At 52.0% G+C, this 121,896-nt stretch overlaps 1 protein-coding gene across 2 annotated transcripts; it reads left to right on the top strand.

The window, feature by feature from the left end:
• The first annotated feature begins 9,151 nt into the window (after positions 1–9,151).
• On the top strand, positions 9,152–75,856 carry Smad6 (SMAD family member 6). 2 transcript variants are annotated; one of them, XM_048332107.1, is made up of 5 exons: positions 9,152–10,780; positions 11,376–11,444; positions 19,049–19,105; positions 24,369–24,446; positions 75,029–75,856. In XM_048332107.1, the coding sequence occupies exons 1-5, from the start codon at positions 9,940–9,942 to the stop codon at positions 75,562–75,564; spliced, it is 1,581 nt and encodes a 526-aa protein (XP_048188064.1). In that variant the 5' UTR covers positions 9,152–9,939; the 3' UTR covers positions 75,565–75,856. The 2 variants fall into 2 exon arrangements, with proteins under 2 accessions (XP_048188064.1, XP_048188065.1); XM_048332108.1 differs by lacking the exon at positions 11,376–11,444.
• The last annotated feature ends 46,040 nt before the right edge of the window (positions 75,857–121,896 follow it).

Below are 121,896 nucleotides of genomic sequence, written 5' to 3'. Positions count from 1 at the left end.
GCTAAGGCTTTTTTCACTCAAGGCTAGCACTCTACCACTAGAGCCACAGCCCCACCTCTGGCTTCTCTCTAGTTAACTGGAGATAAGGATTTCAACCTGGATCCTCCGGTCTCAGCCTCCTGCATGTTGCTGGTTAGTTAGAGGCGAGTCTCACGGACTGTCTTGCGTGGGCTGGTTTCAAGCTGTCATCCTCAGATCTCGGCCTTTTGAGTAGCTGAGCTCAGAGGTGTGAGCCACCGGCAGCCAGCTTGCAGGGAGCTTTATTTCATGATGGATGGACTGGAAAGCCTGGAGGAAAAAACAAAAAAATACCTCATCCATACACAAGGATAATTCTGTGATGAAGCCTGTTAACAGACTAACAATCTCTGGGAGCAGTTGGGCCTTTGCACACTGTGACACCGCTCCCCCCACCCCCGTCCCCTTTGGCACAACTCTGGTCTTTGCTTCTTTTGTCTATGTAGGGCACCAGGTCAGAGCACAGGCAGCCAGTTCCCCATACACCCCAACCCCTGCGTGAGCTATACCGGCTCCCTGCCAGGGCAGCCCCAATTCCTATGGTCTGGGAGCTGGGCTATGGTCCCAGGAGGGAGGCCCACCAGGGGCCCCCAGGTCTTATCACACCAGCAACTCCCCGACTCCTCTTGCAGGGCAGGCAGACTGTCTCCACTGCTATGAGAAACGCTGATAAAGAAGACAGCCCCTGTGTTTACTGTGGCTGTGTCTCAGGAGAGCTGGCCTCCCAGAGACGGCCCTGGCTCCTCTAGGAACAGACTGTTTGTGGAGATATCGGTGCATTCCTGTAGCCACCACCACCCTGGGATGGATGGGAGGGTGAGGAAGGGGAGGAGGAGGGGGAGGAGGAGGAGGAGGAGGAGGAGGAGGAGGAGGAGGAGGAGGAGGAGGAGGAGGAGGAGACAGGATAGCAGGGCTTTCTGCTCCTTTGGGGTCTGCAGTGGGTTTCTGATGTTCCAGCCTGTCAGATCATCACACATGTTATAAAGGGCATTCACAGTCAGTATGGGCCAGCAGTGCTGGTCCTGGGGCTTGAACTCAGCGCCTGAGTCCTCTCCCTTAGCTTTTTGCTCAAGGTTAGCGCTCTACTAGTTGAGGCACAACTCTGCTTCTGGCTTCTTTTGATGGTTAACTGGACATAAAGACGTTCATAAGCCAGGCACTGGTGGCTCATGCCTATAATCCTACTCACTCCAGAGGCTGAGACCTGAGGATCGAGGTTCAAAGTCAGCCCGGGCAGGGAAGTCTATGAGACTCTTATCTCCAATTAACCACCAGAAAACTGGAAGTGGTGCTGTGGCTCAAAGTGGTAGAGTGCTAGCCTTGAGCAAAAGAGCTCAGGGACAGCACCCTGACGTCAAGCCCCACAACTGACAAAGAAAAAAGAAAAGGAAAACGTTTCAGACTTTCTCAACCTCCCAAGTAGCTAGGATTCCAGGAATGAGCCACCCATTGGCACCTGTAATGAAAGTGGCTCATGAGACACCTTCCATTGATTTCCAGTTACCTGCAGCCCAAAGCTTCCTAACGGCATAGCCGGGGACACTGCCCCAGGCCCGTGCGCATGTGCTGTCGTGAACTCCCAGGACGCAGGCCTTGTCTGTCCTGTTTCCTCTGCTAACCATGGTCTGTCCAGACTACACTGGATTCATGGCAGAGTGTCTACTTGTGTTTTGGATTGTGAGGATAGGAGACAGATGTGGGACATGGGGTGGCCTTCCCCTTGCTGGTGAGCAGCTGAGGAGATGCTCAGCCTCCGACAGGCAGGAATGAGTGGGGTCTTTTGCACCCCGGGCCCTGGGAAGTCAGGGGAGGGAAGGGGACACACAGGGCGCCAGAAGCAAAGTAAGGCACGTGCCCTTTCTGGCTGCCATCAGCGCCGACTTCTCATTTTGTCTTTTCACCTGTCACTGGTCATGTCCTGCTTTATAGGTTACTAAACTACTTCGTGTATTGAAATATCCAATCCACCATTCCGTTCTTGAACACAGGGCCTTGCCTGCTAGCTCAGCTTTTTCCATTCACAGGTGGCATGCTACCTTTTGAGCCACCTATGCCCCAGTTCTAGTGTGTGTGTGTGTGTGTGTGTGTGTGTGTGTGTGTGTGTGTGTGTGTGTATACTGGTCTTGAGGCTTGAACTCAAGGCCTGAGCTTTTTGTGCTCAAGACTAGTACTCTACCACTTTGAGCCACAGCACTATTTCTGGCTTTTTTGGTAGTTAATTGGAGATAAGAGTCTCACCAATGTTCCTGCCCCGGCTGGCTTTGAATTGTAATCCTCTGATCTCAGCCTCCTAAGTAGCTAGAATTCCAGGCCTGAGCTACTGGCCCTGTATTTGATTCCAGTGTCTTTGAGGGAGTTAGTCAGTGGTAGAAAGTTCAGCAGATATCCTAGACGATATGCACAGATGGCTGAGGCAGAAGCAATGAGAATTTGAAGCCAGTTTGGGGGTAGACCTCAAGACTCAGTCTTAAAAGTAAAACTAACCGGGGCTGGGAATATGGCCTAGTGGCAAAAGTACTTGCCTCCTATACATGAAGCCCTGGGTTCAATTCCCCAGCACCACATGTAAAGAAAATGGCCAGAAATGGCGCTGTGGCTCAAGTGCCAGAGCGGTAGCCTTGAGCAAAAAGACACCTAGGACAGTGCTCAGGCCCTGAGTTCAAACCCCAGGATTGGCAAAATTTAATAATAATAATAATATAACAAAAAACAAAAACTAACCAAAAAAGCCAAGCAAAGGAAAAATGAAAGGGCTTTGGGTTGAAACACTACTGTACCCATCTTCCACCCTCCCTGGGCCCTCATAGGCAGCTGTCTTTACCCGTTTACTGTGTCTAAGGGTACTGTGTATCTACCACTGTGGTTTTAAAAAAAAGTATGCAAATTGAGGCTGGGAATGTGGCTTAGCGGTAGAGCGCTTGCCTTGCATGCATGAAGCCCTGGGTTCAATTCCTCAGCACCACGTAAACAGAAAAGGCCAGAAGTAGCGCTGTGGCTCCAGTGGTAGAGTGCTAGCCTTGAACACAAGAAGCTCAGGGACAGTGGCCAGACCCCTGAGTTCAAGCCTCAGGACTGGCAAAACAAAACAAACAAACAAACAAAAAACCAAACCAAAACACAAAAACAACCCAAAAAACAAAACCCAAACCCTGCTTTTTCTGAAAAAGCACAGACTCCCTAGTGGGGCCTATGGAGTAACTAAAAGCAGGATAAAAGCTTGGCTTTGTCAGAGCCATTTTCTCTTGCAGTGGGTCATTTGGCAGACATTTGGAATCTAGGAAGCAAGGAGTGGATAGGAGAGCAGACCTCCTGCAAGGTGTCCATGACTTATTTAACCAAGACAGACGGCCTCTTGATCCTGCCTCGCTCCTCCCCTCCATCCAGAGGCCGCCTTCTCTGGTTAGGATTCTTACTGTTTCATCCCTCATATCTTCTCACATTGTGTGGAAACTTCCCAAAGGCCAAGGATGTGGTCTTTTCTAGAACCAGATGTTAAAATGTCAGGTGCCCTTAGGTCATGCCTGTAATCCTAGCTACTCAGAAGGCTAGGAGATCTGAGGATTGAGGTTTGGAGCCAGTCCTGGACGGAAGTCCATGAGACTCTGAGCTCCAAATAACCAGCGGGAATGGAGCTGTGGCACAAGTGGTAGAGCACCAGCCTGGAGTGAAAAAACTAAGGGAGAGCATTTAGGCCCTGAGTTCAAGCCCTGGCGCACGCACACACACACACACACACACACACACACACACACACACACACACACGCACACTTCAAACAGTTCTGGGGTCAAGCCTCAACTCTGCCACCTACTGGTTTTTATGGCCAGAAGCATTACTTAACCTACGTGTTTTTTCCTTTTAGCAGGGAGAATGAGACCTAGGCTGTGTGGTTGGGAGGATGGCACCAGACAGTACCTGTGAGCGCTTGGCACAGGGTTGACTGGGGAGCCCAGCTACCCCACAAGTACTCACTGACTGCCCTTTATAGGGCAGGCATTGTCTGGGGACTGGAAATGAGCTCTTCTGTGGTTTCATAGCACAGAGCAAGGGCAACAGATACCCTGTTTGTGACTCTGTGTGAGGCTGCTGGGGTGGCCTGGCCTGTCGGGGTCACCATCTCTACCTTTGTGGGGCTCTTATGTAGAGAAAGGAGGACAGATAAGAAATTGGGCTGAGCACCAGTGGCTCACGCCTGTAATCCTAGCTACTCAGGAGGCTGAGATCTGAGAAGGGACGTTTGAAGCCAGCCTGGGCAGACGAATCCGAGAGACTCTTACTTCCAAAGTAACAGCAAAAAGCTGGAAATAGAAGCGTGGCTCAGGTGGTAGAGCTTCAGCCTTGAGCCTAAAAGCTAGGCAAGTGCAGGAGCCACTGCATTCAAGTCCCAGTACTGGTATTCATGTATGCATGCGTGCGCGCGCACACACACACGCGCACGTACGTGCACAGACCAGAAGTTGTGAGTGATCACTGCCCTTTTTTTTTTTTTTTTTTTTTTTTTTTGATCACTGCCCTTTTGGGGTATACAGAAGGGATGGAAATGGGGCAGATATGAGTGGGAAGGGTCAGCCTTCTTTCTAAGGATGAACAGCTGAGATGTCCCCTTCCTCCTTTTTTTTCTTCTCCCTACACTTCAGAGAATAGGAGTTCCTTCTCTGGAATGTTCCTCTGGGGCGACTGTCATTGCCCTTCCTTTCCTGACACTGTGCTGGCTCTGAGGGCTCAGTGCTGAGAACTCAGGGCCTTGGTGCTCTGCCTTAGCTTTTTTTACTCGCTCATCACTTGAGCCATAGCTTCGCTTCTGGCTTTTTTTTTTTTTTTTTTTTTTTAAATGCTGGTCTCCCAAACTATCCTGCCCCAAACTGGCTTTGAACCACGATCTTCAGATCTCAGCTAACGGAATAGCTAGGATTACGAGCGTGAGCGATTGGTGCCTTAATTCAGGCAGCCTCCGGCCGTTGGCTCCCATGCCCCTTTCGCATGCTACAGTGTGAAGGAGGATAAGCAGGGTCATGTCTGAACTCAGGATTCAAGGCCTTCCAGGGGATTCCCTTTCTTAGCTTCCCACCCTATGCTTGGCCCAGGTTAGAGTAGGGAGAGGAGAAGAAAGGGAGCGTAGCACTCCCAGCAAGCACTGCTTCTGGGGAGTACAGGCCCACCACATCTCAGGGAATTCAACCCTGAAGAAAGGGGTGTCACTGTAACTGGAGGTGGATTGTGGGGTTTGCGGGTGAAAGTGGGGACTGAATAGCTACGGCCCATATATTTTTTTGATTGGGTTTAAGTTACTAGGTCTATTTCACAGTACACATTTTAACCTTCATAATGATGAAAAGTATCATCCTGCTCTATGTAGCTAATGAAGTCTATGGACTTTAACAATAAAATCATTTCCTCCATTTCCGGTGATATGTATACTACTTTCCTTTTGTTTAGTAACATCTGTTCCCTCTTTCTCTCTCATTCCCTCCTTCCATCCCCACCCATGAGGTGCTTAGTTCACTTTCATCAATGTCCAATGTAGCTGATGATGCCCTCTGCTATATTATTATCATTATTTTCACCCACTTTCTACTCATTCCCAGCTTCCCTCAAGTGTGCTTGTGAATAGAGTCATCTAAAAACAATATGACATTTTCAGGTGAGGACCTTTCTTTCCTTGTCTTTGGGGTTCTAAGAGGTGCTTGGGTCTTGCTATTTGGTGCTTTTCTTCCAAGGCTGTCCTCTTATTTCTACTGTATTCTGGTATCTTGAGTCCTGTTTATCTCATTGCATTTTAAATCTAACACCCGCATATCAGGGAGACCATACACCATTTGTCTCTCTGTTCGTGGCTTACCTCACTCAACATGATTTGTTCTAGTTCCATCCATTTCCCAGTGAATGCCATTATTTTACCATTTTTAATAGCTGTGTAGAATTCCATTGTATGCAAGTACCACTTTTTTGGATCCATTTATCTGTAGTGGGGCATCTGGGTTGTTTCCATATCTTGGCTATTGTGAATAGTGTAGCAATGAACAGGGAAGTACAGGTGTCATCATATCCTGGTTCCTGTTGCTCAGGGTATATGCGTAGGAGTGGTATGGTTGGATCATAGGGTATGTCTATGTTGAGTTTTTTGAGGAACCTCCAGACTTCATTACAGAGTGGTTGTACTAGTCTACATTCCCACCAGCAGTGCAGTAAGGATCCTCTTTCTCCACATCACTGCCAGCATTTGTTGTTGTCTGAATTCAGAATATAGGCCATTCTTCCTGGGGTAAGGTGGTATCTCGGGGTTGTTTTTATTTGCATTTCCTTTACCGCCAGAGATGGTGAGCATTTCCTCATGTGTTTCTTTGCCATTTTTATTTCTTCTTCTGTGAAGTCTCTCTTAAGCTCCTTTGCCCATTTAGTGATTGGTTTATTAGGTTTGGGAGGGGTAAGTTTTTTGAGCTCCCTGTATATGATGGATATTAGGCCATTGTCTGTTGCATTGCTGGTAAATATCTTTTCCCAGTTGGTTGGCTGTCTTTTTAGTTTAGTAGCAATGTCTTTAGCTGTGCAGAAACTTTTATTTTAATGTGGTCCCATTTGTCAAGTCTCTCTCCTATCTGTTGTGCCCCTGGAACTTTGTTCAGGAAGTTCCTGCCTGTGCCTATGAGTCCTAGTGTCTCTCCTACTGTGTCCTGCGGGAGATTCAGTTTCAGGTCTGACGTTGAGGTCTACAATCCATTTTGAGTTGATCCTAGTATTGGTGACAAGCTGGGATCCACTTTTAGTTTTCTGCATGTGGCTGCCCAGTTCTCCCAACACCAATAATTTGAAGAGGCTATGCTTTTTTCCACTGTATGTCTATGGCTCCTTTGTCAAAATCAGCTGACTGTATGTGGTTTTATTTCTGGGTTGTACAGGTCACATATGTGCCCCAGTGTATGAGCTGCAGATCTGTGGCAGCCATCCTTGCTTGTAGGGTGACAGCGCCTCTCTGCTTTTCTTTCCACAAGTGGCCTGCACAAGTTTGTGTAAGCAAAGCTTTTTGCCTCTGTGGCCCTCTCATCCCCAAGGTGTTGTCATGGCGAGTTAGGGCCTGTCTCACAGGTTTGTCTGCAAGGTCAATACAGGTCCCTTTGGTTACAATGTGTGTGTGCATGTTCACACACGTGTGTACCGGTAACTAGGACTAGTTGTCTACATCACCTGAGCCACAGATCCACTTCCCGCTTTATTGGTGGCTATTTAGGAATATGAATCTCATGGACTTTCATGTCTGGGCTGGCTTCAAACCTTGATGATCAGATCTCAGCCTCCTGAGTGGCCGGTTATGAGAGAGGCTTTTGGGGTGCTATCTATTCACTTGGGTTTGTGTAGGTCATAAAGCACGATTTCCTAGGAGCTTCGTGATTCTATGAAGTACATAGGACAGTCATCCATCATCCACACCTTAAAAGGAAAAAAAAAACAATAATCAGGTCAGGACATTGATTTCATTTTGGTCCTGGTAGCGGACGGGTGTGAGGATGTTTCTCAGTCCGGACTCTGAGAGGGGGGTGACAATCGCCCCTCCCAGAGGACGCAGCTCGTCCGGCCTTACCTGGCTTCAGGTAAGGGCAGGAGGTGCCCTTGCCCCACCCCCACTCCCCCACCCCCATTCCCCGCTCCCTCCAGCGCACACCCAGACCCGGCCTGGGTCGGGGTCTGCACAGTTTCCCCCCCAAACGTGAGCACCCGGAGGTGGCCGGCGCCCCGCCGCCCCGCCGCCCCGCCGCCTGCGGGGAAGGGCGCCCAGCCCCGGGGCCAATGAGAGTAGCGGAATTTCTTTCATTCAGCGCGGAGGGGCCCCCGCGGCCGTGGCGGCTGCGGCCCGGAAAGGGGCGTGGCTTCGCGCCGGGGGCGTGGCCGCCGCGCGCCCGGGGGAGGGCGGGGACGACCCCGCGGCCCGGCCAATCGGCGCCGCGCCCGGGAGGGGGAGGGCGAGCCCGGGCCCCCCCCTCCGCCCCCCTCCGCGCGGGACCAATCCGGACTTTACAAGCTTGAACTTTTGCCACCCTCGGACGAGCGAGCGCGCCCGCGGAGGTACCCCGCCGCGCCGGCTCCACGGCCCGGGCGGCCTTAACCCTTCCCCCGCCGGCGTCCCGGGCCTCGCCCTCTCCCCGCGCCCACACCCCTCTTGGTGGAGCGGAGAGTGAAGCGGAGAAGTGAGCACCCAGCGCGGGGTCTCCTCCCCCCCACACCCCCACATCGCGCCGGTCTTCCTTGGAGGGAGGGCCGTGGCGACCCCCGAGGACCCTGGGGGGAGACGCTCCACGCACCCACCCCACCCTCATCTCGGGCGAACCTGGAGCCCCCTTGCAGAAACACCCCAAGCCCCAAAGCTGGGCCCGTCAGGGCGGCTCAGGGTGAGGGGGCGGGGGGAGGCTGCAGAAGATCCCCCAACCCATCACACACACACACACCCCGTACCCTCCCTGCTCCCCGGAGACGCGGGGCCGGGAGGCGCTCGCACGTGCACACCCGCTTTTCACCAGCTTGTACCGGGATGGGGGTTTGGGGACTGGCTCTAAAGTGTCTGCAAGTTTGTGCTCGAGCCGGGGAGAGGCAGAAGCAGCCTCGAGTGTCGGTGGGCAGTCGTGTGTGTGTGTGTGCGCGCGTGTGCGCGCTCGCAGCCGTGCCCCGAGGCGCAACGTGAGCCCGAGTGTAGCTGCGGGCGCTGTCAGGCCGGGGGCGGGGGCGCTGGGGCGGGCGTGGGGCGTGGGTCCGGGCCTCGGCCCGCCCCCGGGAGCCGGCCCCCTCGGAGCCTCGGGCCCCGGCCAGGGGACGTGTTCTCCTTTAAGAGTTAAGAAACTTGAAACCTTGTTTGCGCAACAATCAGCGCCGCGGAGCCGCCAAAGTGTCTAGACTGGCATATGATGGGAGGCAGCCAATGACTCCGCGGCGCTCCTCCGGGGGCCCTCCGTGTGCGTTTGAGGAGAACAAAAAAGCGAGCGAGCGAGCCGAGCCGGGGAGCGAGCGAGAGAGGGAGCCCAGCCGAGAGAGAGAAAGAGCCGCCCGGGCGCTGCCGCCTCGCCGAAGCTCGCGGGGACCGCGGGGCCGCCGGCCGGCCGGCGCGTCGGTGGCCGGGGGGGAGGGGGCCGACCTCGGCAGCCGCGGCGCCCGCAGTTGCCCGCGCGCGGCGTGGGGGCGGGCGGCGACCTCTGCCTCGGTGGATTGCTTTTTTATTTTTTTTTTAAATCGAGGATTCCCAGCAGCTCTGCGGGATTTTTAAAAATTTTTCTCCAGCTTCGACTCCGCGGTGTGTTGACACCCCGGGAGAAACTCGACTCTCCAAAGTGTCTCTAGCGCCTGGGACCCGAGGCGGAGTTGGTCGAACTGCGTGCATGCAAACCCAAGGATTTGGGTTTGGTTTAGGAGCTCTCCCCCCCCCCTTTTTTTTTTCTTTTTTTTTTTGCAGGGACCCAGGGTTTTCCCACAAGCCTTGCTCTTCGGATCCTGCGGGGGGGAAGCCCGTGTAGCCGAGCGCCCGGGCTTTAAAGAGAGGTCCCGCCACAGCTTTGTGCTCATGGACCCGCCGCGCAACTTTTGAAGGCTCGCCGGCCCATGCGGGGTCTCTCCAGCCGCGCGCCGCCCGCAGCCCCCCTCAGGCGCCGGGGCTGGAGTTGAGCCACCGGGGCCGCCGCGGTCCATGTAGCCGCTGGCGCCCTCGCGGACGGCGGCTCGGCGCGCGCGCGCGTGCGTGTCCCGCCCCGGCGAGCCCACTCATGTGGCAGCCCCGCGGTGCCCCCTCGACGACAGGCTGCGCGCGCTCTGCACGGCGCCCCGCGGCGGAGCTTCATGTGGGGCTGCGGCCCGCGCAGCCGGCGCCTCGCTGAGGGAACGGACCCCCGGTAACCGGACCCTGCCTCCCCCACGCCCCCCATCCCCGGCGCCCAAGGATATCGTATGTTCAGGTCCAAACGCTCGGGGCTGGTGCGGCGACTTTGGCGGAGTCGTGTGGTCCCCGATCGGGAGGAGAGCGGCGGCGGCGGCAGCGGTGGCGGCGGCGGCGACGACGAGGATGGGAGCCTGGGCAGCAGCCGAGCTGAGCCGGCGCCGTGGGCACGAGAGGAAGGCGGGGGCAGCCGCCACCCCGAAGTCCGCTCGGTAACCCCACGCCGGCCCCGGGACGCGGCGGCACCGCCGCGGGGCGCCCCGATCGCGGGCCGGCGCCGTCGCGCGGGGGGCCCCCCGAGGTCCACGCCGGAGCCGGAGGAGGCCGGCGCCGAGGGCTCCCTCCTGGACGTGGCCGAGCCGGGAAGCCCGGGAAGCCGGCTGCCCGAGAGTGACTGCGAGACGGTGACCTGCTGCCTCTTCTCGGAGCGCGACGCCGCCGGTGCGCCCCGGGACGCCGGCGCCCCCCCGGCCGGGGCCGCCCCGGAGCCGGAGAGCAGCGGGCGGAGCCGCGAAGCCCGCTCGCGGCTGCTGCTGCTGGAGCAGGAGCTGAAGACGGTCACGTACTCGCTGCTGAAGCGGCTCAAGGAGCGCTCGCTGGACACGCTGCTGGAGGCGGTGGAGTCCCGCGGCGGCGTGCCGGGCGGCTGCGTGCTGGTGCCGCGCGCCGACCTCCGCCTGGGCGGCCAGCCCGCGCCGCCGCAGCTGCTGCTCGGCCGCCTCTTCCGCTGGCCCGACCTGCAGCACGCCGTGGAGCTGAAGCCCCTGTGCGGCTGCCACAGCTTCGCCGCCGCCGCCGACGGCCCCTTCGTGTGCTGCAACCCCTACCACTTCAGCCGGCTCTGCGGGCCAGGTGAGCGCCGCCGCCGCGTCTCCTCCCCGCGCCCCGCGGGAGAGGGAGGGAGGAGGGGGGTGCTCCTGAAAGGAGGGGATCCCCCCCCCACACACACCCTCGCCCGGAGAGGCGCCGCGATCCCGCGAGGGGCGCGGGAAACCGGGCACACGCTGCCAAAGGCAACCTCATCTTTAAGGCTCCAGCCTTAACCCTGAGAAGGGAGCACGTTGGGGTGGGCAGGCCAAGGGAAGGCCAGATGAGCGAGTGGCATCCCCTCCTTCTGTTTGGCAATTGACACCCCGCCCCCCCCCCCCCCCCCCAGTCTTCCTAGGTTTCCAGCCTTTTGTACGTGTGCACATGCTCGGTTCTTTTTCTGTGCCCAGGTAACCATGCTTCTCGTGAAATTGTGCTGCAGGGTTGGTAAAGTGTCCCGCTTTGCTCCTTTGTGTACTTTGGAGCGCAGTGTTTGCAGAACAATGCCTTTCTCGTTTCCAGTATCCCTCCACTCTCCACACTGCTGAGTTCCTCGGTTCAGCCAGACCTCTGAGCCCGGGAGAGGAAGCCAGCTAGTTTGTCACCTCTGAGAATCGGTCCCTCTTTGTTCTCCTCCCAGGGTCTCCTGCATCCACCCATCTGCCCCAGCCTGGCTTACCTGGGCATCTTGTGTGCTGTAGCAACCCAGGTAAGACAGGCTGAGGTGAGGACGGGCTGGGGGTGTTAGGGGAGCTCACAGATCCCTGCCCTACTACCCTCCTCAGTAGGGGTGCATGTGAATCCATTAGTGGCATGGGGACTTTGTAGGGACAGAACTGCAGTTACAGGCTGTTGGTCTGGGGGGGCATGTGTGGTTTCCCACATTCCTCCCGCCTGCCCTTCCTGGAGAGTCAGTGAGTACACAGAGGGGCAGATCATGGGTGAAAGGAGAAGGTGGTTCTAAAAGCCTGGAATTGTCTCCTGTGTCTTGTGAGGGCTTGTGTGAGTGGATGGAAGGGAAAAGAAGTTTCCCTGTAGTGGTAGTTTGGAAAGCTTCCCTTTGGTGGTGGTTCCTGAAGATGTGGCACTGATGGTAGGAGTCAGGCTCAGTTCAGGCTCCAGGCTCAGTTCAGGGGCTTGGGTCAGGCCCTGAGTTGCCACCCATAGTGGACTTTCTTTGCCTGGCAGCTTGTGCCTGGGCCTTCCCCAGAGGAGGCTTTCTTCCCTCTGCTTCCCCCCCTCCCCGCCCCCAACTCCTCCCTGTCTCTGGAGAAAGAGCTCCTATTTGTGGTTGTCTTCATAGTGGAAGACGGACACAGACATGGGCCACAGGCAGATATTTTCTTTCCTTGTGTCCATGTACCAGCAAATGTTTGTTGAGCACTTGCACTGTTCCAGGCACTGTGCCATCGTGTAGAGGGAAATGTGAGAGAATCTATGCCCTAGAGAAACAGAATCCTTAGGGGAGCCCTCCCTCCCCCCCCCCCCATGGGGAGAAGCAAAGGGGGCGGGGCAGGCAGTGCTTCCAGTTTGTATTTAACAGGATGGCGTCTCTGAGCACCACACCTCTGAACCTGGAGCTGCCTTGCCAGAGGGTGGATGAAGGTCTCCTGGTGAGCCTAGCGCCAAGGCTAGCTCAGGTGGATGGGCAGGAAAGGGAGGAATGTCTAGATTGGAGGCCACAGACAGGACCCCCTGGCCTTCTTACTCCTGCGTGACCTGGGAGTTGGCCTGACTGTTGGTTTGGGTTTGGTGAACTTGGGCAGGAACAGGTTGAAGGAGAACGGGCAAGTTGCAGTTACCATAGAACCAGGTCCTGATTGCCAGTAGCTTGACACTTGGATGAGTGACCCTCTCCTCTTCCTTTCTCCCTTGTTTTCAATGGGGATGGCTCTAGTCACATTCCCTCCGTCTGCTGTGGCCTGGTATTGGGACTGGACTTCTTCCCTCCCTCCAGAAGGAGGTGCTATTGTGTGTGTGGGCAGTTTGTGAAGAAGGGAGGGAGAACTTCCAGTAGGTCCAGCTTGACCATCTCTTGTCTTTGTTGGGACTGAGGACCTGGGAAAGCCCTCTGCTGCCTGCCCCTCCCCCAGAGCCTGGACGCCAGCCTGGCTCCCATCGGCTGGCGGGCGCATAACTGGGGCCCAGTCATGCACGTCCTGATAAGGACCCTGCTCCTTCCAGCCCTCCAAGGAGAGGGCTGGGACCTGGGACATGGAGACAGACAGACACACCAAGCAGACACACAGCTAGAGTAAAGTACACAGGAACACCCAGCACCAATCACCTATGCCCCACCCCCAGATCACAGGTAATCCCTGCGACCCAGTCACAGTCCTGGGTGGCAGTGTGTCACCTTGGTGACCATGCCAGATCTTCAACCACTAATTTGCTTTGCGACCTGGGTCTATCTAGGTGGGCTTTTTCCATCTTCAGAATTCTAGGGTTTAAGTGGAGTGCTGGTTGCTTAGGCCTTTCATCCTAGCTACTCACAGAGGGGAGATCTGAGGGTCTGGAGTTCGAAGCCAGCCCAGGCAGACAGATCTGTGAGACACTTATTTCCAATTAGCCAGCAAAAACAGCCAGAAGTAGAGGTGAGTCTCGACTGGGAGAGTACTAGCCTTGTTAGAGGAAACAGCTATAACAACAAAACCAAGAGAGAAGGACTGGCCCTGAGTTCAAGCCCTAGTTATTGCTACTTTCCCCCACCCCACCCCCCCAAAAAAAAGAAAAACAAAAATGCTGGTGTTGGATGGAAGGCAGAGTTCCAGTTTTCCTTGCCTTATTTTCCCTCTGTGGAGGCCTTCGCCTGGGCACCCTCTGGAGGCCTTTAGAGTTGCTCTGCATGTGACTTTTGTGCCTTTTCACTGAGCCGGTGGGTGCCTATGTGGACGGAAATGTGGAGAAATCCTTTAATCACAGTTCTGACCTGTGTTTATAGAGCTGCTTTCTCCAGAAAGTATCCATTAACTTTGGAAGAAACCTCCTGCTCTTTACTTCACCACTTGGTTGTTGTTGTTGTTGTGTTTTTTTTTTTCTGTAATTATATTCAGTAAATTACTATTATCCAAAGTGTGCCTGGGAAAGAGAGACAGAGAGAGAACTTCTAAACGACCGGGAGGAGGCCGCCTAAGAAAACACTGGGTTTCCCAAGCCAGGGGGAATTAGAATGGGCTAAAAAGTTGTGTGTGTGTGTGTGTGTGTGTGTGTGTGTGTGTGTGTGTGTGTGTGTCCCCGCCCCTTTTCCTGGGCCTGGCATTATCCTTTGAAATGAGATCGATTTCCAGTTGGGCCTATGAGCCCCCACCCCGCCCCACCGCGGGCCCCTGGGCCTGTCTGCCCGTCCTGGAGGTGAGGAAGGGGTGATAATGTGCAGGGTGTCTCTGGCTGGCGCCAGCCGGCCGCGCTGTTTATCTGGCTGCCGCGGGAATCTGGGCAATTAGGCTCTGCCGGCCTTAAAGTGCCAGGAGCTCCTTTTCTGCTCTCCCATCCTGGGGCTGACAGTTGAACCTTTAGTTTCTGGGTGGGGAGGGGAGGGGCGCCTGGGAGGCCCTGCCCCAGCCCTCAGCCCCCCACCCCCACCCCTTGGGAAGGGGAAGAGGCTGTCAAAGCTCTGGAGAGATGTGGATCCTCTCTTGAGCTAGATGTTAGGGTGCTAAAGGTCGAGGTGGAAGGTAGTGAGTGTCCCGCACTGAACGGGTGCCCAGAACTGGGAGAGGCTGTCAACTGTCTTCTGGCTTCAAATGTAGGTCCAGAAGGCCAAGTGCGCCTGGAGGGGCTGACCTGAGGGGCTGCTGGGCTGGGCTGGGGACCAGCCAGGCTGTGCAACCCGTTCCTGGCCCCAGGCTCTCCCGGCTGCTGCTCTCACTTCTGAAGGAAGTTGGGAGGGGAGTCCTGGAGTCCAGGGCTGGAGTTTCAGATCTCTCTCTCTCTCCTGTCTCTCTATCTCTGCCTCTTCCCTCCCCATCCCCCCCCCCCGCCCCCAGGCTTGAGGATCCACCTACAATTTAGAGCATGTAAATTCTTTTGAAAATCATCACAATTTTTTTTTTTTTACAAGTACTAGGATATCTTCTGAGAGGATAGTGGAGGCAAGCGCCCCAAGTTTATCTTTAGTGGAGGCGAGCGCCCCAAGTTTCTCTTCGGGCCCCTTTATCTCACCCCCCTCCCCCAGCTAAGCCTTACCTGAGTTCATGTATTGGGGACTCATCTCAAATCTAGAGAGGTTTGGTCTATGGGGGGCAGTTAAGAATTATCCACCCAGGTACCTGTGGCTCATGCCTATTATTCTAGCTACTCAAGAGGTTTGAGACCTGAGGATTCTCACTTAAAAGCCAGCTTGAGGCAGAAGGTATGAGACTCCTCAGTTAACCACCAAAAACACTGCAAGTAGAGGTGTGGCTCAAGTGATAGAGTGCTGGTATTGAGCAAAAAAAAAGTTCAGGAACAGCACCTAGGCACTGAGTTCAAGCCCCAGTATTGGCAAACAAAGTATCCAGGATTATTCAAAGCACAATCATTCCCTTGTACCCTATTGTAGTTGCCAATGTCCATTACCTGATGAATGGACAGACGGCATATGATATATCCATAGAATGGAATATTATTTAGGCATAAAGAAGAGTAAAGTAACCCGGCATTGGTGGCTCATGCCTGTAATCCTAGCTACTCAGGACACTGAGATCTGAGGATCACTATTCAAAGCATGCTGGGGCAGGAAATGCCTTGAGACTGTTATCTCCAATCAACTACAGCAAAGCTGGAAGTTGCGCTGTGGTTCAAAGTGGTAGAGCACTAACCTTCAGCACAAAGTTCAGGACCAGCACCCAAAAAAAAAAAAAAAAGTAAAATACCCATACATGGGACCATCTAGATGAATCTTGAGGGCATCCTGCCAAACCATGGCAGTTGATAGGAAAAGTGAGGGTGAATCTTGTCTATTGAATTATATCTCAGTATTTTACAAGAGGATGGTGGGGTGTTGGTTCTTCGTTTTGCTTTCTCCTTGGTTGAATCGAAGTAGACTATTACATCTGCGCCTGCTCTTTGTGTGGCCTTGGGTGTGTGTTTTACCTTGCTGGAATTTGATGAGCCCCATGATTCCTTTTATTTCTCACATTCTACATCCTGCGTAATGGGGTGAAAGCCTCTGTACCTTCCACTTGCCTGCAGTGGTTTTGTGATTAGGTAAAGCTTCCTCCCCAAACCTTGGGTGTCCTTGGCTAGCTGGTATGGCTACAATTCAGATTCATGGATTTTCTTTATGGCTCAGTGATGACGTTAGGAAATGCCAACTCCGGTGTGACTGGAGGCCTAGGTTAACTCCTTCTCACCCTCCAGCATTTTCTTTCTTTTTTTTTTTTTTTTTTTTTGAGCTGGTACTGGGGCTTGAACTTAGGACCTTATGTTCTTGTTTGGCTTTTTTTGCTCAAGGCTGGTGTTCTGCCACTTCAGTTCCATTTCTGGCTTTTTAATGGTTGATTGAAGATAAGAGTTGCAGACTTTTCTGTCCCAGCTGGCTTTGAACTGCTATCCTCAGATCTCAGCTTTCTGAGTAGCTGGGATTCTGGGCATGAGCCTGGTTAGCCTTTGGGTTGCCAGTAAAGTCCTGGTGAAGAGATGCCGGGACCTGGTGACAATGGCTTGACTTCCGTTCCCACCTTCATCGCAGCTGAGGTGTTTTTTTTTGGGCTTGGACTCAGGGCCTGAACACTGTCCCTGGCTTCTTTTTGCTCAAGGCTAGCACTCTGCCACTTGAGCCACAGCGCCACTTCTGGCCATTTTCTGTATATGTGGTGCTGGGGAATCAAACCCAGGGCCTCATGTATATGAGGCAGGCACTCTTGCCACTAGGCCACATCCCCAGCCCCATCGCAGCTGAGTTTTAACCTTTGGGCATAAATGTAGCTGTGCAGATGCCCCCAGCACCTTGCTGTGTGGCTGAGCCTCAAGCAATCATATAATTTTAATTTTTTTGCAAAAGTTACCCTGCTCTGAGGATTACTGGAAGCTTTTTTTGGTACATTTGTGGGGTGGTGACCATGGGGTGAGGTGGTTGGCGAGAGACTTGGTTCTGATTCAAGTTCCACCCGTGTCAGAAGTGATTTCCACAGAGTGCATATATTCATTCCCCTTCCTCCCTTGAATTTTTATTTTTCTTCATGCTGGTATTGGGGCTTGACTTCACAGTCTGGACGCTGTCCTTTAGCTTTTTTCTTGCTCAAGGCTGGTATCCTACCATTTGAGCCATAGCTCTGCTTCTGTGTTCTTTTTTCTGGTGGCTGTTTGGAAGATAGGATCTCATGTACTTTTCCTGCCTGGGCTGGCTTTGAACTGTGATCTCAGATCTCAGCCTCTTGTATCTAGGATGACTGTCCTTGAACTTTGTTTGAGGTCCCCTGTAGGTCTCCTTTGACCCTGAGGTCCTGCCTCTTACACTGTTCTACTCCCTCGCCATTGTCATTATCCAACAACAGGAAGGGAGACCTTGACATTAGGGTTCCCCGGTCTCATTAAGTGGTGGGGGTGGGGGTGGGGGGAATGCATCTCCTAGCTGTACCAGATTGATGGGGCAGAGCAAGTCAGTTTCCTCATCGGTAAAACGGGCACATAATGCCATCTTATTTTTATTTTTGAGAAAGTATTAAGTACAGAGAGGTGCCTGATGAACAGGGTTAACCACATAAAATTGGAAATGCCTGGCTTTTTTTGTTGTTGTTGTTGGTTAATTGAAATCTCATGGAATGTTTTGGGTTTATTTTTTGGCCTGGATTGGACTCGAACTACAATCCTCGGAATCTCAGCTTTCCAAGTAGCTAGGATTATAGGCGGGAGTCACAGGCGCCAGGCTTAGAAGTCACTTCTGATTGGAAAGGCCAGGCTGGGAGACCTCCTCTAGAGGACAACAAATGCTCTTACAACTAATTGTGCCTTATTATAATTGCAAAAATACTCATTACCCCTTGTGTCATTCCTGATACTCGCCTAATAATAGTTATTATCACTTTATTACCAGAGATGGAGTTTGCTTTAACTTGCAACTTGATGGTGTTTAGTTTCATTTATGGAAAATGAAGGGTCATTTCATTCATGCAAATTGTTACTTAGTTTAGCAAATTGTTGCTTCCCATAAAGCAAGAGCCTAAGAAATTCTTCTGAAGGCAAAGTATATGTTTTTAAGGAGGAGTATTTTAGGCAAATGAAAGAAACCCATAGGAAAAACACCATAGATAGACAATAAGGAATCTCAACTGCAGGGTGTGGGAGTGTCCCCACCCCTTCCTTTATTTCCGGTAGAAAAGTGGTTAATTTGGGGCCCCCTATCAAGATACCTGAACTGAGCCAGGTGCCAGTGGCTCATGCCTGTAATCCTAGCTACTAAGAAGGCTGAGATCTGAGGATCACGGTTCAAAGCCAGCCCAGGCAGGAAAGTTCATGGGGCTCTTATCTCCAACTTATGCCAAACCCAGAAGTGGAGGTGTGGTTCAAGTGGTAGAGTTTAAGAGACAGTAGTGCCCAGGCCCTGAGTTCAAGCCCCAGCATTATCACTACTACCAATCCTCCTTCCCCCCATCACCACCACCACCACCCCCCAAAAAAAGAAAGGAAAGGTTACCTGAGCTGGGTTTGAATTTCAAGGACTTATTCCCAGGAATGTTAGTTTGCTAAGAAAATTTTCCATGCTGGACCTCCGTGTTCACCCCCAGTTCTGAGGCAGACCCTCCAAATTTAGCAAGTAAAATGCAGAAAGGCCCATTTAAACTTCATTTCACTGGGGCAGCATAATGGAGTCTAAGCATTTCCCATCTACTCCGCTGGGCTATACTTACATTACAAAAGCATGTTTACCCCACATGGAAAGGGACAGGCTTGGGCTGTAGTGGGCAGGTCTGAGGCCGGGCCTCCCTGCACCTCAGGCTCTCTTTATGATAATAATAGGTTCTCTTTGTGAAGCTGTTTTTCCTCCGTGCCCGAGCTGTGCTAAGCATTTTTACATACATTATCTTCTTTTTCCTCTTGGTAGCCAGGGGGTCTGTAATGATCTTCACCTTCTGAGCTGAGGGACACTAGACTGGGGCTGTGGGGTGCCTGGCCTGAGCTCTCTCACACTGCTGGAGCTCACTGCAGTGTTGGGGTTGAGCCTGTGGACTGTTCCATTGCATTTGGGCAGTTGGGGTTGACAGGAAGAGGTTAGAGAACTTCCTGAGGCCTCAGATCATTATTTCAGGAAAGCAGTAATGAAAGCACACAGAACCCCCAAGTATGCAGCCGTCCACTCTGCCCAACTGTGACAGTGTCTCTTCTGTCTTCTAGAATCACCGCCACCCCCATATTCTCGGCTGTCTCCTCGGGACGAGTACAAGCCACTGGGTAAGTGCAATTCCCCCCCCCCCCCCCCCCCCGGCCCTTCTAGGCTTGAAAGCCCTGATGCTTTGACAAACATTCCCAAGATTGGGCTAAGGCAGAGCCCATATTTACATCTTGAATTTCCTGCCTCATCGTTAACCTCCGTGTGACCTTTCACCAAGGGCCTTTAAGAGTTGAGTGGCTTAGAGGTGGGCTGGAATTCTTGGGATTTCTTTGCCTCTTGCCATCCAGGCCTTAACACTCTCAAAGAGAGGAGGTGGAGAGGGAGAAGGGAGAGACTGTTGGTATTAGGGGCTGGTACGAAGGGTCTTTCACTATCCCTTGTCCTTTTCTGCGCCAGGCTGGCACTCTACCACTTGAGCCACACCTCTGCTTCTAAATTTCGCTGGTTAATTGGATTTTTAAAAATCTCAGATTTTTCTGCCTGGGCTGACTTGGAACTGGAATCCTTAGATCTCAGCCTCCTGAGGAGCTGGGATTTACAGGCATGAGCCCCTGGCACAAGGCTTAAGTGTGTTTTCATTGGGGGTAACACACCTACTGGGCACTGAGTGTTTGGCATATGTTGTGTCCCCGTCAATCTCTCCTTCCCCTTTCTTTAAGTCATGTTTACCTTGGGTAGAAGTGACGGTGGGGGCAGGTAGGGAGAATGTGTCTTGCTACATCAGGGCCCCGCTTGGGCCTGTCCTGTCCCCTGGGCAAGTTTAGTGATCTGGCAGTGTCTTTTCAAACAAGTTCTCAAACAAGTCCTATTTAGAGGCAGGCCTCGTGTCCTGTGGACGAAGCTTGGGGATTCCGAGGCTAGTGCATGAAGTTTGTAGGTTGGAGCTGCCGATCCCCTGTCTTTGGGACTGTGAGTCCAGTGTGAATCAGTGCCTGGGCAGTGATCGTAAGGTGGCCTTACCAGTCCCAGGAGAGCCGGACACAGTGGCTTACCCCTATAACCCTAGCTACTCAGGAGGCTGAGACCCATGGATCACAGTTCAAAGCCAGCTCAGGCAGGAAAGTCTGTGAAACACTTTTATCTCCAACTAACCACCAGAAAAACCGGAGGTTCGCTGTGGCTCAGAATGGTGGAGAGCGCTAGCCTTGAGCAAGAAAGCTCAGGGACAGCGCCCAGGCCTTGGATTCAAGCCTCAACTCCCACAACTGACAAAAACAACAACAACAAAAAGAAGGGGTGAAATTCTCCCAAGAAGGTACGCACCATCTCTAGGACTCACAGGGAACCCGGTCCCTCACTCCCAAGCTCCATGAGGTCAGAAGGACCCATCATGACCCCCACAGGGAGGGTTGGAGTCAGTGATGGTGACCAGTGTTGTCTTGGGAGTGGAGATATATTCAGTTCAGTGACGACCGGGAGCAGTCAGTCACCTGAGTGAGGGGATAGAAGCACTCAGGGAGCTGCAGGGCCCGGGCCCAAACCCTGGTGCTAGCACCCTACTTCCATTAGCTGGAAAATCCCAGCCCCACACTGCGTAGCCAGTTAGATCATTACCCTCAGAGACTCATTTGGCCCTGCCAAAGGACAATGTGGAAACGGACACCATGGTGTCGCGAGCATTATTCTACAGATGGGATAACAGGCCCAGAAGGAGGAAGTGACTTGCTGGTGGTCTAACTCAGCCACCTGTCTAAATATGGCTGAAGAGCTTCTGCTCCCCCCCCCCCCAAGCCTGTGCTGGGGCTTGAACTCAGGGCCTCAACCTCTTGCTTAGCTTCTTTTGCTTGGCTGGTGCTCTACCATTTGAGCCATAGTTCCACTTCTGGCTTTTTTTTGCTGGTTAATTTGGAAGTAAGATTCTCACAGACTTTCTAACCCAGGCTGGCTTTGAACCATGATCTTCAACTCTCATTCTCCTGAGTAGCTAATATCACAGGTGTGAGCCACTGGTGTCTAGCCTGGCTTATTTTATTTTATTTTGTACAGGTCCTGGGGCTTGAACTCAGGGTCTGGGCACTGTCCCTGAACTCTTTTGCTCATGGCTAGTGCGCTCTACCACTTGAACCACACCTGCACAGCTGGCCTTTTTAGTGATTAATTTGAGATAGTCTCATGGACTGTCATGCCTGGGCTGGCTTTGAACCATGATCCTCAGATCTCAGCCTCCTGTGTAGCTAGGATTACAGGTATGAGCCACTGGTGCCCAGTTGTTTATGCTTTTAAAATAGCTTGGAAAAATTACATGGAATTCCGGTTTCCACGTCAGAAGTCAAGTTCCAGCCACGGGTCTAACCACTTCCCCTGGCTCCCCCCATGAAGCAGCTCAAAGTTGAGTAGTTGTGACAGGCCGTAGGACTCACAAGGCTAAAGATATTTATTCTCTGGTCCTTGATAAGAAAAACGATGTATCTTTAACTTCCAAGAAACACTGGAGACTTGAAGGGAATAGAATTACGAACAACTTTTAAAACTTACTTGGGGTTGGAGGTATGGCTCAGTTGGAAGAGCAAAAGTGTCATGTTCCAGGTTTAAGTCCTGGAAGAAAAATGAGATGGGGGCTGGGAATATGGCCTAGTGGCAAGAGTGCTTGCCTCCTATACATGAAGCCCTAGGTTCAATTCCCCAGCACCACATATATGTGGCTCAAGTGGTAGAGTGCTAGCCTTGAGCAAAAAAGAAGCCAGGGACAGTGCTCAGGCCCTGAGTCCAAGCCCAGGATTGGCAAAAAAAAAAGAAAAGAAAAATGAGATGGGCTCGGATACGGCTGACTTCGTGGTGGTGAAACTCGAACCTGGGGCTCCACCTTATACCCAGAACCCTATTTGCATACACTTGGGCAGCCTGGTATGTTGGGAATGCCCCTAACTACCTTAGGTAAGGGCCTCTTTGGATTAGCCTAGAAGCCACAGTTTGGCAAGGGTGTACCAGGAGCAAGCAGCAGTGAAGGAGGGCAGGTGGGAGCCATTTAACCTGCTTCCCTCCAATGTGAGATGCTTCCTACCACTGTCTGTGGCCGTTCACTGAGAAACAGCACTCAGTGCTGACTGCCTTTCCACCTCAAGTGAGTGGCTGAAAAACCAGAAGCCCTGGGGCGGGGGAGGGGGACACACGACAACGTCAAATATGCAAAACCTGGTCTGGAGCTGGTCGCTCACACCTGCAATCCCAGCTACTCAGGAGGCTGAGATCTGAAGGCCTGGAGCCTTTGCCTGAGCAGCTAAGTCTGTGAGACTCCGATCAACCACCGGAAAGCCGTACGTGGCTCATGTGGTAGAGCACCACCAGCCTTGAGCAAAAAAAGCTAATGGAGAACATGAGGTCCTGAATTCAAATGACTCCTCTCCTCTACAGGGGGAAAACAAAAGGCACCAAGGGTCATTTTGCTTATTTTTCAAAAATTTTCCATGAGCTTCTATTTCTCCTTAATGTCTTCTCCTAGCAGTTCATTTTTTTGTGTGTGCCCTGATAAATAGTCCCAAGTTGTTTTCTTTTCTTTTTTTTTTGGTATTTTTCTTTTACTTGTATTGCTACTTTTTCATAAACAGAAAGTCAGCTCGCTTCTAAGCCTCTGTGATCACATGTGATCAGTAAAAAAAGAAAAACCAAAATAAAACCCAGAATATCCAGTCAGCTTCTGGCAAGTGGAAAATAGAGAGAGGGGGAGGAAAAAAAACATAAAAGCCCAGGCCAAATTGGTTACAATATCATCTTCCTGCTCCCCCAGTCATGTGGTAAAAGTAAATCCTGCAAGACGGAGTGGAATTCTCGCTCGCAGGTCGGCTAATACCACATGTGGGTGGTGCTGGCCCAGCAGGAAAAGCCCTGGGCCTCTGGGCACAAGTCTCCCACCTCCTGGACAGGCCTGTCCAACCCGGAGACAACACACTCCCCCTCTTCACAGAGGCACAGACCAAGAGAAAGTTCCAGAAGGCAGCAAGCAGGTTGTCAAGGTAGCGGCTCAGAGTCGAAGAGAAAAATATGATGAAGCACTTTGATTCCAATTGCAGCTACTCAGGAGGCTTGAGGTCTGAGTGAGGATCACAGTTCAAAGCCAGCCCAGGCAGGAAGTCCATTAGATTCTTCTCTCCAATTAATTACTCAAAAGCTGGAAGTGCAGCTGTGGCTCAAGTGATAAAGTACCAGCACTGGGAGAAAAAGCTAAGGGATAATGCCCAGGCCCTGAGTTCAAGCTTCATTACTGGCACCAAAAGAAAGAAGAAAGAATATCCCTTCTCACTTCCCTGTGTTGAACACCAGGCAAAACAAATCTACTCATCACATAAAATACTTCCACTCTGTCTGTGTATGTGTGTGCGCACGCGCGTGCGCACACCAGTACTAAGGCTTGAACTAAAGGCCTTGCACTCTGGACTTGACTTTTTCACTCAAGGCTAGTGCTTTATCACTTGTGCGACACCTTCACTTTCCTGATGAGACTGGCTTTGAATCTTGATCCCTGGTTCTCAGCCTCCTGAGTAGATAGGATTACAGGGTCTGGCTTGTTAGACCTAGTTTTAAAAACCAGACCAGGGCTAGGACTGTGGCTTAGTGGTAGAGGGCTTGCTGCCCAGCATGCATGAAGCCCTGGGTTCAATTCCTCAGTACCACATACACAGAAAAAGCTGGAAGTGGTGCTGTGGCTCAAGTGGCAGAGTGCTAGCCTTGAGCAAAAATAGAAGCCAGGGACAGTGCTCAGGCCCTGAGTTCAAGCTCCGGGACTGGCAAAACAAACAAAAATAATAAGACAGTCAGGAGATAGAAAGTACTCTCAGAATGGGTTGGGATGTTGGAGTCTGAGGGGAAGAGGAAGAGAGAGAGGGAAAAAAAGATCATCTGGGCAAATGCTTGTGCCCTTAATTAGAGGAGTGCAGAGTGGAAAGGGTGCACAGGAAAAGTCTCCCAGCTCCAGTGGGAGGAAGCAAGGAAGGAAGGAAGCAAGCAAGCAAGCAAGAAAGAACAACTTCAAGAATTTTAATGGTTGTAATTAAGTACAGCAACTATGAATTGTTGAGGAGCTTAGTTTAACCTTACCCGACAAGGCTCCAAGTTGCTACTTGCTCTGTCCCCCCGAGCTTAGGTTTTTTTTCTTTTGAGGTGAGCCATTGAAACGTTCCCAGGTGCCAGGATGGCCGCAGTCACTATCTTCCGGAAGAGTTTTGAGGGTGGCTCACGTAGTGTGGTTGTGGGGTGATCCCGGGTGGGATGACCAGGCTGCACGAGCCGGGGGTAAGGGCACGCAGCTCTTGGGTGTGTACTCACCTGTACAAGCCCCTAGATGCGCGCCACGCCCCCAACTGAGTTCTCTCTCTCCTCTTCCAACAGATCTGTCCGATTCCACATTGTCTTACACTGAAACGGAGGTCACCAACTCCCTCATCACTGCTCCGGGTGAATTCTCAGGTTGGCTTTTTTTTTTTTCCTTCCTTACATGTTGCTATTGGGTTGACTGTGTCACAGGGACTGGGGCACTTGATGGAGGTCTTTTGGATGGCTCTGCTATCCGCCCCTCGCCCCCATTTCTGGTTCTGGTTCTGGTTCTTCTCTCCCCACTGGCTGGGAAGGCTGCCAGCCTGTGGATGGGCACTGTCCCTGGGGGTGAAGAGCCCCCTGGGTAGCCAGCTGGGGTGACACATGTGTAATCCCAGCACTTGGGAGGCAGAGGCAGGAAGTTCCCGGAGCTCAAGGCCAGCCCGAGTTACGTCTTACTTTCCTGCCCTGGCTGACTTCGAACCACAATTCTCAGATCTCAGCCTCCTGATTAGCTTGGATTATAGATGTGAGCCACCAGCAGCCAGCAAGTGTGTGGTTGTTTCAGGATTTTGAAGCAAGGGGTTTATAGCCAGGTTCTAAAATGGATGATTCTGCTAACCTCATAGTAGGTTTAATTTAGATTTTTGGGGGGAGGGGGGTGGTCATGGGGCTTGAACTCTGGGCTTGGGTGTTGTCCCTGAGCTCTTCAGCTCAAGGCTAGCCACAGTGCCACTTCTGGTTTTCTGGTGTTCATAGGAGATAAGAGTCTTATAGACTTTCCTGCCTGGGTTGGCTTTGAATCGTGATCCTCAGGTCTTGGTCTCCTGAGTAGCTAGGATGACAGGTGTGAGCCACCGGCGCCCGGTTGGATGGGTTTTATTAGCAGTGGCTGTCTGGACAGAACAGGTGGCCATCCTCTGAAATTCTCTTCCTATCTGTTGTTATTGGTGGAAATGTGCATGAGTGTGAGTGTGTGTTCATGAGAGAGAGAGAGAGGATGAGAACTTGCAGGCCCAGTCTTACCTATTTCAATTCTCCTAGAGGTGCTCTGGTCTGGCTCCAGCTGGAAAGAGCAGGTGCCAGAGCACCTGCAGGAGGCTCCGCCCCAATCCTGCTGGTAGGAGAGAGCGCCCCCTGGATGTGGGGAGGCCTGTAGATTATCCTCTGGACTATTCTGTGTGTCTGTTTGCCTTGTGGGCCTGGGCGGTGGAGGTGGGGGAGGGAGAGGGGGCTGTCCTGGGATTTGGGTTCACATATCTCAGAAAAAGGGTTTTGGTGTGGGACAATAAAGAGAAAGTCATTGTTTTTGATTGTGTGGCTTTCATGCAAAAACAAAAAAAAAATGATTTCTGGTGTCTTGGAATGCTAAAAGATTTGGGGAGAAAATTTGGGATTTGTCATGGCCAGAGGATTAACTGAGAGTGTGTGTGTGTGTGTGTGTGTGTGTGTGTGTGTGTATATACTTGAATCACACCTCCATTTCCAGCACTTGGCTGGTTAATTGGAGATAAGAGTCTTGCGTTTGTCTATCTGGACTGGCTCTCAACCTCTGTTCTCAGGTCCCAGCTTCTTGAGTTTCTGGGGTTGCTAGGTTTGAGCCCCTGGCACCCTGCTTTTTGCCTGAGGTCTTGGTGGACAGTGGTCTGAGTTCCAGGGTAGTAGCGTGGTCCCTTCTGTAGGCATCCGATCTCTTCTAGGTAAGCCGTTTGTCCCGAACTTGGAGCCATGTGGCCGTCCCACTCGAAGGCAGAGAGTAGAAGACAGTCCCTGAGGGGTGACAGGTGTTGGTGGATGGCAAACACACCGTTCATCTTGCCAAGGGGGAATGAAGATTGACTAGAAAGGTGGTGAAGTCAGAAAAATGAGGGGCAGAGGTGGGCGCAGAGTTGGGTCTAGCCAGGGCATTTGATGTTCAGGGGCAAACAATACTGGTGATGGTGCTGATGGGTGACGTTGATAGAAACCCATATGTGTTTGGCATCTTTTCTTTTTGCCAGTCCTGGGGCTTGGACTCAGGGCCTGAGCACTGTCCCTGGCTTCTTTTTGCTCAAGGCTAGCACTCTGCCACTTGAGCCACAGCGCCACCTCTGGCCATTTTCTATATATGTGGAGCTGGGGAATCAAACCCAGGGCTTCATGTATACAAGGCAACCACTCTTGCCACTAGCCATATTCCCAGCAGCTGTCCTCCAGCTCACTGACTCGGTACTGTGATACTGAGACAGATATGATCCTTCTGATGAGGAAACTGAGGCTTATGATTGAATGCACTACTTTCATTCCCAGATTGTGAATGGAGGCTTGGGTTGTGAGCCTGTGTGGTCTGGCTGCCCAGCCTTCCTTAGCATGGGTTTCTATCTGCTCTCTTAAGCCAGTCCCTGGGGATGTCGAACTGTGGGCAAAGCAGAGTAGTCCAAAGGCACCAGGGGAGCCAGGTCCTGGTGGCTCACACCTGTCATCCTAGCTACTCAGAAGGCTGGGATCTAAGGATCGAAGTTCAAAGCCAGCCCAGGAAAGAAAAAAGTCCAGGAGCATCCTATATCCAGTCAACCACCAGAAGACCTGACGTGGAACTGTGGCTCAATGTGGTAGAGTATTAGCCATGAACACGACAGTTCAGGGACAGCGCCCAGTACCTGAGTTCAAGCCCTAAGACCAGCAACCCCCCCCCCCCCAAAAAAAAAGGCTTCATTGGGCCCAGCAGGCTTCTCTCATGTGTGCCCCGAGAACGCATGCTAAGCCCCCTGCTAGGGAGACAGTGCTGGCCCATCCTGTGGCCTCGGTTGTATGTGGGGATATCTCAGCGCTGCAGTATGCTGGCTTCCTTAAAGTGTCACCAGTGAGGCCATGCCTCTCTGTTTCCAGAGAGAAATCCAGCCATGGGACCACTGAGGTGGACCTGACACCCAGACATCTCCCCCTACCCCCCAGCCAGGCAGGACAAGGTACAGACACTCCTGTCCATGTTCATATTCCAAAAGGTGACCAGAGTTTGGGGACAGGGGCTCAGAGAACAAGGAGACCAGGCACACAGCAAGCACAAGTACCGGGAGTCAGGGTGGTTGGTCTGCCTGCTCTGCTACCTGGCAGGAACAGGTACTGTCTTCTGGCCTTTCCTCTGGGCAACCCTTCACGGGCAGGTATCGTTTACTTTTGTTTGTTTCGGTGTCAGTATAAGGGCTTGAACTCAAGGCCTCATGCCCTTGCATGGCTTTCTACCACTTGGGCCCCTTTCACTTCTGGCTTTCCGGTGGTTCACTGGAGATGAGAGTCTTATAGACTTTACTGCCCTGGTTGGTTTTCAACTGTGACCCTCGGATCTCAGCCTCCCGAGTCGCTTCTTAGGGTTAAGGAGGTGGCGTGTAGCGGTGGCCCACATGACTGCACCTCTGCCTGCTGGTGGTGCTTGGTGACCTACGCCAGGCTGGTGGGCCAGGCCTAGCCTCCTTGCTTCCTCTGAGTTCAGGGAACAGGGCGTTCAGCTTCCATCTTCAGATGCATTTGCTGCTCACATCAGCCTTTGATGAACCAAGGGGAGAACAAGTCCTTTTCCCTTCCCTAAGCCTGATCATTCTGGGCTGATGGGTTGAAGTGGCTGGGGTGAAGTACAGTGGTGACAGCACAGTCCTGGGAGGACCGGGTGGTCATGGAGAGGGTTCAGCCAGCCTGGATCTGCCCCGGGGGTCCAGGGCAATGCCTGGGGTGGCTCCCAAGCTTAGTTTTGCCCCCTCCTGTGTTGTGATCTCAGGTAGGATCTGTCTCTTGTCTGCCCTGACGCTCACTTGGGCTCCTAGATGCCCGTGTGTCCTCTGCTGTTTTGTTTTGTTGATTGGGGGCTTGAACTTGGGGCCTGGGGCGCTGTCCCTGGTGTTTTGTTTTTGTTAACTCAAGGCTAGTGCTCTACCACTTTGAGCCACAGCACCACTTCCGGTTTTCTGGTGGGTCATTGGAGATCAGAGTCTCATGGGCTTTTCTGCCCCGGCTGGCTTCACATTTCGATCCTCAGATCTCAGCCTGCTGAGTAGCTAGGATTTCAGGCAGCCCAGCTTTTTCCGTTGTTCTTGCCAGCACCTGAACCTCGGGAAGAAGATGAGAGAGCTGAGCTTTCCTGTAACATCTTGGCTTAAGCACACGGGGGACAAAGACTTGCCAGAAGGGACTGGTGACTGGTGTCCTATATTCCAAGATTTCCATAAAGATTCTCAAGGAAAGCTTTACAAGAAAAGGTGGATGCCCGTGGCTCGTGCCTGCAATCCTAACTACTCAGGAAGCTGTGATTTGAGGGTCCTAGTTTAAAAGTCCAGGTGATTCTTAGTTCTAATTAACCAGCAAAAAAGCCAGAAGTGGAGCTGTGGCTCCAGTGGTAGAGTGCTAGCCTTGAGTGAGAAAGCTAAGGGACAGTGCTCAGGCTCTGAGTTAAAGGCTCAGTCCCAGCATCAAAGGAAAGGTGATTTTGAGGGTTTTGGGGGGTCAGTCCTGAGGCTTGAACTCCGGGCTTGAGCACTGTCCCTGAGCTTCTTTTGCCTACCACTCCCAGCCTTTTCTGTGTATGTGGTACTGAGGAATTGAACCCAGGGCTGCATACATGCTAGGCGAGCACTCTACCACCAAGCCACATCCCCAGCCCATTGAGTTGGGTTTTGTAGGATGCTTTAGGAGTGCACTATAGACAGGTAGAAGAAGGAGGCTTGCATAGCGCCGCGTTGGAAAAGCTGTGACTGGAAAGCAAATAGGTGAGAGGTGGCAGGTCAGGGAGGGAATGGCTAGAACAGACCGGGGAATCCTGGGATGTAGTTGGTCCTGAAGGAGTTTGCCTGGCACTCAGCCATCCCTCTGCAGGAGGTCATTGTTGGAATAAATGAATGGATTTTTGTCTGGGACAGAGAGATCCAGAGAGAGTACATGTAGATAAAGACAGATCACACGTAATATTTGATCATCACAGCCAATGCACAGTTGTGTGCCAGGCACGTTCTTGGACAATAACACCTATTCATGGAATTGCAGGAACTTTCTTTTAGTGTGTATGTGTGTGTGTGTGCGCGCGCGCGTGCGTGCATGCCAGTTCTGAGGCTTGAACTCGAGCTCTAGGTGCCGTGTGCCGTCTCTTAGCTTGTTTTTCTCAAGGCTGTTGCTCTACCACTTGCGCTACAGCTCTATTTCTGGCCTTTTGCTGGTTCATTGGAGATAAGAGTTCTCATGGACTTTCCTGCCTGGGCTGGCTTTGAACCCCGGTCCTCAGATCTCAGCGTCCTGAGTAGCTAGGATGACAGGTGTGAGCCCCTGGTGTCCGGCCCGGCCATCGGATTCTGAGCTGGGTAGATGGCCGATCCTTAGGAGGACCGAGGACTCCTGGGAGGACCTGGAGCAGGCTGGCTACCCGTGGGTTTTCCAAGGACCTAAAGTTCCAGAAAATGTACTTAGTTCCTTCCAGCCTAATCACAACCATCTGTGCCTGTGGGCCGGCTCTCCTCTGTCCCCTGGCACTCTCTGCCCGGGTGTGGGTCACCATTGGCAGCTGCGCTTGATGCTCCTTTGTTGGGGCGCAGTGGCTATTGGCAAGAGGCACTTCTTTGATGCAGGAAATATATCCTGCAGGTACTTGGTCAGATGTTTTTATATTAAACATTTTCCCCTGTGGCCTTTGGCTGCCGAGAGAAGCTGAGAAGCGTGGCTTTTCCAGTCACCCTTTGTGGAAAGAATTCCTGATATTCGCGGGCTCTGCGTCCCCGAATGGGGCCTCTGCACCCCGCCGGTGAGGGCGAGGCCTGGCACTGGCCCCCTCTGCCAGGGGCCGCTCTCTCTCCCCTCCCCTCCCCGCACGCTAGAAGTTTCTAGTGTGGAAAAACAAGTCTCATGCTTGGAGCAGACATCAAAGCCGCCAGGTCCAGACGGCAAGGTGAATCATGGCGAGACTTTGGATGACCTTTCAAGTGGTGGGGGTGAGGGGGGGAAGGACTTGGGGGAAGGTTAGAGATAGGGCTGGGGGGATTTACTCCCAAGGGGACTGGGCCCATGCCAGCGTGGAGTGGAGAAGCCATTCCTGTCTGTGCCAGGCTGGGCAGTGGGCCCTGGTCACATTCTGAAGTGGGGAGGGGCTGGGGGCACCAGGGCCGTTGCTCAGCCCCAGTGTCCACCACTTCTGTGGGCCTGAGGGGAAACGCCCCCACCTCAAGGGTTGGGGCACAGCCCTGCCATGGTTGAACCACACACCCTCAGTCTGCCCTGGCTTGGAGCCTTTAGCTCCAGGATCCCCCTGGGTTGGTGGGAAAGAGAGGAGAGTATTTCCAGAATGAGGCAGGGAAGGGACAAGGCCTGGGGCTTCTCCGCCTAGCACCCACTCTGGGGCCCTGGGTGGGAGGGAGATGCGGGCCACGGTGGGTGTGATTTCCAGGAGCATTCTCCGTGTTTTGAAATGGGGTCTTTGCTCTGTAACCCAGGCTGGTTTGGAACTCAGGCTCCTCCTGCCTCAGCCTCGCCAGTGCTGAGATCCCTGGCAGGCAGCACCACAAAAGCAACGCGAAACGGTCTCTGTGTTCCCTTCCTGAAGTCTGTGTCGACTTCTGATGTCATTGGAAGGTGTACACCATAGGCTTTTTGAAAGCTAGCTTCTTCAACTCAGCAATTGTGTGCGTGTGTGCGCATGTGCGTGCGTGCGTGCTGGTCTCGTGGCCTGAACCCAGTGCCTAGGCGCTGTTTCATAGCTTTTTCACCCAAGTCTGGTGCTTTACCACTTGAACTACAGTTCCACCTCTGGCTCTTTTGGTGCTTAATTGGAGAGTCTCTTAGACTTCCATGCTCAGGCTGGCCTTGAATCATGATCCTCAGATCTCAGCCTCTTGTGTAGCTAGGATTATATGTAGCTATGGGCATCAGCATCTCATTCTCTTTCTCTCTCTCCCTTCCTTCCTTCCTTCCTTCCTTCCTTCCTTCCTTCCTAATGTGGTATTTGTTTTTATTGAATCTAGCTTATTTTACTTCATACAATTATTTCTGTTCCATTCAGTTTCCTGCAAATGACATTATTCTATTCTTCCTAATGGTTAAATAATACTTCATAGTGTGTTGCATATATATATATATATATGTGTATTATACATGTACATATAATTGTACATATAATACACATAAGTGTACACTATATTTTTTTTCCATTGCTGGATATCTCGGCTGATTTCATGGCTTTGTGGACAAAGCGCTTGTGGGCATGTGCTTGAGTAGAATTTCTGGCTCTGTTACAGGCATGGTCACCTTTATTAGATGTCTCCATAGATTTTTTCCTAGGCCACAGCATTTTAGTCAGAAGCAGCTCCAGGGGGCATTTTGGCCCATTGGTCCAGTACCTGTGCTGGACCTCAGCTCAGTGCAGAGCTGGGCCTGCACCCCTGTATCCCTGGGGTCTCTCCTCTTTGTCCAGGGTCGAAGACTACATGAAGTGGTACCCAGTCTGCCTCTCAAGACAAAAGTAGGTCTTCCCGCGTATCACTAGGAGGATTTTTTTTATTTTTTGGTGTGGGTCCTGGGGCTTGAACTTGGGGCCTAGGTCCTGTCTCTGGGCTATTTTGCTCAAGGCTTCTGTTCTAGCATTTGAGCCATAGCTCTACTTCCACTGTTTTTTGTGGGGTTTTTTTGGCATGGTGGTTAATTGGAGATATGAGTCGCATAGACTTTTCTGCCTGGGCTGGCTTTGAACCACGATCTTCAGATCTCAGCCTCCCAAAGTAGCTAGGATAACAAGCAGGATTTCCTCTTTCTTTTTTCTTTTAGCTAAAGTCCTGGACAGTCCACTCTGGGAAAAGAGAGAAGAGAGGGAGAGAGAGAGAGAGAGAGAGAGAGAGAGAGAGAGAGAGAGAGAGAGAGAGAGAGAGAGAGAGAGAGAGGAGTAAAGAGTGAAAGGAAGCTAAACACTGGGAAAGAAGTGTGTTTCCAATAAACTGGGCCTTTCACCAGTAGCCAAAACACTGCATTCCTGTACTTGGAGCAGTGGCCGCGTTTGCGTCTCTGGGCCATAAATCTTGCTGGGAGTTGGGACAGGATTGTCCCCAGGACACACAGACAGGCAGTGTCCTGCAACTATGGCTGGATCCTTGGGTGTGGGGGGGTGGGGAGGGGTGGGCTGGCTGGGGCTCAGGCCAAGGGGTTCTTTACAGGCTAGAGGGGTCCCAGGCCAGTGTGGAGCCATATGTGTGTCTCTGTAAGGGGTCCTGTGTCGGTTCGCCCTCCCTTTCTGGGGTGCTTTGATGGGTTTGAGGTGTTTATAGGCTTGATTCATGACTGAGTTACCAGGGTTTTCCACGGAAATAACTTATTAAAGGGGCCGTGCATACGGCGACACTCAGGTCTGCAGCGGGGTGTGTTTCAAAGGCGACACTTGGCAGTCCCTGCTTTACGGCCAGCTCCTGATGAGGACCAGGCCCCTCCGAGGTGGGCAGGGGACAGTGGCGATTTAGGGTGCCACGCCTCAGACAAACTAAAAAGCCAGGCTCATAGAAAACAGGGGGCTGAATTAAAACCCAAGATCTCAGACCAACCCTGTGTCCGCCCTGCCGCCAGCCCTGGGGTCGTGCGGGTGCCGGGGCTCGGCCGTCGCCCTGCATTGCTCCTTGGTGTGACACCCTTCCGTGGGAGGACTGTGCACAGCCTTGTGCCAGGGCTGACTGGGTGCAAGGATAGGTTGAGGGGAGGGGAGAGATCTTGGTTGAATGCCGTGTGGTCTGTGTGTGAGGTTCACTAGGAGTCTCCCTTTTCCAGGGAGCCCTCCGGCATCATGCAGCCCCTCTCTTGTGACTCTTTCGTGGCTTTGCACAGCTGGATTCGCTGCCAGGGCAGCCAGACTTGTGGGCAAGGCCCGGCTCTGCTTGTGTCCGTTGGGACTGTCACCAGGAGGTCAGTGGCCTGCCTTGTGCCAGGAGAGGTGGCCTAGGGTTATCCCTGATCGCGTGTGGTCAGAACGGCCACATAGTGGCCAACGTCATAAGATAAGGGCTGAAATTTGAACCCAACACATGTCAGCATTGTCCTGGGCTTCCCCACCCCTGTAGGTTTTTTTTGGCCAGTCCTGGGGCTTGAACTCAGGGCCTGGGCGCTGTTGTAAGATTCTTTTGCTCAAGGCTAGTGCTCTACCACCACTTCTAGCTTTTTCTGTTTATGTGGTACTGGGGAATCGACCCCAGGGCTTCTAGGCAAGCATTCTACCGGTAAACCACCTACCTTCCCAGCCCTGCTTTCTATTTTATTGCTATAAACATTTGCATTTAGGTTTTTATATCAACCTAGAGGTTTTTGTTTTGTTTTGTATGTCCTGGTCTTAGGGCTTGAACTCGGGGCCTGGGTGTTGTCCCTGAGCTGTTTTTTTGCCCAAGACTTGTCCTCTGCCATTTGAGCTACATTTCTACTTTCAGCTTCTTGGTGGCTAATTGGAGATCTCACAGACATTTCTGCTCAGGCTGACTTCAAACCATGACCCTTAGATCGCAGCCTGTCGAGTAGCTGAGTTGACAGTCGTAAGCCATTGGCTCCTAGCTATAAGTCTGACTTTTTAGTGGCTTGCATAAGTACCCAACAGGATTAAAGCTATGTGTAATTCAAGGTATTTATTTAGCTTTGTTCAAAACTGCCAGGCTGTTTTCCAGAGTGATTGTGCCATCCTGTGATCCTAGCAGTGCTAGGAAAGTTCTAGTTCCTCCATGTTTTCTCCAGCACTTGTTGTGGTCAGTTTTGGTTTTTTTGTTTTTTGTTTTCCTTTGAATTATCCCGTACATTGTGGCTTTAATTAAAATGTTTCCAGTGATGTGGAGCCTGCCCTTGTATAGTCCATTTGCCATCTGTGTATCTTTGGTGAACTGAGTTCCTCTCTTGGCATATTTTTTCATATCGGCTTGTTGGCTTTTTTGTTCTTGAATTTCATGAGTTCTTTATCTGTTCCAGTTATCAGACATGTGAAAGATCTGCGTTTTGCGAATATTTTCTCCTAGTGTGTGGCTTGTCTCTTCATTCTCTAAATGGGGAAAGGAGTCTTGAAGAACAGAAGGTTTTAATTTTGCTGGAGTTCAGGGTACCAGTTGTTTCTTTTCATGCTCTTCCTGACGTATGAAAGGGCACGGGCACTGCCAAAACCAAGGTCACAAAGATTTTGTTGTATGGCTTCTCTTAGAAAAATTTATACATTTAGGCTTCATATTTGGGTCTATAATCCATGCTGAATTAATTTAATGTAAGGTGTGAATATGTGTCTGAATTTTTTTTTTTTTTTTTTTTTTGGCCAGTCCTGGGCCGTGAACTCAGGGCCTGAGCACTGTCCCTGGCTTCTTTTTGCTCAAGGCTAGCACTCTGCACTTGAGCCACAGCGCCACTTCTGGCCATTTTCTGTATATGTGGTGCTGAGGAATCGAACCCAGGGCCTCATGTATACAAGGCAAGCACTCTTGCCACTAGGCCATATTCCCAGCCCCTGAATTTTTTTTTTTTAATAGGAAAATCTAGTTGTTCTGTGTTCTTGCTTTAAAAAGCTGCCCTATCTCTTTTGGATTGTATCAATCCCTTTGTCAAAAATCAGTTGATGAGGGGCTGGGGATATGGCCTAGTGGCAAGAGTGCTTGCCTCGTATACATGAGGCCCTAGGTTCGATTCCCCAGCACCACATATACAGAAAATGGCCAGAAGTGGTGCTGTGGCTCAAGTGGCAGAGTGCTAGCCTTGAGCAAGAAGTAGCCAGGGACAGTACTCAGACCCTGAGTTCAAGGCCCAGGACTGGCCAAAAAAAAAAATCAGTTGGTGAACAGGAAGCATTGCTCAAGCAGTGTAGCACCTGTAGCACGCATGAGGCCCTGAGTTCCATCCCCAGGGCTGCCAAAACATCAGCTGACAGTCTGTGTGTGATTGCGTGTGTGTGTGTGTGTGTGTGTGTGTGTGTGCGTGCGCGCGCATACATACTCTGTTCTGTTTCATTGTCGGTGTATCAGTCCTGATGGCAAAACTTCACAGTCTTAATTTCTCCAGTTTTTATGGCACGGGTTTGACTGCAATCACCTCTCTGCTTCCTGAGTAACTAGAATTACAACTGTGAGCCCCTGGTGCCTTGCTTTTTGCTGCATGTTTTTGCACCCAGCCAATCTTGTGCTTTCCCCACATTGTATTGGCCATTCTGGTTGCTTTCATTTCCATATCAGTTTTAGAATCAACCTGCTAACTTTTGTTGTTGTTTGGCTGGTCATGGGGCTTAAGCTCAGGGCCTGGCTGCTGTCCTGAGTGAGCTCTTTGCTCAAGGCTTTGAGCCACAGCTCCACTTGTGGTTTTCTGGTGGTTCATCGGAAATAAGAGTCTCACGGACTTTCCTGCCCTGGCTGGCTTTGAACCACGATCCTCAGATCTTAGCCTTCTGAGTAGCTAGGATTGCAAGTGTGAGCTACTGGTGCCTGGCAGGCCTGCTGATTTCTAAAGAAAGGCCTGGTAGGATTTTGTTTGACATCATCTGAGTGTATGTATAGATCAGTATGGACAGCATTGTCTTGCGACAGCATTGACTCTTGAAGCACTACGTTGTATGTTTCTACATATATTTAAATTTTTTTAATTCAGTAGTTTATAGTTTTCAACATGCAAGTTTGCACATTATTATGAAATGTATGTCTGTGTAGTTTGTAATTTTTGGTGCTGTTGTGTTGTGGTGTGTATGTGGCACTCCTTACGGCTTTGTCCTCCTGCTTAGTGTTTCCACGCAAGGCTGGTGCTCTACCACATGAGCCACAGCTCCACTTCTGCTGCTTAGTTGGAGATAGGGTCTCACGGATTTATTTTTGTTTTTTTTTGCCAGTCCTGGGGCTTGAACTCAGGGCCTGAGCACTGTCCTTGGCTTCTTTTTGCTCAAGTTTAACACTCCACCACTTGAGCCACAGTGCCACTTCTGGCTTTTTCTATCTATCTATCTATCTATCTATCTATCTATCTATCTATCTATCTATCTATCTATCTATGGTGCAGAGGAATCGAACCCAGGGTTTCATGTATGCGAGGCAAGCATTCTACCATTAGGCCATAGTCCCAGCCCAAACCTCGCGGATTTAAATGCCGGGGCTGACATCGAACTGTCTTGGGGCTATTGTAAATGGCAATTTGAAAACATTTTAAAAATTACTGCTGGGGTTTAGATGTACAATTGGCTTTAAAATATTGGTCTTATCTACATAGGATAATGATGACAATTATTTTTTCCAGTGCTGGGGATTGAACTCAGGTCCTTGTGTATGATAGGTAAATGCTATACCACTGGGCTACATTCCCAGCTCATGTTTTGGTTTGATTTGGTCTTTTTGGAGACAGTTTTGCTTGCCATCTAGCCTAAGCTGGGCTCGGACACATGATCCCCCTCCTGTCTTGGCCTCCTGTGTGCTGGGGTTTACAGGCATGTACAACTGTGCCCCTCTGCACAGTATTTAAATGGCTTGGATGTTTGGTGTTGGGCACCATGTTTCAGAAAAAGTTATGTGGTGGATAATTTACTTCTAGATTCCCAAGAACCTGACCTCTGCCTACATGATGTTCCCCAAGACAGTCAAAGGTGTTTTTTATCCTACAGAGATGGATGTGACCTTGGGGGGTCCCCCTCAGTTGCTGACTGTGTTTCCTGTCAATTATGTGTAGGGAAGTGGAGAGCAACATTTAATGACCTGGCGAGACCCTAACAACTGGGAGCTTGAAGTCGACATATTGTGCAGGATGGGGTGTTTGGAGGAGGGCTGAATGAAGCCTTGTCATGGAGTGGGGGGATCCTGTCTTCACAGAAAGGAGGGACAGGTCTGCTCTACCCTGTACCCCGATTTGGCCTGGGAAGGTCAGCCAGGGTAGCAATCGGGAGGTGACTCCCCACTCCCGAGGAGGGAGAGGCTGCAGGGGCTCCGGCCGTCAGTGCTGAGAGCCAGCAGCTCCTGGGCCCTTCCTGGAGTCCTGACCCTCAGAAGCGGGCCTGATTCCTGCGTGGCTCTTTTCCAAGCATGAAGGCACTGGGGCTTGGAAATACAGATGTTGGTTGACCTTACCCCGAGGTGCTGAGTGCAGCGTTTAAAGGCTTTTTGTAACGCTTCGGTTTGGATTGGGGTTCTGGGCACAGCCGGGGAAAACACTGGAACCCATTAGAGCTTGCTGTCGCCGGCCCCCTCCGGGCGAGGAATGTCTTCCTCTCGCCGCCCAAGGCCAGGGGCAGTTGGAAGCCTTGACCGCCCAGAAGCACTGACGTTCACGGCAGCGCCAAGCCTGTGATTCCATTTCACAGATGAACCAAACTGGTTCAGAGGTTCCCCCTCAGCTCCAGTGGTGACACCGGGCAGGTGGAGGGGATGCGACGGGGTGTGGCCCTGGGCTGGGACTTCCTTCAGGATGGGGAAAGATTCTGGAACTGGATCATGGTGATGAGTGTACAATGTGGTAAGCTCACTTAAGAACACGAAGCACAAAGCTTTACAGTGGTCAGGATGGTTTGGTGTTGGGGTGTTTCGCCGGGTGTCCGTGGCTCGTGCCTGTGATCTCAGCTCCTCGGGAGGCTGAGATGTGAAGATGGAGGGGTTGCTGGGTGCTGAGTTCAGCCCTGTGGCTCTCCTCACTGCCCCGACCCGGCAGCCTGTCCACTGCCAGGGAGGTCAGGGAAAGGCGGACTCGGAGAAAGAGAGTCAGGCATGTGAATGCCTGTGGTTTAGTGGGGTGCTCTTAGGAGAGGGGTGAGGGAAGCCTGAGGGCCAGGAAGGAGTAGACTCAGGGACAGTCCAGCTTTGGCCTGATATCTCCCTCCAGTACCTGGGGTGGGAACTGTCCCTCTTCCTCCCACGTCACACAGTGATTGGCTGTGGGCAGAAGCCCAGCCAGCCCTTGCTTTCACGTCACACAGTGATTGGCTGTGGGCGGAAGCCCATGCGTGTTCACGTGTATGTGCACACTGTGGTGGCATGTGGTCAGCTGATCCCAGACAGTTCTCCCGATTCAAATACATCTTGAACAAAACTAGTGGAGGGACAGATGCCTAGGTTCTGAGTTCAAGCCCTAGTACCAACACACACACACACACACACACACACACACGCACGCGTGTGTTGGGTTGGGGCGAGGACATTACAATTCCTGCTCAAATGGGTCACACTGAAGCTTATTTTCCTCCCGATGGTTCAGTACCAACAGAAGGTTTTGGTGCCGGGACTTCAGAAGGTCGCTCGCTGTCTAGCCACACAACCCCTTAGGCTCATCTGGTGGCTTTAAACACATCTGGATGTCCCGCCCCAGACAAGTAGGCCCTGGGCCTTTGCTGGACCCCATCCACCCCTCTGTCTATCCACGAGGAGCTCTACAGGTGGGAAGGAGGAAGCTAGAGATCAAGAGGCAACCTCTGTGCCTAGACAGTGCCAGGCCCCCCGCCCTGCCCGGGACCGTGCTTGGGGAGAGGGGAGAGGTCTCCCCAAGAACTTGTAACCACCCTCCCCACCCCCACCTCTGCTTAGCATCCTTCCATGTCCTCTGCCCCTGGCAGGCGGAAGGTCCCATACAGGCCCTGCCCCCAAGCTGCCAGCGTGCCAAGCTCTCCGTAGCCCAGCCTCTGTGGGTCCCTCTGCCTGCTGTGCCTGCTGGGTGTTCTGGGCCTCTTAGCCAGTCCCTCTTGTGACTTCTGCAGGCCCAGTTGAACATGCCACCTCCCTTCTGGGCCCTTGTATGGACCAGCGCGGTTCCTCTGTGTCGGACGCCCTGCCCAGCATGGCAGGGTTGCTTGGCAAATGGATGTTGAGTGGGAGGGAGGAAGGAAAGATTATGTTAGGGAGAAAGGGGGCCCTGTTTCTTCTTTACCCCTGCTGTCCCCCCAAGAGGGCTCCCCTTCCCTACCCCTTCTTTCCTTCCTGGCTGGCACTTAAGTTCTGTTTGCCCAGAACCTCAGCTTTTTTTTTTTTTTTGCCAGCCTAAAAGTAAACAGGTTTATAAAACCTTGTGAAAAAGGAAAAAAAGCATGCCAGCCAGGAAATCTCGTCGCGCCAACTCTGGGCCTGGGTAGATGGAAAGAGGCCCCAGGGGCAAAGCAGAGTGTTAGAGCCCATGTTCCTGCGGGGCCTCTGCTTCCCACACCCTCCGCTCTGGGTGCCCGTGCAAGCGTGAGCCCCTTTGCTCTGGGTGCGCGTGCAAGCGTGAGCCCCGAGAGAGGACCCTGTCAGGAGAGAGAGCCCTGTGGCTCTTGCCTCTTAGCAGATAGATTAGCCGGGCACTGGTGGCTCACGCCTGTAATCCTGGCTATGCTGGAGGCTGAGATCTGAGGGTTGTGGTTCAGAGCCAGCCTGGGCAGGAAAGTCTGTGAGATCCTTATTGCCCATTAGTCACCAAAATCAATCACCAAGAGTGGAGCCCGTGGCTCAAGTGGTAGAACACTGGCTCTGAGCAGGAAAACCTAAAGGACAGCATCTAGACCCTGAATTCAAGCCCCAGTATTCACCACACACAGTGATGAAAGGTATTATCTTGATTGTGTACTCGTGTGTGTGTGTGTGTGTGTGTGTGTGTGTGTGTGTGTGTGTGTGTAGGGAACCCATGGCCTGCAGAAACCAAACGATTTCTACCACTGAGCAATACCCCTGCCATTGATTTCCAACACAGGGTCAGCTGTGGTGTAGGCTGGCCTCAAACTTGTGATTGCCTCCCAAGTGCTAGGATTACAGATACACCTCACCATGACTAACTCGACAAGTCTTAGGTGTTTGGTTCAGAGGCATCAAATACAGGCCCTGTTGTACAGCCACTAGCAGCCATCAACAGAGCTCTAACTAAGGAGAATGGCTTAAAAACAAAAATTTGTTTGTTACTATAAAGGTGATGTACAGAGAGATTGTAGTTATATAGGTCAGGTAATGAGTATATTTCTTTTTTGGGCAATGTCACCCCTTTGTTTGCTGTTTTCCAGGAGAATAGCTTTTTTTTGTTTTTGTTTTTTTGGCCAGTCCTGGGGCTTGGACTCAGGGCCTGAGCACTGTCCCTGGCTTCTTTTTGCTCAAGGCTAGCACTCTGCCACTTGAGCCACAGTGCCACTTCTGGCCATTTTCTGTGTATGTGGTGCTGGGGAATTGAACCCAGGGCCTCATGTATATGTGGCAAGCCATGAGGCAAGCACTCTTGCCACTAGGCCATATCCCCAGCCCCAGGAGAATGGCTTTTGAAAGCCTGGTTTTATCCTGTTGAAATACCCTCTGGAAGGTTATTTTAATGTCACAAATGCTGCCCTTGGGGTGATTCTGTTCTTTGGGGCAGATAAGACGGAGTTGCCAGGGTGAGAAAATGCGGAAGGCACCAGTTGAGAGACAAGAATGAGTGAAGTTCTTTCTGGTTACAGGCTCTTGTTTTTTGTTTGTGTTGGTATAGTGGAGCTAGAACTCAGGGTTTCAGGCTCTTACTTGGCTTTTTCGCTCAAGGCTGGTATTCCGCCCCTTGAGCCACGCCTCCACTTCCTCAACCCAATGGGACACTCCTGTGAAGATCCTTTGGGAGTCATGGGAAGAGTACTAAGATAGCGCGGTAATGCCGGAAGTTTGGAAAAGAGGGAAATAAAATAAAATAAAAACTCACCTGTTCCACATCCTCCACTCCCAGTCTCCTCCTGTGTCTTTCAATCTGTTGGGGCCGCACTGCAGTGGTAGAGAGGGTGGCGTTTACCTTTCTGCCCCCCTCATCTTCCATCATAGTAACAGACACTTTCCAAGTTGAGCTTCAGGCTTCCCAGCACCTACATTTCATGCCATCTCTCGAGAGGGGCTGTCCTGGGGCTGACAGCAGGTGCCCGGGCCTGAAGCCAGGAGCACACTTTGGCAGTTAGTTCCCTTTTGGAGCTGGCTCATGAACCAGGAAAGCAAAGAATATGTGTGTGTTTGTTGATTGGTGCCCATCTCCGGGGCTTGAACTCAAGGCCTTGTCTCTAAGCTTTTGTGCTCAAGTCCTAGTACTCTACCACTTTGAGCCACAGCTCTATTTCCAGTTTTCAGGTGGTTCATTGGAGATAAAGGGTCTCATGGACTTCCCTGCTCAGGCTGGCTTTGAACCACGATCCTCAGATCCTGAGTGGCTGGGATTCCCGGTGTGAGCCTTCGGCGCCCAGCTCCAAGAATCTTTATGTAGCATCTTTGAATCAATCATGTCTTGGCATCCTTCTCTGTATCCTCACCGGGCTGCAAATGGAATCTAGGTGTGGCGCCCTCCTTCAAAAGCGCTCATCGCACTGAGGTGGCCGGGAGAAGTATAGGCTCGGCCATTCATCACAGGTGTGTGATGTTTAGGGCCTTGGAGGAGGCCGGCCAAGCAGAGGCATCATTCAGACACACTCACGTACTTTTGTTCTTCAAAGAAGCACGGGATCAGGCTGGGAGTTTGGCCTGGTGGTAGAGTAATCGCCTAGCATGCACGAAGCCCTGGGTTCGATTCCTCGATACCACATACACAGAAAAAGCCGGAAGTGGCGTTGTGGCTTAAGTGGCAGAGTGCTAGCCTTGAGCAAAAGAGAAGCGAGGGACAGTGCTCAGGCCCTGAGTTCAAGCCCCACAATCGACCAAAAATAAATAAGATTCTAAGGGTTTTGTTGTTGTTGTTGTTCTTGGTTTGTTTGTGTTTCTGTTAAGACCTACCATTTGAATTGGGCAGCAGTGGCTCTTTCCTGTAATCCTAGCTACTCAGGAGGCTGAAATCTGAGGACCGAAGTTCAAAGCCACCCCAGACAGACAAATCCTGTGAATTAACCAACAAAAAGCTGAAAATGGAGGTGGAAAAGCAAGCAAGAGTGTGAGGTCTGAAGCCCTAGTATCATCACAAACAAAACAAACAAAAGACCCCCAAGACACACAGTGTGAGGTCCGGGCTGTAGGTCGGGCAGAACATTTGCCTAGCATGCATAAGACCTGGGTTGAATTGCCAGCACGCAACACGGGCATGCACGTGAGTGCATGTGTGTATGTATGTGTGTATACATGTTACTGTGCAGGTGTACATGGGCGTGTGTGTTGTGTATGTGAGTGCGTGTGTGCACGCGCGTGTCCTGCGTCATTACATTCTTCTCTTTCGGGCCTTCCTTCTGCTCTGTCTAGCCCCGGCTAGAGGGACACCCAGCGGGCTGGACATTGGCCCTGCCAGGCTTAGCCTCCTTTTCTTTCACCTTCCCCCAACTTCTTTTTTTTTTTTTCCAGAGTGCTTGCTTTCCTATAAAGCCTTGTTTCTCATTAGCAGTGTGACTTTGGGGAAGTTTCTTAACCTCTTTGGGCCTTGATTTCTCACCTGTCCAACGAAGGGCAAGGATCACCTGGTGCTAAGTACTCCGTCCCAGGCCCTGGTGGGGGTGCCTGGTAAGCAGTAGAAGCTCTTCTGGGTATCATCCACCCAGTAAGCAGGCCCATGGGGAACGTGTGACCCGAGTTGGAGTTGCCTCTGTGCCCGTGAATGTTCTCTGATCCCTTTTCTTCTGCCCACACGTCAGTGGGTGGGAGGGAGAAACTGAGGCCACCCTGAAGTTCCGCCCACACCCGGGCTCTCCCAGATCCCCGAGGGTGGCTGAGGAAAAGCCTTTTGGAGAGCGGGGAACAGGCTGGATGCATCAGCCGGTGAGCCAGGGAAATGAGCGGTAACGAGCTCGTTGCGATGGCAGTGAGCTGCCTCTCCCCACAGCTGTCAGGCATTTACAAGGCTGAGCCTGGCCCCGTGCCGGCGGGCGGGAGGCCTCCAAGAGCTCTCTCACCCCTCTGCCTTCCGGCTGGAAATAATTCCGTATTTGAGAAATAACAACAATAATAATAAGTTCTCTGGTCTGTAGTACCCTGTGCATAGCTAGGGGAACAATCTCCAACATCTCCTCAGGAAGGGCTGGGAAGGTGGCCTAGTGGTAGAGAGCTTGCTTAGCATGCATGAAGCCCTGGGTTCGATTCCTCAGTGCCACATACACAGGAAAAGCTGGAAGCGGCGCTGTGGCTCAAGTGGTAGAGTGCTAGCCTTGAACAAAAAGAAGCCAGGGACAGTGCTTAGGCCCTGAGTTCAAGTCCCAAGAACAGCAAAAAAAAAAAAAAAAAAAAAAAACACCAAAAAACATAGGCACTTGGGGTCCTTCTCATGTTTGGTGCCTCAGTTTCCCCATCTGTAAAATGAAGGAGGCTGACTGGAAGGAGCTGTAAACCTTCTGACTCTGCTTCATAGAAAAGCCAAGTTCCCGGGCTTGGGTGTTTCCAAGGCTGGCCCCCCCAGCCGGCTTCCTTGGAAGCAGACCAGGACCTAACGAACCAGTCATTCTCCAAGGTACAGCCTAGGAATACGCAGCACTTGACCCTTGCTGGTGGCTCACACCTGTAATCCTGGCGACTTAGGAGGCTGAGTTCTGAGGATCAAGGTTTTGAGTTGTGTGTGTGTGTGCGCGCGCGCGCGCGCGCCGCATGCGTGTGTGTGTGTGTGTGTGTGTGTGTGCCTGCACTGGTCTTGGCACTTGAACTCAGGGCCTGGGCACTGTCCCTGAGCTTTTTTTGTTCAAGGTTGATGCTCTACCACTTGAGCCACAGCGCCACTTCTAGCTTTTTTGGTGGTTAATTGTGCATGAGTCTCAGGGACTTTCCTTCCCAGGCTGGCTTTGAACCTCGATCCTCAGATCTCAGCCTCCTGAGTAGCTAGGATGACAGGCCTGAGTCACCAGCTGAGGATCAAAGTTTAAAGCCCACTTGGGCAGGAAAGTTCATGAGACTCTTATCTCCCATTAACTTAAAAGCTGGCTCAAGTGGTAGAGTGAGCACCTTTAGCAAACAACAACAACAACAAAAAAAAAAAACAATACACAAGTAAGGAAGAGTACCTCGGCCCTGAGTTCAAATCCCAGTACTGCCTCCACCCCCAAAACAGTTCGTGGTATATTTACACTATTCATGATGTTGTACAACCATTGTATTTTCTAATTCCAGAAGAGTAATGCATTCTGAACATGAGTCCAAGAGATTCCTTTGCTGCCCGCCCCAGTGGGGACTCCTATGCTCCTCTGGGGCTCTCCATGAGAATAATGTGTACTTTGGGCACGCCGCCATGCTCTGGTTGAGCCTGGGCTGGGCAAAAGGAGGGTGGAGGCCCTGCACCCGGGCAGGGAAGGCTGAGGCCTTGTTCTTGTCACCCCACCTGAGATGCCCGAGGAGCCACGTGAAGTCTCTAGAAAGTCGTCATTTGAACCAACAGGGCTCTGTGGAGATCAGAGAGGCTTTTTTTCTTTGCCAGTCCTGGGGCTTGAACTCAGGGCCTGGGCACTGCTTCTGTTTTACTCAAGGTCAGCACTGTACCACTTGAGCCACAGCGCCACTTCCGGCCTTTTCTGTGTCTGTGGTGCTGAGGAGTCGAACCCGGGGCTTCATGCATGCAAGGCAAGCACTCTACCACTAAGCCACATTTCCAGCCCAAGAGCAGAGTCCTGGGGTACAGATAGTTACTCTGGTTCCCTCCATGTCAGTAGCATTCCCCAGGGGTCCCCAGCTCCCATGCCCCAGCCTGGCTGCCTTGCTCACCTTCTCTCTCCGCACTGATTGTGTTGGGGGGGGGGCAGGGCTTGAACTCTTGGCCTGGGTACTGTCCCTTAGCTTTCTCAGTCAAGTCCCATGCTCTACGAGCTGAGCCACAGCTCTCCTTCCAGGTTTTTGCTGGTTAATTGGAGGTAAGAGATTCACAGACTTTGTGACCCAGCCTGTCTTTGAATGGTGATCCTCAGGTCTCAGCCTCCCAGGTAGCTATGGTGACAGATGTGAGCCACTGGTGCTCACTCAGCTTAATGTGTGCTTTTCTGTGCTCGGCTGTTGTTCCGTCTCGTGGGTGTGGTAGATGGAACCCTCTGGTGCTAGACCTTCAGAGGGTTGCAGTGACATTCACTCAGTCGGCCATTTTTTTTTTCAGTGCTTGTGCATGCTCTACCCACCTTCAGTCCCTCCAGTGAGTGATTTTGCGGGCGGGGGAAGGGGATGGTGGTGGTGTTGGTCGTGGGTCTTGAACCCTGGGCCTGGGCGCTGTCTCTGAGCGCTTCAACTCAAGGCTAGCGCCTTACCACTTGAGCCACAGTGCCACTTCCGGTTTTCTGGTGGTTCATTGGAGATGAAATTCTCATTCATCGACTTTCCTGCCCCGGCTGGCTTTGAACTTCGATCCTCAGATCAGATCTCAGCCTCCTGAGTAGCTAGGATTATAGGCGTGAGCTAGGATTATAGGCGTGAGCTAGGATTATAGGCGTGAGCCACCGGCGCCTGGTGATTTTTTTGTTTGTTTGTTTGTTTACGGATTATAAACATTGCCTGCTGGAGCATGTGTCCGTGTGTTTCATTGACTATTTCCTTAGGATGAATTGCTAGAAGTGGGACTGCTAGGTCAAAGGCCATGCACATGTAAGGTCAAGGTGTTCTCCGGAAAGGCTATATCCGTTTTCCGTCCCCAGCGCAGTGAGAGAGAAGGCCTCCTGGATCCTGTAACTCGCAACCCTTTGCCATTTCCAAACCACAAGCCCAGAAAGAGTTGGAAAAAAAATAAATAAATAAAATAAAAAGCCACGGCTCTGGGAGCAACTTCCTGCCGGAGGAAGGGAAGCATTTGGGAAAGCGTCCACTCCCAGTGTTTGAGCGAATGCTTTGTAGTCCTTGGGGACCACACGGGCGCCTCTACCAGCCCCGTGTCCCCAGCTGGCACCCCCCTCCCCCTCCGGCTGCCTCTTGCTCCCAGCTTCATTCTTGCCCCGTGCCTCACCAAACCCGAGTTCATTTATGTATTTTTCCCTGTCCTGTCCTTATTTGCCAGTCCTGGGGCTTGAACTCAGGGCCTGGGCACACTATCCCTTAGCTTTTTCCACCCAAGACTGGCGCTTGAACCAGAACCGCTTGAGCCACAACTCTTAGGTCTGGTGTTTTGGTAGTTCATTGGAGATCAGAGTCTCACGGACTTTCCAGCTCAAGCTGGCCTTAAAGTGTGATCCTCAGATCTCAGCCTCCTGAATAGCTAGGATTAGAGATGTGATCCAGTGCCTGGCTACACACCCAAGTTCAGAATCCAGTACTGAAGAGTGATGGCCTCCTCCCAACCCTGGGGGCTGATTCTTGTCCTGTCTCTACCCCACCCTGCCCTCGGGGGCTTCTGTCTTACTCAACCTGTGTGGTATGCGTTTTGGGTTATTTTTCCCATCCTGGGGCTTGAACTCGGGGCGCTATCCCTGTGCCTCTTCTTGCTCAAGGCCAGGACTCTACCAGTTGAGCCACAGCCCCAATTCCAGCCTTTTCTGGGCAGTTTATTGGGTCATAGGCATGAGCCACTTGCTCCTGGCTAGTGATAGTTGCTTTTTAAGAGACTTTCTTTGGTTCTTGGGGGACAGAGGGGGTTGTCTCTTTTTTTGTTCCTTGGTCAGGATGAAGGTACTGGGGAGACTCCCCCCCCCACCCCGCCAACCAAGTAACAAGTAGGTAAAAAAATGCTGCCTTTCCCCCACTCCAAAGCGGACAGGTGACACTCTCCTGGGAGTAGAAGTCAGGTGGCCCAACTTCTCCAGTGCACCTTCTGTTTTGAAGCGCCAGGGTTGTTTGTTTGAGGTCCCAGTCATACCTTCTGCCCTCCAGGCCCTGTACCCCCCCCCCCCCGCCCCAGGCCCCTCTTTTGTAGCCTCTCAGCTCCAGGCAAACCCCATGTGAATGCCTTTCCCCTTTCCCACATTCAAACAGTTTTCAGGAGCTAGTTGTCTTCGCTCACGCCCGTAATTTATCCTAGCTACTCTGGAGACAGAGATCTGAGGATTGCAGTTCAAAGCCAGCCCTGGTAGGAAAGTCTGTGTGATTCTATTCTAAGCGTGTGTGTGTGTGTGTGTGTGTGTGTGTGTGTGTGTGTGTGTGAAAGTGAAGCTGGCTCAACTGGTAGAGCCCTAGCTCAGACCATGAAAGCTCTGGAACAGCACTCAGGCCCTGAATTGAAGCCCCAGGACCTGGAACAACAACAACAACAAAAAAAACCAAAACAGCTTTCAAAAAATCCTCCCTCCACTCCCCTCTCCTCCTTCCCTTAGGCTAAGGAAAGAAGTGTTTCCTATTCTTGGTGAACCCCTGCCCAGCTTGGCCTTTACATTTTGTTTTGCTTTGTTTGGGAGGAGGGGGGGGGGGGGGACTTGAACTCAGAGTCTCACACTCTTGCTTAGCTTTTTTCTGCTTGAGGCCAAACTCAATTACTTGAACCACAGCTCCACTTGTGGCTTTTTGTTGGTTAATTGGAGTCTCACAGACTTTCCTGCCCAGGCTGGCTTGGAACCCTGGTCCTCAGCTCTCTGCTTCCTGACAAACCAGATTGGATTACAGGCATGAGCCGCTGGCTGGGGTTGGCTTAATTCTGCAGGAGCTGAGCACGGGAATCGTTTTGTTGGGGGACTCTAAGCATGGGGGGGCTAAGGCTAGTTGCTCAGGTCCCTGGCCTAGCTACTATTGCTGTACAGTGATTCGGACCAAGAGAGTTTGCTCTCCCCTAAACCCCGACTCTGGCAGGGCCCAGATCCCGAGCTCTGAGATCTTCCCAGCCCCTACTCTTGCTTCTAAGTGAGGACCTTGTGAGATCCAGTATGGAGGTGGCACCCCATCCCTCCTTTGCACCCCGCTTCCTGCAGCCAGAGACAAAGGCCTATGGGATGCGTGCCTGCTGGGCTCTCGGATAGGAACCCTGGGCCCCCTCTGAATCAGCTGGGGGCAAGGGCCTCTGCCCTTTTCAGGATGACCTCCCCAGCCTCTCTTCTGCCAAGGCCGTCTGTACTAGGCTTGCCGGGAGAGAGGGACGGGGCCATCGTGCAAGTCTGGTGACTCCTGACCTTATTCTGCTGTTTGTTCATGCCGGAGTTTTGTTTTGTTTTGTTTTGTTTTCTGGCCTCAGCAAACCTGGCACCTCCCAAAGGCATGGAGGGGACTCCGTGTGAGACGGGCTGTGAGTAACTTCTGGAAGCTAAAGGTCTCTCTCGCGGGCTAGCCAGATCTTTGTTCTACATCCTTCAGGATTGGGGTGGGCCGCCCATTGTGTGTCCCCTTGCTGACATCCAGGCTTTGGTTCCTCTCTGGCTCTGCCTTGGGATCCTGGGGCTGGGGTTCAGGGAGGGGCAAGGCTGTGGGGACCCCTGCTGAGGAACATCCTGGCACTCTGGGAGTGTGATGCATGCTGGGACACTCGTTGGTTTGAGGGAAGTGGAGATGGTGACTGCCTAGGTTTTTCTGTCTTTCTTGGGTTTGGCACACTGAGGCTGGTCACTTCTGTCTAAGGGACAGGCTGGACTTGACTGTAGCTGACAGCAAGTTCCCCTAGATGGATTCCCGGAACTTTCAAATCCATGTAGGACCACTCCCCACCACCGTGTTAGGCTTGGTCCCCAATCTACAGACAAGCAGCTCCCAAAGGGTTAATGCTGTTTTGAACTCTTAAGTAAAGGCAGGGCACGCTCAAGCTCCTTTCCGGGGATATTGTACATTTACTATGTCAATTATTGGTATAACAGCACTCACATGCAAAATTCCTTCTGGCTCCATTTTCATCTTACGAAGAATAATCCAATTCATGTAATTGATCCAATTGGTCATTCCTGGGAGGATCCAGCCAGGACGTGAACCCTAATCTAGACTTGGCAAGTGGGGAGAAAGTGGCTGGGTCAAAGGAAAGGTCTGCGGGGTCACAGGGCAGGGCCGGTGGGACGTGGGTCACTGGGCCTCCGGTTGCCAAGGGCTGGTTTCTTCACTGCACCTGCCCTTGGTCACAGGGGAGCCTGACCTGGCTGGTCTCTACAGGGACTCCAGGCCCGATCCTAAGCAGCAATCTGTGTGTGTGTGTGTGTGTGTGTGTGTGTGTGTGTGTGTGTGTGTGTGCGCGCGCGCGCACGTGTACATGTATGCATCTGTGCCAATACAGCGGCTTGAACTCAGGGCCTGAGCATTGTCTCTATCTGAGCTATCTTCCTCAAGGTTAGTGCTCTACCATTTGAACCACAGCTCCACTTTGGGTTTTATTGGTGGTTAATTGGAGATAAATTTCACAGACTTCTCTGCCTGGGCTGGCTTTGAAATTCAATCCTCAGGTGTCTCTCTCTCTCTCCCTCCCTCCCTCCCTCCCTCCCTCCCTCCCTCTCTCTCTCTCTCTCTCTCTCTCTCTCTCTCTCTCTCTCTCTCTCTCTCTCTCTCTCTCTCTCTCTCGCTCTCGCTTTTTTTGCCAGTTCTGGGCCTTGGACTCAGGGCCTGAGCACTGTCCCTGGCTTCTTTTGCTCAAGGCTAGCACTCTACCTCTTGAGCCACAGCACCACTTCTGGCTTTTTCTGTGTAAGTGGTAAGAGTTATTAATCCAAGCAGCACTCTGCTCAGAATGTGCGCGTGTGAGGACATTGGGGTATCTGGGCTGGTCACTCTGCCCTGGCCACCATTCTCTCAAGAGACTGATTGGTGCCACGGACCCCTTCCCCTGCTGCAGACATGGCCTGCTCCCCCCCTTCCCCCCCCCCCCCCCGCAGACTTTTCCCTGAGAACTCTTGCCCCCCTTCCCAGTCATGTTTCTGGCTGAAGTTGGGGCACACACCACCTCCCCGAGCTCACCCCATTACAGCCACACCCCTCCCCCAAAGGCAGGGCTCTATAAATCACCCTGAGAGCACATTCCTTGGGGGATTTGTAAAATAATCAAAATATTTGGGGGAAAAGACCTTAAGATTACTTATGGCTATTAGTGGGATCCATATATTTTGGCACCAAGCATAGCTTAATTGAAAAAACATGTGTGCTTGGTGATTTCTTTCTCCCCCCCCCCCCCCGCCCCCCCTCCGCCTTTATAAGGAGTAGGCACTGAGAGAAGATTGGTTGGGGGGGGGGGGGAAACAAAACAAAACACAAACCAAGGAGGAGTTGGATATCAAAAGCGTTCGTATGGAGAAGCTGTTTGCAGAGTGGTGGAAAATATAATGTTCAATGGGAGGTAAACCCTGCTTGTATCACCCAGGATTATTCACCGGGCGGAGTTATCCACACATAATGAGCCTTTTTTTTAAGAGACCTGGGACAGTTTTTTTTTTTCTCCCCCTTTGCAAAAACAAGTTTCCTGCGAATAGCACCATTCACGCTGCTAAGGGCATTGGGTTACAACAATAAATAAAAATGAACAGTGCCCTAAGAAATTCAAGGAATGCACAAAACGTTGCAGTGATTTAGTACGAGAAAACACGATTTCAACATTTAATTGAATTGCATACTTGCATCTTTCCAAGGCCAGCATTTGAACTACCACCTGACTCTCTCCTTTATTAGGTTGCTGGGCTTGTTTGGGGAGGGGGAGGGGTGCGATTCTCTTCCCTCCCTGCCTCCCCCTCCCCCCAGCTCCTTCCCCCTTCCCCCTGCTGCTCTACTCCTTAACTTGCCTTTTCAGAGGGATTATCAGGAACAGGAGACTCCATGGGAGTTTCCTTGTAAAGCTGCAGGAAGAGGCTTGGCTGGGACGTACATGCTTTTCCAAGCGTTTTATTCTCTCTAGGACTTCATATAGGGCTGTGTGTGCGATCTTGGGTCAGTTGCCGCCTCTCTCTGCATTGGGGGGGGGGGGGGCTCTCCAACCACTTATGTTGTGCCCTCCTGGTTAAGAGAGAGAGAGACACTAGCCAGATACGTGTGGCTCAAGCCTGTCATCCTAACCACTCAGGAGGCTGAGATCTGAGGATCATGGTTGGAAGCCAGCCTGGTCAGTGAAATAAATAAAAGTCTGTGAGACTTTTATTTCCAACTAACCAGCAAAGAAAGCCAGAAGTAGGACTGTGGCTCAAGTGATAGAACCCCATCCTTGAGCAAAAATAAAATAGCTTAGGGACAGCTCCCAAGCCCTGAGTTCAAACCCTAGTATTTGTGAGCGCGCACGCACACAAAGACTCAGTTGACCCCAAGTTCCCCATGACCCTTGCAGGGCTAGGAAACCAAAAGCAGGGACACGGGGGTCCCTGGGCTTCTCCTGGTGCCCTAGTTGGGAGGGGCCAAATGGGTCCATTAGGGTCCCGGGGGGCCCCTCGGGAGATAGGGGAGGGGGCCACCCCCGTGGCCCCCTGCTGTGGGTTGGAGTGAAGTGTCTGCATGCGGACAGTGGCCCCACTGTTCCCAGGCCCGCCGAGCTGGTAAGGGCCGCTGACAGGTTGGTGCTTGGCTCTGAAGACAGAAAGGGGAGTGGGTGACAAGAGCACCGCGGCCAGCCCTGGCCGGCCTTTGTCGCTCCAGGTTAGTGCTTTACCCCTTGAGCCACAGCTCCACTTCTGGTCTCATGGACTTTCCTTCCTGTCCAGGCTGGCTTTGAACCACGATCCTCCTATCTCAGCCTCCTGGATAGCTAGGATTACAGGTATGAGCCACTGGTGCCTAGCCTTTTTATTTTTCCTTTTTTTGGTAACTTTTATGAACCGGGTCCCTGTGAGCCCCTTGAGGACGCTCCCTGCCCCTGGGATGACAGCAAAATGTGTGATCCTGGGTAAGATGAAAGCATCAGCTCTGGATTTAGGGAAAGTCCTGCGCCTCCGATGGCTCGTGCCTGTATTCCCAGCTACTCAGGAGGCTGAGATCTGAGGATGTCTGTTCAAAGGTCAGCTGGAGCAGAAAAGTCCATGAGATTCTCCCAAGTAACTGCAAAAAGCCGGAAGAGGGATTGAGGCTCAAGTGGTAGAAAGTGCCCTTGGGAGCAGTTATATCTTTCTCCATAGCTTTTAGGGTTCTTGGGGAGGGGGTGGAGGCCGCAAGTCCTGAGGCTTGAACACCAGGACTGTTCTGTCCCTGAGGTGTGTTTTTTTCCCCACTCCCGGCTCCATGCCCTGGGGACCGAGTGTCAGAAGACCGGTGAGTCTCCCCAGGGTGACCCATCCTGGGCACCTCCTAAACGCCTGGTCCCCGTGGCCTAGTGCATGCAGGGTGCAGAGCAGCTGAGACCAGGCCCTGGCCCTCGAGGAACTTGGACTTGGCTGTGAGCTCAGGTGTCTGGTGCCAGGGGAAGGTTTTCTTTAATTTGGGTGTTCCTCAGAGCAGATCCTGAGAGCGAGAGCTGGACTGGAGGGGAGGAAAGGACAAAGAAGGGAGGACTGGGGCGGGCCGGGCAGAGGGGCAGAGCGTCCCCCCTCCCTCAGCCGCTGGGAGCAGCACAGAGACACCCCCACACATACATACACCTGCTCCTAGAGCAGCGAGGAGCTGGCCCTGCCTGGGGAGACCGAGTGGGGAGACCGTCTTCCCACCGCTGGTGGGGACTTCATCCTCTCTGGACAGTGTGGGAACGGGGCGTGGCTTGGGCCAGGGGACCCTGGGGCTTTGCCTCCCTGCCCAGTCCCTGGCACTGCCCGCCTTGCCCACGGAGGTTCTGAAAGACTCGGGTTCTGGGTTCAGATGTCACTAGTGACCTGGGGGGGGGGGGGGCGCACAGCTCCATGTCCTCTTACATGGTAGGAAAGCCACCTTGGGAGGAGCTAATGACTCCTCCCTACCTAATGCCTTCCCCCCTCTTCCCCACAAAGGGCATGCCTCCTCTCCCGGGCTGTCCCCAGCCAGATGACCTCTGGATTCATCCTCTCCTTCAACCAGAGGCAAGGCCACACCAAAATCAGCTCTCCACTCCCGCTCAGCCGTTCCTGGCTCCAGTCACAACGCTGGGAGTGGCTGGCTCTTGTGAACTGGAGTAGTGATGGATTCGTATGCTGTGTGTGTGTCTAATGTGTGTGTATGTATGGGGGCACGCATGCGTACATGTGCATGTGCGCATGCCACCAAACTGGGGTTTGAACTCAGGGCCTGGGCGCCGTCCCTGAGAATTTTTTTGTTTAAGGCTAGCACTCTACAGCTTGAGTCGCAGCTCCGCTTCTGGTTTTTGAGTGGATAATTGGAGATAAAAGAGTGTCACAGATTTTCCTGCCCGGGCTGGCTTCGAACCACAAATCCTCAACCTCCTGAATAGCTAGCTAGGATGATGACAGGCAGTGTGCTACCAATGCCAGCTAGCTTCCACCCATTTTAGGGAAGAGCTACCAAGGGGGGAGGGGAGCCAGCTGGCAGGGTCATCCCAGCCCCTCCCCCTCCCCCAGTGGGGCATCCAGCCAGGGGAACCCCTCCGTAGGGTTGAGCATCAAGGCCTCCCTTGCAGGAAAGGAAGAGTTCCATCGTTCTGTGCTTTTGAAGCCATTTTGGTTAGAAAAACAACAACAACTAAAAAAAAAAAAAAAAACCCAAGCTAATTAGAGGTGGCAGTGGTAACTTTGTGTGCTCACTTTTTCCTCTCTCCTCCACCCCACCTCCTCCCCTCCCTTCCCTCATCCCTCGTTCTCCTGTAGATCCATGGGAAAACTAGGTAACACTGTAATTACTGAAAATTTCCTCGGGTCTCTGGGAGCTGGAGGGGAGGGGTAGAGGGGGAGCGCAGGAGGCCCCTTTTGGAAAGGTGGGGGGGGGTAAACTTTTTTTTAAAGGTTTTTATTTTATTTTTTCCCCTTTTCGTTTGGAAAAGGAGCCCTGTGCAGTCACAGTTAAAATAAGGTTTAAATTACAGGCCAGCCCGTGGCTTTCCCCCTTTTCCTTCAGAATTTCTGCCAACTTGCAATTTACTTAATGAAATCCTGCTATTCCGTTTAACGGGGATATTTTTTACAGATGTTGATTTAACTTAGCTTTGCAAAAATATGTGAACTGTACCATTTCTTTGCCTATTTTTAACGGTTTCGGGATCCTAGCTCAGTAACTCCGCTGGCCCTGCTCTGCCAATAGAGCTGTTTACCCAGCCTGCAAAGGCTGCTTTTCCACGCCCGGCCCTCCTGCCCGGTGCCCACTGGGCGGAGGGCGTGGGGGGGGGGGGCGGACAGCAGTGCTCCTTCTAGTAGGCTCAGGCTCTGGCCTCCTGAGCAGCCACCCTTGGGTTGAGGGAATCAGCCCAGACTTGGAGAAAGTGACTTGCCTAAAAGTCACACAGTAAGTTTAAAGCTGGGAACATGGTGGCACGTGCCTATAATGCCTGCTGCTCAGGAGGCTGAGATGGGAGGATCGCGGTTCGAAGCCAGCCTGGGCAGGCAAGTCTGTGAAGCTCTTCATAATAACAACTAGCCTGCAAAGAGCTGAAAGGAGAAGTTGTGGCTCCAGTGGTAAAGAGCATCAACCTCAAGGAGAAAAGCTAAGGGGACAGCACCCTGGTACTGAGTTCAAGCCTCAGTCCTGGCACCCCAAAACAAACAAAGGCAGAACTTTCTTCCCCATCCTGGGCTCCTCTTAGAGTTGTCTCTGAAGCAAAATAAGCACTCACCTGCCCTCAAGGAATGTGAGTTAGCGGACAGTTTGAGCTACATAGAGAGGAGACTCTGACCCCCCAAAATAGATATCTTAAGTCCAGGTTTATGCTAATCTAGAAGCCACACGCCTAAACCAAGCAGTGTGGGAGGCTGGATAGCATAAGGAACCGGGACACAGGCCCAGGCTGCACGTCCCTAATCCAAAGGTACAGAATCTGATACGCTCTGAGCACCCATGGAATGTCAGGCGAAGGACTTTCACTTCGTTCTTCCGGGATGGGTCACAGTCAGAACTCGGGCCACATTCCGCACTGTGCAAACCTGTCTGCAGCGAGGTGCAGTGGCTCATTCCTGTAAGCCCAGCTACTCCGCAGAGATTGGGAGGGTGGGAGATGAGGCTAGCCCATGTAGAAAGTTAATGAGGCAACCCCACTCCCATCCCAAACAGGATACGTGGTAGATGCATGTTTGTAATCTTAGCCACCTAAGAGGCTAAGAGGCCACAGGAAGATTGGGGCTGGGAATGTGGCCTCGTGGTAGAGTGCTTACCTTGTATGCATGAAGCCCCAGGTTCAATTCCTCAGTACCACATCTATAGAAAAAGCCAGAAGTGGCTCTGTGGCTCAAGTGGTAGAGTGCTAGCCTTGAGCAAAAAGAAGCTCAGGGACAGTGCTCAAGCCCCAGGACTAGCAAGTACGAATAAAATCGAGTCGGGGCAAGCTCACCCTTGTCGTCCTAGCTACTTAGAGGACGGATAACTGAGGATCCCTGAAGCCAACCTGGGCAGAAAAGTCTGTGAGATTCCCAAGTAAGGAGCAAAATGCTACATGTGGAGTGGTAGAGTGCTAGCTTTGAGCAAAACAGCTCAGGGACGATGCCTAGGCCCTGAGTTCAAGCCTCAGTACTGGTTTAAAAGAAGAAGAAGAAGCTGGGTATCAGTGGCTTCACACCTGTAATCCTAGCTACCCAGGAGGCTGAGATCTGAGGATCGAGATTTGGTAGCCAGCCGGGGCAGAAAAATCTCCCTGAGATTCATATCTCCAGTAAAGTACTCTGAAAAGCCAGAAGTAGCTTTGTGGCTCAAGTGGTGGGGCACTAGTCTTGAGCACAAAGAGGCTTAGGGATAGTGCCCAGGCCCTGAGTTCAAGCCCCAGGCCCAAGAGAAAAAAAGAAAGACAGAAAGAAAATAGCCCTAGTTGGGTGTATTCCAGTGAAGCTTTGTTTACAAAAACTTGGGCTTTTGCTGATTTTGTACTAGCAACATAGCTTTTGAAATACCTAAGAATGGACAGAAGTAAAAGAATTTTGAGCCAAGGCCTTAACTCATTGGTAGAGCACCGGGTAGAGCGTGTTCAAGGCCCTGCTACTCTCCTACCTCTGCAGACAACAAATAACACAATGGTAGGAGAATTTGCCAGGCACCTTGGCTTATTCTTATCATCACAAGCCATCAGTTGGAGGATGCTGGTCTAAGTCACCAGACAAAAACATGGAGCTGGGGGTAGAGTGCCTGTCCTACAAGTATGAGGCCTAGTTGTCTCTAACCACTTTAATGGAAGAAGACTCTACCTCAAAACAAAACAACAAAAAGACAAAAGGGGCCGAAAAGCTATGACTCAACTGGTAAAGCACACTACATAGCAAACACAGAGCTCTGAGTTCAAGCCCCAGTGCTACCAAAACTAAATAAATACATAGACTTTGACAAACCCCTAGGTATAGAGGGCTTTGGGCTGGCGTATTCAGCAGTTGCCAAATCCAATAGACAGAAAAGCAAGCCACAGTAAGCTTGCGGGTTGGCACATATGTATTTGTGCATGTGCAAGCTGGTGTCTGTGTTCGTTCCCACGTGCTTGTCCTTCTGATCTTGACCAGGTATCTGTTATCTCCTTGCATTTTTAAATAAAAAAAAATTTTTTTGCTTTGTTTTGACCAGTCCTGGGGCTTGAACTCTGGGCCTGGGCACTGTCCCTGAGCCTGCTCAAGGCTAGTGATTCTACCACTTGAGCCTCAGCACCAGTTCAGGCCTTTTCTGAGTAGTTTATTGGAGGTAAGAGTCTCACAGACTTTTCTTCCCCATCTGGCTTTGAACTGCGATCCTCAGATTTCAGCCTCCTGAGTAGCTAGGATTACAGGCTTGAGCCACCAGTGCCCAGCTTGATTTTTTTTTTTTTTGGCCAGTCCTGGGCCTTGGACTCAGGGCCTGAGCACCGTCCTTGGCTTCTTCCTGCTCTGCCACCTGAGCCACAGCGCCCCTTCTGGCCGTTTTCCATATATATGGTGCCACTAGGCCATATTCCCAGCTCCCCCCCCCCCCCCAGCTTAATTTTTTAAATTGTTATAAAGGTGATGTACAAAGGGGCATACGTCAGTTAAAGATGACATTTCTTTTTGGACATCACTCCTTCCCTCACTCAGACTTTTTTTTTTTTTTTAATGCTAGCATAACACCTCATGCTCTACCTCCAAGTCCCTAGCTGGACTTCATGTCCTCTTGTCCCTGACCTTGCTGTGTCCTTGCACGCAGAGATGGTCCTGGTGTCCTGGGGCTCATGCAGAATCGTACCATGCTCTTATGAGCACAGGGCCCTCTGTGTGTGTGTGTGTGTGTGTGTGTGTGTGTGTGTGTGTGTGTGTGTGTGTGTGTGTGTGTTCAGGGGAGCCTACTTGAATGGATTAAGTTGGTAGAGCCGGTGTGGGAATTCTGGCTCCACCCCCTTGGTTGTAAGCTTATGGGTCAGGAGGCTTCAGTTTCCTCCTCCATAAAATAGGACAGTTAATACCACATACCTCCTAGGTTTGTTGTGAGACCTCAAAAGAAAAGTCAGCTGCTAATACTTTGGCCTTAGCCTGGTGCTAGTGACTCAGGCTGTAATCCTAGCTACTTGGGAGACTGAGATCTGGGGATCCGTGTGTGAAGTGTGAAGCCAGCCCGGAGAGGAAAGTCCCTGAGACTCCAATTCACCAGCAAAAAGCTGGAAGTGGAGCTGTGGCCCAAGTGGTAGAGCGGAAAAGGCTGAGGGAATGCTCCCTCGCTAGCTGTGAGTTCCGAGTTCCATTCATTGCTGGCGCGCAGCCTGTGTGTGTGTGTGTGTGTGTGTGTGTGTGTGTGTGTGTACACACGTTCACTGTCATTTCACATTTCACACCCTCCAAACTAAGAACCCATCATCCCACTCACAGCTGGGCAACGGCTAAGGTTTGAACTGAGGTCCTGAATCCCAAATCCCCAGGGCCTGTCCTCGAACACACACCCGGACTCCCCGAGTCAGGGCCGCCCCTGGTGGCTCCAGCGTGTCGCCTCTCCCTGCCTCCCCTGCCGGTCTCCAAGCCCTGGCGCGGGAACAGCCACGTCCGTCTCAGGCTGGGAAGTCAAGCCCGCTTGGTCTCTTTCCTGCCCCTGTAGCCCTCTGTCGAGGAAGCCAGCTCTCCCACCGCGGTGCCAGACTGCCGAACCCCCGTTTATTGCCATCCTGACCCATCCTGGCCCGCGGAGAGCCTTGTGAAAAACAGAGGTTCTCGGACTCCACCCAGGACCCATGAATCAGAGTCTCCAGGGGTGGGGCCTGGGAATCCGGACTCAGGGTGCAAAGCAGGAGAGGCACTGGGTGTTTGTTAACCCTTCTAAGACAGGGCGCCCCCCCCCCCGCCCCCTGCTGCATTCATTGCTCTTGGGAGACACACTCCCACCCACCCAAGCTTGGGAGCCTGGCAGGGCCGCCTCTCCTCATTCTTTCCTGAGGCTACTACTGCCATTCCCAACCATGTCCCCCTCTTGCGCCCCCTCCCCGCCCCCCACAGCCGCCTCTGAAACCTCTAGAAGCCCTGTACAATGGAAGTGGCCTCACACGGGTGTACCCGAGAGGTCTGCTGGAAACACAGGCTCTTCTCACCGACTTCCTGTGTCTCACAATGTTATCTACAGAAAAGGAAACTTTGCCCCATTTTTGCAACGCACATCCTTTCGCCTGAGAGTCGGGGTTGGTGCCGGCCAGCCCGGGTGGGTCACTTCTCAGGCACAGGCTGGGAGTTTTGTTCTGACAGCCGTGCGAGGAAGGCCTACACACACACACACACACACACACACACACACACACACCACACATACACCCTGCTGCCCTCAAGAACAAACAGACCGTTTTGCAAAAAAAAAAAAAAAAGAAAAAGAAAAAGCATGTCATGATTATTTGTCTCCATTCCTCAAACCTCGATGGTACTGAGGACAGTCCTTCACCAATACGGCTACCAGCGATGTCCCGCCTACGGTAGATGACTTAGGCAAGACCTTCCCACTTTCCAAGCCTCAGTTTCCTCCTCTGTGAAGGGAGGAGGCGGGCCTAAGATTCAGGAATTCTCTACAAATCCTTAGGATTCCTCTCATGCCCTCCAAGTTTCTCTTGGTGGTGGTTGTTTTGTCAGTTGTGGGGCTTGAACTCAGTGTCTGGGCGCTGTCCCTGAGCTTTTTTTGCTCAAGGCTAGCACCCTACCACTATGAACCACACACCTCTACTTCTGGCTTTTTTTTTTTTTACTGATTAACTGGAGATAAGAATGCTCAGGCTGGCTTCAAGACCATAATCCTCAGATCTCAGCTTCCAGAGTAACTAAGACTACAGGTATGACCTCAGGCATCTGACCACTTGTGGACTTTTTTTTGTCAGTTGTGAGGCTTGAACCCAGGGCCTGGGCACTGCCCCCTAAGCCTTTTCACTCAAGACTAGCTCTCTACCACCTTGAACCACAGCGCCACTTCCGGTTTTCTGGTGGTTAATTGGAAATGAGTCTCATGGAGATTTTTCTGCCTGGGCTGGCTTTGAACCTCTGTCCTTACTTCTCAGCTTCCTGAGTACTTAGGATGACCAGAGTGTGCCACTGGTACCTGACAGGAACAGACTTTTCTTACAGGCTTGCAGTTAGCTCAGGCCTGGCTGGTACTCTCCATGGCTCTACCATGAGCCAGCTGCAAGAAATGCTTGTTTATACATAGTCTCTGGATGGGCTTCTTTGGTTGGAGGGAAACAGTGATGTGTATATAGACCACTAAATAACAGGTAACAGCTGACCAGAAGGAATAACATCTGAGGGGGGAAAAAAAGTCCCTGGTTAACTGGTATCTATAATTTTAGTTGCTCGGGAGGCTGAGATTTGAGGATCACAATTTGAAGCCAGCCAAGGCAGAAAAAGTCTGTGAGATGTATCTTCAGTGAATCACCAAAAAGCCAGAAGTGGAGCTGTGCTTCAAGTGGTAGAGTGCCGTCCTTGAGAGAAAACGCTAAGGCAGGGTGCCAGTCCCCGAGTGTAATTCCCAGTATCAGCACCCAAAGGAAAAATCTTCTTGGTTTTCTTGGATAGCCCCCACCTTAAGCTTCCCACCTTAGCCTTCAGTGTTTTGCTCATTATAGGGAGGGAGATTTCATCCCTTCTGTGAGTTCCTGTTACCTAGCCCTGCACACAGTAGGCTTTTCTGCACATAGTAGGCACTTGTAGAGCCCAAGAGGTTACCCAGCCCCCTAAACACGTGCTCTGGTTACATCTCAATCCTCCTTCTGCTGGCTGCCAACCAAACCCACAATGAGTGGTTCTTGAAAACATCCTTACCCACTCTTTCCCTTCAGGGAATTTGGTTCCAGGGTTTCCGGGTGGAACTCTACATGTTCGAAGCCGGGGCGGGGGCCAGGGGCAGGGGCAGGGGCAGGGCGGGTCTCCCCGGCTCTCGAGAGCCAGTGGGAGGGGCCACTGAAAGGTAGAGATATCTGGACTCCAATAGGAGTCAACTGCTAGGAACTAGAAAGTGGTTCTTGTGTTTTTTTTTATATATATATTTTCTGCCAGGACAAGAGCTTGAGCTCTGCCACTTGAGCCACAGCTCCACTTCTGGCTTTTTGCTGGTTCCTTGGAGAGAAGAATCTCACAGGCCTTTTTGGTCCGGAGTGGCTTCACACTGTGAGCCTCAGATGTCAGCCTCCTGAGTAGCTAGGGTCACAGGTGTGCGCCTCACTGCAGGGGCTTAGGAAGTGGTTCTTGACGGGCCTTTTTGGCATGACTGTGTTGGTTTGCTTGTTTTAGGGCAACCTCCCTCCCAAGGAGGGAGAAGGTTATGCCACGTGGGTGCTTAGACTCCAAATGTGTCCATAAGAGGCTTTCCGGGGTGACTGCATGGCTGATGGGGGGGGGGGGCTCGTTCTAAGAGCCCTAGCCGTCAGTACAGGGGTCTGTCCATGGCAGAAGACATGCATTGTGGGAGGCCCCAACCTTGGTATTTTCGTTGCTGTGAATGCTAGTAAACGTTTTTTTTGTTGCGTTTTGTTTTCTGGTGCTGCTAGTGGTAGAATCCAGGGCCTCAGGCGTGCTAGGCAAGTGCATTCTACCACTGAGCTGAGGAGTTGTTCAAGAGCGAGAGACGAGCCAGGTGCCAATGGCTCACACCTGTAATCCTAGCTTATTAGGAGGTTGAGATCTTGGTATAGTGGCTCGAAGCCAGCCTGGGAAGATAAAGCTCAGAAACTCTTACCTCCAGCTAGCTAGGCAGCAGAAAGCCAGCAGTGGAGGTTTGTCTCAAGTGGTAGAGTGGCGCCAGCCTTGAGTGAAAAAAAGCCAAGCAAGAGCATGAAGCCCTGAGTTCAAGCCCCAGTACTGGCACCAAGAAGGAGGGGCCAGTACCCTGCAATACACCAGCTTCCTGCCCTAGAAGATGAGCTTTCCCAGGGCTGCCGCAGAGAGGCCACTGTCTGCCCCCGCATCCACTAGGAGGCCCCTTCCATCCCCCAGAAGGTATAATCAGGGGCTCAAGAGAGCCAGAAGATTCTAAAACGCTCAGAAAGGAAGGTTGCCACAGGGTCTCCACTGGGCTCTGCTGAGCATCCCTGGAAATAGGAAATGGAAGGAGAGCAATGTCCCCGGCTGGGCTCCCTGCCCGGGTCAGCTGCCCCTTGAAGGGCCCTCCCTCACGTTGGAGGCTGCAGGGCAGTGCCAGGCTCCGGGCACCCTGGGGAGACTCAGCGACTCCCGGTCTGCCTGGCTCCGCGCCATCCCCCACGTGTCCTGAGACACCAGCGATTGCTCTTGACTCTGTGCCCTTAGGGACATGCCCAGCCGGAACCTGCCAGTCCTCCGTCAGGGCCGTCTCCCCGACTTGGCAAGGCCTGCTCCCCAAGCTGGAGCAGCCTGTGGTATTTCCAGCTTGGCCCCCTGCCTGCCTCTCTTGGGACCTTGTAGTCTTGTCACTTTCCGGCCAAAACCAAGGCACCTCTCAGCCTTGATGGCTTCCCAGAGCCTGCCGGTGGCCTTGCCGGCCATCTCGTGCGCCTTCCCCTCCCCCCACCCCCTTGATCTGTGGGGCCCCTCGCCACACCTGCATTGTTGAGACCACCCTGGGCTTGGCTACTTTTCTTCTAAGTCACCCGCCGGGGACCTTGGTTGACCTTGGACAGTTGATGCCTGAGGGGTTTCCACACGGTGGGGGGGGGGGGCCTCCCTGCCCTCTCCTGTGGAAATGCCTCCGCTGGCATCGTTCCCTGGCCCTAGGCCCTCAGAAGCGAGGCCGGGCACAGAGAGAAGAAGGTGGCACGCAGAGCCAAGCGCTGCTGTTTCCCGGGCAGTTGGTGACTCGTGAGAGTGCTGGTGGAGAGGCTCAGTCACCCTAGAGCTGCTGATTCACCCTGGGGTCTCTCCTCACCAGCTCAGGGGGTCTTGGGGAATATGGAGGGGGGCGGTGGGAAAGGAAATGTCCAAGAATCAGATTCGGGATTGTTCAAACGCCATCCTGCCAGGCTAACCCGTCCTACTTCCTGGGAGAGGTCATTTGGAGACCGGCTTTAGTGCACAGATAAACTTAGCGTGTCATTGGTGTGGATGTTGTTTATACTGCGTCAGTCGTGATAAACAGTTGTCCTGAACTTATTTATATTTTGCGTGTGTTTATCAAAACTTAAAAAAAAAAAACTACAATCCAGCTGCTTTGAGAATTATTGCAAACTCTTGAGTTGAGGAGTCCTCATTAATGATACGGTATTGTATATGCACAATAATTTATCTTGGCAGTGTGCGGGCTTTATCCAGAAGTCTCCGTTATAGGGGGAACGGAAGACAAATGTGGCCGTTCTCTCCTAGAATATCAGCATTAGAAAGATTTGTCTTCTGGCTAAGTGCTCATAGCTCACGCCTGTCATCCTAGCTACTCAGGACACTGAGATCTGAGGATTGAAGTTCAAAGCCAGCCTGGGCAGGAAAGTCTGTCAGACTTGAGTCTCCAGTTAGCCAACAACAAGCCAGAAGTAGAGCTATGGCTCAAGTGGTAGAGTGCTAGCCTTGGGCAGGAAATGCTGAGTAATAGAACTCAAGACCCTGAGTCCAAGTCCCAGTAACCACACGAAAAATTAAAGATGTGTGTACTCTGATGAAAAGCAGACATACATGTGGAGTCGATAAAGCACAAGACCTATGGGTCTTCCCTAGACTCCCCCCGTGAGGTGAGGCTGGAGTACTTGGACTGTGTATGGGGAGGGAAGGCCTCTTGGTGGCCATTAGCAGCAGTAACCACTGTTGGTTCTTGCTTAGGAACCCCCATGCATTGCTTGCTTTTTTTTTTTTTTTTTTTTTTGCTGGTCCTAGGACTTGAACTCAGGGCCTGGGCACTATCCCTGAGCTGCTTTTTTCTTGCTCAAGGCTAGCATTTGAGCCGTAGCTCCACTTTCAGCTTTGTTGTTGTTGTTATTGTTTAATGTATTTTATTAGAGATAAGAGTCCCACCGACAGGCTTTGAACCATGATCCTCAGGTTTCAGCCTTCTGAGTAGTTAGGATTACAGGCATGAGCCACTGGTGCCCAGCTCATGACTTTTTTTTTTTTCCCCCTGCTGGTCCTGGGCCTTGAACTCTGACTGGGCTCTGTCCTTGGTGTGTCCCTGGTCTCCCTCTTTTGTTCAAGGCTAGTACTCTACCACTTAAGCCACAGCTCTACTTCTGGCTTTTTGCTGGTTAACTGGAGATTTAAGTCTTACAGACTTTCCTGCCCAGGCTGCCTCTGAACCTTGATCCTCAGATTTCAAGTTTCCTGAGCAGCCAGGATTATAGGCCTTAGCCACCAGTACCCAGTTTCTTTGTTTTCTTTTTTCTTTCTTTTCTTCCTTCTTTCTTCCTTCCTTTCTCCTTCCTTCCTTTCTTTCCTCCCTCCCTTCCTCCCCCCTCTTTCTTTCTTTCTTTTTTTCTTTCGTTGCCAATACTGTGGCTTGAACCCAGGCTTAGGCACTAGGCACTGTCGCTTAGCTTTTTTTTTTTTTGCTCAAGGCTAGCCCTCTACCATTTGAACCACAGCTGTACTTCTAATGGCTCAGTCCCAGGTAGGGGTGTGTGTGTGTGTGTGTGTGTGTGTGTGTGTGTGTGTGTGTGTGTGTGTGTGTGTGTTGGCACTGGGGCTTGAACTTGGGTCCTCAGACTCTTCCTTGGCTTTTTTTTTTAAGGCGGCACACTACCATTTGAACCACCACTCCACGTCTGGCTTTTTCACTGCTTATTTCAAGATTAGAGTCCCATGGACTTTTTTTTTTCCCTGCCCAAGCTGGCTTCAAACCAGGATCCTCAGATCTCAGCCTCCTGAGTATCTGAGATTACAGACGTTAGCCACCAGTGCCTAGCCTAACCAATCACCTCGATTCTTCCACCTCGACAAAGAGGAGTCACACTCTCCTCCTCTTCCTCCCAGGCCTCCAATGCCCGCCTGATGCTTTTTCTCTTCTAGAGGGCAGAGTGAACAGATGTTGTTAGGCCAGGATCATGTGTGTGGGCTTTATCCTAAGGCTTGGTGTTACTCTTCTGGCCAGGGGGAATGAGCAGAGTCCGCCCTCATTGCCCCCCCCCCCCCACCGTCACAGACCCCCTTGATGTAGCCCTGCCTGGCTGGGAGCACAGCCCCCATTCCAGGCCAGGCAGCCCAAGCCAGACAGAGCCCACCCAGCCTTAGGATGGCGGCGTTGGCACTGCAGAGTGAGTTGGGAGAAGAGGCTTCTGGGCGTTTGGGTTTTCTGCTGTTATTTTTAACTCCGGTTTGAAGCTTCCTGTCTTGGAGCAGTAGCCACAGGACAGGGCTGGGATGTTGGGAGCTGCTAGATGTAACCAAAAAGGCTTTACAGGCCCATAAGGTTCCCCCCCCACACCACCACCACCACCACCAAGGAGGAAGTGGTTAGGTGGCCAGGAATGCAACCTGCACCTCCCGCCGGATTAATTAATAATTGAGAGCTGGCTCCCAGCCAGCCAGAGCTGGACAGATAGAGTGAACAAAGAAAAAGGTAGGTGCCTGACGGGTGGGAGGTGGGGGTTAGAGAGGGGTGACTTGGCCTGTGGCTAAGAGGGAAATTCACAATGGCTATGATTTATGGGCTGAATTACCCAGGATCCTTTTCGGTGGGCTGACTAGGGCCTGCGCAGGAGGAATGTAGACGCTGAGGCCTCTGGTGTTCGCCGGGACAGGGAGGGAGGGTGGCAGGTGCCAGTCTGGTGGAGAAGGTACGTGTCACACCCATGGCAGTCCTCTGGGACAAGGGATTCTACTGGCTGGCTGCCTGTTGGAACTTAGTACAGGCTAGAACTTGACTCGCTGGAAGTTGTAGTCGGCCGCTCTGCATTTCAGTTTGGGTCTGACTTGGGACGAGGGCTTTGCTTTCTTTCCCCGTTGTCTCTCTCTCTCTTTTGTGTGTGTGTACACACACACATGCACACTGATCCTGGGGCTTGAACTCAGAGCCTGGGCATGGTCCCGGATACCTCCCTGTTAAACACAGATCCTCGGATGCTTGCTGTGACACGGCCTGCAAGTCAAATACACCTGCCTTGATGTACACTCGGGGCCTTGCCTTTTTTGCTTCACTGTTTCACTCAAGGCTGGTGGTGCCCTACCACTTGAGCCATACCTCCACTTCTGGCTTTTTGGTGGCTAATTGGATATGAGGCTTGCAGACTTTCCTGCCCTCGCTGGCTTTGAACCTCAGTCCTCAGATCTCAGCCTCCTGAGTAGCTAAGATTACAGGAATGAGCCATGGGCACCTGGCTTTTCTGAGCCTTGTATTCTAGAACCTCAGATGAGGGGGTCATTTGTGCCTGGATTTGGGTCGTGGGGACCCCTCCACAGCTAGAAACAGTGTCTAACACCACCCGCACTAACATGGAGCTCCCCTTTTTGGAGGGGCTAGCAAGGCTATAGAGAACTCATCTGGCCTCCTTCTGCCCTGAAAGCTAGATGTGCGGATGGGGGGATCACTCTGGACTTTGCTGGGAGGACTGAGGAATTGATTGGCTCCCTCGTACCTGTGCATCAAACATGCCAGGCCTGTGCAGAGAGCACAGAATCTGGGCATGCACAGTGCCCAGCAGCGTTGAGTCACCTGCCCAGTAGTCCTGCCACCCACAGTAGACAGGTAGACAGGTCACTTCTGCAGGCTTTTTAAAGGGAACGTGGAAATCTCACATTACTGCATTCTCTACAGCAAACACCAGTATTTAATGGTGGAGTAATGATCTCTCCAGTCAATATTAGCTTTTTGCTTATTATAAAGCACTCCTCTTTATTCCAGAACTACAGGAGAATGATTCAGGCAAGGCTGGCTTGAAGAAAATCCAGCATGCTGAAGTCTGCATTCACCAAGAGGCGTGGATGGCGTATCTTTGTTACAAAAGGATATTTTTAAAGGGGAGAATTTCATGGAAGAGCTGTCTTCAAATGGAGTGCATTGTTGGGGTGTTTAGCCGGAACTGCATCTTTAGTGTACATCAAGGCAGGTGTATTTGATTTGCAGGCCGTCTGACAGCAAGCATGTTTAACGGGGAGGTATCAGGTGACCCTTGGCTGATACTATGGGGAGACTTCTCAAAACTGGCGCTCTACCACTTGAGCCACCCCTCTGCTTCCAGTTTTGTTTTGTTTTGCTGGTTAATTGGAGATCAAGTCTCTTTAGATTGTTCTGCCTGGGCTGGGTCTTGATGGCATCATCAGTCCAGTGAGTTCAGTATTGTTCTTGGACCTTTGGCTTGGCTTGGCTTTGCCTTGCCTGTCCATCCTTCCTCCCTCCCCCTCTTTTCCTTCCTTCCTCCCTTCTCTCCCTCCCTCCTTCCGTTCCTCCCTCCCTCTCTCTCTTATTTTGTGCTTGTACTAGGTCTTGAACTCAGGTCCTCACACTCTCACGTGGCTTTTTCACACAAGGCTGGCACTCTACCACTTGAGCCACAGCTCTTCTTCTGGGTGCTCTTATTCTGGTTAATTGGAGATATAAATGAGCCTCACAGATTTGTCCTCCCAGAGTGACTTTGAACTGTGATCCTCATTTCTCAGCCTCCTGAGTTGCTAGGACTACAGCGTGCGTCTCCAACTCCAGGTTTTGGGGGTTTTTTCCCCTCACAGATACCGGTGTTTAGCTCAGTGCCTCACCAATGCTCTGCTGACCTGCTTGCTTGCTTAGCTAGTGCTATACCACCTGAGCCAGGCCTCCAGCCTGACTTTGTGTTGGTTATTTTGGAAATAGTCCTGAGAAGATTGAAGGCTGGCTTTGAACCACAATCCTTCAGGTCTTCCTCAACAGCTAGGATTACAAGCGTGCGTCTCTGGCACACGCCACGGTGCCTTTTTCAAGAATGTGTTTTGGGACCTTTCCCACAGGCTCTTCCCACGGATCATTAACCCTTCACTGACTCCTCGGTCCACTAAACCGGGTGTTCCCTGAGGCAGCCAGCCCCACCCAGCAGGACAACCCCACCTGGGCTCAGCACACCCCGGCCCTGCTCCGAAGTGCTCCCCACTTTATGCTTTGTTTTAGCCATCTTGGGATTGATAATCACATTTTTGAATAAGGAGCCCAGATGTTCACGGGGTTGAGACTCCTAAAGGATGTAGGTGTCCCTGGCACTGGTGAGATGTGGTCACTGGTCACTACCTGGGCTTCCAAGACCATCCGGGGCCTTCTGGGGCAGAGAGAGTGGGGCGGACCTGGAGAGTGTGTGCTGAGCGAGGAGGGGCGGGGCCAAGGCAAGGGGGCGGGGCCAAGGCAAGGGGGCGGGGCCGTGGCAGAGGTGAGTTTCTGCTCCTGAGAGCCAAGATGGCCTCGTGGTGGAGAGCAGCTTCTAGGCCTTGAGGGTGGCTTTTATGGCTTTATGTTGGGTCAGTGTCTAAGGAAGGAGGGTTAGCCAGTAAAACTCAGGTTGCTTTGGGGAAATCAAAGAAAAATGAAGCCGTTCTTCATTCAGCGCAGGTATAAAGGCAGTGTGGGGATTTGAAGCAAGTGCTTTCTGCCCCGGTTGAGCTTCTGCGCCCCTGTCCCCATTGAAACCCCCAGTGGCTGATTTTGTTTGCTGTGGGAGAATTGAGTCTGTGAATTATGGGTACTGAAAGGTGGAGCTGGAAACCAGGCTCAGCCTGATGGAGGCACAAGAACCCTGAAGACCAGCAAAGGGTGTCTGTTTACTGAGCGTTCAGTTAAGTCTCACAGACGTGCCTGCCTGAGCTGACTTCGAACTCTGTCCTCAGAGCTCAGCCTCCTGAGTGGCTAGGGTGGCAGGCCTGAGCCACTGGCAAGCCTGAAGGGGGGGGGGGAAGGGTCCCCAGCCCTAGATTCTAGCATTCTCTGAGAAAGTTCGGCTTCCCCCACCCCTGGTGGTCTCTGCATAAGAAAACAAACAAGCACACTCCACATCTGACTGGGATAAGACAAAAAGAGGCCTTGGAATGGGAACAAAGTTCAGAGCCTTTTGTTTTGGAAACTGATTTTTTTTTTCCCTCCAAACCTAGACTGGTTTCTTAAAGCTGCTTATCTTGCTTTCTCTTTGCCTCACAACTCACCTTTTCCTGCCCTGCCCCCTCCCCCCCCCCCCCCAGTGTGCTAGGTGCTCTTTTCTTTTTAGGCTGCCAGGCGTTGGGGTGTCTTTGGTGTGTGAGCCTCACTCAGCAGGTAGAGGGGATGATTCTGAGGCCAGCTTTCCCCTCTCTAGCTGTTTGGGGCCCCATTGGCTCGTGGCTTTTTCAGGGGTGTACATCAAAAGCTGTGGACCTGTCCCAGGGCCTGGATCCCAAGTCAGTCTGAATGCCTCGTAGGCAGGTAGGTGCTGCAGGTGTCAGGCAGGGAGAGGGATGGGGAAGAAGCACCAGGGCCCCAGGTGCCCTGCCCTCTGGAGTGGTTGGGTTGGATGGTTCTGGGGGGGGTGGGACTTAGTCTGCCTGCATCAGAGGGCCTGCATGAAATTGGTTCTGTGATAGAACCAGATAGCAGTGTGGTTGCTGGTGACTCTGTGACCTCAGCTACTCAGAAAACAAGCCCTGAGGATCCAAGTTCAAAGCCAGCCGGGGCAGGAAAGTCTGTGGGACTTTCCTCTCCAAGTAACTACCGAAAAGGCAAATGTGGAAAGGGTGGCTCAAGCCAGGACCTGAGTTCAAGCCCCAGTACTAGTACACAATAGTAAATACACCAATGAAAAGACAAAGGGTAGCTGTGAAGTTATTGGGGTTCCAGCCCTGCATCATTTGATGCTCTGATTGATCCCCATGCCTCGATGATGAAATAACCACTCACTGCACATCCTCCCGTTTGACAGCTTGGGAAACTGAGGCCCCGGGCAGGGAAATACTTGAGGATCGAGTCCCTCCCCTGAGCTGGAGCCAGTACGGGTGGCAGCCTCCGTGGCCAGACCGCCCGTGATATAATGACCGATGAGGAACTTCCTCTTGGAAGCCTGGCTTCCTCCTGGAGCCAGAGGTGCTGGGCTGCGGTGGGGGCTGTGGAGGTGGGCGGGAGCCAATGGAAAGGTGGGGGGAAAAACGACTCCTGTCCGCTGGGCCACTTCTGGACGGCGCTCAGCTCCTGTTAAGCTGTTGGGGCTCGCTCTTAATGACCAACCGATCCGTTCGCTCATTGGTTTGTTTGTTCGCATGGGCTGTGAGCATTCCATCCTGCCCGGGCTGGCCTTCCCCTCCCCACCCGGAGAAGCAAGCCCTGTAATTAACGCTGCAGCTCTAGGCTGGCTGCAAACTTTGCAGCCATTTCTGCAGCCTGGAACAAAAGGAGAGTGAAGTGGAAGTTTGATAACAGAAACTATTTGTCTCTTGGGGCAAAAACCGGGCTTTGAAGGGGGGGTGGTGAGAGGAGGGGGGTGGAGTGGAGGTTAACCAGAGGCAGGACTAGGCCCGGGAGCCACAAACGACAAGCCTTCGGTTGGATGGGGAGGCTTGAAGCCACAGGCATGACATGGGACAGGAGAAAGGCATTTTCCAGGAGCAGAGAGAGAGGGGCAGGCTCTGCACAGTTATGGAAACTGTTCAGAGCAACTCAGGCAGAAATACTCACGCCTTTAATCCTAGCTACTCCGGAGGGTCTGAGGTTCGAGGCAGGAGAGTCTGAGACTCAGGTCTTCAATTAAAAGCACTGAAACCTAGAAGTGGAGCTGTGGCTCAAGTGGCAGAGCACTAGCCTTGAGTGAAAAGACTAAGGGACAGTGCACAAGGCCCTGAGCTCAAGGCCCAGGACCAGCACATGGTGCGAGTGTGCACATAATCACACACGAGCGTGCACATACGTGCGCGCACGCGCGCGTGCACACACAGACACTTAGGGCAAGTGCTAAGCTCCTCTCCAGCCCTGTCCCAGTTTGCTTTGAGAAAGTGACTTAGCCTTTCTGGTCTGAGAGACCACAACGTTTCTCTGGGAGCTGGGCCCATTGGTTCTGGTCTCCAGCTCACTGCTGGGTGGCTGAACAGGTCTGGCCAGGCCTGGGAGAGGCAGGGAAGTTGCTGTGGCACTGTTGAGTGTAAGGCCCCACAAAGAGAAGGAGGGTGACCACAAGCCAGCCCCCAGAGACCCAGAGGGCCCCTCGCCCCATGCTGTTTAATCCTTTGTGCCTTAAACAACCGGGGGCGGTGGGTGTCTCTGGGTCCTTTGGGGCCTGGGGAGGCCCAGCAAAACTAGTTGCAGGGTGATTGGGCTATGGTGCTCAGCCCATAGGAGGAGAGGGGTTGCGGGGGAGGTTGGGGGGGGGCCAGGAACCATCCTGCCCTTTGTTTTGACAGAAAACTGCTGATTCAGAGAAGTTAAAGGCTTTTCTTGGGATTTGGGCTCTCCCTGCCTCCCCCAGGCTGCAGCCAGCTCCCCGGAGTTGGGGGGCGGGGGGGGGCGGGAGATGTGTGTGGAGGAATCAGACCCCCACAAAATTACATGTTGGGCTCTGGGCACCCTGGTTGGGCGCGGAGGAGGGCCCCTCTGTGCCGGAAAGAAGCCTTTGTGGGGGTTGTCCTGGACAGGCAGCCACCACCCTCTGCTGGCAGGAATGTGGGTGCCTCCGGAAGGTGCTAGGGGCCACTTGAAGGCCTATGGAGGCAACTTAACAACGGCAGCGTGCCAGTGGTGAACTATACCACTGAGTGATGGCGGCACTGGAGTTTGAAGGCGGGGTCCCAAGCTATCTAGGCAGGTGCTCTGGTATTTATGTATCCATTTCCACTACCCGGGGTGCTCACTGTTCCGATCTGTCTCTCCACCGCCCCCCCACCCCCCACCTCTGTCCTGAGGATGGAACCCAGGGCCTTGAACATGCTAAGCCGGCATGCTACCTCTGAGCCACACCTGCCTCTCTCCCTTTGGTGCTCTCTGTCACCTTCAAAAGCTTTCCCTACTAAGAAATTTGTCTCCTCCACTGCCGGTGGTTCACACCGATAACCCTACCTCAGGAGACAGAGATCTGAGGCTCACAGTTCCCAACCAGCCCAGCCAGGAAAGTCCGGAGGACTCTTATCTCCAATTAAGTAGCAGTCAGCAGGGAGTAGAGCCGAGGCTCCGGTGGTAGAGTGATAGAAACTCGGGGACAGTGCCCAGACCCTGAAGTTCAAGCCCCAGAACCGGCACTAAATAAATACATAAAAAAAAAAAAAAAAAGGGGAGGTGACCTGCAGGCCAGGCTGGAAGGCAGGACATCTCTCCTCCCCACCCCCCACCCTGCTGAAGTTTCCAGGGGACTCAGAGTCTGGCTGGGAACTAGGCCAGACCCTGAGCAGGGGGTTGTGTGCGGGAGTTTCGGTCAGGGCTCGGTCATCTTTGATGTTGTTCACTCAAGTCTGACTCCCCAGTATTTATCTGCAATTAAAGAGCTGGTTCTTAATTAGGCTGATGGCTGTGGGAGATGGCGGGACCGCCGCCTTGGAGCCCTGACGAGGAAAAGATCCTTCTAGGAGAGACTGTCCCCTTGCACGCACAACGGCAGCCTGGGCTGTACAGGAGAGACATGGGGTAATTGGGGGGGGGGGGTATCTTTCGATCTTTGGCCTCAGGGGCATCTCTTTCCTCCTCCACTGCTGTGTTACAGAAAGCGCGCAACTAGTATCAGCCACAAATTGGAAAATCAGAGTGGACCTACCTGGGGTGTGTGTGTGTGTGTGTGTGTGTGTGTACACACCAATACTGGGACTTGAACTCAAGGACCTCACACTCTTTCTTGGCTTTTTGCGCTCACATCTTGATGCGCTACCATTTGAGCCACACATCCACTTCTGGTCTTTGGGTGGTTAATTAGGGATAAGAGTCTTACCGACTTCTCTGCCTGGGCTGACTTGAATGGAGGTGCCCAGATCTCAGTCCCCCTGAGTAGCTGGGATGACAGGCGTGAGCAGCGGGGCTTGTTCCATTGGCTCCTTTCCGTCCTTCACTCGGTGAGCTCTGTCACTGCAGGTCCCAAGCGAGGAGGTAGTTGGGGTGCTTTCGTTTGGGGGTGCCTTTGCCACTCTTGCCTGTGAAGGGCAAAGAAGACAATAGCCTTACCTCAACAGGTGCCTGTGCCTCACGCCGGTCATCCTTGCTACTCAGGAGGCTGAGATCTATCTGAGGATCATGGTTTGAATCCAGCACAGGCAGGAAAAGTCCTTGAGATGTTTATCTCCAGTTAAAGAAGTGATTTGGTGTAGCTCAGTGGTAATGCACTTGCCTGACGTTCTTGGACTCTGGATTCCCAGTCCCGTTATCCTCTAGTATGTGCCCTGGGCCTCCGTTTGGCAGCACCCACCGCCCTCACCCTGGGTACCGAGCCTGGACTGCTGAAGAAGTCTTTGCCTGCTGAACAGGGCCAGGCTGGCGTGGCACTGCCCTCCTGGCCCTCAGGTCTCCCAGACCTGTGCCAGTTGGATAGTCTACCGGAGCTCAGGATGTGGCTGTTCCGCTGCCCCTGCTGGGACTGGCCCAGCGCCCGATGGCTAAGGGGTGCGATGCCCATCTCGGGCAGGGAGCAAGGCGTCTCACTCTCCTCCCCCTGTTTACCCACGGGAAGCCGAGGGGCTGGAGTGAAGCCTGGGATGCAAACGATAGGAGCTTGGGACCGGTGTGAAGCATGATTTCCCCAACAGATCTCGGCCGTCTCAATGCCAAGCAGAGGGCAAGGGTGCATTCCTGGGGCCTGGGCCCTGCCCGCTGCTGCTCTTGGCTTTGAAACAGAACAGGGATAAAGGCCTAGGGCTGGCTCCCCAGGCTGGCATGAAGGAAATGTCTCCCTCCGCTTAGCTGGGCATTCACTTTCCTGGAGGTAGCTGGAGTGTAAGTTCTCACCAGGTCTCTAGCCCACGCCTTCCTGTGTGCCCCCTACCCCCGGGTCACTGATACCCGCCCATCCGCCGCTCAAAACCACATGAGCCCAAAAGGAAGATAGGGTATCACAGCCATCAGTCTGAAAGGCCGGCCCAGGCAAGATCAGGCCACATAGTTTCCACGCGTGCAGAGATGGCCCGAGATGGAATTGAGATTGCCTTTCAGAAATGTCTGGGGGCTGGGAATATGGCCTAGTGGCAAGAGCGCTTGCCTCCTACACATGAAGCTCTCGGTTCGATTCCCCAGCACCACATATATGGAAAATGGCCAGAAGGGGCGCTGTGGCTCAGGTGGCAGAGTGCTAGCCTTGAGCGGGAAGAAGCCAGAGATGGTGCTCAGACCCTGAGTCCAAGGCCCAGGACTGGCCAAAAAAAAAAAAAAAAAAAAGAAAGAAAAGAAATGTCTGGGACATTCCTTTGCCAGCCATTGGGGAAACTGAGGCCTGGAGAGGAGCAACATACAAACCTTGGTGCTCACAAGACCCTTAGAGAAATAGGGATTTGCTTGCATTTCATTCTCAAAGCACTGTGGGAGCCTCAACTATTTTCCTACAGGGTGTCTGTAGTTCCTGGAAAACCTGTTTGTGGCTTGAAATCGGCTCAGGTAGAGGCAAGGGGGAAGGGTAGTTGGGGACTCTGTGTGTATGTGTGTGTGTGTACTAGGATTTTAACTCGGGGGGCTGGGGATATGGCCTAGTGGCAAGAGCACTTGCCTCATATACATGAAGCCCTGGGTTCTATTCCTCAGCACCACATATACAGAAAACGGCCAGAAGTGGCGCTGTGGCTCAAGTGGCAGAGTGCTAGCCTTGAGCAAAAAGAAGCCAGGGATAGTGCACAGGCCCAGAGTTCAAGCCCCAGGACTGGCAAAAAAAAAAAAAAAAAAAAAGTAAAAAGGATTTTAACTCAGGGTGTAGGTACTATCCCTTAGGTTTCTTGCCCAAGGCTGGTGCTCAACCACCTGAGCACACCTCCACTTCCAACTTTTTGGTTCTTGTTTGGAGATCAGAGTCTCATGAACTTTCCTGCCCAGGCTGGCTTGGGACTGAGATCCTCAGATCTCAGCTTCCTTAGTAACTAGGGTTACAAGTGTGAGAGCTACCTGCACAACCTTTTTTTTTTTTTTGAGATGGGATCTGAACTGTGTTGCCCAGGGTGGCCCTGAGCAAATTGGTCCAAGCAATCTTTACCCTCTCCCTCTTATCCTCCTTAGTCTAGGTTTGGACTAAGGCATTCACATCCTGGCCAGGCTTTGCTAGCTAGCTATACACTTGGGCCAAATCTTGGGTCCCCAGACGAGGAGGTAGCCTAGCAGATGTGTGTTTACCTCTCCCTCCTGCTGATATTTCAACGCTCATATCTGATGTGGTTCATGTCTGCACCTCAGCTCTATGTACATCTTGCATTTTGCTTCGTGTGGGTGTATGGGGATTGGGAAGGAGGGGGAAAAAAGGGGGGGTGTCTTCTAATGCCCCCATTGTGTGCTAACTTCCCAGAGGATGATCTGACCCGGAGCCAGTGCTTGCACACAGTTGCAAATCTTTTGTTTGTTGGTTGGTTTGGTCATTGGTCTTGGGGCTTGAACTCAGGGCCCTGCGCCCTGTCCCTGAGCTGCTTTTGCTCAAGGCTAGTGCTCTACCACCCGAGCCCCAGCTCCACTTCCATTTTTCTGGTGGTTCACTGGAGATAAGTGTCTCTTGGGCTCTGCCGCCCGAGCTGGCCTGGAACCGCCATCCTCCGATCTCGGCCTTGTGCTGAGTAGCTGGGATGGCAGGCATGAGCCGCCACCACCACCAGGCTAGCTGCAAACCATGATGTCCCCCTCCTCAGCAACACGCCTCACCTGTGCCTGCTTCTCCCCCGCCCCCCGCAGACGCCAGCATGTCTCCAGATGCCAGCAAGCCGAGCCACTGGTGCAGCGTGGCGTACTGGGAGCACCGGACGCGGGTGGGCCGCCTCTACGCCGTGTGCGAGCAGGCCGTGAGCATCTTCTACGACCTACCTCAGGGCAGCGGCTTCTGCCTGGGCCAGCTCAACCTGGAGCCGCGCAGCGAGGCCGTGCGCCGCACCCGCAGCAAGATCGGCTTCGGCATCGTGCTCAGCAAGGAGCCCGACGGCGTGTGGGCCTACAACCGGGGCGAGCACCCCATCTTCGTCAACTCCCCGACGCTGGATGCACCCGGAGGCCGCACCCTGGTCGTGCGCAAGGTACCGCCGGGCTATTCCATCAAGGTGTTTGACTTTGAGCGCTCGGGGCTGCTGCGTGCCGAGTTCGAGTCCACCGACGGCCCCTACGACCCCCACAGTGCCCGCATCAGCTTCGCCAAGGGCTGGGGGCCCTGTTACTCAAGACAGTTCATCACCTCGTGTCCCTGCTGGCTGGAAGTCCTGCTCCACAACCACAGATAGAGCGAGCTGCCCGCCGCCATCACCGCCGCCGCCGCCGCCTCCGCCCCCCACCTTCCAGGCCCAGAGGCGCCCCCTGGACGAGCCCCTCGCCCCCCCACCCCATATCATCTACCTAGATTTAATATAAAGTTTTATATATTATATGGAAAGATATATTATACTTGTAATTATGGAGTCATTTTTACAATGTAATTATTTATGTATGGTGCAATGTGTATATATGGACAAAACCAGAAAGACGCACTTTGGCTTATCGTTCTCTCAATACAGATATATTTTCTTTCTTTTCTTCCTTCCTTGTCTTCGTTTTGTTTGTTTGTTTGTTTAGGAAAAGGATACAGCAGAGCTAGGTAGGGGAAGCCTGGGTTTGGTGTATGGTTGGGTTTGGGGTTTTTTTTGGGGGGGAGGGGGGTTCCCTCTTGGTCTTGACTTGAACTCTAATGCCCGTCATCCATTGAGGATCAAGTATTCTCATTATAGTGTTTTTGTTTTTCACATAGAAGAGCACCTGGGTTATTCGGTGGGCCTTACCTGACCGATCAAGGGCTCTGAAACATGACCAGTATTTAGAGAGGGGGAGCTGGGAATGTGGAATCTGGTGGAATGCTCGCCTAGCATGCATGAAGCCCTGGGTTCAATTCCTCAGCACCACATACACAGAAAAAGCCAGAAGTGGTGCTGTGGCTCAAGTGGTAGAGTGCTAGGCTTGAGTAAAAGGAGCTTAGGGGACAGTGCCCAGGCCCAGAGTTCAAGGCCCAGGACTGGCCCAAAGAAACGAATAAATAAATAAATTCTAGAGAGAACACTGATCTAACAGTATGGCTCTATGCCTACTATTAGCTAGAGCCTTTGAACTTCCATTTGTCTTCTGCACTAATCATTTGTCCTCCCAGAAGCCCAACCCTTTTCCTAAAATAGAATACTCGGCCGGTGCCTATGGCTCACACCTGTCATCCTAGCTGCTCAGGAGGCTGATCTGAGGATTGTAGTTCAAAACCAGCCAGGCCGGAAAGCCCATGAGACTCTTTTTTTTTTTTTTGGCCAGTCCTGGGGCTTGGACTCAGGGCCTGAGCACTGTCCCTGGCTTCTTTTTGCTTAAGGCTAGCACTCTGCCACTTGAGCCACAGCGCCCCCTCTGGCCATTTTCTGTATATGTGGTGCTGGGGAATCGAACCCAGGGCCTCATGTATATGAGGCAGGCACTCTTGCCACTAGGCCATATCCCCAGTCCCCCATGAGACTCTTATCTCTAATTAACCAACAAAAAAAAGCCAGAAATGGACGTAGAGCTGTAGCTCCAGTGGTAAGGCTCTAGCCTTGAGCAAAATAGCTCAAGGACAGCACCCAGGGCCCTGAGTTCAAGCTCTTCTGATGGCACAGGAGGAGGAGGTGGCCAGCAGGAAGGAGATGCTGCCAAACAAGGTCATAGGTCCCTGGGGGTGGCTCTGGAGACAGACAGGTATCTGACTTCCTGTCCCCAAACCCAAGCTTGGGCATGCAGGGGAGGGGGGAGGGGAAACAGAAGGAAATCTCAAGAGTTGACTAGGTTTGAGAGGATGTTAATCCCCACATTTTCCTCTCCATCCACACCCCATCCTAGGCTCCCCATCGCCTCTGTGTGTGTGTGTGTGTGTGTGTGTGTGTGTGTGTGTGTCCACACCAAGCTCCTCTGCAGGTACTAGGACTTGACATCTCCTTGTGGTTGCCTGTCCCCCCAGGAAGGCCCAGAGTGACATCTTTACCACCCCCAAGTCACCATGCAAACTCTAACCACCATGCCAGGTGCTAGTAGCTCACATTCGTAATCCTAGCTACTCAAGATTGAGAGCTGAGGATCACGGTTCAAAGCCAGCTTGGACAGGAAAGTCTGAGACTCCGATCTCCAATGAACTAGCCAAAAAAGGCTGGAAGTGCTGAAGTGGTAGAGCACTAGCCTTGAGTGAAAAGATCTAAGAAACAAGGCCCTGAGTTCAAGCCCCAGTACCAGCCCAAAATAAGAAATGGAGCCACTGTGACCGCTCATGTCCCCCCAGTCCTCCCACGTGGCCCTGGGCCGACCCGGTGCCGGGCACAGAGGAAGACTCCCGGATGTTTGTGGAAAAAAGGGTCATAGAGGTAATGGTTGTGGGCGAGTTGTATAAACTCTTAAGGAACTGTGCAGGCATCCAGAGGGTGTATTTATTAGTGTCACCAATCTCCCTGACAGCCCCCAGCTGCTCTCTCCAGTCCCCTGGGAACATTCAACCCCTCCCCCAGATTCAGGGACTCGGTGGCCTTATTCTTTCCACTCACAAGGCCTGGGGGGGAGGGGGGGAGAGGTGCAGGAGGTCCATTGAGTGGTTCGGAACGCAGCGTCTGCTGGCTCAAGCCTGTCATCCCAGCTACTCCAGAGACTAAGATCTGAGGATTGCGGTTCAAAGCCAACCGGGGAAGGGACCATCCTTGAGAGTCTTACGTCCAATTAACCACCAAAACTCTGTACGTGGAGCAGTGGCTCAAGTGGTAGAGCATTATCCTTAAGCAAGAACGCTCAAGGACCGCACCCAGTCCCTGAGTTCAAGCCCTCGGAGGAGGTAGAAGCACTCTCGTCTTTCAGGAGACAGAAGCAAGATGGCCACGTACCACTCATGCTGTGGCAGGAACCAGAGGATCGATCACCAGGCATGGGGGGGGTAGGGGGCATATGCTGCTTGTGAAGCAAGATCTCACTGTTCCGCCCTCCTGCGGGCTGCCATGTTGTGTTGTGCTGGTACTGTAGCTTGAAGGCAAGGCCTGGGTGCTTGCTGTTCCTTAGCTTTTTCAGCAGTGACCCAAAAGGAAATAGACCTAGGAAAATCTAGATGGATTATTGCCATCGGTTCACCTGTCTGGAAACAATCAAGGGACCACACAGCATTAAGGGCTGTGGTAAGACAGCCAGTATCCAGGCCCTGAGTTCAAGCCCTACGACCAAGACAGAAAGGATATGGTAGGAGTTGGAGGCATAGTTCCAGGCGTGGTAGAGAGCAAGCCAGTAAAAATATCAGATACTGAGTTTAAGTCCTGATCTCTGAAACAAACCCAACAACAAACAATAAGTAAAGGCAGGGAGGGGAGGGGGAAGAGGTGGCCGGATGAAGGTCACTTGCTTTCAGAAGTTACCACTGTCCTCCAGCCTGGCCCAACTTAGCCGTGCATGCCAATCCCATGGCCCCTACCAGAAAGCGGTGTGTGTGTGTGTGTGTGTGTGTGTGTGTGCTGAGTCCACACAGCCCTACATGGGAACAAGATGTCGTGAAGCATGATGGCTATCTAAGCTAGGGCTTTGGGTAGACAGCAATAGCGGTCACGCCATGAGGAACCACCAAGCTTGGTCCCCTGGAGATAGACTGTCAATCACCATCTTCTCCACGGTGGGCGGGGACACAGTCAGCCAATGGGGCTGAAGGACAGCACAGAGAGGGGCAGGGACCTTCACCCCATTCTCCAGGCCACCCCGCAAGCAAGTTACTGCTGTTAGGGGCTTCTTACTTCTCTCGCTGAGATTCTCCAGATGGGAAAGGTCAAACAGAGAAGTGTGGATGTCTTTTGAGTCCCCAAAGTCCTAATGTCCCCTTTGAGCTACAATTGGCTGGAGGGGTGGGGGGGGTGGGGGGGGAGGGGAGTGGCTCAGAGCATTTGCCTAGTATACACAAGACCCTGGGTTCAATCCCCAGTACCACAAAATCAATAATAAGTAAAAAAAAAAAAAAAAAAAAAAAAAAAGGCTTCAAGTGCCAGGTGATCGCTCTTGTTCTTAGCCCAGAGAGGCAGCCTTCCCAACAGGCCACCACGTCCGTTAAGTTGTTTTCTTACCCTGGCTGGCATTGAATGGAGATTCTCAAATCTCAGCCTCCTAAGTAGATAGGATTACAGGCATGAACCTGTATTCATTTTTATTATTTATTTGTTTATTTTGGTTTTTATTTCATTGCCAGTGCTGGGGCTTGAACTCGGGGCCTGGGCACTATCCCTGAGCTTTTTTGCTCAGGGCTAGCACTCTACCACTTGAGCCACATCTCTCCTTCCAGTTTTTTGGTGGTTCGTTAGAGAGAAGAATCTCATGGACGTTCCTGCCCCTGCAGACTTTGAACCACGATCCTCAAATCTCAGCCTCTCGCATAGCTGGGATGACAGGCATGAGCCACTGGTGCCCGGCTTGCTTGCAATGGTTTTGAAGTGTGGTTATGGCCGTTTCTGTGCCCCCCATGGAAGGCTAACATCGCTGGGGGCTCACATGGCAAGTGCTCAGCAGACATAGATTGACGTATGACTGGCTGGGAAGGCATGGGTAGGTTTGAGGCCAGTCCTGTGGGAAAAGCACAAGAGCTAAAAAATAACGTTAGTTCAGCTGGGCTCTGGTGGCTCATACCTGTAATCCTAGCTACTTAAGAGGCTAAGCTCTGGCCTGGGAATATGGCCTAGTGGTAGAGCGCTTGCCTCACATACATGAAGCCCTGGGTTCGATTCCTCAGCACCACATATACAGAAAAAGCCAGAAGGGGCCCTGTGGTTCAAGTGGTAGAGTGCTAGCCTTGAGCAAAAAGAAGCCAGGGACAGTGCTTGGGCCCTGAGTCCAAGGCCCAGGAGTAGTGTGCGTGCGTGTGTACACACATACACACACACACACACACACACACACACACACACACATAGCTGTGGCTCAAAAGGTAAAACACTAGCCTTGAGCAAAAAAAATAAAAATAAAAAAACAAACACCTCAAAGACAATGCCCAGGCCCTGAGTTCAAACCCCAGGACCAGCACAAAAAAAAATCCCCCAAATAAAATTTTACTTCAAAGCTTTTTGGCTCAAGTAGGGTACTTGCCTAGTAAGTGTGAGGGCCTGAGTTTAGTCCTTAGTAACACACGTGTGCTCACACACACACGTGCACACACACAGCTGTGGTGGCCTTGCACTAGTCACTGCCTCCCAGGGCTCAGATCTCATTCAAGCTGGATGTCAGCCCTAGATGCGCAGCCGTATTTCAGCCTCCTACCTGGGCTTCTGGGCCCCGTGGTCCAGTGGGCACAAGGAAGGCTGGCTGGGCCTCCCCCTCCATATCTCATCCATCGTGTGCCCTTGCAGATGCGCCACGGTGGGGCTGGCAACGAGGCAGCACTGCCTGGCGGGGCCTGCGAGCACTTTCCAGGACCTCTGGAAATGCGCCCTCTTTTCCTTTCTAGGCCAGTCCCAAGCCTTGAACCAAGGGCCTAGGCATTGCCCTTGAGCTTCTGTGCTCCAAGCCAACATTCTACCACTTGCGCCACAGCTCCACCCCGGGTTTTTTGCTTGTTAATGGGAGATAAGAGTCTCACAGATTTTCCTGCCCCGGACCCACAAAAATTAAAATTTAGAAAATCCCTGGAAGTGGAGCTGTGACGCAAGTGGTAGGGCGCCAGCCATCATGGAAAAAGCTAAGCAAGAGGGTAAGGCCCTGAGTTCAAATCCCACTACCAGAACCAAAAGATAAAGAAGAACAGAGACACCCCCCACCCTCCCCCACCCCCCACAAGCCATCTGGAAGTGTACCTACAATGGCCTGATTCTTTTAGGGCTTGAATCAAGGCCCCTCGGGGAGGTGAGGGAGGGGACACTGGATGGCGACCATCTCTTGTGTCTCCCCAGGCCGAGTGAGCTTCCTGTCCCTGGCGGGTACTAGCTTCACTCTGAGCTTGGGTGGACTGACCCCCAAAGGCTGTGTGGGGCCAAAGCAGGGGCCCGCTGCTTCGCCAGGGACCGTCCCATGCCAGGGCCCTGTGTCAAGGGACCCTTTCAGCATGCTTAAGTGACAGGCACAGCCTGCTTTGTCCCCCAGCCTCTGGCCAAGGCCCTCGCGAGCCAGCAGCAGACAGGAAAGTGACTCAGTCCCCGCGGCCCCCTCCTCAGACCCACACACCACAGGCCTGCTTTGGAAAAAGGGTGGTTTTCATTTCTCTCTCTCTCTCTCTCTCCCTCTCTCTTCCCCCTTCAAGAACTCTTAACTAATTCTGCCCCTGGGCTGTCCTCTCCCTCAGGCCTCCGGAGCTCCAGGTAGAGAGCTTTGTCCAGCCCCTTGTCCACCCTGTCCTAGCCGAGGGTCTGGCCCTCCGGGCAGGCGGTGTGGCCCTACTGTGTGTGTGAGGGGCGAGATGGGCCCCTGGAGGCCCTTGCTGGCCCCCTATTATATTGGCTTCCATTAAATTGAAACACATAGCACATCTATTACACAATAAACCACAGCTATTTCATGGATCAAATTAAGTTTTATTTGGGCAAATTACAACCTTTCCTACAGTCGTGCCTTTGTGAAGCCAGGCCTTTTTAATAAAAAGCAAGCATTTCTGGGACTGGTCCTTGTGGGCCAAAACTCTATGGCAGATGGGGGGGGGGCTCAGCTAGAGCTGGCAAGAGGGTGGGAGGGACTGCGTGTGTGTAGCAGAGAGAGAGAGAGAGAGAGAGAGAGAGAGAGAGGGAGAGCATGGAATCCTTGGGGCCTCTTCTGGGATGGAGTTGGCCTCTCCTCCCCTGGCCTCCTTATCCTGATATTGCCAGGGAAGTCTGCAGAGAAGTTCTCATTACACAAGAAGAGAGCAGCAGAGGAGCAGGAAGGCATTTCCCGGAATCCAGGAGGAAGTGTGACTCACTGCCCTGCCTTGTCCACCTTGGCCGGGCCCAGGAGGCCTGGAAGCCTGGGCCAGCCATCGGGGCGAACGCCAGAGCCGTCCTCCTAGTCATGCCTGCCGTCCAGGCTGACGCAGGCAGCAGGAATGCAAACAAAAAGCTGGGCGGAGGGCGCCCGGCCAGGGAGGAGGCTGCGAGCCTGCCAGAGAGGCCTGTCCAAGGGTCGTGGGGCTCAGAGAAGCCCCCTTTGGGTATCCTTGGAGCTCCAGCTGCTGGAATGGCTCCTGTGTCTTGGAGTAATCTGGCCTGGTCCTGCCAGCTCTGGCCTCAGGCTGGAGTTGAGTCAGGGGTGGCTGAGATCAGAGCTTCACAAAATGGCCTTTTTGAACCACTGCTACAAGCAGCAGTGGTGGCGGCGGCGGCTGGGCGCTGGTTAGAAATACAGATTTGCAACCTGAGTGCTGGTGGCTCATGTCTGGAATCCTAGCTACTCAGGAGGCTGAGATTGGAGGATCAAGGTTCAAAGCCAGCCCAGGTAGATCTACCCAAGAGACTCTTATTTCAGTTCACCAGCAAAAGGCCAGACGTGAAGGTATGGTTCCAATGCTGGAGCATCAGCCTTGGGCGAGAAAGCTAAGTTGGGCCAAGGCCCTGAGTTCAAGTCTCATAACTAGAGCGCACACACACACACACACACACACACACACACACACACACACACACAGCACATATTCTCCAGCCCCCATCGGAGATCTGCTGCATAGAATCCTATGGGCTTGGCACACAGCTCTGGGGGCCAAGCACTTGTCTGATGGGAAACGAGCAGCCTGTGTTTTAACAAGCCCTGAATGGAGCTGATAAACACCTGAGTTTGAGGCCCGCCGTTTGATGATGGGGAAGTCAGCGTCGAGCCCGCAGCTGCTGGTTCTGCATTGAAACATACATGCAGGCCGAGGACTTCCCACATGCCAGGCGCTCCGCTGGCTGCCCGCCCCCTCTGCACAACCTCAGCCTTCAAGTCAGCCTGACACGTCAGCTCCCGCGCTCTGAGAGCTACTCACCGCCTGGAGTTCCGGGGCGACAGAGATGTTGAGTGGGCCTGACTTGTAGATTTTGTTGCTTTAAATTTATTTGTGTTGTTATTCATTTAATCTCCTGGCTGTCCTAGGCCTTGAAGTCAGGGCCTGGCTACTCTCGCTGGGCTTCTTTTGCTCATGGCTAGTGCTCTACCATTTTTGAGTCATAATGCCACTTCCAGCTTTTTTTTTTTGGCCAGTCCTGGGCCTTGGACTCAGGGCCTGAGCACTGTCCCTGGCTTCTTCCCGCTCAAGGCTAGCACTCTGCCACTTGAGCCACAGCGCCGCTTCTGGCCGTTTTCTGTATATGTGGTGCTGGGGAATCGAACCTAGGGCCTCGTGTATCCGAGGCAGGCACTCTTGCCACTAGGCTATATCCCCAGCCCTTTTTTTTTTTTTTTTTTTTTTTTTTGAGTGGTTTACTGGAGATAACGAGTCTCATAGACTTTCCTGCTGGGATGGCTTCAAACCATGATCCTCAGATCTCAGCCTCCTGAGTAGCTAGGACTACAAACTTGAGCCACCAGCACCTGGCAACTTTGTTTTTTTTTTTTAGAGAGGATGTTACTCTTGTAGGCTGGCCTCAAATTTTAGCCTCCTCCTCTCTTTTTTTTTTTTTTTTTTTTTTTGGCCAGTCCTGGGGCTTGGACTCAGGGCCTGAGCACTGTCCCTGGCTTCTTTTTGCTCAAGGCTAGCACTCTGCCACTTGAGCCACAGCACCACTTCTGGCCATTTTCTGTATATGTGGTGCTGGGGAATTGAACCCAGGGCCTCATGTACACCAGGCAAGCGCTCTTGCCACTAGGCCATATCCCCAGCCCCGCCTCCTCCTCTCTGAATGCTGGAATTATAAGCATGTATACTACACTTGGCTCCTACTGGTAGATTTAGCCTGTGCTGGCTAAAGCCTTTGTGTGGCTGGCTGACCTTTCCCTAAGTAACTTTTCTTAAAATGACCTTCCACAAGCTGCTATCTCACAGGGATGCTCACTCAGAAGCTGGGAGTAACTGGGCACTGATGGCTTCTGCCTGTAATCCTATTTACTCAGGAGGCTGAGATTGGAGGATCATGCTTCAAAGCCAGCCCAGGCAGGAAAGTCCCTGTGAGATTCTTCTCTCCAACTAGCTACCAGAAAACCAGAAGTGGTGCTGTGGCTCAGAACAGTAGAGCACTAGCTTTGAGCAAAAGAGCTCAAGGAGAGCACCCAAGTCCTGAGTTCAAGCCCCATGACTGATGGAGTGGGGGTGGGGGGAAACGCGAAGAAATTGGGAGTAAACTGTGTGCTAGTGGCTCATACTTGTCAATCCAAGCTATTCAAGAGGCTGGGATCTGATCAATATCTGACCTGAATCCTTGAAACTACTGAAGGACAGAGTAGGAAAGACGCTAGAACTTATAGGCACAGGAAGGAACTTCCTGAATAGAGTCCCAGGGGCACAACAAATAGGGGAAAGACTCGACAAATGGGACTACTACAAATTAAAAAGTTTCTGCACAGCTAAGGACATAGCCACCAAAACAGAAAGACGGCCAACCATATGGGAAAGGATCTTTACCAGCACAGCAACAGACAAAGGTCTGATATCTGTCATTTACAGAGAACTCAAAAAACTAAGCCCCTCCAAGCCCAGTAAACCAATTAGGAAATGGGCAAAGGAGTTAAAGAGAGACTTCACAAGAGAAGAAATAAAAATGGCAAAGAAACATGAGGAAATGTTCAACATCCCTGGTAGTAAAGGAAATGCAAATAAAAACAACCCTGAGATACCACCTAACTCCAGTTAGAATGGCCTATACGCTGAACTCAGGCAACAACAAATGCTGGAGAGGGTGCGGGGAAAGAGGAACCCTTCTCCATTGTTGGTGGGAGTGCAAATTAGTACAACCACTTTGGAGAACAATATGGAGGTTTCTCAAAAAGCTCAATATAGACCTACCCTGGGGCTGGGGATATGGCCTAGTGGCAAGAGTCCTTGCCTTGTATACATGAGACCCTGGGTTCGATTCCCCAGCACCATATTGTCAACATATTGTCTAATATCGACATTACATTTAAAGTCCTAGGCGAATTTTCTTGGGTGTAGGCCACGTGGCTACTGTATATGTTCTTGGTACATTGGATATTGTATATATATATCTTCTTGACCTAGAGAAGGAAAAGAAAAACAGGGCGTAAGATATCACAAGAAATGTACACACTGCCCTACTATGTAACTGTACCCTTTTTGCACAACACCTTGTCAAAAAAATTTGTGTTCAATTAATAAATAAATTAAATTTAAATAAAAAAGAGGCTGGGATCTGAGGATACCAGTTTGTAGCCAGTCCAGTTAGAAAAGTCCAAGAAGAAAAGAAAAGGAGAAGGAGGAGGAGGAAGACAAGAAGGAAGAGGAGGAGGTGGTTGAGATGGGAAGTGGAGCTGTAGTTCAAGTAGAGAAGCACTAGCCTTGAGTCTGAAAAGGCTAAGAGGGCTGGGAACATGGCCTAGTGGCAAGAGTCCTTGCCTCGTATACATGAAGCCCTGGGTTCGATTCCTCAACACCATATATATAGAAAACGGCCAGAAGTGGCGCTGTGGCTCAAGTGGCAGAGTGCTAGCCTTGAGCAAAAAGAAGCCAGGGACAGTGCTCAGGCCCTGAGTCCAAGCCCAGGACTGGCAAAAAAAAAAAAAAAAAAAAGGCTAAGAGACAGGGTCCCCAAGCCCTTTAAAAAGGAATCAGGGATGGGGGTGGGGGAAGACAAGAGAGAAAGAGAGAACACAGGAAAGGAGGCCGGAGCCCTGTATAGCCTCATCAGCCACACTTGATCCCTGGGCCAACAGCACCAATAATAGTTGGAAGCCTGTTCGGAATGTGGAATCTTGGGTCCTACCCCAGATTGACTGAATTTGGATCTCAAGCTGCATGGTTTCATCCAGGTTTCCCACCTCCCACCCACTGTAGACCTTCCTCCCTGTGCTGCGGCCTGGGTGGTGTGCACATTTCAAATTAAAAAAGACTGAAGGAGCCAGGTGCCAGTGGCTCACGCCTGTCATCCTAGCTGCTCAGGAGGCTGAGATCTGAGGATCACGGTTTGAAGCCAGTGCAGGCAGCAAAGTCTTGTGAGACGCTTATCTCCAAGTAACCAACAAGAAGCCAGAAGTGGAGCTATGGCTCAAGTGGCACAGGGCTAGCCCTGAGCAAAAAGCTCAGGGACAGTGCCCAGTCCCTGGGTTCAAGCCCCAAGCCCAGGAAAATAATGATAATGATAATGATAATAATAATGTAGCCCATGGCTCATGCATGTAATGCCAGCACTCACACACGCAGTGTCCAGCAACACTTGGGACCCAAAGTTGATGCCCAGAGGCGGCCACCACGGTGCAGTTGGGGCCAGGGTTGCGCTACGCCCTGCACCGAGTGCCAACACCCTGTGGGCCCAGCTGGGCCCCCTGTGCATGGATGACCACAGCACCCCCAGGGTGGAACTGCAGAGGGCTGCCTCGTCCTGGCGCCCTCCTGCCCCGCCCTGCCCTCCCCACTGCCCTGTGGGGCAGTCCTGGGCCCCGCATGCTGAGACGAGGGTCGCTCCCAGGTTCCTGGCCGGGGCTGGCGGGGGGGGGGGGGATGCCCTGCACGATCGCGCCATGCCCTGTGGACCCCCGGAGAAAGGCGCCTAGCCCCAGGGAGTGCTCTGCACAGAGTTCCCATCCCGAAGCTCCGCTGTCCACCGCTGAGGAAACGCCATTCGGGGAAAGGCCCCAGGACCAGGCCCCAGGGGCCAGGGGACCAGGGGACCAGGGGACCAGGCGCCAGCCCAGGGCGCCCTGCAAGTTGTTGGAGCTCCAGACCTTTGGCACCAAAGGTTTCCTGCCATTCCACCTTACCACGAAGCCGCCTTCCATCAGGGCGGAGGACAAGCTGGTGGTGGAGGAAAGGGTGGGCATCCAGGAAATGCAATCTGCCTGTTGGGAGCCGGGCATGTCAGCTTCCGTGTCACCTGAAGCAATGGCCAGGCCTTCATCAGAGTCAGCAGAGCCTCATCTTGCTGCCCCGAGCTGTGCTCTTCCTTGGACTCCCTCTCTCCCTCCTACCAGCTCACTTTCCAGACAGCCTGGACGAAGGCACGCCGGGAGGCCACAGGGTGAAACTGAAGTCTAGACTAGGAAGATGGGGCAGATGGTGCAACGACCTGCCTGGCGGCTGCTTGGAGTGGTTCTTTGGAATTCATCAGAAAATCTGATTGAAAACCACTCGGAGAAATGGGGGAAGATAGCCTATGTTCATAGACAGGAACATTCGGCCGTGTGAGGTGGTGGATTCTCTCCACTTTGTTCTAGACATTCAACACAACTCCAACTAGCATGTAATGAATTGTTGCATGGATCTTGACCAAATGGTCAGAGAGGGCTGTGATTATCTGACCTCAGAAACCTACAGTAAAGCTACAGGAATCTTCATTGCGTGATGGTGAAGGAATAAACAGGCCAATAAACAAGAGGGCCAGATGACTCACGTCAAGTATCTTTGACAATTTTCTCAATGGGAAAGAAAAAAAATTTTTTTTAATGGTTCTGGAGCAACTGAGCATTCGCATATGAAATAACAAAGTCTAGGCACAGACTTTTGTGACAAAGAACTCAAAATACATCATAGACCTAAATGTAAAACACAAAATTACCAAATATCCAGAAGATAGCTCAAGAAACAAATAAAGACTGAAATGTAAAACACAACATTATAAAGTTTCCAGATGAAAACGCAGGAAACAAATCAGGGTGGGGTGTGTGTGTGTGTGTGTGTGTGTGTGTGTGTGTGTGTGTCTGTGTGTGTGTCTGTGTGTGTGTGTGTGTCCTGGGCTTGAAGTCAAGGCCTAGGGACTGTCCCTGAGCTTTTTTTTGCTTTAGTACTGTATCAGTTGAGCCATAATTCCATTTCTGGCTTTTTTTTGGGGGGGTGGTGGTGCTTAATTGGGGATAAGAGTTTCATGGATTTTTCTACCTGAGCTGGCTTTGAACTCTGGGACTGGATGCTGACCCTGAGCCCTTCAGCTCAAGTACAGCGCTCTACCACTCTGAGCCACAGCTCCACTTCCAGTTTTCTGGTGGTTAATTGGAGATAGGAGTTTCACCAGCCTTAATGTGTGGACTGGCTTTAAACCGTGATCCTCAGATCTCAGCCCTCCAAGTAGCTAGGGTTACAGGTATGAGTCACTGGTACCCTGTTCATGAGACTCTTATCTCCAGTGAATCAACCAAATACTAGAAATGGAGTTGTGGCTCAAGTGGTAGAGGGCTAGTATTGAGCAAAAATGCTCAGTGACAGCACCCAGGCCCTGAGTTCAAGCCTCAGGATTAGCACCAGAAAAACAACAACAACAAAAAAGAAGGAATTGAAGCCTGGCCAGAAGTGTCACCAGGACCCTCCAGCAAACAGAGGCAGGCAAATATTACTCCATGTTGTCCCAACTAGGGACCCATGCAGAGTGAGGGTGAATGGTTATCCAAGGCCTAGGGAGTGTGGGGAGCAGCCAACACCCAGGACCCCCTGGGAAAACACTTGGTCACTGTGGCCAGAGAATTTACCCAGATACACCATTGCTCTTTTACTTGGAAGTCAGCAAACATTCTGTAAGAACTGGACCATTTCGGCTGTGCAGGCCAGCCAGGCTCATTGGAACTTCTCAGCCGTGCTGACAAGTGAAACAGAATGGGCATGGATGTGTTCCAGTAAAACTTTATTTACAAAAAAGAAGCTGCAGGGGGCTGGGAATATGTGGTAGAGTGCTTGCCTTTCTTTTTGGCCAGTCCTGGGCCTTGGACTCAGGGCCTGAGCACTGTCCCTGGCTTCTTCCCGCTCAAGGCTAGCACTCTGCCACCTGAGCCACAGCGCCCCTTCTGGCCGTTTTCCATAGATGTGGTGCTGGGGAATCGAACCGAGAGCTTCATGTGTAGGAGGCAAGCACTCTTGCCACTAGGCCATATTTCCAGCCCAAGTGCTTGCCTTTCATACATGAAGCTCTGGGTTCGATTCCTCAGCACCACATATATAGAAAATGGCCAGAGGTGGCGCTGTGGCTCAAGTGGCAGAGTGCCAGCCTTGAGCAAAAAGAAGCCAGGGACAGTGCTCAGGCCCTGAGTTCAAGCCCCAGGACTGGCAAAAAAAAAAAGGCTGCAGGCCAGATATGTCCTGAACCATACTTTGCCAACTCCTGGTTGCTCTTATTTCCATTTGGCTAATTGTCTCAATCACATTCTTTTTGTTTGTGTGAGACAAGGGCTGATGCGAAGCCCAGGCTGGCCTTGAGTTTGACACCTTCCTTTTTCTACCTCAAGGCCCATTACAGGCATGTGTCACTACACCCAGTAATTTGATACTCTGTGTGTGTGTGTGTGTGTGTGTGTGTGTGTGTCTGTGTCTGTGTCTGTGTTTGTGTGTCTGTGTGTGTTGATCCTTGGGTTGACCTCAGGGCCTGGGTGATAACTCTGACCTTTTTTTTTTTTTTTGCTCTAGGCCATCCCTCTACCACTTGAACCACAGCACCATTTCTGGCTTGTTTTTGTTAGTTGGGTGCCTCTAAGAGTCCCACAGCCTTTCCTGCTTGATCCTGGCCGTGAACCAGGATCCTCAGCTCTCGGCCTCCTGAGTAGCTAGGATTACAGGCATGAACCGCCAGTGCCCATCTTAAATTTATGCTCTTAATCCTCCAGATAGAAGAGAAAGCAAACTGTGTTGTTCACAGGTCATCAGAGGATTAAACAGATGAATTTGAACCATAGTCCCACAGGAAGCCTGGTCCCCTGACAAGGATGGGGTCATCTTCCATCTTCTCCTTCAACTAATCCCATCGGAGGTAAGAATCTCATGGACGTTCCTGCCTGGGCAGGCTTTGAACTGTGATCCTCAGCTCTCAGCTTCCTAAGTAGCTAGGACTACAGGTGTGACCCACAGTGCCCAGCTGTAACTCTGAAGGTGTGAATAAGCGCACCACAAGTCTCAACTGGGAGTGCTTTGAGAAGTGACCGGTGCATCCTTGGTACTGCTGGCCTTCGGAGGTTTGGAGCCAGCCCCATGCGCACAGTCAGCAGGTAGGTCCAGAAGAATCCTAGGCTATGTGTCCTGGGTAGTTCCAGGCCTCCTGGGCAGAAAAGGTCTGTGAGATTCCATCTACAAAAATAACAAAAGGCTGGGCTGGGAGTGTGACTCAAATGATAGGACACACATGGTAGAGTGCCAGGGAGCAAGCTGAGTGGAGCAGGCCCTGAGTTCAAACCCCAGTACCAGCAAAAATAATAAGCGTTCTGACTCACATTACAGTAGCAAGGAAGACTCTGTTGTTCAGGACTGTTGTAGAGGGTGTCAAGGCTGCCCCAATCAAGGAGCCAGTGAACAGAAATCCCTAAGAGACACCAGCACCGGTTGTCATATCTGTAGTATTAGCCACTCAGGAGGCTGAGATCTGAGCATCTTGTTTTGAAGCCAGCTGGGGCAGAAAGTCAAGCCAGTGACACTCTTTTTTTTTTTTTTTTTTTTGGCCAGTCCTGGGGCTTGAACTCAGGGCCTGAGCACTGTCCCTGGGTTCTTTTTGCTCAAGGCTAGCACTCTGCCACTTGAGCCACAGCGCCACTTCTGGCCGTTTTCTATATATGTGGTGCTGGGGACTCGAACCCAGGGCAAGCACTCTTGCCAGTATGCCACATTCCCAGCCCCCTCACTGACACTCTTATTTCCAATTAGCCATCCAAAAAAAAAGGCTGGAAGTGGAGCTGTGGTTCTAGTGGCAAATTGCTAGCCTTGAGCAACAAAGCTCATGGACAGCTCCAGGCCAGAGTTCAAGCCCCAGGACCCCCCTCCACCCCTCCAAATGAAAACTGACAGGTAGTGCATTTTTCTCATAAGGCTATGAGATCCTAGAAACATTCCCCTGTTCCAAGAGGGAAGTAGAGGCTCAGGGAACAGCCATTGCCTGAAGTCTGCTGTAGACCCCTTCAGCCCTGGAGGGGGGGGTCTAGCCCCAAAGTTGTGGCTGCTTCTGTCCCCTGCCCACAGCTCTGGGTGAAGGAACCTGTGTTCCAGCTCTGATGTTGCCACCGTGTGACCCTGGTTAAGTGGGGTCCCATCGTGGGTCCAATGTGACCCAAAGCCACCAGGAGTCCCCTGGTGAAGGCACAGGAATGGAGGGGAGCTGGGGAGCCAAGGGGAGCCGGGTGGTCCCAGCCTGGGACAGGCAAGGCACTAATTAGCCCAGAGCACTTCTGGAATGTTAAGTAGCCAGCGCTGGAATGCAGCCCCTGCTAACTGCGAGGCTCCAGGCCTCCTCCAGCCTGCGGAGATAAAGATCGGGGTGGGTAGACCGAGACTGTGTTAGGATCCCCCACAGGGCAGTCCCAGGCCTTATCCACACCCCCACACCCCCCCCACTTAGAGCTTCGCCCAAACCAAAGCTGGCAGGAAGGCATGACACTTAGCTTCTAAAATGGTGCCTGGAAAAAAATTTCCTTTAGGGTGGGTGAGATCTAGTAGCTACTTCCAACAACACAGCCAAAGCCTGGTGCTAGGGGCTCCTGCCTAAAATCCTAGCTATTCGGGAGGCTGAGATCTAGAGGATCAGAGTTTGAAGTCATCCAGAACAGAAAAACCCGTAAGACACTAGTTCCAAAGGTCTCATGGACTTTCCTGCTTGTGCTGACTGCAAAATGGAGCCTCAGATCTGAGTCTCTGGGTAGCTAGGATTACACGCGTGACCATCAGTGCCTGGCAATGATGTAGATTTAGATAAAGATTCAGATTTGCCTTTAGATGCAACACAAATATTAATATAGCATGTGTGTGTGTGTGTGTGTGTGTGTGTGTTCTATCAAATGTGGTACCATGCCCCTTAGGACTTTGCTTCCCTCATTGTGAGGGGCAGGGCCAGTGGCTCACACCTGTAAGCCTACCTACTCAGGAGGGGAGACTGAGATCTGAGGATCACAGTTCAAAACCAGCTTGAGCAGAAAAGTCCCTGAGACTCTTATCTCTAATTAATCACTAAAAAAAGCCGGGAAGTAGAGCGGCGGCTCCAGTGGTGAAGTGCTAGCTTTGAGGTGAAAAAGCTTAGGGACAGTGCCCAGGCTCTGATTTCAAGCCCTAGGATTGGCATGCACACACACACATACAGACACAGACATACAGACATAGACACACAAACACACGCACACAGGAACTCATGCACTTCCACATGAAATATAACGACAGCCTACTAGACCATGGGAGTCTTAAGGGGGTCTTCGGCTAGGCAATGATGGCTTTCAGGAGATTGGAACAAGCTTTGTGGAGAAAAGGAGCCATTAGGAGGACTGGCAGTTACGCTGTCTGACAGCAGAGCAGGTCACACCAGGTCCGCCCCTCCACTGTGCAGAGGACAGGCACCTTGGGCAAGCCCGCAGGCTGAGATGACATGCCTAAGGCCCACAGTCCTTGGCCCAAGGCCTCACTCCAGGAAGTCTGATCTTTCTCCAAGATCTCAGAGCGACTACATTTATGGCTGGGTTCCTGGGACCCGACATTTCTCTCTTGTCTCAATTCATACGGTAGAGGCTGTTGGTGGTCCCTCAGTCTCTGTCCCTCCTTTTTATTATAGGAGGGGTCAGCAAGCCAATGACCCACCCGGCAGATCTGGCACAAAAGTCATTTTTACTTTTATTTTACAGTGCTAAGGACGGAGCCCAGGGGCTTATGCTGCTCTACCATTGAGCTTTAGCCTCAGCCCCAATGTATTCTTTTTAAATTTTTTAAATTGTTGTTATAAAGGTGACATATAAGTCTGGGAATGTGGCTTAGTGGTAGAGTGCTTGCCTAGCATGTATGAAGCCTTGGGTTTGATTCCTCAGTACCACATAAACAGAAAAAGCTGGAAGTGGGCGCTGTGGCTCAAGTGATAGAGTACTAGCCCTGAGCAAAAGCAGCTCAGGGTCAGTGCCCAGGCCTAGCGGTCAAGCCCCATGACCGTCACCTCCCCCCCCAAAATTACTCTAACCTTCTGTAAGTCACTTTTATTTTGTTCTTTGTTTTTACCAGTCCTGGGGCTTGAACTCTGGGCCTGGGCACTATCCCTCAGCTCTTCAGCTCAAGGCTAGTGCTTTACCACTTTGAGCCATAGCACCAGATCCAGTTTTCTGGTGGCTGATTGGAGATAAGAATATGACGGACTCTCCTACCTGGGCTCGCTTTGAACTGCGATCCTCAGATCTCAGCCTCCTGAGTAGCTAGGATTACAGGTGTGAGCCACTGTTTTGGATAATGTCACCCCTTCCCTGGCTATCTTGCAGTTTTTCCTTCCTATCACCACCAGCAAGTTGTATAGTTCATTTTCAGCATTGTGTCCAGTGAGTACCACTGCTGCATTTGTTCACATTTTTGTGCCTGCCCTCACTCCAATATATATATGAATATATGCATTATATATATATATATATATATTTTTTTTTTGCCAATCCTGGGCCTTGAACTCAGGGCCTGAGCACTGTCCCTGGCTTCTTTTTCTCAAGGCTAGCACTCTGCCACTTGAGTCACAGCGCCACCTGTGGCCATTTTCTGTACATGTGGTGCTGGGGAATCAAACCCAGGGTTTCATGAATACAAGGCAAGCACTCTTGCCACTAGGCCATATTCCCAGCCCCTCCAATATATTTTTATTTATTTCTATTTATTTTATCGGTGGTGGGTTTCGAACTCAGGACCTGGGCGCTGTCCCTGAGCTCTACAAGGCTAGCGGCTCTACCACTTGAGCCACAGTGCCACTTCTGGTTTTCTGGTGGTTAATTGGAGATAAGAGTGTCACAGGGACTTTCCTGACTGTGCTCGCTTTGAACCAGGGTTCTCAGATCACAGACTCCTGACTAGCTAGAATCATAGGTATGAGCCACTGATGCCCGGCCCAATGTATTTTTAGGTCACATTTTTATGTGTATGCCTGTCCTGGGGCTTGAACTCAGGGCCTGGGTGCTGTCCCTGAGTTTGTTGGTTTTTTTCTCCTCAAGACTAGTACTCCACACTAGGGCCACAGCTCCATTTCTGGCCTTTGGTAGTTAACTGGAGATAAAGGTCTCATGGATTTTCCTGCTCAGGCTGGCTTTGAACAACAATCTTCAGATCTCAGCCTTCTGAGTAGCTAGGATTATAGGCGTGAATCACCAGCACCCAGCAATAGGTTACATTTTTTAAATGGTTGAAAAGTGTGAATGGAAGCAATCTCATTTTGAGAACTATGGAAACTAGATCATATATATGTATTTCAGAATCCACAAATAAAATTTTATTGAAAATGCGCCTTCATTTCTGTATTATGTAGACTTCTGAACTAGGGTGAACTCAGGGCCTCAGGTCTTGCTTGTTGATAACTCTGCCACTTGAGTCATACCCCCAGTCCTGCTTTTTGTTAATCTGGCCTTTTGTTTTGTAGCTGCAGATGAAGTCTTGGAGACTTTTATGCTCAGGCTGGCCTCAAACCACAAGCCTCCAGATCAGCCTCCCTGATTATAAGTGTGAGCCACTGGCACCTGGTTTCTTCTGTGCTTTTGTTTCAGATTAGGCCCTGCTGCAGGAGAGCCATGGCCCACAAAGCATGAGATATTTATTATTATTATTTTGTATAGGGAATAGAACCCAGGATCTCACTTGTGCTGGGCCAGGGCCTGCCCCTGAAGCGCGCCCGAGGTCCCAGTGGCCTCGTTTTTTTTTCTCCTATTGGGCAGAGAGACTGCTGAGTTAGAGACTACATTACCCAACCTCCTTTGCACTTGAGCCTGACCATGTGGCTGCATTGCACCAATGGGCTGTGAGAAGGGCGGTCCTCCGAGGCGAGAGGACACGCCCCCTCCAGCGCTTTCCTCGGGTCAGAAGTGTGAGTGTGCCGGGATGTCGGGATGGCGTTCCCGGACGGCGGAGCAGCTGCGAGGCCGAAGCAGCCGGGATGCCTGCGGGACCCCACCGAGGAGGTGCACTGCCCGGGGCCGAGCGATTCTGGGGAGGGTCTCAGGAGAGGGAGGAGGAGCCTCGCCGGCACGCCCGGCACGCCCACGCCTCCCCACCGCTCCTCGCCCTCCTCGCCTGGGCCCAACCGCCGGGGCCGGGCCCGGGTCCTCCCCGTCCAGTGGGGCCTTGGCGGCGCGGTGGGGCCGCTGCCGTGCGCCAGCCCCGGTCCGGGGCCTCACCCGCGCCCTCCGCCGGGAGTCAAACCGTGGCTGCCTCGGCTCAGCTCACCTCCCTGCCCGGCCCTCCACCCCGCCTGTCACCCCCCCTCCCACCTGGGGTCCCCACCCCTGCATCTGCCCGAGGGGGGCGTCAGAGTGCAAGCAGAGACTGTGCTAAGTCCACAGGGCCCCCGGGACGGGTCTGTTACCACCCAGTACTGAGGCCCAGTACCCCTGTCGTCCTTGCAGTACTCGGTCAGACCCAGTACCCCTCAGCCTTGCGGTACTCAGACCCAGTACCCCTCGGTCGTCCTTGCAGGACTCAGACCCAGTACCCCTCAGTCAGCCTTGCAGTACTCAGACCCAGTACCCCTCAGTCACCCTTGCAGTACTCAGACCCAGTACCTCTCAGTCAGTCCCCGGCAGTTTCCCTCCAGTGCGGGGCCGTGGGGTCCGGATCAGAACTTCGTGCTTAGCTGGAGGACCCTCGCGTCCCAGCGTCACCCCTGTGCCCTGCTCCCCGCCCGGCCACAGGCCTGTCCTGGCCCCCGGGCCTCCGCACCTGCCTCCCGCGGGGCGCCTGGGCCCGCGGAGCCCGTGCGGGTTCCTCCCCCCGGCCTCCGGGTGCCTTCCCGGGCCGCCCGGGCCCCGTCCGCCCGCGGGCCCCGGGGCCTCCCTCCCCGCGGCTCCGTTGCTCTTCGCTTCCTCACCGGGGCCCCGGGGCCCGGCCGAGGGCGGTGCCGAGGAGGTGCACCGGGCGGGCAGCCAGGGCGGCCTTCCTCCCGCCGGGCGCCCCGAGGGCGCGCAGACCCTCTCCCTGCCCACCCGGGCGCCACCGGCCGGCCCCACACCCTCGCGGCCGCCCGCCCGGTGACCTAATTATTGTTTTTCCTTCCAGGCCCGCGGGGGGGGGGCGGAGAGCACGGAAATTCCTGGAGGATGACACTGGCGGGGCGCCCGCCCCGCGGCCCCGCCCCGCGGCCCCGCTTTCCCCCCCCCCCCCCCGCCCCGCCTGCGCCCGCCCCGGCCCCGCCCCGCGGTCCCGCTCACCCCCTCCCCCGCCTGCGCCCGCCCCGCCCCGCCCCGCGGCCCCGCTTCCCCCCCCCCCCCCGCCCCGCCTGCGCCCGCCCCGGCCCCGCCCCGCGGTCCCGCTCACCCCCCTCCCCCGCCTGCGCCCGCCCCGGCCCCGCCCCGCGGCCCCGCTTTCCCCCCCCCGCCCCGCCTGCGCCCGCCCCGGCCCCGCCCCGGGGTCCCGCTCACCCCCTCCCCCGCCTGCGCCCGCCCCGCCCCGCCTGCGCCCGCCCCGGCCCCGCCCCGGGGTCCCGCTCACCCCCTCCCCCGCCTGCGCCCGCCCCGCCCCGCCCTGCGCCCGCCCCACACCCGCCCTCACCTGCGCCCTCCCGCGTCCCCACCCCACCCCCTGCGCCCGCCCCGCCTGCGCCCCCCCCCCGTGCCCGCCCCACGCCCGCCCGCGTCCCCGCCCCTCCGCCATCCGCGTCTCCGCCCCGCGCCCGCCCCGCCTCCACCCAGGACCCGCCCCGCTCTCCAGCTGCTCCGCCCCGCGCCCGCCCCGCTTCAACCCGCGTCCGCGCCCCGCGCCCCGCGCCCGCCCCGCCATCGGGGCCGCGGGTCCCGTCATCAGGCTAAGTACAGAGCGGCGCGGCCGGGAAATTGCCGGTTCCCCTGCCCCGCGGGGCCCGCGGCGCCCCGAGCCGGGGGGGGGGCCGCGGCGGGGACCGGACCGCTTGGCCCGGGCACCGACGCCGGCGCGCGCGGGCGACCGGGGAGCGGTGCGGGGAGGGGAGCGTGGGGCGGATCCCGATCCCGCAGGCGCCGCCCAGCCGCCCTCGCCGGCCCGCCCGCCCCGCGGGGCCCCCGCGCGCACGTGTGGCTGGGCTCCGAGCCAGACGCGCAGAAGAGTACTGACCGAGCACTGACCGAGTACTGACCCAGCACCCGGAGTACACGCATTGTGTGCTAGGGAGGTGTGTGTGCGTGTGTGCGTGCATGCGTGCGTGCGTGGCCCCTGAGCTCTTTTCACTCTACCACTTTGAGCCACAGTTCGTTGGAGATTAGAACCTCATGGAGACTTTTGTACTGGGGCTGGCTTCGAACCTCCATCCTCAGATCTCAGCCTCCTGAGCAGCTGACAGGTGTGAGCCACCGGTTGCCCCATTTCCTGTAGCAGTCCCCTGCTGTGGGATTGCTTTTCCTTGTTCACTTGCTCATTCATACCTTCCCTCATTCATTCATTCATTCTTTTTTTTTTTTTTCTTCTGGTCAGTCCCGGGGCTTGAACTCAGCGCCTGGGCGCTGTCCCTGCGCTCTTTGTTTTGCTCAAGGTTGGCAGCTCCACCACTTTGAGCCACAGCTCCACTTCCAGGTTTTGAGCGGTGAAGGGGAGATCACAGGAGTCTTACCCCGGCTTCTCTGCCTGCTTGAAATGGTGATTCTCAGTTCTCAGCCTCCTGCCTTGCTAGACTGCAGGCCTGAGCCACCAGCACCAGCCCCTCATTCATTTTTGCACCTGGAAAATATTTGGGGGGGGCCTCAACCAGCTGCGTGTCCCCGCCTCACAGCTGGGAGCACCGACAAGCTTGATGGTCAAGCCTAGCCCCCCAGGGTGAACATTCCGGGGCAGAGAACAAGCAAGAAGCAAATACAGAGAGACGAAATACAGGTCAAGGGAAAGTTTAAGCAACGCGAGGGAGAACAAGGGCTTAGGGCATGCTAGAGTGATCTTTGAGGCCCGATAATGGCACAGGCCCCCACCAAGGCTTGTCTTTGCCCCGGGAGAGGGTAGGAAGGAAGGCAGTGTGGTGGGAGGGAATGGAGGAATAGAGGCTGGAGGGGGCAAGGCCGTGGGATTGTCCCAGCCAGTAACCTCAGTGTCTGTGCCTGCCATGGGGTGGAGCTGTGCCCTTCCAGACAGCCTGGACTTCCCGGGGAGCAGAGGTTAGAGTCACCCCTTTCACCCCTGGTGGGAGAGGGAAGATCCCAGGCCCGCTGCACTGCCGCTGTGTGAGCTGGCCCCAGCCGCTTTCCCTCTCTGAGCTCCTGTCTCTGTACCTGCAAACATAGGCTAACTGCATCTGCTGCCTACATTGCAGCAAAGCTAGGAGTCCTCCAGCTCCCCACCCAATTAGTAGGTTGCTGGTCATACCCAAGAGATAGGAATGCATGTGCCCACAACATCTGCATGGTGTGTGTGTGTGGGGGGGGGTTCCATTGGCCCCCTAAATGGGCCAACCCTGGCACCCATCAACAGAAGGACCAAATATGGTGTAGCATCCTGGTGCAATAGAGAGCCTATAGAATAGCACTGAGGGAAGTTGGGTGCTGGTGGCCCACACCTGTCATCTAAGCTACTCAGAAGTTGAGATCTGAGGATCGTGGTTCAAAGCTAGCCCTGGCAGGAAACTCCAGAGACCTTTTTTGTTTGTCAGTCATGGTCTTCAGGTCTGGGTGCTGTCCCTGAGCTCTTCAGGTCAAGGCTAGCACTCTACCAGTTGAGCCACAACTCCGTTTCTGGCTTTTTTTCTTTTTTCTTTTTGGGGTGTGTGTGTGTGCTTAATAGGAGATAAGGGTCTTACAGACTTTCCTGCTCGGGCTGGCTTTGAACTGTGATCCTCAGAGCTCAGCCTCCTGAGTAGCTAGGATGACAGGCGTGAGCCACTGGTGCCCGGAGCAGTCCCTGAAGTAGTAGAGTGCCAGGTTGAGGAAGAAAACTAAGGGGCAGTACCCAGGCCCTGAGTCCAAGCTGCCCTGTGCTGCTCTAGGTAGGCCTGGAGGCGGAGGGCTGGCAGGGGTAGGGCAAGTGTGTGTGTGTGTGTGTGTGTGTGTGTGTGTGTGTGTAAGATTTTCCAGCTCTATCTTCCTGGAAGCCCCTCGGCCAAGGATCATGTGCCATTTATTCTTACGTACACTTAGTTTACACTTAGTGGACACTGTCATGGCGGGAGTTGGGGGGGACTCTTGTGACATGGAGGAGTCCCAGGAAGGCCCAGGGTTCCTGACCCTTGTCCCTCAGCCCAGGAGCTGCAGGGAGGAGCTCCCTTGAGAGATAGATGCATTTGTCCCCCGATCATTTCCCAGGGGCAGGTGAGGGGCCTGAAGGCCGATGTGGGGGTCTGTGCCCCGTGCGGGCGGGCTGAGATGGGGGGCTGCCTGTGGGCACGGCAGGACCTGTCTGGAAGCGAGCCTCTGCGGGCCTGCTTTGTCAGGCCCTGCCGCCACATTATCTGTGGCTTCTCAGCAGCCACCGTAGGTCAGCACTTAGAACTTTCCAGGCCTGGGACGGAGCAGCCGAGTCAGCTGCCCTCCCTATGGTTTCATGTCAGACCCGTGGGCTGGGCGGCTGGGGGGGGTCACGGGGGGGGGGAGATTGCAGAGGGGCCCTGCCCAGCCAGGCGACAGCATGTCTGCTAGGATTCCCCACTCTGGCGGGACCGCCTCCCTCGGGCCTGGACTTGGGGTACAGGGTCACCCCAGCCCTTCCAGGCCTCGCTACAATGTCAGCCACAAAGGACGGGACACAGAGGGGCCTGTGCGGGAACAAGGGCCAAGTGCCGGCGTGGGAGGAGGGCCGGGGCCGCGCTGGTCAAATGTTTACTGGCGAGCATTCAAGTGGGCGCCCTCAGGCCGCGGGGGCAGCTGGCGTCTGGCACCGGGCCCTTCTGCCCATGACCGGGAGGCCCAGATCCCAAAGCGCTGGACCGGGAGGGGGGGAGAGGGGGAGGGGGCGCTGCCAGCTGGGGCCTTGGCACGGCCCCTCCCCGCCTGCGGCTGGGTAGAGCAAGGGCTGGAAGGGCCGGCTCCTCCTTCAGCCAGCGTCTGCTTTTCTTGCCTCCTGCGAGATGCTCGTGAACGGTTGGACGGGTCGCACGCCGAGGAAAACAAAAATCTTTCCACTGAAGCTAGGGAGCCTGGAATACTTCAGTCCAGAAACTGCTTTCTGGCAATTTCCTGCTAGAAGAGGACCCCTTGGTATGCACTGGGAAACATGAAGATGACAGCATGACGGGGTGTCAGTGGCTCACGCCTGTCATCCTAGCTACTCAGGAGGCTGAGATCTGAGGATCGCAGTTCAAAGCCAGTCCAGGCAGGAAAGTCCATGAGACTCTTGCCTCTAATTAAACAACACCAACAAAAGAAAGAAAGAAGGAAAGAAAGGAAGGAAGGAGGAAAAGAAAGAAAGAGGGCTGGGGACGTGGCCTAGTGGTAGAGTGCTTGCCTAGCATGTATGAAGCCCTGGGTTCGATTCCTCAGCACCACATACACAGAAAAGGCTGAGAGTGGCGCTGTGGCTGAAATGGTAGAGTGCTAGCCTTGAGCAAAAAAAGCTAAGGGGCAATGTCCAGGCCATGAGTTTAAGATTTAGCACTGCCCTCCTCCCCCCCACCCCCACACGACAGCCTGTTTTTCTTTGGTTGGAGCAAGTCTACATCTGATGTACACTTGGGCGATACAATACCAGATACCCAGTTAGATTTGAGTTTCACATAAACAACGAAAATCCATTTGTAGGGGCTGGGAATGTGGCTCAGTGGTAGAGTGCTTGCTTTGCTTTCCCCAGTACCACATAAACAGAAAAAGCTGGAAGGGGTGCTGTGGCTCAAGTGGCAGAGTGCTAACCTTGAGCAGAAAGAAGCCAGGGACAGTGCTCAGGCCCTGAGTCCAAGCCCCCCCCCAAAATAAAAAACCCATTTGTAGTAGAGCTCTGACCCACACACTGTCACAATGTTGGAAGTGTCAGGAGACACAGAGGCAATCTGCTATGTGTAGCCCCCCTCCCCGGGGGGCGGTCGTGGGAAAGGCTTTGGGGAGGTGGTACAGGCCTGCCAGGTGACAAGGGAGGTGGAGCCTGGTCAGACCTGGGCCCAGGCAGGCAGGGTGGAAGGTGCTGCCGTGGTCGTGGGCTCCCCCTGGTGGCCGTGTTGGGAATAGGCTGGAGGTCGGTCCAGGGAAGATGGTTCCTCGCTAAGGCAGGCTTCGAAAGCCACGGGGAAGTGCTACCTGTCTCAGGTGTGCGGAGCGGCGGCGGTCTGGTTGGTGATCCTGGAGCAGGTTCTGCGATTTGTGGAGCCACGTCGGCAGTTTGTAAAGGATTCAGTTCGGCTGGTGAAAAGACACGCCAAACCCGATAGAAAAGAATATCCGACGATTGCGGTGGCGACAGCAGTAGGATTTGCCATGGGGGCCTCCAATCCGGACCCCTATGAACGACATCCTTGCGGGCGGCAGTCATCACGGGGATGAGTGAGTGAGAGAGGGCACGAAGCAAACACTCAGCTGAATCTCGGTGTTTTTCTGGTTTTAATCCTACTTCCAAGATGCTCTCTATTCCTAAATTAAAATAATTTTGAAAAAAATTTTTTTTTCCATTAAAAAAAAAAAAGCCCTGGGGATGGGCCGGAGAGCAAAACAGGGAGATGGGGTGAGGGGCTCCGAGTCGCCCTCACTCTGCGGCCGCCATGGCCAGTTATGTTTCCTAGAACCGGGCTCCCCTCCCACAGCTAGAGGACTTGGGAGCAAACCCAGGGCACCCACGGTAAGGATGTCAGGGCTGGGAGTGTGGCTTAGTGGTAGAGTGCTTGCCTAGCATGCATGAAGCCCTGGGTTCGATTCCTCAGCACCACATACACACAGAAAAAGACGGACGTGGCGCTGTGGCTCAAGTGGTAGAGTGCTAGCCTTGAGCAAAAGAAGCTTAGGAACAGTGCCCAGGCACCAAGTTCAAGCCCCAGGACCAACTAACTAAGTAAGTAAATAATATATTTTCCTCCTACAACTGTCTCTACCCTCCCCCAACGGTGTTATCCTTCTACTATTTATGCCACAGCTTAACTTCTGCCTTTTTGGGGGGGGTTAATTGAAGATTAAAGTCACACAGACTCTCCTGCCTGGGCTGGCTTTGAGCCATGATCCTCAGATCTCGCCCTCCTGAGTAGCTAGGATGACAGGCGTGAGCTACTGGCGCCTGGGATGCCAGCAAGTTTCCTCTTGCCCCCTTGCAGCTTCCACTCCCTCCAGCCTGCAGTGTCCGCTCTGTGTCCTGTGTGCCTTTCCCAGATGCCCTCCACGTGGGATGGTGGCGCTTCTGCCTGGCCTACAGCCGTGGCGAGCCATCTGTGTGGTTGCATGCTGGTAGTTTCTTTGGTCTTGACGTTGTATTACACGGCACTGAGGTGACACAATTCATTTATCTGCTCACCAGGTCATGGACTGGCTTCTTTCTAGTTTCTGACAATTATCGAGAATGCCACTGTAAATTCTGGTGTTTGTGCCTCCCTCCCTCCCTCCCTCCCTCCCTCCCTCCCTCCCTCTCTCCTTTCCTTCTCCTCTCTCTCTCTCTCTCTCTCTCTCTCTCTCTCTCTCTCTCGATCTATTTCCTTCTTCCATTGGTTGTGGGGCTTGAACTCAGGGTCTGAGCACTGTCCCTGAGCTCTTTTTGCTCAAGGCTAGCACTCTACCACTTCGAGCCACAGCGCCACGTCCAGCTTTTTTAGTCGTTTATTGCAGATAAGAATCTTACGGATTTTCCTGTCCAGACTGACTTTGAACCACAGTCCTCGGATCTCAGCCTCCTGAGTGGTTAGGATTACAGGCAGGAGGCACCAGCGTCCAGCTGTGTTTGTGTGTTTCTGTGCAAATGTGTTTCCAGTTCACTGGTGTGGACTTGACAAGTGAGGCTTCTGGGTCAGATGGAGGTCTGGCGTTCTGGCAGTCTGCTGAGCTCTGAGAATGGCCGAACCATTTCCCAGTATCATAATTATGAGTATTTTACCTTCAGTGTGAATGTCTTAAAGCATGAGGAAGGAGCTGGGCGCCAGTGGTTCCCGCCTGTCATCCTAGCTACTCAGGAAGCTGAGATCTGAGGATCACGGTTCAAAGGCAGCCTGGGCAGATAAATCCAAGAGACTCATTTCCAATTAACCAGCAAAAAGCCAGTAGTGGAGGTGCGGTTCATGTGACACCTAGCCAGCCTTGAGCACCAAAGCTGAGGCACAGTGCTCAGGCCCTAAACTCAATTCCTAGGGCCAGCAACACAAAACCCCAAGAAACAAAAAGAAGCTACTTGCGTGCTGGGTGTTGTTGGCTCACCTAATCCTAGCCTCTCAGGAGGCTGAGACCTGAGGATCACGGTTCAAAGCCAGAGTGGGAAAGAAAGAAAGTCCATGAGACTCTTATCTCCAACGAACCACCAGAAAACCGGAAGTGGCGCTGTGGCTCAAAGTGGTGGAGTGCTAGCCTTGAGCTGAGGGAGGAGGGTGGGAAAAACCAGCTGTATTGCTGGCACTGCCCCCCCCCCCCCATCTCTTGCCCTGCTGGCTGGCAGAGGCTGATCCCAGGCACAGGAGAGCTCGGCCCTGCGGTGGTGCAGCCTTTGCATTTGAGGCCTTTGTGCTCTGAGCCAGTGGAGTAGGAACAGACCACTCTGGAGGGCTACCAGGAGGCAGGGCAGAGGCTCAGCGCGGGGGGGGGGGGGACAGACGGGGCAGGAATCACAAAAGTTGGACGTGGAGCTGTGGCTCAAGTGGTAGAGCACTAGCTTTGAGCCAAAGAGCTAAGAGACAGCAGCTAGGCCCGGAGTTCAAGCCTCAGGACTCTGACACACACACACACACACACACACACACACACACTCTCTCTCTCACACCCCCCCCCCCCCGCAGTGAGGGACATTAGGCACCCGCTGGCGTGTGGCAGTGAGTATCCCATGTTTGGGCTCTGGAGGTTAAGAACAACACACAGGAATAAAGGCCACCTGAACCCCAGGTAGGTGGAAGGGTAGCAGGTGAGGGCAGGCCACAGATGAGAGAAAGGCCGTGAGAGAGACGAAGGGAAGCTTCTCGGGGGTAGAGAAGGGGGCCACACAAAGGGGAATGAGGCGATTTCTCCTGCAGCCCCACTGCACTGGATTTTTTTTTTTTTTGGACTGCCTACCCCCGTCCACCCAGCCCAGGATGCAATCTGATTTAAAATCTGAAATAGTAACTTTCTTATGGAAATGTGACAATGACCAGGCAGTGAGAAAGTCTTTGGTGGGGTGTTGGGGTATACATGTTTAGGGGTGCCTCCTGTTGGCGTTCTGTTTTGGTGCTGGTACTAGTGCTTGAACTCAGGGCCTATGCCTTGTCCCTTGGCTTTTTTAGGTCGAGGATAACAAGTGGTGGTGGTGGTGGTTACTTGGAAGTGAGAGTCTCACAGACACTCCTGCCTGGGCTGGCTTTGAACCACGATCCTCAGAGCTCAGCCTCCTGAGTAGCTAGGATGATAGGCGTGAGCCACTGGTGCCCAACTTTTTTCTGTCTTAACCTTACGGGCCTCTTGCTCACAGTCTAAGCATTGAAATGGCCACTCCCTCTTCTGTCACGTCGATGACATCGTCTTCCTCTCTGTGCCTCACTTTCCCCACCTGCAGAATAAGGCTGGTGGATGGGTTTGTCCTTTAAGGACCCCCTCCCCCCTCCACTTGGGCAAGCCCTATGCTGATTCAGCATTCCCTTTGCCGGGTGTCACGGGCGCCCTCTGGTGGCCGTCGCTGGCCAGGCACCTTTGGGCTGGGCCTGGCTGCTGGCTTGGCCGGTGTGTAAGCTGCCACACGCGCGTGACGCACACAAGGCCGAGATGGAGACATTGAGAACCAAGGCAGCGCCTTTCTAGGGCCTGTTCTAGGGATGTCTGGGTCCCCACAGTGCCCTGGGGTTGTCCATCGTGCTCACACGCGCAGGTAATGTCATTTCTGTGTCCCTGTAGTCTGGCCACAGTTGGGGGGGGGGGACATCTATCTGGTCCCCCCGGCCTCGTTCTCACCCTGGCCTCTGATCACTCCCGTTATGTCCCCCACAGGGTCCTGCGTCCTGCGATAGCATTTAGACCCCCCCCCCCGGGTGACAGGTTGAAGACCTGGGGTTTCTTGTCCCTTGCCTGAGCCCCGGCCGTAGGTGTGACTTGTCCCTGGGTCCTTCCCCCTCCCCCCCCACCCCCCCCACCCCCCCCCCCCGGCTTGGCCTGGGCCTCCACTGGGCTCCTCCCCAGGGGCTGCGCTCACGGGGGAGTCGCGGCTAGCTTTCTGTGGAGTCTGGGCTTCCGTGGGCCGCTGGCCCCCGTTTCTGGGCTGTGTGTGGGAAGCTAGTCTCTGGTCACCCAGAGTGGGGGGGCCAGACCCAGGGCAGCCTTGAAGGCCCGCCGCAATCCCGTCAGCCATGGATCGGCGTCTGCGATGCTCGGCTTGTGTGCGCAGGACCTGGAAACGCTCGTACCAAACACGGTTTTGTATCTGATTGCTTGCTTGATTTTTGTGCCAGTCCTGGGGCTTGAACCCACGCTGTCCCTGAACCTTTTTTCACTCAAGGATGCCACTCGACCGCTTGAGCCATACCAGGCCTTCCAGCTTTTTTTTTTTTTCGTGATTAATTGGAGATAAGAATCTTAGGGACTTTCCTGCCAGGGCTGGCTTCAAACTACGATCCTCAGATCTCAGCCTCCTGAGTAGCTAGGCTGGAAGATGTGTGTCACAGGGGCCTGGCCTACAACACATATTTTTTTAAATGTATTTATTAATTAAATTTTGTTGACAAGGTGTTGTGCAAAAGGGGTACAGTTACATAATAGGGCAGTGTGTACATTTCTTGTGATATCTTACACCCTCGTTTTTCTTTCCCTTCACTAGATCAGGTAGGCATGTATCCAATACACAGTGTACCAAAAACATATACGGTAGCCACGTGGCCTACGCCAAAGGAAATTCACCGAGAACTTTAAATATAATGTCAACAATAGAGTTTGCTTATCCTTGTCTTATATGATCATACATATATAGCTTTTGAGCTATTGTGATCCACTGAGAGGTCTATTTTAGACCTTTTTATGTTCAGTAGTTGTTTGGTTTTAGTTACATTAATGTAAGGTCGTTGACCCAAACCTGTGGGAAATACCCTTTCACAAGAAGTTTTTGGTTTCACAGACCTGGTCTCTATTGTCTCTCCATCACCCCATCTTAACAGTCATATATCAGGGAGATCATGCCCCTTTGTTTTCTGTGTTCTAGGCTTGTCTCGCTCAACATTATTTGTTCAAGTTCTGACCATTTCCCTGCGAATACCAATATTTCACCATTCCTAATCGCTGTGTAGTATTCCATTGTGTATAGGTACCACATTTTTTGGATCCATTCGTCTGTGGAGGGGCATCTGGGTTGTTTCCATATTTTGGCTATTGTGAATTGTGCCGCGATAAACATGGATGTGCAGATGTCTTTTTGATATCCTGAGACCTGTTGTTCAGGATAGATGCCTAGGAGTGGTATGGCTGGGTCATAGGGTAGGTCTATGTTGAGCTTTTTGAGGAACCTCCATACTGTTCTCCAAAGTGGTACAACACATATTTTCCCTGATGGGGAAACCGGCTCCGAGTGGTTGAGTAACTTGCTCAGAACCACACAGCTTTGAGTATGAATACTCAAACAGTCTTGGATGTGAGGAGACCAACACGTTCAGCATCCAGTGGCGATCAAGGTGCCATGACTATAGATGACCCATCCATAACTTCCAGGGCCACAAGACCCACCACAGGGGAAGCCCTAGATGAACCCCACTCCCTGAGCTGTGCATATATTTATTTATTCATTCATTCATTATTTGTGTGTTTTAGTACTAGGGCTTGAATTTGGGATTTGGGCTTTTCACTCAAGGCTGGTGCTCTTTTGGTAGTTGATTGGTGGATAGGCTCATGGACTTTCTTGTGCTGGTTTTTTTTTTTTTTTGGAAACAGGAGGATTTTATTGTTGTCATTATGTTTAATGTACTAGGGGAATTTCCTTTGGCATACCCCCTGTGGTCACTGTATATGGTTTTGGTACACTGGATATTGTATATGTGCTTATCTGAACTAGGGAAGGGAAAGAAAAATGAGGGAGGGTGTAACAAATAAGACAAGAAATGTACTCACTACCTTATTATGTAACTGTACTCCCTCTGTACATCACTTTGTCAATAAAATTTAATTTAAAAGAAAAAAATAAAATTATGTGGTTCTTGACTCTTCCTACTTCTCAGCTCTGAGTGATGGATTCTCTGTCTGTCTGTCTCTCTCTTGGTCTCTGTTTCTCTTTCTCTCTGTGTCTCTGTCTCTCTCTATCTGTGTCTGTGTCTGTGTCTGTCTCTCTGTCTCTCTGTCTCTCTCTGTCTCTCTCTGTCTCTCTCTCTCTGTCTCTCTGTCTCTCTGTCTCTCTCTCTCTTTGTTTTGTTAGCATGACCAAAATATCCATGTAGTGAAGGACAGTGTGTGGTCTATCATTCTGCATGATAAAGCCTGTTTGTTGCCTACTGGTGTTGCTAAATGGAGGCGTTATTGGGCTTGATTGGGGTGGGAATGAGGACACTTTGTTGGCACATTGCAGGATAGTTAGCATTCTGGGTTTCTACTGATTTGCCCATCTTTGTGCTCAGTTTCCTCTGAGAGGCCTTATGCATCTGTGGTACTTCTTCAGGAACCAAGATACCTGGGCCCTTGGGCAGAGAACGTAGTAGAGAACTTAAAATAAAATGAGTGTGTTGGGGATCAAGGGCTTTTCCAGATCTTTATGTGGATCCTTATGCCTCCTCTTTATGTGCTTTATGCAGATCAACCTCAAGTTGAAAGCCAAAGAGTGCTGAAATCAGTCCAACTCCAAATTGATGTTTATTGCTAGCAAGTGTACTTTGATAAAGCCTGTGACAGGCCATGCTGTGGCTGAGTCTGTAACTTCCTCTACAAACAGTGCTCTGCAATAATGTCCTCTATGTCAAGTCATAAAACTGTCATGTATAATGACTTGGATTTTATGAAATTGGCATATGATTAATGAGGCTTTTATAAGAAAATTTAAATAATGCTCCCCAAGAACTTCTATACATGCTGAGACAAAGGCATAATTCAGGTAAATAGTACTTGCTCCTTTGACTTAGCATTAGTTGGGTTGTGAAGATCTGGAAAGCTTGTAGGAATTCATTATTTGAAAGAAATTAATTGGTCCTACTTAACACTAACCTCTTCTACAGAGTGACAAAAAAGAAAACTAAATATTCACTTTCTTTTTTTTTTTTTTTCTTCTCTTTTTTTTTAATTTTTTTTTTATTATCAATTGAACATAAATTTTTTTTTTTTTACAAGGTGCTGTGCAAAGAGGGTGCAGTTACATAGTAGGGCATTGTGTACATTTCTTGTGATATCTTACAACCTGTTTTCCCATCCCTTGTCTAGGTCAGGTAGACCCATATGCAGTATACAATGTATCAAGCACATATACAGTGTTCACAGACTTGGTCTCTACTGTCTCTCCATCTCCCTTTGTTAACAGTCATATATCAGGGAGATCATGCCCCTTTGTTTTCTGTGTTCTAGGCTTGTCTCACTCAACATTATTTGTTCGAGTTCTGACCATTTCCCTGCAAATAACAATATTTCACCATTCCTAATCGCTATGTAGTATTCCATTGTGTATAAGTACCATATTTTTTGGATCCATTCATCTGTGGAGGGGCATCTGGGTTGTTTCCAAATTTTGGCTATTGTGGATTGTGCTGCGATAAACATGGAAGTACAAATGTCCTTTTGATATCTTGGGTTTTGCTGTTTAGGATAGATGCCTAGGAGTGGTATGGCTGGGTCATAGGGTAGGTCTATATTGAGCTTTTTGAGAAACCTCCATACTGTTCTCCAAAGTGGCTGTACTAATTTGCACTCCCACCAACAATGGAGAAGGGTTCCTCTTTCCCCACAGCCCCTCCAGCATTTGTTGTTTCCTGAGTTCAGAGTATAGGCCATTCTAACTGGGGTGAGGTGGTATCTCAGGGTTGTTTTTATTTGCATTTCCTTTACTAGCAGGGATGTTGAGCATTTCCTCATGTGTTTCTTTGCCATTTTTATATCTTCTCTTGTGAAGTCTCTCTTTAGCTCTTTTGCCCATTTCCTAATAGGTTTATTGGGCTTGGAGGGGCTTAGTTTTTTGAGTTCTCTGTAGATGACAGATATCAGGCCTTTGTCTGTTGCTGTGCTGGTAAATATCCTTTCCCATATCGTTGGCTGTCTTTCTATTTTGGTGGCTATGACCTTAGCTGTGCAGAAACTTTTTAATTTGTAGTAGTCCCATTTGTTGAGTCTTTCCCCTATTTGTTGTGCGCCTGGGACTCTATTCAGGAAGTTCCTTCCTGTGCCTATAAGTTCTAGTGTCTTTCCTACTCTGTCCTTCAGTAGTTTCAAGGATTCAGGTCTGATGTTGAGGTCCTTGATCCATTTTGAGTTGATCTTGGTGCATGGTGATAGGCTTGGGTCTACTTTGAGTTTTCTGCATATGGCTGCCCAGTTCTCCCAGCACCAGTAGTTGAAGAGGCTATGTTTATTCCATTGTATGTCTTTAGCTCCTTTGTCGAATATCAGTTGGCTGTAAGAGTGCGGTTTTATTTCTGGGTCTTCAATTCTAATCCACTGGTCTTCCGATCTGTTTTTATACCAATACCATGCTGTTTTTGTTATGATGGCCTTGTAGTAGAGCTTGAAGTCTGGTATGGTGATACCTCCTGCACTATGTTTTTTGCCTAGAATTGCTTTGGCTATTCTAGGTTTTTTGCTGTTCCATATGAACTTATGGATTGGTTTCTCTATTTCAGTGAAGAATGTGGCTGGGATTTTGATAGGTATTGCATTGAATTTGTATAACAATTTGGGCAGTATGGCCATTTTCACTATATTGATTCTGCCTACCCATGAGCATGGGAGGTCTTTCCATCTCCTTGTGTCTTCTTTGATTTCCCTTATTAGATTTTTGTAGTTTTCATTGAATAGGTCCGTCACGTCCTTGGTTAAGTTGATCCCTAGGTACTTTATTCTTTTTTTGGCTACTGTAAATGGAATCGTTTCCATAATTTCCTTTTCTGTTTGTCTATTGCTGGTGTACAGAAAAGCTGCTGACTTTTGTGGATTGATTTTGTATCCTGCTACTTTGCCAAATTGGTTTATTAGATGTAGGAGTTTGGGTACTGAGTTTTTTGGGTCCTTGAGATATAAGATCATGTCGTCTGCGAATAGGGATAACTTGATTTCTTCCTTGCCGATGTGGATCCCTTTGATGTCCTCCTCTTGCCTTATTGCTATGGCTAGGGATTCCAGTACTATGTTGAACAGAAGTGGGGAGAGTGGGCATCCTTGTCTTGTTCCTGTGTTTAGGGGGAATGATTTAAGTTTCTCTCCATTTAATATGATATTAGCAGTTGGTCTGTTGTATATGGCTTTTATTGTTTTGAGGAATGTTCCATCTATTCCTGTTCTCTCCAAAGCTTTTAATAGGTATGGATGTTGTATTTTGTCAAAGGCTTTTTGGGCATCGACTGAGATAACAATGTGATTCTTGATTTTAGTTCTGTTTATGTGGTGAATTACATTGATTGATTTACGGATGTTGAACCATCCTTGTGACTGAGGGATGAAGCCTACTTGGTCATGATGTATGATATTCTTGATCACTTTCTGGATCCTGTTAGCTAATATTTTATTGAGGAGCTTTGCATCTGTGTTCATTAGTGATATTGGTCTGTAGTTCTCTTTTTTTGTTGGATCTTTGCCTGGTTTGGGGATGAGTATGATATTAGCTTCGTAGAATGAGTTCGGGATTTTTCCCTCCGTTTCTATTTCGCGGAAGAGTTTGAGGAGTATTGGAATTAGCTCCTCACTAAAGGTTTTGTAGAATTCATTGGTGAATCCATCTGGGCCTGGGCTTTTCTTAGTAGGGAGGTTCTTGATTACCTCCTGTATCTCACCGTAAGTTATTGGTTTATTTAGTTGATTTATTTCTTCTTGGTTCAGTTTGGGCAGTTTGTACTTCTCTAAGAATTGATCCATTTCTGTAAAATTATTGTTTTTTGTTGAGTAGAGGTTTTGGAAATAGCTCCTTATGATTGTTTGAATATCGTGTGTATTTGTTGTAATTTTTCCTGTGGAGTCCCTGATTTTACGTATATGAGTCTCTTCTCTTCTTTTTTTTGTGAGTCTTGCAAGGGGTCTGTCAATTTTGTTTATTTTCTCAAAGAACCAGCTTTTAGTCTTATTTATTTGTTGAATGGTCTTTCTATTTTCAATCAGATTTATCTCTTCTTTAATCTTTGTAATCTCTCCCCTCCTAGTCGTTTTAGATTCTGTCATTTCTTGTTTCTCCAGTTGTTTTAGTTTCATCGTGAGGGTATTCACCTGCTCTGCTTCCATTCTTTTAATGTGGGTACTGAGTGCAATGATCTTGCCCCTCAGTACTGCCTTAGCTGTGTCCCATAGGTTTCTTTGTGATGTGTTTTCTTTGTCATTGTGGCTTATGAATTCGTTGATTTCATCTTTAATTTGATCTGTGGCCCAAGTGTTGGATAGCAGCGTGGGGTTTAGCCTCCAAGAGTGTGTATAGGCTCTGTGGTATCCTTTGTTGTTGAGGGTTACCTTTAATCCACTGTGATCAGATATAATACATGGGATGATGTCAATTCTTTTGTATTTGCTGAGGTTCTTTGTGTGGGCTATGACGTGGTCTATTTTGGAATATGATCCATGGGCTGCTGAAAAGAAGGTGTATTGGGTCTCTGTAGGGTGGAAGGTTCTATATAGGTCTGTTAGATCCATTTGGGCAATGGTGTTATTTAGGTCCTCAGCTCCCTTACTAATCCTCTGGGTGTTGGATCTGTCTCTTGGAGAGAGAGGAGTATTAAAGTCACCCACTATGATTGTGTTTGCATCTATCTTGCTCTGTAATTCTGTGAGAATTTGCTTGACATATGTCGGGCCTCTTTTGTTCGGTGAGTATACATTTATCACCGTGATGTCTTGATTCTGGATTTTTCCTTGTATCAATATGTAGTGTCCTTCTTTGTCTTTTTGAGTGGACTTTAAAGAGAAATCCAGCTTGTCTGAGATCAGGATGGCTACACCTGCCGTTTTGGTGGGTGCATTTGCTTGGTAGATCTTGCTCCATCCTTTCATTCGAAGCCTGTTTTTGTCCCTTGCTGTAAGGTGGGTCTCTTGTAGACAACAGATGTCAACTTTTTGCTTGCGGATCCATTCTGCCAGTCTGCTCCTCTTGATCGGGGAGTTTAAGCCATTTATATTTAAAGAGATCAAGGATAAGGGTGTTTTTTCTCCTTCCATTTTCTTGTTGGGCTGTTTTTTCCTGTTGTTTTTTTTTTTTCTTCTTGTCTTTAGTGAGCTTGTGTTTCTGCTGGACTTTGGCTATTGAAGTTTCTTTCTGAATCTGTCTGTGTGTCTTTTACGATCTCTGTTGGGTGGGCTTCCCCTCTTAATATTCGCTGTAGGGCTGGTTTTTTATTCACATACTCCTTTAGCTCCTCTTTGGTGTGGAAAGATCTGGTTCTCCCTTCGAATGTGAACTCCAGTTTCGCTGGATATTTGATCCGAGGTTGTAAATTGTTATTCTGAAGTACTTGGATGGTGTTCTTCCACTCACTTCGAGCTTGGTAAGTTTGTGTGGATAAGTCGGATGTTATTCGAATCCTCTTCCCATTGAAAAAAGTTTCCTTCTTCGCTTTGGCTGAATTCAGAATTTGCTCTTTAATCTTGAGGTCTGTAGTCTTGAATATTATGTGCCTTGGGGTGGTTTTCCTGGGGTCTGGCCTGCCAGGTGTCCTATAGGCTTCGGTTACCTGGATGGGGTCCCCTGTGAGATTGGGGAAGTTTTCTGCAATAACTTTATTGAGAACATGATTAAGCCCTCTGCTCTGATATTCGGCTCCTTCTTCTATTCCAATTATACGCAGATTATATCTCTTGTCTTTGTCCATTAGTTCCTGGAGTAATCTTCCCTGAAGCTTCACCTTTTCTTGGAGTGTGGTCATTTTCTGGTTGTTGTCAGCTGCTTCATCGTCCAGGCGAGAGATTCTGGATTCCATATGGTCCACTCTTTGTGTTATGGTTTCAATTGCGGAGTTTATGGATGTCAGAGAGCTATTCATGGTTGTCATATCAGCTCTGATCGTGGAAATTTCTTCCTTTAAAGAGTTGTATTTTAAATCTATTTTTTCATGCATTTCAATTCTCAGGGTGTGGAGATTTTCTTTAAAGGCGGCTTGCATTGTATCCATTTTTGCTTCCATTTCTTTAAACGAGGCTTGCATTGTATCCAGTTTTGCTTCCATTTCTTTCTTGGCTTCCTGGGTGTCCTTCCAGATTTCCGCTCTAAACTCCTGGAATTGTTTTCTGATTTCATTTCTGACGGTTTCGATCATTCCTGTTAACATGTCCTCATTTGCTTTTTTATTCTCCATCTCCTCTCCAGTCGTGCTGCTTTTTGGAGCTGGCGAGTTGGCTTGTCCTTTGATGAACTGAGTTATGTTTCTTTGTGATTTGCGCATCTGGAAGTCTGTGTAGTTCTTCCCTCCCTTCTGTGTAGGCGTGTCTGCGTCAGCAGGTGCTGTCGCTGTGGCCCCGCCCACCAGTGCAGGGCACGCCTATCAGAGCGGGCGCTTTCGCCGGGGCCCCGCCCTCCTGTGCACTGTGAGTCCCCTACAACAGGCACTTAAGTGGGGTCTGCCTCCCAGAGCGAGCCCTGGGTTGTTGGGTTGTGCTTGCGCCCTCCCGCGAGTCCGTTGGGGGGGGGGGGAAGCAGTATGTGTGGGGCCCAGTGGGATCGACTGTCCGGGTGTGGCTTGGCACCCTCAGACCTCGCCTCCGCTTCGAGGAGGGGGAACGAGATCAGGCTCAGGTGACCCTGCTGGGCTGGTATTGCCCACCAGCGCCTGTGATTTTAGTTGTAAGAGTCCGCACGGTCTAGGCGCCTCGGGTGGGGCTTGCCCTGCCGGCCGTCCCTGGCCCCTGTTGGGAAGGGGACGGGGCCGGTTCTGCCAGTTCAGGAACCTTTGGGGGCTTGGGGCTGTTCCGCCCTTCCCCTGCTAGACTGGCTTCCCAGTGCCTGCTGGGAGCTTCCCGCCTGATTTGGGGAATCTTTGTTCCCACGGGAGTGGGGAGGGGGAGGGAGGGAGATATATCGTCTTTGTCGGGCTTGGGTCTCCCGTTGGGGGAAGGGATTATGGGGGACTCACTTTTGCTGCTTTGTGTGCGTGTCCCGCACCGCCGTTGGCCCTTCAGGGGTTGGCGAAGTGTCGTGGTGGCTCCCCCGTTCCCTCTTTCTGCCGCGCTGGGTTCCCTTGTCCGAATCCGGTGTGGACCCGAACTTCTCGTCGCTGCTGGGTGTGTCTTGGTCCGCACCCTGCTTTGTGTCCGTGGGGTCTCCCGCTATATGGATTCTGCGCTCCTGGCAACCTGTCTGCCGATCGCCGGGTTTCCCTTTCCCAGCCTGACCCTGTTTGGGCCAGGGCCGGCTGGTGGGGGGAGGGTGCCCCGATTAATCTCCGGCTCCGTGTAGGTTTTCGGTTCTTCTTTTTTGCTCCTTTTTGTTTTCCTGCGTTTCTCCACTGCTTCTGGATGCTGGTTTTGCTGGGTTCTTGGTGGAGTGTTGGGTGTTGGAGTTCCCAGCTCGCTATTCAGTTGGTGCGAGTCGGGGTGCCTCCCTATTGTCTCGGCGCCATCTTTCTCCTCTCTCTTGTGCTGGTTTTGAACTCTGATCCTCAGATCTCAGCCTCCTGAGTCGCTAGGACAACAGGCGTGAGACCCCGTGAGTGGGGGGTTTTTCACCATCACTGCAGCAATGGTGGGCTGCCACAGGCCGGCCTGGGGGGGGGTCCCGCCAGCACCCACAGCTGGAGGGGAGGGGCGTTGGACCAATCAGACAAACAGATTGGTTCATCTGGGGCTACGGGTGTCCAGTTCTGGTCCAGTCAAATGCAACCAGAGGGTGGGGCTACTTGCCCAGCTGTCCAATCAGGGGCCAGACGCCTGGCCTCCAAGGGAAGGTGCCCCGTGAAGTCAGGAGGCTACAGAGTTTGGCACGGGCGTTGTGCATGGGGGGAGGTCGTCGCCATCATCTTGCCGAACGTGTCCTCTTCCAGGGACACAGAGGCTCTGTGAGGCCAGGCTTTTCTGTCTCTGCTGGGGCTCGGATTGAGTGTCTCAGGGGTGCCTATCCACTATGTTGGGGTGGTTCTGCTCCTCATCAATAGCTGCCACCCTTGGGCAGGAATATCCAGATCTGCCCAGATCTGTCTGGATTAACTTTGAAGCTTCTGAGAGCTCAGGGCCCTCTGACCTTGGGGGCCTTGGGTTCGGGGTCCATTCACTTGATCAGGAGCTTTACCCCGTCCCCTTTCTCCCTCTCCCTCTCTCCTCTTCTACTTCTCTTCCTTTCTCTATGGTACTGGGGTTTGAACTCAGGGCCTTGTGATTGCTCGGCTAGAGCTCTGTCACTTGAGCCACAACTCCAGCCCAGTTTTTTGTTTTTTTTTTGCTGGTTAATTGGAGGTGGAGTGTAGCAGACTTTCTGCACAGGCTCGCCTGAAAGTCCGGCCCTCTGGAGAGTAAGCGAGGAGGACATGCTTAGCTCAGCCTCCGTCTTCCCGCCTGTCAAGGGACTGATGGGAGAAGAATCTGTTCTGTCTCAAGAAGACGAGCGTAAGCCAGGTAGCAGCGGCTCATGTCTATCATCCACTCACTCAGGAGGCTGAGAGCTGAGGCTCGCGGCTCGGAGCCAGGCTGCGCAGAAAAGTCCATGAGACTCTTATCTCCAATTAACCAGCAAAAAATCAGAAATGGAGCTGTGGCTCAAGTGGTAGTGCCAGCCTAAAGGGACAAGCCAAGGGGGGCACAGGGCCCTGAGTTCAAGACTGGCACACACACACGCACACGCACGCACACACACACACACCTGTGCTCTCAAAAGCTCACTCTGATTAGAGGCAACATTGGGCCTGACATGAATACTCTTGGCAAATTCAGTTTGAAAGTTCAGCATTGAAGACATGTTTATTTACGTTTGCTAGAACACAGCAGCAGTGCCAAAATAATGTTCATATCCAATTAAGGAATCCATGGAGCAGAAATGAACTTGGAGTTGACCCAGGTGTATTTACAATTGAGAAGTGGATCAAGCCAAGGTGGTCTAGGAGGTGAGATGGCGCGTGTAGTTCTTACGTCCGTGTAAATGCATGCACGCCGAATGGGTCATTACAGTGCCGTAGTTCTGTAGCGAAGGTAATGGGAAAAGACAGACTTGATGTAACAAGGCTATGGGCTGGGAATAGCACCTGCCACAGGGGCAGTTTGTTGTTGTTGGTGGTCGTGGGGCTTGAACCTGGGGCCTGGGCACTGTCCCTGAGCTCTTTTGCTCAATGCTAGCTACTCTACCACTTTGAGCCACAGCACCACTTCTGGTTTTCTGATGGTTGATTGAAGATAAGACTCTCATGGAGGCCTGGGAATATGGCCTATTGGTAGAGTGCTTGCCTCGTATACATGAAGCCCTGGGTTCGATTCCCCAACACCACATATATAGAAAATGGCCAGAAGTGGCGCTGTGGCTCAAGTGGTAGAGTGCTAGCCTTGAGCAAAAAGAAGCCAGGGACAGTGCTCAGGTCCTGAGTTCAAGCCCCAGGACTGCCAAGAAAAAAAAAAGAGTCTCATGGATTTTCCTGCCCCAGCTGGGCTAGCTCAGAACCGTGATCCTCAGATCTCAGCCTCCTGAGTAGTTAGGATTACAGGAATGAGTCAAATGCAAACTTTAAAGGGACACACACACACACAAATTTAGCACACTATTTTGTCACTTTTCCTTTCTTTTGTGCCTCTTGCTCTCCTTTGGCTTTTTTCCACGCAAGGCTGGGAGCTCTGCCACTTGAACCACACCTTTACTTCTGTTTTTATGCTGGCTCATCAGAAATAGAAGTCCTTTGGACTTTCCTGCCTGGTCTGGCTTTGAACTCTGATCTACCTATCCCGGCCTCCTGAGTAGCTATGAGTAGATGTGAGAGGACAGTGCCCAGATGAACATAATATTAAAAAAATAGTAATAAATGCAGAAGTCCATGATGAGCAAAATGTAAACATTTGAAATAAGGACGGGGCTGGTCTTACTGCCTTTTCTTTTTTACCTCAGGCTCCTACATCATTAGTCAAACTTTTGACTGTTTGAAATTTTAAAGAATTACTTAGTAAATCATTTTAAGTGTTTACAATGGGATCAAACATTTTGCAAATGAGCTCTAAATTTTGTTCAAAGGCAATTGAAAGCTATTTTTTTTATACTGTAGAATAAATTAATTTGCATAGGAATTCTCCTAGAGTTCAGAAGAATTCTCTTTGAAAGTGTCAATGCTTTCTTTTTTTTGGCCAGTCCTGTGCCTTGGACTCAGGGGCCTGAGCACTGTCCCTGGCTTCTTCCCGCTCAAGGCTAGCACTCTGCCACCTGAGCCACAGCGCCCCTTCTGGCCGTTTTCCATAAATGTGGTGCTGGGGAATCGAACCGAGAGCTTCATGTATAGGAGGCAAGCACTCTTGCCACTAGGCCATATTCCCAGCCCAGTGTCAATGCTTTCTATTTCTTTCTCATTGGCCCTACTTTTCTTTTTCTCTTTCGTGCCTGTACTGGAGCTTGAACTTAGGGGCTTGTGCTGTTCTTTTTTTACTCAAGGTTGGCACTCTACCACTTCAACAACACCTCCATTTCTGACTTTTTGCTGCTTTGAATCTCACAGACTTTCCTTTTCAGGCTGGCTTTGAATCATGACCCTCAGATCTCAGCCTCTTGAATAGCTAGGATTACAGGCATGAGACACAGTTCCTTGCTAGCCATAGTGTGTGTGTGTGTGTGTGTGTGTGTGTGTGTGTGTGTGTGTGTGTGTGTATTTGATCTTGTGGCTTAAATTCGGGACCTGGGCACTGTCCCTGAGCTCTTTTGCTCAAGTCTAGTACTCTATCACTTTGAGCCATAGCTCCACTTCTGTTTTTCTGGTGATTAATTGGAGATAAGAGATAAGAGTCTGGTAGACTTTCCTGTCTGGGCTGGCTTCAAACCTTGAACCTCAGATCTCAGCCTCCTGAGTAGCAATGTGAGCCAGCATTGCCTTACCAACTGTGTGTGTGTCTGTGTGTGTATAAATATATATATATATATATATATATGTATATATACAATGTATACTTTTTCTGGTAATTTTAATCAGTCCTTTAAATACTTTGTAAAATTTTTTACTTTATTATTGTTTTAGAGGTGATATACGGCCAGGTTACATTTACGTGCGTCAGGTAAGAAGCACATTTCCTTTCGTACAGCATCCTCTGTCCCCTCCCTCTCCCCCATTCCCTCCCTCCCCTCTCCTCCCGAGAGCTGTGAGGTGCACTTTCACCCACGTCCAGTGCGCTCCGCTGCTGCCATCAGCCAATCCACCAGGTGTGGGGGTGAGCCCCTGTCACCCTGCTATGGGGGAGGAAGGCGTGCGTGCAAGGTCAGGCCTGCTGAGCAAAAGCGTGAGACCCAAGGCTGGTGGCTCCCACCTGCCACCCTCGCTGCTCAGGAGGCTGAGATTTGAGGATCATTGTTCAAAGCCAGCCTGGGCAGGAAAAGGCTGTGAGACTGTTATCTCCAATGAACCAGCAAGAAGCTAGAAGTGAAGCTGGGTTCAAGTGGTAGAAGCTCAGGGACAGCACTCAGGCCCTGAGTTCAAGCCCTAGGACTATGTGTGAGCATACACACACACATACACACACACACACACACACACACACGGAGGCAGAGACCCTATCTAAAAAATAATTAAAGCAAAAAGGGCCAGGGTGTGGCTCAAATGGTAGAACAGCCTAGCAAGTGCACAGCTCTAAGTCCAAAACCCCAGTACAGAGAAAAGGAGACAGAGAGAAGAGAGAGAGAGAGAGAGAGAGAGAGAGAGAGAGAGAGAGAGAGAGAACAAGAGAGCAAGAATACTGAAAAGAAACAAAGAAAAACTGCCTTTTGCCAGTTTGCTTGGGCCCTTGAACCAGGCCTCCTGCTCCGTGCTGGGTGGCACTCAGTAGTTATTCAACAAATTCTTGCACCTTTGACAAAGCAGCACCTGCTGTCAACCCAGAAGAGGCGGAGCCACTACCCTCAGCCTGCAAGGAAGTTCTAGAAGCCCTGGTGCTGGTCCTAGGGCTTGAACTGAGGGCCTGCCCACTCCCTCTGAGCTATTGTGCTCAAGGCTGGCATGCTACCACTTGAGCCAAAGCTGTTACACACCCGCCTTTTCGGTGGTTAATTACAGATCAGAGTCTCATGGACTTTCCTGCCCACGTCGGCTTTAACCTGGGATCCTCAGATCTCAGCCTCCCAAGTCGCTAGGAAGACAGACTGGCTGAGAAGTCTTAAAAAAAGAAAATCTCCATCTTTCTGGGCTCTGGTGGCTCACGCCTGTAATCTCGGGAGGCTGAGATCTGAGGAGCTCGGTTCAAAGCCAGCCCAGGCAGGAAAGTCTGTGAGAGTCTTATCTCCACCAAACTACCAAGAAAGCTGGAAATAGAGAGCTGCGGTTCAAGTGGTAGAGTGCTAACCTTGAGTAAAAAGCAGCTTCAGGGACAACGCCCAGGGCCTGAGTTCAAGTCCCAGCACTGGCACCAACAAAAGACAACAAAAACCTCCAACTTATTTTAGTTTTCAAAGTGCCTTGACAACCCACAGGGCTTATGACTCACTGGGTCCATACGACTAGCAATCGCTTCATTTTCCTAGGAAGCCACAGTTCTGTGAGCTCAAGTTCATCCACAGCCTAGGCCCTACCTTGCTTCGGACCCCAGCCCAGCCCCCAGTGTCACCCCCAGGGTGGCAGGGGTGGTCACGGGGCCGGGGGGTGGGGTGGGGGGGGAGGAGCTGTCAGGACAGAGGATTCCCGCTGACCGGGGCTCCTCGGCCTTCATTTCCAATGAAATACGATCGCATCACTCAAAGCCTGGCGCCAGGCCTCGGACAGGGCAGGTAATGAAGATATCGGCTCATTTATGCAAGATTATCCTTTTATCACATTTCCAGACTCATTTCGGAGGCTCGTGTTTCCCCCGGAGGGCGTCATCAAGCGAGTTAAGTCCCACTATTTCCCTCCCGCAGAGAACTGGCGGGGGCCTCCCCCCGTTGACGGATGAGGCCCGCTGCCTCTGCCGAATAGGGTCGGTGTGATGGATCTTTTACTTGTGAATATTATAGCTGGAAATTAGCATGTTTATTGAGGTAGAATGTGTTTGTTTACATTCCACTACCCATGGCATTACCTCTTATGACCTGACTTATTTAGTTGAAGATAAGCACAAATGATCCACGTTTTGGGCATCGAAAAAAAATTAATGAAGTTCCAAATATAGAATTCAGTGTTCAGGCCAGGCCTGGTGGCTCACACCTGTCATCCTGGCTACTCAGGAAGGCTGAGATCTGTGGATCATGATTCAAAGTGAGCCCAGGTAGGGAAGTCTATGAGACACTGATCTCTCAGAACCACCACAAAGCCGGAAGTGGAGCTGTGGCTCAAGTGGTAGAGCGCTGGCCTAGAGGGAAAGCTCAGCGACAGCGTCCCGGCCCTGAGTTCAAGCCTCCAGCTATGGGTGATGGGTTGGTAGGCCTCCTGGCACTTTGTTCTGGCCACTGAGCAATGCCTAGGACCCCAGCCCTGTCTGTCTGGTGGGTGAGGTAGCACATTCTGATTGGTTGGGGAGGAAGAAGGGAGGAAAGGCGCGGGGTGGGGGGGGGGGGAAGGGTGTCTCTCCTGGATTCCTCTGTCATTGATGGCAGAAGAGGAAGGACAGTCCAGGCACCAGACTGCGGATGGGGGAGGTGCTCAGACAAGAGTGATAGGGGCAAGGTCCTCCCCCAGGATCCTGCTGTGTGTGTGTGTGTGTGTGTGTGTGTGTGTGTGTGTGTGTGTGTGTGTGTGTGCATGCATGCTGGGGCTTGAACTCAAGATCTTAGCTGGCCCTTAAGGCTGGTACTCTACCACTTGAGCCACAGCCCCACTTCTGGCTTTTGGTGCTTCATTGGAGTCTCAGGGACTTTCCTGCCAGGGCCAGCTTTGAATCATAATCCCAAGCTCTTCCTGAGTAGCTGGGATTATAGGCATGAACCATGGTCTCGTACCTATTTGATCTGCCTAGTGTTGAATCGCATTTAAAGTTAAAAAAAAAACAACTTTTTATTGAGTTTAAGTTACTACATATATTTCATAGTATACATTGTAACCTTCACAATGATGAAAATTACCATTCTACTCTACATAGCTTTTGAAGCCTATGAACTTTAACAGTAAGACCATTTCTTCCAGATCGGGTGACACGTACATTTCTTTCCTTTTGTTTAGCATCGGCTGATCCCTCTTTCTCTCTCATTCCCTCCTTCCCGTCCCTGCCCATGAGTTGCTTGGTTCACTTTCATCCATGTCCGATGTAGCCGGTGGCGAATTGCAGTTTTTCTCTGCAAGTCTGAATTGCAAACCCAACCCTCTTGCTTCAAAGAAGAGACTGAGGTTCAGAGACGTGGGAACACTTGATCCGGGTGCGGGAGGGGGAGCAGAACCCTTGGTTCTCAGCGCCCTGGCTGCCTTCCTGTGAACCCG

This window comes from Perognathus longimembris, chromosome 23 (assembly GCF_023159225.1).
Source record: "Perognathus longimembris pacificus isolate PPM17 chromosome 23, ASM2315922v1, whole genome shotgun sequence".
In the NCBI taxonomy this organism is placed as follows: domain Eukaryota; kingdom Metazoa; phylum Chordata; class Mammalia; order Rodentia; family Heteromyidae; genus Perognathus; species Perognathus longimembris.
Note: the sequence above shows the minus strand (reverse complement) of the source record. Positions and strands in the feature narration are given on the sequence as shown.

Excerpts from the sequence above, each read along its gene's own strand:
- Smad6 (XM_048332107.1), top strand. The coding sequence starts at position 9,940 with ATGTTCAGGTCCAAACGCTCGGGGCTGGTGCGGCGACTTTGGCGGAGT. Across the intron at positions 10,781-11,375 it reads CAGCCGGCTCTGCGGGCCAG|GGTCTCCTGCATCCACCCAT; the intron begins GTGAGCGCCGCC and ends TTCTCCTCCCAG. Across the intron at positions 24,447-75,028 it reads TGCTCCGGGTGAATTCTCAG|ACGCCAGCATGTCTCCAGAT; the intron begins GTTGGCTTTTTT and ends CGCCCCCCGCAG.